The 115,338-nt window shown below is 36.8% G+C and overlaps 2 protein-coding genes, 4 long non-coding RNA genes and 2 pseudogenes across 16 annotated transcripts; 5 read left to right on the top strand and 3 right to left on the bottom strand.

Annotated features, from left to right (window-relative positions):
- Positions 1 to 3,357: 3,357 nt before the first annotated feature.
- Positions 3,358 to 11,598, bottom strand: LOC116405989. The gene is made up of 11 exons (XR_004219079.1): positions 11,188 to 11,598; positions 9,037 to 9,173; positions 8,872 to 8,961; positions 8,643 to 8,785; positions 7,902 to 8,035; positions 7,695 to 7,755; positions 7,079 to 7,171; positions 6,205 to 6,365; positions 6,032 to 6,115; positions 5,847 to 5,952; positions 3,358 to 4,278 (listed from the first exon to the last, which is right to left on the bottom strand). It is a non-coding gene; the product is annotated as an uncharacterized LOC116405989 (long non-coding RNA).
- Positions 11,599 to 26,826: 15,228 nt separating this feature from the next.
- LOC116405983 lies at positions 26,827 to 28,723 on the top strand (annotated as a pseudogene).
- Positions 28,724 to 30,894: 2,171 nt separating this feature from the next.
- LOC116405993 lies at positions 30,895 to 62,008 on the top strand. Its single transcript, XR_004219086.1, has 2 exons — positions 30,895 to 30,970; positions 61,565 to 62,008. It is a non-coding gene; the product is annotated as an uncharacterized LOC116405993 (long non-coding RNA).
- On the top strand, positions 40,716 to 42,147 carry LOC116405992. 2 transcript variants are annotated; one of them, XR_004219085.1, is made up of 3 exons: positions 40,716 to 40,829; positions 41,457 to 41,529; positions 41,784 to 42,147. It is a non-coding gene; the product is annotated as an uncharacterized LOC116405992 (long non-coding RNA). The 2 variants fall into 2 exon arrangements; XR_004219084.1 differs by lacking the exon at positions 40,716 to 40,829 and having other exon boundaries at positions 41,373 to 41,529.
- Positions 62,009 to 64,164: 2,156 nt separating the features above from the next.
- Positions 64,165 to 78,386, bottom strand: LOC116405984 (NAD-dependent malic enzyme 59 kDa isoform, mitochondrial-like). 10 transcript variants are annotated; one of them, XR_004219071.1, is made up of 16 exons: positions 77,571 to 77,711; positions 77,364 to 77,424; positions 76,745 to 76,837; positions 75,865 to 76,004; positions 75,692 to 75,775; positions 72,469 to 73,938; positions 71,501 to 71,664; positions 69,664 to 69,954; positions 68,821 to 68,893; positions 68,001 to 68,106; positions 66,841 to 66,961; positions 66,659 to 66,759; positions 66,145 to 66,204; positions 64,997 to 65,178; positions 64,470 to 64,535; positions 64,165 to 64,380 (listed from the first exon to the last, which is right to left on the bottom strand). XR_004219071.1 is itself a non-coding variant. In XM_031889695.1 (13 exons), the coding sequence occupies exons 7-13, from the start codon at positions 71,645 to 71,647 to the stop codon at positions 66,195 to 66,197; spliced, it is 849 nt and encodes a 282-aa protein (XP_031745555.1). In that variant the 5' UTR covers positions 71,648 to 71,664; positions 72,469 to 73,938; positions 75,692 to 75,775; positions 75,865 to 76,004; positions 76,745 to 76,837; positions 77,364 to 77,424; positions 77,571 to 77,711; the 3' UTR covers positions 66,144 to 66,194. The 10 variants fall into 10 exon arrangements, 5 of the variants coding, with proteins under 5 accessions (XP_031745555.1, XP_031745556.1, XP_031745559.1 ...); XR_004219070.1 differs by lacking the exons at positions 64,165 to 64,380; positions 64,470 to 64,535 and adding an exon at positions 64,565 to 64,830 and having other exon boundaries at positions 64,917 to 65,006; positions 65,082 to 65,178; XR_004219069.1 differs by lacking the exons at positions 76,745 to 76,837; positions 77,364 to 77,424; positions 77,571 to 77,711 and adding an exon at positions 64,772 to 64,830 and having other exon boundaries at positions 64,183 to 64,380; positions 64,917 to 65,006; positions 65,082 to 65,178; positions 75,865 to 76,026.
- Positions 78,387 to 78,407: 21 nt separating this feature from the next.
- Positions 78,408 to 82,583, bottom strand: LOC116405988 (U11/U12 small nuclear ribonucleoprotein 31 kDa protein-like; the record flags this gene model as incomplete). Its single annotated transcript, XM_031889704.1, has 7 exons — positions 78,408 to 78,442; positions 78,529 to 78,618; positions 78,694 to 78,790; positions 81,239 to 81,301; positions 81,388 to 81,477; positions 81,553 to 81,649; positions 81,860 to 82,583. A coding segment is annotated over one exon (690 nt), but the record flags the coding sequence as incomplete, so codon positions are not given.
- Positions 82,584 to 97,724: 15,141 nt separating this feature from the next.
- Positions 97,725 to 98,889, top strand: LOC116405996 (annotated as a pseudogene).
- Positions 98,890 to 111,102: 12,213 nt separating this feature from the next.
- LOC116405991 lies at positions 111,103 to 111,797 on the top strand. The gene is made up of 2 exons (XR_004219083.1): positions 111,103 to 111,375; positions 111,628 to 111,797. It is a non-coding gene; the product is annotated as an uncharacterized LOC116405991 (long non-coding RNA).
- The last annotated feature ends 3,541 nt before the right edge of the window (positions 111,798 to 115,338 follow it).

Raw genomic sequence — 115,338 nt, 5'->3', positions numbered from 1 at the left:
GTTAGAACCTGTTTTCTGTAAATGTTTGGCTGATTAATAAATTAGTAGAACACACTATTTGGTGTTCTATCATTTTGGTATCGGAGAAATCGAATCTATGAAGTTCTATATCATGGCTCAAAAGCGAATTGAGGAAAAGTTGGAAATGGTAGATCAAGAAATATCCGGCATTCGAGCAGAATTACATGATCTGCCAACAATCAAGGAAAACATGTCATCTTTGGCGAAGAGTATTGAGAGGTTAGGAGTACAGGCTGAGAAGCAACAACAGCAACCAGAAACACTGTTGAAATATATTGAAGGAATGATCAAAGGGAAGACAACGATGGAAGAAGTACTAGAAGGACCATCAAGTGAGTTGACAGCATGGTTGATGTCAGTGATTGGACGATGATGGGAGGAAAATCTGAGGAAAAACATACCAAGTTGGAGGGTGAAGATTCTGCAGGCGACCAAAGCAAATTTAAAAAAATTGAAATGCCAGTTTTTGTGGGAAATGATCCTGATTCTTGGTTTTTTAGGGCTGAGAGATACTTTCAGATACACAAACTGAGTGAGTCAGAGAAAATGACTGTGTCCATTATTAGTTTTGATGGAGCAGCTTTGAATTGGTATAGATCTCATGAAGATCGTGAACCGTTTGTTAATTGGGACGATTTAAAGAAGAGACTTATTGTTTGATTTCGATCGAGTCGTGAGGGATTAATTCTGGGAAGATTTTTAAAGATCAAGAAAGAAATTACAGTGGAAGAATATTGGAATTTATTTGATAAATCAGTAGCACCATTGCCTTTTCTACAAAAGGCTGTCTTAGAAGAAACATTTATGAATGGTTTGAAACCATGGATTAAGGTAGACATGGAATGTTGGGAACCTATGGGGCTTGCTCAAATGATGAAGTTGGCCCAAAAGATTGAGAACCGAGAAGTGATAATGGGAGAATCAAGTTTCAAACGTGCAGCGGATGGAAAATTCCAGGTTTCTGCTTGGTCAGTAGTAGTATCGATAGATTGCGACGCGACCAATAATTTTATATCTGAAAAGTTAGTAACTCAATTGTTGTAGCAGTCGCAGGAAACTTCTGATTATGGGGTTATTTTGGGGTCTGAATCTGCTGTAAAAGGGAAGGGAATTTGTAAACAAGTGGAACTGCTATTGGGTGAATGGAAGGTTGTGGATAATTTTCTGCCATTGGAATTGGGGGGGGGGGGGGGGATGTCATTCTTGATATGCAATGGCTACATACATTAGGAGTAACTGAAGTAGATTGGCGAAAACTTACCTTGACATTCATACAAAATGGGAAGAAGGTTGTATTAAGGGGAGATCCGAGTCTTACGAAGGCTAGGGTGAGTTTGAAGCACATGATGAAGACATGGACAGAACTTGATTAGGGATTTGTGATTGAGTGTAGATCTTTGGAAGGTGGAATGGCATTTGCAGCGTTGTATGGGGTTGATGAAGTGTCTACCATTCATGAGTCTATTCCAGCCGTGTTAGCTAAGTATGAAGATGTTTTTGATTGGCCTGGAGAGTTGCCACCACAACGTACCATTGAAGATCATATACATCTTAAGAAGGGGACTAATCCAGTCAATGTTCGACCTTATAGATATGCATACCAGCAAAAGGATGAGATGGAAAGATTAGTTGATGAAATGATGGCATCTGGCATAAAAACCTAGTACTAGTCCATATTCGAGCCTGGTCTTGTTGGTGAAAAAAAATGGTAGTTGGTGGTTTTGTGTAGATTATCGTGCGTTGAATAGTGTGACCGTTCCAAACAAGTTTTCTATTCCAGTAGTAGAGGAATTTTTTGATGACTTAATGGGGCTAATATATTTTCGAAGATTGATCTCAAGGTGGGATATCATCAAATTAGAATGTGTAAAAAGGATGTGGAGAAAACAGCTTTTAGAACTCACGAGGGGCATTATGAGTTTCTTGTCATGCCTTTTAGGCTCACCAATGCACCATCAACATTTCAAGCTTTGATGAATAGTATCTTTAAACCTTACCTACGCAGGTTTGTCTTAGTCTTTTTTGATGATATTTTAATTTACAGCAGAAGTTTGGATGAAAATCTTCAACATTTAGAATGGGTGTTAGAGGTGCTGCGAGAGAATAAATTATATGCTAATATGCACAAGTGTGGGTTTGCCAAAATGAAAGTGGAGTATCTTGGCCATATAATTTCGGGCAAGGGTGTAGAGGTCGATCCCGAGAAAATTAGATCTATCAAAGAATGGCCCGTGCCCACAAATGTCCGTGAAGTTCGTGGATTTCTTGGGTTGACAGGATATTATCGAAGATTTGTAATGAATTAGGCTGCTCCTTTGACTCAATTATTGAAGAAAGGAGCTTATGAATGGACTGTTGTAGCTGCTGAAACTTTTGAGAATTTAAAGATGGCTATGATGACTCTCCCAATCTTAGCACTGCCAGATTTTTCCTTACCATTTGAAATAGAGACCGATGCTTCTGGATACGGGGTAGATGCTGTCTTAATTCAAAATCATCGGCCAATTGCTTATTTTAGCCTGACATTAGCTATGAGGGGTCGTGCTAAACCAGTTTATGAACGGGAATTTATGGCTGTAGTTTTGGCTGTGCAATGTTGTAGACCTTATCTTTTGGGCAGGAGGTTTGTAGTGAAAATTGATCAACGATCATTGAAACTTTTATTGGAACAAAGGGTTATCCAACCTCGACATCAGAGGTGGATTGCTAGGCTTCTTGGCTACAATTTTGATGTCGTGTATAAACCGGGACTAGAAAACAAAGCAGCAGATGCCTTGTCTCGTGTTCCCCAACTTAATCAACTTACTGTGGAGATCAGTTAAATTGGCAGTCCCCAACACTGAAGTTGACCCTAAATTAGTCCAAGAAATTAATGGGATGGATCTGAATGTCTTGTTCAATGATGAAGATATTCTCCCTATTAAAATTCCCCTGGATTTGCCTAATGATTTAGTGTCTATAGTCGGTGATTGTGGAATCATTATGGCTTAAATTAGATGTGCAACTGCCTTTTCCTCCTCCCAGTCATTATGAAGGTTGTCTCCTGGAGTACTAGGAGTTTGAACGACCCCTCTAAACGTGCACTTAAAAAATTCATCAACTATTGTAGTCCTAATGTAGTCATGATTCAAGAATCTAAGAAGGATACCTTGAACTCAATGCTAAGTTTGACTGCTCCCTTCGGAGTGACAAGTCTCGTTTTTCCCCTAGTGTGGAACGGGGAGGATTCCTCCTATTTTCAAAGCCCTCATCAAACTCAATGCTATGTCTAGAACGCTAAGAGTAGGTGGTCTGCTTTTGGTTAGGCCAAAAGTGAAGTTTCCCTTCATTTTTTTATGGGATTTTTCTGATGTATAATGCATATGTTCTTTGTTTTTTTTAGCTCTTAATTGTCTCGCTGTCTTAAGTTTTACATTTGCAAGTCTCTCTTTTCTTTCTTTGGTACGCACACAATAACCGATGGGGTAACCTTTCTATGGTTCTACACTTAGTTTCTAAGTTTGACTGCTCCCTTCGAAGTGACAACAAGATTTGTTAATGCCCACCCTTTCTAAAGGGATTTAGTTCATTGTGGCTAGACAAGAGGCTCCAAACTCATGTTTGACAAGACAAATTTGTTAAAACCATCTCAATTTCTAAAGAGTACCTCCTATCCTTTTTTAACTCTATCTAGGCTAGGTTTGGACTAAGCGCATCATAGGTAAGTCATGGCAAAGAAACAAAGGAAGACAAAGCTAGAAAAGTATCCATGCACTTATTTATTATATGCATGCAATCAAGCATTCACAACACACATACCATTTTCTCAATCATGCATTCACATCTCCATAAGATATCGCTAAAAATGGGCTTAAACCAAAAAACACTGGCAGCTTATTCTCAAATTTCAGCACATATACTCATCAACATTCAGAATTTTACATCACAAACCCAAGCTCAGTGATCAAGGGTTGCTAGTCATGCTTTTTATGCAAGATCTAAGTAATCTAAGAAGGTATAGTGCTCATTATTGTAAGGAAATTTTTTTTAGAAATTTTGAAATTTGGGCAAAATTTGAACCTCCAAGTTTAGACTAAACATGCAAGCAATTGCCCACCCCCACTTAAAAAATTGCAAACTTTTGAAAATCAAAATAAAGGGAGAAAAATAAGGGAGAACTTTGGACTCCCCTGGAAGGATCGACATCCTTGGCTTTGGTTTGAAGCTTGCATGGATAAACCTCTTCATTCCTTTTTCATTGATTATTCATCCTTGTTCCTGAAAATCAAAGAAAGTTCTCTCAATTTCATTTATTTATATAAAATTAGGATAATTATATTAACTGTATTTTAACACTTTTGGTAGTTTATGTTTTGGGTGTATTTTCAATGGTATTTTTATATAAAGTACAAAGTTTATGGGTATTCTGTATAATTTAGCCTTGAAATTTCTCAGACATGCATCAAATCAAAATTTCAAAACCATCGGTATACTTATGGAACCTCTTTAACAAAAAAAAAAAAAAAAATCAAACCCATGAAGTCTAACTAACCGAACACAATTAGATTTCTAGTAGCAGTAATTTACCACAGAAACATAAATTAATAGTTAGAAAATAATTGCATGGCATTTCTATAAAATTATAACATGATCTTTCTTCTTCCTTTTTTTCTTTCCTTTTTTTGATAGAACTCTAACTAAGTTAGTTAGGCTTCTACATGTAGCAGTTAATTAAAATAGAGACAGAAACTATAGATTAACAAACAATTGGAAGGCCTCTCGATCAATTTAATACACAATAAGTTCATACTTGTGTCGTTTTGGAAGTATGAAAAACGAAAAATCGCTATTTTCCCTAAACGAGAAACCTCTTCATTCCTTTTTCGTTGATTATTCATCCTTGTTCTTCAAACCTCAAGCCTTAAAATTGAGGCAGTAGAGGAAATTCTCTCAATTTACTTCAAAGGAAGGATCATGTTCTCTCCTACAAAGGGTGTGTTTCTAATTTTCATAACTTTATGACTTAATATGGCAATGTTGTATAATGCAAATCCATAATAGAAGAAACACCATTTGCAGCACAACCAAGAAAAATGAAGATTGAATATAATGTAATGCAATAAAATTAAAATACTAAAGAATCTTGTGGTCCCTTCCTTTTCTTCTTTGTTTTTGATAAAGTAACTGCATTTATCACACAAACAATTAGATAGAAGACTTAAAACCCTAATCTGCATCGGACTAAGTTGATATTTTTCCTCTTTCTTTGTAAGTTAAAAACCACATGAGTTTGACACTGATTACTACCACCACAAGTCATTTAACTTCTTCAACTGCCTCATACTTTTCACACGAAACTGCGTCATACAAATTAACCCATAATAAAGCTACCCAAATTCCAAACCCCATCCGATTGGTTTCTGAAATCAGTAACTCTCATGGAAGGAAAAACTTGGACAGACATAAATTGAGAAATGAAAGTTTGAAAAAGATTCTTACATCTTTGTCTATTAGAAAAAAATCGATTTCTTGCAGTAGAATCGTTGTTCCCTACCATTCTCAAAACAGCCTGAATAGCCATGTTAAGAACACCGAGCCCAACACTGAAGTTGAAAGAGGAGAAAAAACAGCATGTTGAAACAAATGAAGGTTAAACCAAAAGGATTGAACTATAGTTTCCAAAGTTTTCATTTCTCTTATATTCACGTAATAGTAATAGTAATAATAGTAATTCCTCATTCAAACAACCACTTTTGTTTCAACAAAGAGGACAAGGCTTACGATCCCTAAATAGTTAGCAGTATTGCTATTTGGAGAAAATGTTAAAGTTAAACAGCTGACAATACCTTCCAGCCCCTACCACTACTATCTTTTGGTTAACAAATCACTCAATGGCTGCCCTTGAGCTCTCACATTTCCCAATAGTCCAGCGAGAGCAACACCAGAAGTTCCCTTTATGAAATGAAATAAACGAAAATGAATGTCCTTTTAAGTAATTATCAACTGCATGAATACAACATGAACTACTCACTTGTATGTCATCATTGAACATGCAGAACCTCTTACGATAACGTTGTAATGTTTCAAAAGCCCATTTCATTTGAAAGTCCTCAAACTGGCATCATTCAAAATCAAATTGCGAGATTACGATACTGATTACTGGCAGTGAACACAGTTAAAAATTTGATATCTTAACCAATAAACCTGAACAATAGCTTTAGGCCAACATGTATCACGACTTCCATAAATTCATCAACAATAGATAGATACTCTTCTCCCTCCAATCTAGGTATTCCTATTCCCTGAACTCCAAGGTCACCGAGGCCAAGAATACGACTTCCATCTGTCAAGACAATCACGTCAACCTGTAGTTGGAAGAAGAAAATACAATGAACTTCAAATATGGTGTTGCCGGAAATTAAAAGGGATTTTCATTTTTATTTTGCTCAAAATGCTCTTGAGCTTTTAATGTCCCGAGAAATGTGAAAGTTTCCCAATATATCGTGTATGGAATTTTAAACTTTTCAAAGAAAACAAGGGTGATCAACATACAAAAGCCTCATGTGGATAGAAAATTAATCAAACGAAAATTCGATTGTTCTGTAGCAGTTTGACTTTGTTGTCAAGAAAATTAAGAGTGATAAGAAGGCGAAGGAGTGACTTTGAGTGGTGGCAATTAGACAGCCAAGCAACTACACTCAAAGTTGCAGGTCAAATAGGCAGCAGGAAGAAACAAAGAAGAAGAAGAAGAAAAAAGTTTTCGATCTATCAAACGTGATCAACATACAATAGAAAGTCATTTAAATTATCCAAATATCTTTTGAAGTAATTTTAACAATTTCAAAATAACTCTTAATCATGCTCTAAATATGGAATGAATTATCTATTCAACTACAAATACAAAAGTTTTCCTAAATCACTCTAACTAATTATACAAATTCCACAACACATAGATCACACGCTTCCCAAGAACCCACAAAATTATTCAATGCGGCATTTCACCAAACAGCTGGTGGATGGGGACAACAAAAACAAGTGTTTAACAAAATTATCTTAGAAACAAACACATTAATATTACCTGAAGATGGAACTCCAATTGAACAGCCTTGAAAAAGTGATGGAAAAACAAACAGAACATAAAGATTGTGGGACTCCTCAACTCCAATAAATCCTGCAATGGAAAAATGGGTTAGAAGAAGGTGGAAAAGCATAGTAGAGGATGATGATAATGAAAATGGGTAGTAATGTTTTTCGGTAGCTATCTTTTTCTTCTCTTTTTTTTTTCATGTAGTTGATGGTTGTTCTTGATTGTCTTTATCTTTTTTTTTTTTTTCCTTTTTTGCTTTTGGGAAAAAACAGTTTGTTGAATAAGAGGTGATGATGCTGGTGAGGGAATTTATTAAAGTAATGAATACTTTTTGGAGGACTTAAACAAGTAAAAGGACGAAATGTATAATTAGTTAGAGGAGGACTTAAACAAGTAAAAGAACCAAATGAAGCAAGCTCAAGCAACAAATTTTCTGTTAAGTAAGCATAAATATTAACTAGAGACTTAAATAAAATACACCACCACCACAACAACAACAAAAAACCCAAATATATCGCCATTGACAACAGAAACAGATCAATATAAGCACAATACATTACATGGAAAATATGGAGATAAACGACATGAAGGTTTCCCTTTCACTTACAAAGAGAATCATTAAGTAACTTCTCGTTGTTAGTACCAATATCTAGCATTACTGGAAGAATCTGTCAATTAAACAAGAGTAAACTTAATGAAATTCAAAAAGTGGGGTTAAGAAAAGTTGCTAAAAAAATGTCAACATTAAATGATATTAGTATTCTTAGATAATCTACAAATTTCATGAAGAAAAGACTGCAGACTTGAGAGTTACCCCCACAATCAGGAATACTTGCTGGAACGGGAAAAGATATCGGCAAATTCTAAACACGGCACACTAAAACTCTCACTCTCCTGGTTCATGCCTAAAATCACATGTACATGTCAATGCTGATAGTGCCTCTTTCACTGAAACAAACCAAATTTCAGTACCAACTAAGATTCAGAAAATAAGGTATTTAAGATGCAGAAAATAAGGTATTTAAGATGCAGGAAATAAGATAGTTAAAATGCAGGAAATAAGGTAGTTAAGATGCAGAAAATAAGGAAACACCCCACATCACTACAGTGCATAACAAATCTATCACATAAGCACAAAGATAAATACCGAGTGTATTAGTTGAAACTTAGCAAAAACAAAAAGGACATAAGCTTATTCTCAAAATTCAGAATCTCACGTCACAAACCCGAGCTTAGTGCTCAAGGGTTGACAGTCATGCCTTTTATGCAAGATCTAAGAAGTTATGATGCTCGTTATTGTAATGAAAAACTTTTGAAAAATTTTGAAATTTGGGCAAAATTTGAAATCCCCCAAGTTTAGACTAAACAAGCGAGCTATTATCCACCCTTCGCTTAAAAAATTTCTTGGAAGTAGCCCAACATGAGAAGATAAAACAATCTGAATGCAGGCAATCCTATAAACAATTAAAACAATAGCCACAACTGATTGAAATCAAGTTGGATAAACAACCATTGGATGAAGGGAGGGCGTTGAGCTTGTCTAAGAAAAACATACTCTTTGAGGGTTTATGCCAGCAGCAGCAACATACATATCCAGCTTTCCTGTAGGTATTCCTATACCCTGTAGGTTCTCACCTGCAATTTGATGTACTCCTTTTCTTTCTTCTTCATCTCATGTATTTGTTGAGTTCTTACTTGCTTTGCACACAAACAGAAAACAACATTAGTACTAAAATTATTACATAGAAACTAGTATCTATCTCACAGCATCCAACTACCATAACCTGATTGCCAATAACCCTTCTCTGGAGTTCAACATTTTCCTACTGTAGCTTGTCAATTTGAGCTTTAAAAGCAGCCTTACCTTTGGCTTCCTGTGGAAAAGAACTTCCTTGTTCAATGTTAAATAGAGAAAAATCATAGAATTTAGACAAGTCTCGAGATTGTACTATTCGTGTAACTGTTGCAATCTCCCTATCTTCAACTTGTACTACCGACTTTAGCCTCTCAACTTTGGTCTCCAACCTTGATACACGGAACCATGGTTGTGTGGAGGAATATTAAAAAGCTTTGCAACATTATTACCCTGAAATGAAGTACATTTATTCCATATCTTAAACCAATCTCCCATAACAAGAAATGAACCAAAATTAGAAACAGTAGCTCTTTCAACACTACCGAAAGACATAATCTCACGAAGACACTTGGCAATAAAATCGAATCTTTAACGCATCACCATTCTCATCAAATGTTAAACAAATCTCCTCTAATTCCAATTATTTGATAAGCGAGAAACAAAATAGATCATTAAGTAACACAAATTCACGAAAAATCAAACATAATAGATCATTAAATTGAAATGTGACGGTAGACTTGACTAAGCCTGATCCTTAGCTCAGAAGACAAGGACGGGTCGTGTTATGAGAAATGTCAAGGTAGACTAAACTCATGTAAGTCACTAGTCAAATAAACCAACGGCTAAACAAAGCAAAACAATAACAAAAACCACAAAGATGTTGTAAGACAGTAAGACGTATGGTTATGATAAACATATACTACTATGAGTTAGGAAGATCATGGATCCAGCCAAAATTATAGATGATCAGTGATAATCAAAAGTTGAAATCAGATATCGAATATTCTTTAACCAATATGTTTAAGGTTGCATTTTGTTGTTTCCACACACATCTTGTGACTATGATCAAAGCATTGAAAGTGCAAGAATATAAGTTATAGAATAGATAGATTCAAATATATTAGCAATATTTTTTGCTGGGTACATCAGAGATTTAGAAGTAAGAAATATAATGAATGATAAATCAAAAAGTTCAGAGACATGGCCACCTTTTCCTCACGTAGCTCCACTAAAACAAGTGGTAAAGGGAGAAAGCTAAAATGTGGCAAATGCCTTCTTCGCTAAAATGTGGCAAATGCCTTCTTCTTTCAAACATGAAGAGATTGATCACAAAGTCAAGTTGAAAGCTAAAAAAACTTAAGCCTCTATTTGGCAACAATTTGTTTCACAAAATTATGCTTATGAAAATTACTTATGACTAAACTTCTTTGAACAATTGATAAAAATGTTCTTGAAAACTACTTTTTCTTTCCTAGTTTTGAACAGAAGAAAACAAACAAAACTAAAAGCAAAATTATTAGAAAATGTGCCTAAATGGACAAATAGTCAGTAGGAAGAAGAGGATTACAATATATTAGGTTAAAATGTTGAACTATGATGCTAACTAGAAGAGAGCAGACCACCTAACACTATCCAACACAAGCGTATGAACCTTAAAATTGGTGAACGTGTATCCACTTTAAAGGTTTAAGTAATGACTTCACTCTCATTATCGATTGATGTCATTGGATTGATTTTTCTCCAAGTCCTTGGGTTTTCTGGAGTTCCCCACCCTCTGCTTTTCATCTAATCTTAGTGAAGAGTTCTCTTTTGGCTCATATGAAACAAATGCCACCATCGTACTTTCAAAGATAAGGAATCCGACTTCACTCACTTTTCGATCATCTTTTGTATACAACCTTCACTTGGTGTAAATTCACCCCACACTTTCATTATTACAATCTTACTTCTCTTATATCACAATGGAATAATCTTTGTAATCTCTCGCAGCATATGTGCTCTTTTGTAATTTCATCCCATCAATGAAATTATTTATATGTTTCTGATAAAAGAAATGTCTCCTCAAAAAGAATAATAATAACAATAATGTTTGATCAAAGAATCCTTTGGACAAGTCTTGGCACATTGGGAAATCAAGCCCTTGGCATTAAACGCCGAGATCATGATATGGGAATTCCAAAATGTACAAAAATACAATTACTAACCTATTGGTGGAGAGCAAGTGCCATAGGTTAAGAGTTAGTATTCCAATCCTGACTACTCCTGACATTACCACGAAGTGCAGACTACATACCTGTAACTCATTATTACTTATCGCACCCGGCAGCCCAAAATCTAAACTCTGTAAGCTTTATCTCATCTAACAATGCCACCAAAAATTCATGCACCAAAATCAACCAGAAATAGAGGTTCAAAATATAATAGAACGGCAGATAAAAACAATACAATAGTAAAAACCACGCACCTTTTACAAACTCTTCCCAAAGAGACAGGCTCAGTTAATCATCTTCGTCGCTCTCGTCACTGAAATAACTTGCTTTCTTCTCTTTTTTCTTCTCTACAATGTTCTCACCGCCAGTCAGGAGTCTCTGGTCTGCATCTCCGTCCACCACCGAGGCCCAATTGTCATCCTCAAACCCTTCTCCAACATCCGATCCCCAATCCTCCTCGTGCCTAGCACCAACTCCACCCCTTCTTACCCGCTTCGGTTCTGGTCGCTCCCTTGGCCCCAATTGATTTTTAGGGCATTCATAAGACAAATGCCCATCAATTGCGCCGCACTCGTAGCACCTACTCTTATCCTTATAAACCCTCTTCCTTATAAACTCAGCGGCACGACCATTATCAGTCGCTATAGCAGCTTAAGAACACGACCATTCAAAATCTTCCGTGCATCTGTTTCGCGGCCTTCACCGCGTCGTCCTGAGAAATAAACTGGACGAAGGCAACGCCGCGAGACTTGCGGTCTGTCGATCTTTCAACCGTAACACGAGCGATCTTACCAAAGTTGGAGAAGAGAGTGTGAGAGGTCGGAATTAGTGAGTGAATAGTCGAAATTGGAAACATAGAGAGTAGACTTCGAAGGAACCAAACCTCCAGAACCACCGCCAGACTTAGTGGAAGAGTGTGAGTGTGAGTGCGATTGCGATGAGAAATGCGATGTGAAGACGACAGCAGCGACGGTGTCAAAGAGGGGGCGGGGGATACCGGTAATAGAAGGTTTCGTCCTCGTCGCTGTTCGCTAGTAGGGCTATTGTTTTCTTTCCCTTGGGCGCCATTTTTTTCACCCGAGTGCTGTAAACAAAACCTATAGAATGAAAATATAGACTTAAGGTTTAGGAATCGACCAAATCTAGGAACGAGACAATTAGTATGAGCGTGTTTGTTTTATTTAATATTAAATAATAAATAGATTTGGTTAATTTCGATTGTTTGAATTGATTTTTTTAAAGTCAATGCTCACTCCTAAGTTTCACTAACTTTTTGCAATATCACTCTCTATAAATAAATTGTTTCTTCATCTTTAGAGAGACATCATATTCATATAAACAAATTCTTTTAGGAGAAGTTTGGTGCATAGTATTATAGTTTAAGTTGTTATAGTCGTGTTTAGGGTACATAAATTATAATATTAGTTATTATAATTTGTGTTTATGGTAAATTATTATAGTACGAGTTATATATAATATGTGTTTGAGTATAAATTATTTATAATCCGACAAAATTGAGAATCAAAGTGACCATTCTTATTTTGAAAAAAAAAAATCCAAAAGAAGTCAAAAGGAATAGAGAAAATTGTTCAGTCAAATGTTAGTTTACTTTTATTACAAAAAAAATTATTTATCTTTTGGGTTTAGGCTAATCTTCAATGATCATGGTCGGCCAATCTCCCACCATCATCTCTAGTGACTCCATCGAGACGAACTTCCGATAATCAACTTCGACGACCGTTGTCATCGATTAGTCTTGAAGATTTTTATAAAAATATTTTTTAGTATATATAACAAACAAAAGAAATTTGTACGTATAAATATTTTTTAAAATATATTTTAAAACACGATTGTGTTTTTATTTTAAGAAGTTTTTAGAAAAAATGTTAAACAAAAATGAGTTTTTTTAGGTTATTCAATAAAATACTTTTAGTTTAGTTATAATAATATTTTATAAAATGCACTTTTTCATACTTTTTTTTTCTTTGTAATATTCTCCTAAAGATAATGTTTGACCAATCCATGATTTGATTTTGGACTATTATTCGATAGTAAACAATGTTGGTATGTTGCTTTTTATTTTATGTTCATGTGTTGTTTTTGAGTTCGGTTTAAATTTTGTGATTATGGTCACTACGTTTGTATTGTTGCATTATATATTTAAACTTGGTTAACCATATTCTCACTGTTCACACGAGATTTCGAATAAATGTATTTCGTGGAATTGAACTTTATATATTGATGAATATTGTGCATACAACCTCTAGTATTTACTCCTTTGATGCTTTTCTCTCGAATACAAGTTAAACTTATAACTTTTTGATATTCGATCTTTAGGATATTGTAGTTGCAAGTTGATTTGAACTTCGATCTTATGGAACCCAAGGAAAGTTTAATCTTCCATCTTTCAGAAGTTGTTGATCTCCAGGTTGATATGAACTTTGACGTCTTGAGAGCTTGTAGAAGTTTGAATATTCAATTCTTCAGTACTTCAGAGGTTCAAATCTTTATTCAACCAAAGACCCCTTTTAAAATGAATGGCAATGGTCTCTATTTATAGAGAAATTTCATGGGCTTTAGGTGAACTTGGGCTCATTTGCTTGCTAGACTTGGACTTGGGCCCATTTGATTGTTGGGCTTGGACTTGAGCCATTTGTGAGTTGAGTTTGAACTTGGGCCCATCTGCTTATTCGACTTGGGCTTGAGCCCATTTTTTTTGTTGGATATGAATTGAGTTGGGTTGAGTAAACTTAATTATCCAAACTCAAACAAAGTATAATCATCATCATATTTACTGTGATGATGTGGCGTAATTTGATTGGTCAAAATTTCTTGCTCAACAAATGTCTCTTTTAGAGATTTGTGCACGTTTATATGATGCGTGAATCTCGAAAACGATAAGCTGAAATAAGTGAATTTTTCTTGGATTTGGTTCTAGTTAATATGTCAATTTAATCATACTATGCATTTGGACATAAGTGTGATTAAAATGTTATACGAAGTTTGGTCAATTTTATATGGTGGAGCACACCAAGCTTGATCGAAGACAAAAAAGGAGATGGAGATCCGATCGGCTGTAACACATCGAAGACGAAAATAGAGATGGAGATCCGATCGGCTGCGACACATCGAAGACGAAAATGGAGATGGAGATCTGATCGACTGCAACACATCGAAGACAAAAATGTAAATATAGATCCAATCGACTGCGGCACATCAAAGACAGAAATGGAGATGGAAATTCGACCGATGCAGCACATGAAAGACCGAGATGGAGATGAAGATCCACATATCGAAGATGGAGATGGAGATCGATCGGCTGCCAACACATCGAAGATGGAGATCCAATCGACTGCGACACATCGAAGACGAAAATGGAGATGGAGATTCGACCAACTGGAGCACATGGAGACGAAGATGGAGATGAAGATTCGTACATCGAAGATGGAGATGGAGATTTTGATGACTGCGACACGTCGTAGATGCCAGATGCAGCTGGTGTGACGCAGGGACTGGCGCACATCAAAGATGATGACGACCACATCGAAGATGCAGATGATGATGGCTGCGACACATCAGAGATGCAGATGATGATGACTGTAACACATGGAGATGGAGATTCTGATGGCTGCGACACATCGAAAATGTAGATGGTGATGGCTGAGACACATCGAAGATAATGACGGCCACATCGAAGATGCAGATGATGACAACTGCAACACATCAAAGATGCAGATGGTGATGACTGCAAGACATGGAGATGAAGATTCTAACGACTGCGACACGTCGAAGATTCTGATGGTGACAGCCACATCGAAGATACAGATGATGACCCTGCAACACATTGAAGATGCAGATGATGACGGTTGCAACACATCAGAGATGCAGATGATGATGACTGCAACACATGCAGATGGAGATTCTGACGACTGCGACACGTCGAAGATGCAGATGGTAACGGTTGCGACACGTCGAAGATGCAGATGGTGACAACAGCGACATATCGAAGATGCAGATGATGTCGGCAGTGACACATCAGAGATGTAGATGATGACGGTTGCAACACATCGGGGATGTAGATGATAACGACTGCAACACCTAGGAGATGAAAATGATGATCTTCTCATCTGCAACACGTGGAAGAAGATGATGATGAATCCTTTTGGCTACAGCACGTGGAGAAGATGAAGATGAAGATGAATCCTTTTGACTATAACACGTGGGAGAAGATGAAAATGAATCTCTCGGCTGTAATACGTGGGAGAAGAGGAATCCTCTCGGCTGCAACACATGAAAAGATGAAGATGAATCCTCTCGACTACAACACATGGAGAAGATGAAGATAAATCCTTCCGACTGCAACACATGGAGAAGGTTGAAGATGAATCCTCTCGGCTGCAACACATGGAGAAGGTGAAGATAAAGATCCTTTCAGCTGCAACACTTGAGAGAAGATGAAGATGAATATCTTTTCAGCTGCAACACTTGCGAGAAAAGGTAGAGCTCGCTACTTTGACTTTGCCCCATTTGTCCCATTTCTTTTCTGTTGTAACTGTTCATGAATTTCATTTTCTATTGAGATTACATCATCACGATGAAGCATAATTTTTTTTTTCGTGCGACTGAACTTAAAGTAATCTTTAAGCTGCCTACGTATCCTTTTTATAACACAGAGATCAAGTCATAACGTAGTTCAATTGAGTTGTGTTTTTTTTTTTTTTTTTTGTCATTCACCTTTTAAGCTCTTGTGGACTAAGAGCATCATGCAATTTAGGCTTTGCGATAAGGAGCTTTACACATTTAACAAATATTTTCGTAAAAAATTTGTTCACCTTCTTCATTTGTAGAATTGGTGAATATAATAATTTTTGGCTTCACGATCAAGGGACCTTCTGTGTTTATGTCAACAAATAACTTCCTCTTCATGCGTGATGAGACACAACTGCGTATCTTCTCGCCATTATTTTCTTCATGAAGTGATTTTACCTTCAAAGTTTTCATCTCTTTTTCATGTTGATCACTTGTCATTTTAGTCTATCAAAAAAAAGAAATTTCTTTGATGTGGAGATACTTAGCCTTTTGAAAGCTAAAGTTTGAGTGGAAGTAGATGTTAAACATTGGTTTTCTTCTTCTTTCATGGTCATACTCAATCTTTGAAAATTTGAAGATTGAGTAATTGCAGGCTTGATACGATCAAAGACAAAAGTCCTTTGCTTAATTTCATTTGAATTGTCGATTTCTTCAGAAGATGCATAATTGTTGTCGACTTCTGTTATACTGACAACATGACATGCAAGGACTTCTAATACTTTCTTTGGATGATCATCAAGGAAGCTTCTTGGGAGAAATTCTTTCAAAGTTATCGACCGTCGATGTCGGATGAAGTCCTCGTCTTTTCCTTTGATAGGCTTAGACTTCCACATCTTATTTCTTTTCTCATTTTTACGAGAGTTGCTTCCTTTTCCATGCTTCTGATGGAAGTGCGACTTCGTTTGTACGAAAATTGATTGTCTCCCCTTTTTACGAGTCATGACTATCCATCCTTCGCAATCATCTTCAATAGGCTTTTCTTTGTTTTGAGATTTCTTTGTCACGATCCTTTGTTGGAATCGAACATGTACAGGTTCAAAAGTCCCAAACTGGACCAAGTTTTTCCATTAATCATAAAGGTGTGTTGATGGCGGAACACTTGAAGTCATCTCAATTGCAACATGATTTGTCTGAGCTACTTCATCCATATCTAACTCGATCTTCTTTTCACGAGCCAACTTTATAATCAGCTCCTTCAACACGAAACACTTTCCAACAGGATGACTAATGACCCGATGGTACTTGCAGTAGTTAGGATCATCTACTTTCTCTGCTTGTTTCGGTCGTTTGCATTCTGGCAGTTGAATAAGTTGCTTCTCTAACAGCTGCTCTAACATGTCTGCAACATCAGAGTCAGGAAATGGATAAAATTTTCTTGTCTTTCTTTAAGGGCGTCGCTTTTCCTCTCTATCATGCTTTCCTTCAAATTTTGTTTCTTTTCTTTTAGAGAAAGATTTCAAAGGGGTTGCATGAACAACCATAGACTCATTTATGACACTATCTGTAATCTTTTTAGTGTCATCAATTTAATTCTTGTCACTCCTCATTTTTTGAACCAAAAAATCTTTTGCTCCTCTACGAGTGATACTTAGTTCCATATCATGGGCACGAGTCGCCAACTCTTCAAACGTGCGTGGTTTTATCCCCTGCAAAATATAGAGAAGTTCCCAATGCATGCCTTGGGTGCACATCTCGACTACAGACATTTCTATGAGCTTGTCTTTGCAATCCAGGCTTAGAGCTCTCCATCGGTTTATGTAGTTGATGACTGGCTCCCTCTTTCGCTATTTGCTATTTGTCAACTCCATCATGCTGACGATACGCTGGGTGCTGTAAAAGCGATTGAGAAAGTCCCCCTCAAGTTACTCCCAACTATCAATGGATTCATGTTCCAGGTCGATGTACCATTTGAAGGCGTTTCCTTTCAGAGTTCGAACGAACTGCTTTATCAACAAATCTCCTCTCGTACTAGGAGTTTCACATGTTTCAATGAAGTGAGCAACGTGTTGTCTTGGGTTACCCTTTCCATCAAACTGTTGGAACTTGGGTGGTTGGTATCCATTCGGCATTATGAGATTGTCGATCCTCTTCGTATATGGTTTGGAATATAGAGAGAGAGTTTGAGCAAGTCCATCATATTGAGTTTTGATGGAGTTTGCAATCATCTCCTGCAATTGCTGAATAGATATTGATGCAATTGAGGTTGAATTTTGTGGTTGACTTTCTTGCATAATTGTCTTCCTTTTGTCAGTATTTTTGATAGTATGTGTATGACTTGATTCAGCATCATGACGTTCGATGTGATTCTTGAGAGATGCAATCTCATTATCCTTTTCTTCAACGACCTTCATGAGCCTGTTGATCTTCTTTTTAAGCTCAGTCATTATGTCTTCACTTGTATCCACGTCAGTCACCATAATCGACATGATATTTGGATGAGGCATCTTCTCATTCGAGCGTTCACAGGAGGAAATTTGTTCGTCAATCACAGGATTTTCTTCGACTATAATTCCACCTTTTGGTGGCTTGGACAGTTGCTCCCAAATGTTCTTTGCGGCCTCAAAGGATGGCATTTCCTCAGATGATTGAGTCTCCCTTGAGCGGCTGTGAGTATTTGGCTGCTTGCCGATGTCATTTGTTCGTCAATCGACATGATTTCTTTAGATGTTCTTCAAAAGAGAAAGAGATGAAAGGTAGAGATTGTCTCACTGGACGTGTCAAACTGTTCACACGAGATTTTGAAGAAATGTATTTCGTGGAGTTGAACTTTATATATTAAAGAATATTGTGAATACAACCTCTAGTATTTACTCTTTTGATGTTTTTTCTCGAATACAAGTTAAAACTTAGAACTTTTTTATTTTCGATCTTCAGGATGTTGTAGTTGCACGTTGATTTGAACTTCGATCTTCTGGAATCCAAGAAAAGTTTAATTTCCAAGTCTTCAATCTTTCAGAAGTTGTTGATCTCGAAGTTGATACAACTTGCACGTCTTGAGAGCTTGTAGAAGTTTGAATCTTCAATTCTTCAGAGCTTCAATTCTTCTTTCAACCAAAGACCCCTTTTAAAATGAATGACAGTGGTCTCTATTTATAGACATTTCATGGGCTTTAGGTGAACTTGGGGTCATTTGCTTATTGGGCTTGAACTTGAGCCCATTTGCTTGTTGGGCTTGGATTTGAGCCCATTTGCGAGATGAGTTTGGACTTGGGCCCATTTGATTCTTGGACTTGGGCTTGAGCCCATTTGTTTTGTTGGATCTGAATTGGGTTGGGTTGAGTAACTTAATTATCCAAACTCAAACAAAAGTATAATCATCATTATTTACTGTGATGATGTGACGTAATTTAATTGGTCAAAATTTCTTGCTCAACACTCACATTTTTGTATTGTTTTCCATTCTAAAATAATTCATCTATGATTTATAGAGATTTATCTCTTACATAATTTAAAGCATAGTATTAGAATAATGTTGAAAATCATTTTATCTATTTGTTAAACTTGTTAATAATCCTATATGAAATTTTCAAAAAATTGATATTTTATATATTGAATATATGTAAAAAAGAATAGAAAAAAACTGTCACAAATAATAAATTCGACAAAATATTTACTAGATTATATTAATAATAGATATTGATAAGCCCTTATATGTTTAGTGACATTGATCGATCTATCGAATATCAAATTTTAAAATACCTTATAAATATTTTAATTAATTTGGCTATTTTTAATAGTAATAATAATAAAAAAAAACAATATAACACAAACAATTATACTTATATTGTACTCCAAAATTACAAGTTCCTAAACATAAATTAGAGTTAGTTGGAGTTTGGTTTAGAGATAAAATTTAAAACGGGAAAAAGAAAGAAGAAGAAAAAAGAAAGAAATGAAAAGAAGTAAGCCTGATGTCACATGTGAAGCTTTGACCCCAAAAATCACCCGCAAAATTGCGCCAATACGTGCCACGACTCCTTTAGCATGGCCCAGGAGTAGCCCAACGTGGTCCCGAGACAGCCCAAGGGTGACCAGGACATATGCCCACGACATTGGCAGGCACCTCTCGAGGACAGCTCACAGGCCCGCACGTGCCACGAAAAGGGTTGCTTGCAAAGAGTACAACTAATGCTCGAGCGGGGATTCAACTGGTATGCCTCCCCTATAATACATTTTGAACATTTTCAGCTCTGGCAGGCTTGCATATGAAAATGCCGAAACGTCACACCCAAGCTTTATGACCTAGAATGAAAAGCAAACACCTATGGTGGGATTTTAATTTCCATATTAATCAATTAACATGCATACAATACAATATAACCTTTATATCATACATTTTAATGCATGAACATGTTAACCTATGGTGGGATTTTAAATCTATATGACATTCAAAATGCACATACAAATTTAAAGTAATTTAATCATACATCACATGCATAAATAAAAAAAAACACCCTAAAATGGACTGATTTTTGGCTCCTAAATTAAGCTAAGTACTAAATTATTACATAATTACTTTGGTGTAGTACAGAACCACTCCCAAAAACTTTGAACCGGCTGAAAAACCAACCGAAACCGCTTGAACCGGCCCAGGCGCACACGGGTCGGGCGAAGGCAGGCGCGGACGCGGCGCGCAGCGCAGAGCGCGGCACAGGCGGGCGCGCGGCGGCGGGCGGTGCGGCAGGAGGGCGCGCGGGCATGCGGGCGCGCGGGCGCGTGCGGGTCGCGAAGCGGGTCAAGGCGGGTTTTCGGGTCTGTGACCTTCTTTTCTTCATTTTTTTTCAATTCTCTCACCCGGTTGAACCAGTTACAGCCTAACTTCAACTCTAATGACTTTTTTTATTTTTTTAAAAATTACAAACACTTTGCAACAATAAAAATAAGCCATTAACAAGGCTAATTACAATAATTAGAACAAAAACACTTAATCTAGAGCCAAAATCATAATATATCCATTTTAGTTCAAACCAAAATTTATCTAATAAATATGAACCCACCACATGCAATTGGGTAAAAATGAAGCATGCTCTGATACCACATGATAGAACTAAGTCATGCACAGCGGAAAAAGAATCGAATTTCTACCCTAATTGCCACAATTAACATGTAACCATAAACTAATCAAATTAGGGTTTTAAGAAATATTACCTTTGAAGCTTTCAAAAGGTTTGATATCTTCTTACCAATTCTAACCGAGACCACCACTAGTACTCAACTGCTATCCTCTAGACAAAGAACCGGGTTGTGGGACCCAATTTTGGTGTAGAAAGTAATGGAGATAAAATGAGATTGGAAGCTTTCTTTTTTCTTTTGTTGAGATGATGAAAATGATAAAAGAGGCAAAAGTTTTTTCAACATTTGAAAACACCTCTATTTATAACCTAATTACATGAAAAAATGCATGCAATTCATTTGCCAAATCTCAACACCTAATGTTCCACTAACAATTAGTGGAACTTAGTGGGCTAGGTGTCTATATCTCATATAGCCACATATCCCACTAAGAGTTAGTGGGATTATCCAACAAAATGTTGGATTTTCCCACTAACTTAGTCCAAGGGTAAAATGGTCATTAGATATTTCTAGTCAAAAGTCAAACTTTGACTTTTCTTAGTCAAAAGTCAATATTTTGACTTTTTACCATTTTGTCCGTCTTGACTAATTCCAACCTCCCGAGCATGAATCCGCATTCATTTTTCCAAAATTCAAATCACATTTGAATATAAGGCCGGTCAAAGTTTGACTTTTCAAAGTCAAAAGTCAACATTTTGACTTTTTACTATTTTTGACCAATTCTATCAATTCCGAGCTTCTTAGTATGAATCCGCATTCATACTTATAGTATGTAAAACATAAAGCTCTATTTCTAATTAGAAGACCGACGACTATATCACTATATTTGTCGGTTTCCCTTTCTTCTCCCAATTCGAACAATTCGACTTATTTCATCACACTGTTCTAAGTTTAATCCATATGAGCTAGCAGAGGAACCTAATGGACCTATAGATCATGGGCTCCAACGATTCAAGATTAACTAGCTAAACTCTTTTAAACCGAGTTAATCAACATTCGTTAACTAACGGGTCATTCCACTAAAGTCCCGTAGTTGCACTCCCCTCACTATAGATATATTTGTGTCCATTTGATAAAACCATAATCAGTAAGTTAATCCTTCACAGGTTGCTCGTAACCTTGGCTGGGTCAAAATACCGTTTTACCCCCAAGATTACATCTTGCTCCTTAAGTCCCACTAATCCACTATTGAACAATTGGTTTAAGGTTCAATCCTATAAACTTAATCCCTCTCGGCCAATGAGAGGGTGGGGCCCCTTGTTCAAGACTTGGATTCAGTGCTTAAGAGAACAACCTATCTACTAACCCTAAAGCGGGTAGGAGTGAATTCCATCTTGTACCCTATGTTCCCAGCTATCCACCCGATCTTACCCCTGAAATGGGAGGCTTATTGGGCCAACGCTGATGAGCTGCCCTCACCTATGCAGATCTAAGGATAATCTCGTGTGAACAGGAGTTCATAGTTAACTCAGGATTAAGACTAAGTTACCTAGGTCATCAATAATTGAGATAGTCAGTTTTAAACAGTAAACGGTGTTATAACGTAAAAAAGACTAATTCATGGTTTAGTCTTATGTAAACATTTTACATAGGATGCTCCCACTTTCATGTCTCTACATGAACGATTAGGATCACCTCGTTTGTACTACAAAGTGGGCCGCATCCATAGTTTCTCTAAATAAGGCGCCCAACCTTTAGGACAAAAAATTCCAACAGACAGGCCTGTGTACGAGCCGACACATGTGGAGTCCCATGATTGCTTCTCTTACGTTCTGACCCAAAATCAAGTTTGAGCACGACTCTTCGTCTCCTTACTTGATTCAAACTCATATTCGGCCGAGTACCGAACTGGCTGGCAACGTCGTTGTTCATCTCTCTAACAAAAGTTGATCTATGGGAAATTGTCTCCATCCTTTAGACTGGTTGCTATGGCAACGTTTCTTCTTCAAACACCGTATAATTGCCCTCTGTGGCACTCTTCTTCTGACCCTCAAATGCGATATGGTGTCTATTCTACATTTAGGCACCACTCAACGCATGACTACGCACCTCAACGTAAGCTTTAGTAGGTTGGGTCACACTCACGGACCCAAGAATTGTCCCTCTCCTCGGGGCTTGCTTCAGGACACGGCTGTCGACACTCAACCGTCCCTTCTCTTCCTTCCATAAGCAGTCTTGTGCTTGATACGGAGCTTTTGCAGGTCTAGTGAATCCTGCACCCGACAATCTCCTTGACTGTCTTCAGAGTTTAGACGACTCTGACTGCGCCATACGACAATCACTCTTCGTAGGCGATTCCAATATGGGCAAACTATCACGTTTCCCATAACCACATCTCTTCATGACACACCTTGTGTCTTTCTGAACACGACCCTCTCTCAGTTGCATGGCCGAGATCATTCTCAGTCCTTTGGGTTGCCGAAGGTCTGTCTACACAACGGTGGGGTAGACCCCGTGATCATCAGACATTTGGCTGCAGGCATTATGATCACTTGATGTTCGAGAGGAATTCCATTTCGAGGACTACGTCAAAGTCATCCATGCCTACAACCACAAATCAACGAAACCGCTCAATCCTTCCAACTGTATCGCTGTCCGTTTCACTATCCCAACGACAGGTAGAGCTCTAGAATTTACGACCTTCATTTTTCCCGTACCCTTCTTCCAATGAAGGTTTAGTCGTCTGGCTTCGACCACTGTTATAAAATTATGAGTGGCATTGGAGTCAACCATAGTGCCTTTGCATGCTTTCGGTTGATCCAGGTGTCAACATATATTAGCCCTTTTAGTACGACCACTTGTCTCTCTCGGTTTCTTCTGAAGGGACGACAAAAGTCTTATGGCTCCCACTCTAACATTCTGAACTCCTTCTACTTGCCCAACTTCCTTCTCTGGTTGACTCGACGTGTCATTTTGAGTCTGCAGCTAAAGAGGCCCGAAAGGCATAGAAGACAGCTTTATCTAGGCATTCCCTTGCCGATGTAGTCCTTACAAATGTAGCAACTGATAGGAGTGTGAGATGTCCTCTGACTATTGGGCCTTTGCCCCATGTTCCCCATATTTGACTGGAAAGGCTTGCGGTCTCTACCGGGACTTCTACTTCCACTGACAGCTTCAGAGAAGATTGGTCGGCTGTTTTTGATCTCTCCCAGGTGAAGAGCTTTATTGAGTCTCGTCTCTTGAGCGTCACTAGACAGATCAAACAAACGCTCAGCTGTTGCATAGGCTGACACAAGGTCTTGAACTCTCTGTTCGTATAACTCAGTCCTTGCCCATGATTTTAACCCTTCAACAAAACTGAAGATTTTGTCCTTCTCGGTCATATCAGATATGTCTAACATCAGCCGCAAATTGCTTCACATATTCCCGAATGGTGTCGTGTGCTTTAATTCCCATAGTTTCCATCGAGCCAGAATGTCGACATTCTCGGGGAAAAACTGTGAGCGAAGTTCTCTCTTCAACTGTCCCAAGTGTCTATTACACAACGCCCTTCTTGAATGTCAATATATCGGGACCTCCACCATAACTTTGCATCCTCAGATAGATGCATGGTCGCCAATGTCACTTTGGCTTCCTCCGCCACGGTGTTTGTAGCTTTAAAATACGCTCAATATCGAAGATAAAGTTTTCCAATGCCTTTGCATCCTTGGCCCACAGAAGGGCTTGGGTTCTGGGATCTTTATCTTGCCAATTGTAATCGCTCCTCCCAGCCGGAGCTTGATTGGCCAACGCTCGCATCGTAAGGTTCACCTTCGTGTTGACCTCTACGATTTCATTCTAACGACATCCAGGGTGGCTCGAAGTCCTCTGTCATACCATTTATCATCTCCATTATATCCTTCTGAGAGTTATCTAGCTCTATAACTCGCTCCTCCATTCGGGCAACAGAGCCCGATGAACTGTTCCACGCTCGTAGGGAACATTTTCAATTTTCCTGATTTGTGACTCTAACGTGTCAACTCTAGCCAACAAATCATGTATGGGTAATCGCGTCAGGCGACCAGACACCACATCAACATCGACTCTCTTGGCAACTTTCTCAAGTCGTTCTTCCATAAATCGGATGGAATCAGAAACTTCCTTCAGGTGGAGCATTTGCTCTTCGATCACACCAACCGTTTTCATGGTCTTGCCCGTTCGTTTACCGTCAACATCTCTCTGTCTAAACTGTCAGCCAATTTGGCTCTGATACCACTTGTCACAATCGTAGCGTTTCAACCTCGAGAAGGACGATTGTGCGACACTTGTTCTACTCAACGAACAAGCCAATCGATAAAAATCCAAGAGTTGTAGGTAACGTCGACGTATGTCGTAACCTTCCTTTGCATTTTAGGGAAATTTTATTATAAAACGCGGGAAAGAAAGAAATAAATTGAAATAGACGTTACGATAAGCATTAAAGACCGTCAATTGCAAGGAAAAATGGTTGATTCCAAAGAGTACAACTAATGCTCGAGCGGGATTCAACTGGTATGTCTCCCCTATGATACATTTTGAACATTTTCAGCTCTGGCAGGCTTGCATGAAAATGCTGAAACGTCAACACCAAGATTATGATCTAGAATGAAAAGCAAACACCTAAACTAGTCATGGAAACTAAAGATGAGATAACTGGGATAATCGGAGCATATAACCAAAGGTAAACACACTTTGGAAAAATATGTCCGTGACACTCGACACCAGCACCCACCATCGGGCCCATGCGCACCGGGCCCATCGTATGGCCAGGCGGCAAGCCAAGCAACCGCGTGCGGGGCTCCAGTCGGCCGCCCATGCTCGCCCAGGTATGGCGCGCACGACGTCCGCGCACGCTCGTCGATGCTAACATTGCGCGGGCAGCTACACCAGGACAGGCGCGCGCGGCCCCTAGTGCGCTCGCCCCGTGTCTGCCCAGTTCCAGATGCTCGAGAACCTCCAGAAGCTTCAAAGAAGGACTAGACACGCCCAATGTGTGTGTGCCTCGCCCATGCTCGACCTAGACAGCCTCAGAAGCCTAGAACCCCTAGACAGTGGTGGAACGTGCTGGAATGCGCAGAAGCTCCCGAGAAGGCCTCAGAATGTGCTGGATGATTCTGAAACGTGCTGGAACACTTTAGAAGGCTATTATGACGGTTAAGAAGTGTCATAAAAGGTCTAATCCTCTCTAGAATGTTCTAGGCTTCCTTGTAATGTACTAAATGATTTGTATCATCTAGAAACTCCCTTGGCCGACCTTCTAAGGCCCAAGGTCGGTGGGAAGGTCTATAAATACTTAGGGAGGGCCTCATTTGTTACCAGCCTTGCAACCTTGCAACTTTACATGTGTTAGCCAAGCAAGGTCACCTTGCCATACAAGTCTCCTGCCCATGGCCCCATGGCAAGAGACAACATATTTGTACCCAAATGTGTATTAATCTATTCTTGGAATGCAGTGTATCATTCCCAAGACGTATCCATCCAAACTCCCTTATCCTTCCAACCTCTCTCGTGTCTTGCAACCAACCCAATTAATTTCGCTGCAACACGTTGGTGTAGTGCTTGGCGCACTACCCCTTCCCGAAAAGGCTTACTTGGCTACGTGGGCATTGTAGTTAGCAAGTGCGCACGTATGGTTAGCTTCAGACTTTAACCACGTGACACTAGCCTCATCAGTCGTCTTCTTTCTCTCTATCAATAGCCGCCGACCCTCTTCTCGGCGACACTCCAGCGGCCACACCACCGACGCCCAGCTCTATAGTCGACGACGGTCTACTTTCACTCTGTACGGCTTCAGGAGCATTGTTTCTTCTTCGTTTGAGACTCCAGCGTGAACGAACAACAAGTTCTAGATCACGTTTTCAATGACTGGGTGTGTGTTTCCGGCTGCGGCGGCGTTTTTAGCTTAGGATAAGTGTCACTCGTGGAAGTTCAATAGGTTGTTAATCTTTGTCCAAGGAAGTGAATTTTGAAGGATGATTGTCGATCGAGGTAATTAGTTTTCAAAATTGTTTGCATGCTTTAAATGGCGATTCATATGTGGTCGATTTTAATTGACATCTCGGATTGAATGAACTGTTGATCTTACCAAGGGGTAGCCATACCTGCTGGGCTACATGAACTATGCATTTTTCCTACTTTGTATTTGAACTGAATGATTGAAAGTTTTGTTTGTATGATGTATTTGTTGATCGAAAGTTCTTTTTACCGATTGAAGAATTTTCATTTGAAAGTATTGAAATATTAGTGTTATAAAAAGTATTGAAAATACCATTCATTATAGGAGTTTCAGCTTGAAGCATTTAGGTTTTAAAACTTATTTGCTTGCAATATTTTGATTTTGAAAGTATTCTTTCTAGAAAAATTTTGACAGAAAGTTCTGTGAATTTCAAAGCTTGATATGAGAATTGCTTATTGAGTATTTTTGTACTAATCTTTGATTTCAAAGTGTTTTCAGATGGAAAATCAGGTGATAGTTTTAAAGGGTAGTTAGGGTGACTCTATTCTGAAGCAGCCACCAAGCAGAGTCTAAGTTGAATTTTCGTTTCCTTTGATTATTTGATCTTTACAAACTCTTGTCTAATTTGGTCAGTTTAGCCTTCTCGATTCCCATTGTCAGCCATTTCTATTTCCCAATCTAGACAATGTTTTCTAACCTTTCTTGCTTATGATTCTACAAATTACTATAATCCCTCATCGTTTCACCCAGATTTGTGCTTTCATTGATGCAAAGGTCAAATGGGTTAGAGATCCATACCTTGATTTTGCAGTTCAAAGAGAGAAAAACCTCAAACAAGTAATTTCCCTTAAGAATATAATAATTTCGAGTCCTTTAACATCTGTTCCACTTTCTTCTTGTCTTTTTGCTTAATCAGAACCTCAAAGTTCCCACTACCACCATCTCCAAGTTCTTCGAGTTATACCCTTATGTTTTCATCCAATTCCAGCCTAGTCTTGGACTCCATCCTCATGTCAAAATCACCTCACAAGCTTTACTTCTCCACAAGGAAGAATCAACCATTCATAACTCTCGACTGCATAGAGATGATGTTGTGAAGAGGTTAGCAAAACTATTGATGCTCATAGGGGTTGGAAAATTTCCCCTATATGTTATTGAGAGGTTGCAATGGGATTTGGGTTTACCCTATAGGTTCATTCCAACCCTTCTTGCTGGTTATCCTGAATATTTTCAAGTTTGTAGTGTGAGACTGTTTAACAGGTGAACAAACTCTTGCATTAGAGCTACTTTCTTGGAGGAAAGACCTTGCAGTCTCTGAATTGAAGAAAAGGGAATCTCTGGAAGGAAATTTTGGGAGAAGGAAAATAAATCATATTCCATTTCCAATGAGTTTCCCGAGGGGTTTTGATTTGCAAAAGAAAGTGATGAATTGGGTGGAGGAGTGGCAGGATTTGCCTTACATTTCGCCCTATGAAAATGCATTCCATCTAGCACCAAATACGGACCAAGCTGAGAAATGGGTTGTGGCTGTTCTCCATGAGTTGCTTTATCTTACGATCTCGAAGAAAACCGAAAAGGAGAACATCTTCTGCTTGGGAGACTATTTGGGGTTTGGTTATAGGTTTAAGAAAGCCATAGTTCATCACCCAGGTATATTTTATGTCTCAAACAAGATTAGAACACAAACTGTAGTTCTTCGGGAGGCTTATAAGAAAGATTTTTTTGGTAGAGAAGCACCCTTTGATGGGGATGAGGCATCGGTACCTTCACCTTATGAACAAAGTTATAAGGAAACCTAGACCAGATGTCATATTAGCTTCTTCCAGAGGTAAAAGTAGCAATATTGCATTGGCCAATAAAGAAGTTTAAATGAAAGATTTTGTTGTCCTTTTTCATTCATCGGTCTTGAGGAATACTATGCTGTCTCATAACAGTGCATTTCATGAGTGAAAACAGTATTAAAGCCTTCATGATCAGACATGACTCTGGCAGTTGAATTGTTTTTTCTTAAGAGCTTGGTGACATCTTGGTAGAGCATCAGAGAAATTTTGTTAGTTAAATTGTGTTTAGGTTAGCGTTAATTGACTTGTATTCTCCCTTTTGAGGTAGAAGGTTCAATAAAGGGTAGTGAATAGTTTGACATAACAATTGTTTGTAATAAATTGCTTCCGTTGAATTGTGTAAGTTGTAAAAGTTCATATTTCTTAAGTTTTCCATGTTTTTGTTATATAGGTATATTAAAAAATACAGGCTGTTACAAAATTCTTCCCAAATTTTTTAGTTGTGCAGTGGTCCATCTTCTTCTGCTATCCTCTGTAGCTTTCTGAGTTCTCTGACTATAGCTCGACCTTTAAGCTTTTTAAGCTTTCTTAGGCTTTTCCATATAGAGGTTGAGCTAACTGAATTTTCCTGTAACACTAACATTAATCTTTGGCTTTACCTTTGTGTTGTAACATGTTATTACTACTTAGTGACTTCCATTACAATATCTATTAATCTAACCTTCATTGTTGGCTTAAGTTGTTCTGGTGTAATATGTCAGTAGTTTGTAATTTTAGAGAAAGACCTTAAGGCATGTAGGAAAATAATAGGAAGGCAATTGTCAATTGTGAAGTCAAGCACATGAATGTTTTGACTTTTGAGTATGAGTATTATTGTATTATATAATACAACAAGAATGCCTTCATTGTTTTTTTTTTTTATGACTAATAAAATTGCTCTGAGTTGTAATATGCATTATGCATATATGTGGTTCTGAGTTTGTATAAATATTATTTCTTATAGTGTATTTAGTTTCTTTAAAATATTATAATAATAATAATAATAAATATAAAAAAAGTTTCTTTTACGAAATTTTATACACTGTCCAACTTTTTACTGAATCAAACTCCAAAAATATTGAATCCAAAAATAATTAAAGAAATTGTAATGTATAACCAAATAACTTGTATATTTTGTAAATACAACATAGTTCTGATTTTTTTTTTTATCTTTCACTTTTTTTTTGTCGTGAAAAATTGTTTTATAAAGGATTAGGACTTTAGTGAAATAACTCTCAAATTCCCTAATGGATAGCCAGTTTTAATACTCCTAACGTATGCAACTTTAGTGGAATCTGGATGGATATTGGAATAACTCCTAACGTCAAATAAAAAGCCTACATCAGAAACTTCTTTTTAAAGGAACATGACTCTTTTAATGGATAAACAAGTCCTCTGGACGGGTCCATATGAGAAAAGAATTCTAGAAAGTTTCTTATCAATGATCTTTGTCAATATTCTTCCTTTGCAAAATGAACCAAAAATCTTTGCAATATTCTTCGTACCTCCTACTCATCCTCTAGACTTGTTTATCCATTGAACAAAAACAAAGGCTCCATAAGATAGGGTATTTTTGGGATATTGCCTAAAATCAAGCGAAAATCTTCTATATATTTTTTTGTGCCCAACTCTTCTATCTTAGATTTTTATCTTTCTATATATTCTCATTTACAAAGATCAAGCCTAGGTCTTGAACTTTTTCCATAAGAAGTGGAACCCTCTATTGAGGTGCTGAGAACGATAATGTACGAGTCAGTCCGTGAAAAACTCACAACTGCTACGTGGGCTTCTTCATCCTAATCGAATTTGCGGAAATTCCATCATCTATCCCATGAAAGGGAAATAGAATTGATTATGTATAATAATCAGTGACTTTGAAAGGAGTGCAAAAGAAAGGCAGAGGAGAAAAGGCGAGACCAAAAGCTTTACCGTCTTCTTTTGGAGCAGGAAGCCTCATTCCTTCTTATTTCCTTTTATTCATTCCCAGTTTCAGCTCTTCTTGCTAAGGATGGATCACTCTTTCATTCGTGAGGTTATTAGATAAGTGGCTTAAAAGGAGAAATAATGGTCGAAATACCGTAGGTATTAGCTCAAATTCAGAAATGCAAGGTTTTGACTCCCTCGCTCCTACGCCTTCCTATGCCTTTCATCCTAAAGTTTCTGAAACTTCCTTTTATTTCCAGGTAGACTTTTGAGAGCAGGAAGACAACTAATCGTGCTGGTTGGAGTCTCCAACGAGTATCTGGATCTCCCCTCCTCCTCAAACCTTTTTTCTTAAATGCGCTTCTCACGCATATTGAATTGTGCCTCTTGGCACTACCCATAATGATCCTTCTCATTATTTAAGTGCATTTGAACTTCTAAGTCGATCTCTTGTGATAAATGGACATGATACCTTCTTACAGAAAGACAATTGTACCAGTTTGTAATTAGGTTCTGCGTTGAAGACCTTATTTGTAAAGCTCTCTAGAAAATAGATGAAAACGAAGTGAAAGAATTTCATTTTGATGCTTCACTCAATTTTTTGAGGTTGAAAAAGAACTGAAGGGGTACGATCGCCCATGGGGTGTGGCTCATGGTGGTTAAGCTAGTGGCTATCTCATTGCTTATGAGAATTTCACATTCATACTCTTCAGAAAGGTTTTCTCGTATTTGGCATCCAACCTGAATGACGTCTAGAATGGTTAATAATTTCTTCATGCCTTGCTTAGCTTCTTCCTGATTCCCAAACTAACGAGACAAAGGCAAGGAAAAGAGGTTCAAAGAATATTGACAGTCGCGGCAAAGGTTGAGGTCTCAAGAATCTTCCCCTAATCTCATATACTCTATGGTTGTCCTATATTCATGTATATCAAGAAAAGCTAAAAGACAGACACCCATTCACTTGTCTTAGTGTACATAAAGTCAAATTATTCGATTTGACATTCTTCCATTTCCTAAAGTCCTAAAAACAAGGTGCGTGCAGACGCGAGGTTCTAATTGATCAGTAGTTGAAGGAGAGAAAGTAGCTTATTTCTAAGAAATTCTTATTACTATGGTATGATGAACAAGTAAGAAGGAGGGAAGAAAAAGTCCCAACAAAAGGAACCTACGACAAGGAAGGAAAGCCTATTACCCACAAGAGTGCAGAATCAAGGAAAAGCTGCGGGTACGAGCTCTCTTTCATTCGTCGAACTCAAGCAATCTCCGTTTTACACCTCTACTAAACTGAATTAGTTGGCTTTTCCAAACTAGTAAAAAGACTAGAAACCTTGGACCTATGGCTATCCAACCAGGTCTTTCCACATAAAGGGGAAAGAGGTAGAAAGGAATAGCGAAGATGAGTTAAAGATCAAGAGGCATCAAAATGAAATTCTCCTTATATCTTTTCTTTCGAGATGATTAACTTCCTTATTTTTATATCTTGAGTCTATCTTCTTCTTTCTTTATGTAAGACCCAAACTTTGGGTAGTGTAGTCTTTTTCAAAGAGTTTAAGAGGTTTGAAAGAAGGAAAGTTTTTGGTTCAATATCAAAGAATAGTACTTTTTAGGCGTATTGGGTTGACTTGGCAAAATGGTTTTAGAGGTTAGAAAGGGTTTTGAGTGTTTAAGGTTGGCAAGAAAGAAGGATTAAAGAGGTTAGGTGTTTTAGCTAACTTCAGAAAGGAGTTTCTCACAACTCGGAAAATTACACTCAATCTAGACTTGAAAATTCATAATTTGAGTCTAGTTTATTGAAGAAGGTTGCTGGGCGTTTTGGATATGAGAAAGTTGACGTTTGGACAAAAGAAGGCAAGAGGGTCAGTTTGCGAGTGAATCTGAGCAAGCTACACTCTTAGAACGCTACAGAACGCATCGTTTGGCGTTTTCTTCCCTCAAAATTTCAGGAAAAATTTTTTAGGGAAGAAAACACATTTAGAGAAACTTTGTAGAAGAAAGTTTTGTCAAAAGAGTTATGGATTTTAAGTTATAACTTTTCTAAGTTGGGTTATGTAGTTTGGGCGAGAAACTAGGTGAGATGACCTTGGAAGTTAGCTATGCGTTTTGGACAACTATGTGGCATGATAAGGGCAAGCGGTTTAAGGTTTTAGTGAGGTGTAAAACCTTGTTAGCATGCATTTTAAGGTGTAAAGTAAGTAGGAGGTTCCCTAAGAAGGTTTAAGGTGAATTTAAGCAAGGATGAGGTGTCAACTTGTACTCATGCAATGAACTCTATAAATAGGCCAAATTTAGTATTAAGTTTCTCACAATCCACTCGAGTGTTTTGAGTGAAATTAGTCTTAAAAGTTTTCATTTTGAGTCTATTTTATAAGTTGGGGTTTTTGATTTAATTTGAGTAACGGAGAGTTGCGTTTTGGCGGTAGAAAGCAAGAAAGGTCAGAATACTGGTGGTTCTGAACAATGTGGACTTCCAGAGGGCTGTAGAGTACATCCGTTGGAATCTGAAGTTGAAAATTTTAGGTATGAATAACAAGACGTTTTTCAACAACTTTGTAGAAGGATATATGTTTATTTGAGTTCTGGATTTTAAGTTCTAAAGCTCTAAAGAAGCTGAGTTATGGCCGAGAATGAGGTTTTGGGCAGTGGCCGAGTTTAAGAAATTAGCATGGCATGTTGGGCATGCATTTTGGTTTGAGGAAGGTTTTTCTAAGAGTTTTGGCGATGTATTTGATGTTTTAGAATAAAAGGGAATTAATTGGAGTTGTTTTCCGTCATTTCAAGACAAGGGGAAATTAGACAAGCTTATCTTCCAAGGGTTTGATCTGCGATCAGTGAGTGAAAAATAAATTTACTACGATTATTTCAACTTATAATTTGCAAAATGATAATGATTCTAATATGTTTTTCGAGCTATTATTTAAGTAGGCTTTTAAGTGAATCTTATTTCTATTTATCAATATGTTTATGAAAAATATTAATGCATGTTATTTAAAAAAGTATTCTATAACATGAGTTTAGAAACATTTTTAGCAAGCATGTATTTATAAGACTTACAAGCAATGATTTATAAAAAGCATGAGCTCAATAGAATGTTTTTTTAAAGAGAAAATCATGGTACTCTATATATCGAGTTCTCGATGGTCAATGTGCACAGTAGAGGTATAGAGCTATGCTGACCACTTAGTCGCTACCACCGAGTTCAGGCAAGAATAATATGATCAGTACTCTACTATCTTGACCGAGTTCAGGCAGGAATAAAAAGATCAGTTCTCTGCTATCCTAACCGAGTATTTAATCGAGGTTAACGCGATAGTATGACAGAAGGCACTCTGCTATCTTGTTTATGACAGAAGTATTTGAATGTTATAAAGTGTTAAGTTAAAGGAGATTTCTTAAAGACTTTATGTTATATTTCTGAAATGTTTAAAGTATATTTGTTTTATAAAACTATCACTCACTGGCCTTTTTAGCTCACCCTTTCAAAATGTTTTTTCACTTTCCAGGTAGAGGTCGTGATTCGAGAACCTGACCGTTGTCTTCAGATTGCAGTGTGAAACTTGTTGATAGTTAGTTTTTAAGGGTCGGTTTTAATCTTATCATGTACATGGTTTGCATAAGTTTAAGTTGTTTAATTTTTGTTTGGTCTGTAAGTAAAGTTTGTAATTAATGGCATTTAGCCTCGACTACCTGTTTAAAGTTTAAAAAGCTGTTCAAGTTATTTCTCTTAGTTTCTGCTACATAAGTTTTAATTCATATAGGTTGTTAGAAGTAAGTTATAGTTAGGGTCAATTAATGTTGTTCAGAAGAATAATGACATCAGTTGGTTTCACGCTACATCTCGGGTTGAGCAAGCAGGTGCTCGGAGCGGGGCGTGGCACTTTCTTAGCCGTATTAGCTGCTCTTTTTTCTTTATTTGTTGTGAATATCCTCTTCTTTCTTTATTAAGGAGAGGGATGAACTAGCAGGGACAAACGAAACTCTTGCCATAAGGACAAAGGCCCCAACCATAAGGCTCATAGATTGATCTACGGGAGGAAGGTAGGCTCATTGTAAAATTCATCAAAAATTTGAAACTGCTTTATAAAGAATCATGAAAAATATTATTGGAATCAAACTCAAGAGGAGCGGACTCACAATATTCTTTGTGCCTAACGTCTGAAATTTATTTATAAAGGATCAAGATGGATATTATTGGTAAGACTCCTTTGGAGTGGCCTTAATACTCTTAACGTTTGCAACTTTAGCGGAATCCTTAAGTCCTCCAGATCGGCTGGCTCAAGATGATCAAAGAATTTGAGAAAGAATGAATTATTAAGCTACGAAGGCTTGAAGTGAAGCGATTCTTAAGGTTGAATGAATTGAGTGATTCCTATTCCTTGGCGGCTTTCCTCTTACTAGACACAAAGAAAGAAAGCCACATAGCCTTCTCCTAGGGCGAAAGGAAAGCTTACCATAAACCCCAGGTTCAGAAGGTTCAACGAAAGCATCTATAGTAGCTTCAAAGGAGTCAACTCCAAGTAATGAGGCTTCAAGTCTTCCATCATCAAGTAAGAAATATAATTCTAGGGACTGATCAATTTTCTTGGTAGGAAGAACCAATGAACAAAGATAAGACCTGTCCTTTTGATCGCCTTTTTTTAGTTTGAAGGCATAACTCTTTGCACCTTTCCTTCATTCTTCTTTTCCTCTGGGCGAGGTGGGGAATCAGTACATACCCCTTTGAGCACAGAGGTTGAGTTTGATCTCATAAATTTTGACTTTTCCTTATCATCATGATTTATATTTATGCCTTTTACTCTAATTTAGAGGCAAGGTGCAAAGATCTATGGATAAGACGCAAAGCATATTGCGAGACAGGTCTGAAGGACTATCCATATTAACCCAGTGAAAATTTTCGCTTTCTTTCTCGATGAAGTTTCTCTTATCTGAACATTCGTTTTGTAGAAATAACACTAGTAAACTAGTCTTTGCACGAATTGGACAAGAGCTCGATGAAATTGAGAAGCAAAAAGGAATCGAGATTGAATGAATGGTTGGTGCCATAGCAGCTGGAGAGTACTAGTGAATATGCTTTTATTCTTTTTTCATTCCGCATTCCTTGAAATAGTCTTTCTGGTAAGATAGACGGAATGTAATCAGTAGCGGTTCTTATGAGTAAAGGCTCACTTCCATAGGTGTCTAGGCCTAGGCAAAGGGTGAAAAAGAGGACTACCTAGCATTCAATCTTGCTATCTCGCAGACCAAGAGCAAAGAAGAGTCTAAAGAGGAGCGATTCAGCATAGGCTAGGTAAAGGCGAGAGGGGAGCGACATCTGTTAAAGATTGTAGACCTCGTGTTCTTTATTGATGATGGATCTTGCTGAACTTTGCTCTTTCCGTCCCATCAATCCAAAGGCCCTCAAACCATGAAGAAGAAGAGCTTTCTTTTCCATCTTAGGGTAGAGTAAGAAGCTAAAAGACGACCAATTCACCGCCCCATGGGTGACTTTTCTCAGGTGGAATATTATCCATCCTTGGGATTAGAGACTAGTCGGGAGTTTAGGATTTCCTCATCTATCATCTAGAAAGGCATGTGATGCACTATTAGGAAAGAATAGGACCTGTCCCATTTAAGATAGTGAAGGAGATTAGCCTCGATGCTCGCTCCCCCTGAACTTAATCTTCTCTGTGGAATTCTCACTTTCTTTTCACTTGCTAAGGCTCAGAAGGGGAAAGTCAGACGACTAGACCAAATATTGACCAGTAGGAGTCATCCGTCTTTCCAGACTTTCTAAAAGGAAGGTTATTATACTTCAAGAGGTTAGAGTAAGTAGGAGTGGAGAAAATCAAGCTCCAGATGAGTTGATGCTACGTGGGCTCTTTTCGAGGGGAGAGTAGACTCCGAACATAGTTCTCGGAGTGGGACAATAAGGAGGAGTGCAAGGGCTCCTTATTTCTTGCCATAGTAAGTGGGACTAGCTCGACTAAAGAGGTTATCTAATCGATTGAAAGCCTATTTTCAAGGTCACAAACGGTAAAGCTAGCTAACTCAAGTCGGAGAAGCTTTCTCATATTTTGAGGAATGGAACTGCTTCAGCTAGTTTACTTGAGAGAGAGGTAGGATTGACTGAATCAATGTTCATAGGCTATCCCAAGCGGTTAGGCGCTCTTCGATCGGGGAATTTTTTCGTAAGGCCTAACCTTTCACTCATACTCCGCAGTTCAAGGGTAGGCTTTCTTCTTCTTGTCTTTTCATCAGCAGCTCGTTAAAAGCCACGATAGACTACACGATAACTCACCGCAACGACACTTGAAAAAGAAAGGCTTGCTCTTGATCTTGATGTCAGTCTCTCTCCCTCCTTTATCGTCTCCTCTGGCTTCTTTTGACTTGGAAAGTTTCGCAATATTCTTTGCACCACAAAAGAAAGCAAAAATCTTCGCAATATTCTTTGCGCCTCCTCTTATTCAAGGGATGAGGCTTGAGCCTCAGACTCTTCCTTGGTCTACGAGGCCTATTTTGTTCTGCCGACTAGGTCTTCCCTTCCGGTGGGATGAATATGGGGTTTCTTGTTCTGGAGATTATGGAAGAAAGGGTTGAAAGCTGTAGGCAATACAACTTACCATCTAATTCTCTTCGAGTGATCGACTAAGTTAATACTCTAAAGAAAGAGAAAAAACAAAGCACTTCTTCAACTACTGAACTCCTTTAGGCAGATTAGCCTCCGCGATGGGGAGTCGTTAGATCTTGAAAGGGAAGTTTGAGATAATAGTCCCATTTTCGACGTTTTGGGACGGAACTAAAGAGTGGGCATCACCGTTCGGCTTTGGCAGGCAAATAAAACTCTAACATTACTCGAGACGAGACCACCCAGTAGCTGGATGTGAACTTTCGAGACCTCTGACACTGTTATGGGCTAGATAGTTTCTTTCGAGACCACGTTATTGGTGGCCCCCTTTTCGACGTTTTGGGACAAAACTAAGAAGCGAAACCAAGGAAATAACCAAGTAGCTGGATGTGAATTTTTGAGACCTCCGACACTGTTCTGGGTTAGGTTGTTTCTTTCGTGGACATGACATTGGTAGCCCCCCTTTTTGGCGTTTTGGAACGGAACTAAAAAGCGAACCTTAAAACAGCACTGTTCGACTTTTGCGTCCAAATAAAACTCTAACACTACTCGAGACGAGACCACCCAGTAGTTGGATGTGAACTTTCGAGACCTCGACATTGTTTTAGGTTGGGTAGTTTCTTTGGAGGCCACGGTATTGGTGGCCCCTTTCGGTGTTTTAGGACTGAACTAAAAAAAAGAGCCTTAGGTATCACCGTTCAGCTTTTGCAAGCAAAAAAACACTAACACTACTCGAGACGAGACGACTCAGTAGGTGGATGTGAACTTTTGACACCTTCGACACTGTTCTGGGTTGGGTAGTTTCTTTAGGGTCACGACATTGGTGGCCCTTTTTCGAGTTTAGGACGAAACTAAAAAGCAGAGCCTGAGCATCACCGTTTGGTTTTTGCAGGCCATAAAAACTCTAACACTACTGGAGACGACACACGAGTACCTGGATGTGAACTTTCGAGACCTTCGACACTATTCTAAGTTGGGCAGATTCTTTTGGGGACACGACATTGGTGGCCCCTTTTCGGCGTTTTGGGACGAAACTAAGAAGCGAAACCAAGGAAATCACCGTTCAACTTTTGCGGCAAAAAAAACTCTAACACTACTCAAGACGAGACCACCTAGTATCTGGAGGTGAACTTTCGAGACCTCCAACACTGTTCTGGGCTGGGTAGTTTCTTTGGGGGCTACGCATTGGTGACCCCCTTTACGGCGTTTTAGGACGAAACTAAAAAGCGAACTGTGGGCATCACCGTTCGGCTTTTGCGGGAAAAAAACTCTAACACTACTCGAGACTAGACCATCAGTGGTTGGATGTGAACTTTTGAGACCTCTGACATTGTTCTGGGTTGGGTAGTTTTCTTTAGGGCCACGACATTAATGACCCCCTTTTCGGCATTTTGGGACGAAACTAAGAAGCGAAACAAGGAGAATCGTCGTTCGACTTTTGTGTGCAAAAAAAAAAAAAACTCTAACACTACTCGAGACGACTCAGTAGGTGGATGTGAGCTTTTGAGATCTCCGACCATGTTTTGGTTTGGGTAGTTTTCTTTAGGGTCATGGCATTGGTGGCCCCATTTTCGTCGTTTTGGGACAGAACTAAAAAGTAGAGCCTTGGGCATCACCGTTCGGCTTTTGCGGGCAAAAAAAACTCTGAACCTTCTCGAGATGAGACCACCTAGTAGCTGGATTTGAACTTTCGAGACCTCCGACACTTTTCTGGGCTAGGTAATTTCTTTTGAGGCCACGACATTGGTGGCCCCATTTTGATCGTTTTGGGACGGATCTAAAACGTTATTATGGTTATGTATTATGGGTTGATGTATCTTTTTCAGATAAAAAATGCTATTTGCTAAAATTCAAAAGAAAAAGTTGTTTTGTCATTTTTTAAAATGACCCATAAAAACGTTATTATATCTCTTATGACAAAGAGTGTGGATTTACTAGTTCATATTTGACTTGTTTTTTGTTGGTAAAATTGGATAAGACCGCATTATATTGATATAATTACACTAATGACACTCTTAAATCAATATTAATAAAAATTATAATTTAATTAATGTTATTAAGTTAAATGAATATAGTTTAAAAGTTATTCTAAACACAATTAATGTAATTGTTTTTTAAATTTAATTCATTTTCACATCTTTGTGCATATGTACGTGTGTGCGTGTGTGTGTGCATATGTGCGACTGCGCGTTTGCCCGTGTGGGTTGATGTGCGTGTGCGTGTGTGTGTGTGCATGTGGGTGTAGATGTGTGTGTGCATGTGTGAATGTGTGCGTGAGTTCATGTGTGTGTTCGTGTGTGTGCGTGTGCTTGTGTGTGCGTGTGAGATTGTGCGTGTGCCCATATGGGTGTGTGCGTGCGTGTGTGTGTGACTGCACATGTGTCCGTGTGTGTGGATGTGCATGTGCGCGTGCGTGCATGTGTGTCGGTGGGTGTGTGCAAGTGCACATGTGCCCGTGTGGGTGATTGTGTGTGCGCGTGTGTACGTGCGTGTGTGTGTGTGTGGATGTGTGCGTGCGTTCATGCGTGTGTTCGTGTGTGTGCATGCGCATGTATGTGGGTGTGTACGTATGCGTGTGCGCATGCGTGTGCTTGTGTGTGTGTGCGTGTGAAAGTGCCGATGTGTCTGTGTGGGTGTGTGTGTGCTCGTGTGTGTTAGTGCGTATGTGTCCGTGTGGATGAGTGTGCATGTGCGCGTGCGTGCATGTGTGTGGGTGTGTGTGTGTGCATGTGTGCAAGGCGCATATGTTTGTGTGGGTGGGTGTGCGTATGTTCGTACATGTATGAGTGTGTGTGTACGCGTGCGTGTCTTGATGTGTGTGCGCGTTCATGCGTGTGTTCGTGTGCATGCATGCGCATGGGCGTGCGTGTGTGTGGGTGTATGCATGTGCGTGTGCGAGTACACGTGTGCCAATGTGGATGGGTGTACATGTGCTTGTGTGTGTATGAGTGCACATGTGCCCATATGAGTGCGCGTGCGTGCATGTGTGTCGGTGCGTGTGTGCAAGTGCCATGTGCCCGTGTGGGTGGTGTGCGTGTGCGAGTGCATGTGTGTGCACATGTGTGTGCGTGCGTATGTGTTCGTGTGTGTGCATGTGCATGTATGCGCGCGTGTGTGCATGCACATTTGTGCCCGTGTAGGTGGGTGTGCGTGTGTATGGTGGATGGCCCGTATGGGTGGACGTGCGTGTTGCGTGCATGTGTCTGTGGATGTGTGCATGCGTTCATGCGTGTGTTCGTGTGTGTGCACGTGTGTGTGTGGTGTGTGCGTGTGCGTGTGCAAGAAAAGGAAAAACAATGATTATTTTGATGATGCTACTCGAGATTGTGTCTCTCGAATCGTAAGTTTGCTTGCGATTTACTTATATACAATATTTAATCTTTTGTTAACTTAGTTAATGATGAATACTTTATTGTTCTATGGGATGCATTAGCTGAAACACATAGAGATGAGGACATATTGACTGAGTCATTGGGCTCTAAGGAGCATGGTGGACGTGTACGTGGCATGGATGGTTTTGTCTCTCAATCACTATATTTCAAGACAGTGAAAGGGAAAGAGAAAATTGCAAGTTCTCAAGTTGTAGAAGATGAATCAAAAAGCAAAAGTTACAAGAAGAGTCATAATCACTTGAGATCGTCCATCAGAAGTGTTAACATAGATCTCTATTGCCGATGAGGATTTGGGCAACACACCTATGAACGAAGAAGTGATGGTAAATAACTTTGTTGTCACTTTTAAAATTTTAATGTTTATAGGATAAATTGTTCTTAATGATGCTTTTAATACTTGTAAAGTAAACACCGTGCAAATTGGCTATAGGAACGATTAATAATATTGTTGCAATAGCAACCATACTTGATGATAGCAATGGTGGTCCCAATGTTAAAATCTTGGTGGACTTGCTCACAGGAGGAGATTGTAGTTTACCTATTCCAGTGAAGGGCAAGATAGAGACTTTAAATCAAGCATTAGGTAATATTGTTGAATGGCCTCGTTGACTTGTTTATGTGCTATTGAAGCTTTGATATTTATTTGTGATTGTATTTTAGGTTTTGATATTATTTTGTTTGTGCTTGGAGCATTCAACCCCAAAGGATGTTCTATATTCTTCAAATTACATAAATGTTAATGGAACCATTAAGCTCTTATATGGACATGTTGTGAACAATATGAAGGATGTAGATATGGTTCGCATCCTAATGAGCGAGCTAATATTCGGTAAAAACAAATTCATTTATTTAGCTCGTTAGGACTTGCTCCATTATTGCGGCATGGTAGAAATAGGCTATATGTGCATCCTAGCATACATTACGTAAGTAAACATCTTTTACTCATCTTTATGTCCAATACTATAGCTATAGTTATTTTGTTCCTTTTTAACTAAGGTTGCTTTTACTTAGATATCTTTGGGATGAATGTGATTGTGGAAGCAAGTTTTTTGTTATGACCAAGCAAAAATAACATCACATATCATGGATCGTGATCTTCAAGTATTTGTAACATCACATAGAAGACATCCATGGAGTCATAAATGTGACTTATGATTTACTTCTTATTTGACTTCATTGTCTTCTAATTCTAATGTTTCCAAATGTATAGAGGATTAAAAACATGGCAAGCTAAGCATGATTTACAACATTATCGGTCAAATCCGAAATGGAAACCTATAAAGGTAATTTGCATTGACACATAATTATTTTCAATGAAACATAAGAATAATTTGTATGTAATTTATATACATGCAGTGTCCTCGTCAATTGGATTCGGTTGGGTGTGGGTATTATGTCCAAAAGTATATACATGAAATCGTGCATAATTCTAGTACTCCCATCACTAGCCTTGTAAGTTTCTACTTTCACTTTTTATATGTTACAAATTACATAAATTATCTAAACTTATTCTTTCCGTACCTTTCTTTTTGCATAGTTTAATACAAAAAAGTGCATATACGCAAGAGGAGATTGACGAGATTTGAACAAAATATGCAAGCTTTGTTAGCCGATTTGTGTAAGCTTTTACACTTTTTTTTGTAGTTTATAAGTTACTAGTACTAATACTAATTGTTTTAATATATAAGCTACGAGATTCTAGTACTACTTGTTGTACATACTTTAATTTTCAGGTTTTCTGCTTGTAGTAGTTTATGAATAGGTGTTGTATTGTAGTGTTTTAGGTGTTGACTTTAGAGTGTATTTGTTGTAGTACTATGTGGAAAGTGTGTATTAGTGGAGGAATTTGTTGTACACATACTTTAATACTTTACATATTATTTACTTGATTGATATGTGTATTTCTGTAGTATTATGAAAGTGTGGAAAAGTGTATTTTTGTAGTTTTCCATGGAAGTGTGGAAGTGTATGTGCTGGTTTTGTGGCCTCTTACCATGTTGAATTCTATAGCTAGAAATAGTATTAGTTTGCCATTGGATGTGTGGAAATGTATGCTGGTTTTGTAGGGGTTGATCTTCTGCCTTGCAGGTGAAATATGGAAGTAATATATAAGGTTTGCCATGGAGTGGTAGACAGCTAGCAATCATGCAACAATTATTTTTTATACTTTTCTAATATTCGATGACGAACATTTCATGTCGTAATTCGTAACAAATAATGTCAATTTCGACACCATGAAAAATAATTAAAATAAATAAATTAAAAAAACAAACAAGGCTTTGATGTCGGTTTAAAAACGACATTAAAGGAAAACCAACAGTAAAGGTCAACAATTACGCCATAAAAAATGTTGATTTAAAACCGACATCAGTGGCCATCAATGATGCATTTGATGTCATTTTTAAACTGACATCAAAGCAAAAATGACATTAAAGGCCTTTAATAACGCTAGCATAGATGTCAATTCCGAACTGACACCAAAGGCCATTAATGTCGGTTCTAAACTGACAATAAAGAGCAAATTTCTTCTAGTGCTTGCTCCATATTATAAGTAGATTTTCATTTAGCTAACTGCTAAAGTGAACTTATGGACTTCCACTTAGGGTTCAGTCATTATATTCTCGATAGTCGAGCCCCATATTGTTTGCAATGGAATGAGTCCTCACATTATAACCCTTGAGCAGACGAACATGAGAGCTTTTCCCTTCTCGTAACACGAAGAAGTGAAAGATTAGCTCTATTACTTGTCACCGGGGAGCATTATTTCATGGGAGTAGATGTAGAGACAATATTTGGAAAAGTTCTTTTCAACCTTTTATGCTACTAGTGTGAGGAAGAAAATCTATGGCATCACACAAGGAAAGGATGAATCACTTTACGATTATTGGGGGAGATACTTGGCTCAGTGCCAAGTTTTTCATCATTAGGTACAGAACCATATGTTGATTCAATATTTATATGGGTGATTGTTGCAATGAGATAAAATGATTATTGATGTGGAGGCATGAGGTGCTCTTAAGGATAATACGACAACTAAAGTAAATAAATTGATTTCACTTTGAAATGTAAATTTATTAGGTCCCTTCCTAGTATGTAAAGGGTATTAAGGTTATTACATATTGACTGTAATTTGAAATGTTCATATTTACTTTGAAAATTAGTATATATGTATGGTGATATATTATAATATAAAATTTATCTTTTAATTGAACTTTATTATATAAATTTAATTTTGTATATGATTAAAATTAATTTATGAAATAATAAATATTTGAATGAGTTCAAATATTAATTTAATATGAATTAAATTTGTAATAAAACTATAGATTAAAATTTAATACGTATATGATACAAAAACATATTCAAGATAGTACGAGAGAAATTCATATATGAGTATGATTCAAATCTATATTAAATCAAATATAAAATATTTAATTTAGAAATTAAATAATTGAAAGAATTAATTAATAATTTAGTTTAATTCTATTTAATTAAATTAAAACTATTGGTTATGTGAGAGATATTCATTTAAATGTGATTTAAATGAAATATTAATTAAATGTGATTTAAATAATTATTATATATTAACTAATTATTTTAGTGTTAATCAAATTTAAGTGGAATTTTCAAATATACTAATTAAATTGAAACTAATTAGCATAATAATTAAATTCTCTATAGCACATTTGAGTCTTTTTGTAAATAGTTTCAAATTTTTTGCTATATTTTGTAAATAGTTTCAACTTTTTTGCTATTTGTGATCATTAATTTAAATTAAGATAATACTTCCATATGTGGGTGTTATTTAGAGAATGTGGGATGCTCCTGTATTCCTATATCCAAGTGGCAGTGATTTCCAATTAAATATTAATTAGATTAATTTAAGAGTAATTTACATAAATGTAGAAAAATCCAAAATATTTATGGTTCGTATAACAAAATAAGAAAAGTCCATGATGCGAGATTATTTTTTCACAAATTCCATAGACGTTCTTGCGATTTATATATTCTTTTGTGATTTATTAATAACGGGTCATCTCGATGCAATTAAGGTCGAGATCGAATAACTAAAGGCAAAAAAATTTCATTTCGGAGCATCTCAATGTAATGTATGCCCAAGATTAAATAAAATAAAGACAGAATTCTTTCATCCCGAGCCATTTCAGTGCAATTAAGGCCTGAGATCGAATAACTAAAGGCAGAAGTCTTTCATAATGTAGCATCTTAGGACAATGTATGCTCGAGACTGAATAAAATAAAGGTAAATTTGTTTCATCCCAGGCCATCTCTCGTGCAATTAAGGTTCAAGATCAAATAACTAAAGATAGAAGTCGATCGCTCCGGTTATTGAGGTGTTGTTTCTCTTCAACAATCAGGACTTAGTGTTAGTAAATGGTGAATGAAAATTATACTCAATCTAGGCGATATATCACTAAGCATGTTAACTGCATGTGAATTGCTCACTAGACCTTCATATCGTGTGGCAACTAAGTCCTCTTGAGTACAAGTTTTCTTACTACTTGTCCAAGTGCAAGTGAAATGGTAGGTTTACCGGGGTGATCCGGTCGAACATAAGGAATTGATTCAAGATATTAATTTTAGGTATTACTTATCATCTAGGCAGTATAAAAGAATTAAAGAATAACGAATGGTATAAAAGAAATACAAGAACAAACTACCACTAGATATCTACGCTTAGAGATTCTATAAAAGGGAATATGGATGACAAAATAGAAATGGGAACTAACTTGTATGCAAGAAAAGAGCAAATGAATGTCTTTGCGTTATAATGCGATTAATAACACGACAACTTTAATAGGATATATCTCGCTCAACTAACTTATAATTAAGAAGTGCTCCTCTCAGAGTCATTAAAACGTCAGATATGGTCACCTCTCAGAATCCATATGATTAAGTGTGCTTAGGAGAGATATATCTAGAAGATTTCACTTATAAAACGTATAGAGCTTCGCAATTAAGGACAACAACCTCTCGGTGCCTAATGTCCACACTTGTTCATCTCTTGGTATACAAATGATGGAAGTTATCTCACTAAGGTGGAGTTTGTCGCGAAACTCCCCCTTTCACGTATTAGCCTTATCCTTGCTACTTGCCCTCTCGAGTAGTTGGCGATTGACGTTGGCTAAGCGATGAGCATAGCCTAACTAATGCGACGAGAATTATAAACTAAACTTCTTATCAATAACTTATCGCTAAATTAAACTACTAATAACACATTGACAAGTGAAAAGTAAAGAGGTATTGAATTGAAAAGGTATAAACATGTAATATATAAAAGAACCAAGCGCATTTTGACCCAACTTGCTTAACTTTTCTACTTCCAACGGGCTATTGTTGCTTCGGCCAAAACTTCATCGATGGCATAAGAAAGATGGATGGAAACCTTATAATGATACATATTCCTACAAATCCAGATGTACGGGTGCTCGTGTGTGTTCAATAAAGTAAATAATAGAAAACTTTTCAAGCAAAAACCAGCATAATAAATTTCTATGACCATTAAGACATACATATTCTTATCGCTTCTCTCCACATTTCACAAAGAAGGCCCTCAGCCATCTGCCAATTCATTTGAATTATTTTTTATAAAGCCCATTAAAAAAAAGTTCAAAATGCGTGAAAAATGCACTTTGAGACCTAAAATGACAACCAAGTATCAAGTGAAACAAACTTAGTCTTAAACAAGTCCCAAAATGGCAATCAAGTGGGTAAGGTCAACAAACTTGGTATCTGATTTGAAAATTTGAAAAATATTGTAAGGTGTGATAAATTCAAATTCAAATCATTTTATGTTTATGTGTTGAATTTAAAGAAATCAAATGATTATAAATCAACTTTTAAAAATTAAAAATTGTTTCTAACATCCATATTCTTACCGATTAAAATTCAACTTACATATCTCTTTTTACTTAATATCTAAAATTTACATATACTTTAAAATATTTCTTGTCTTTTCATTTTTTTCTCATATTTCATTTTTTAAGATTTAAATAGTTTTTTGTTTTATCTGTACTTTTTTGATAGGTTATGAGTTATGAGCTTATAGTTTAGCATTGTTAGGTCGTTTTGAAAATTCAAGTGATACTCCAAGGTTATTCTTGGAATATTCTTTTACATTATATTTGTTAAATCACTATTTAATTTATTAAGAGCTTGATAAATAACCACTAAACTAAAACCATAGAGGATAATTGATAGACCACTAGTACATGTTCTATCACTAACTAACAGACGGTAAAACTTTGTTATATTTGTGAATATCTTCAGCAATTTTATCATTTAAGACAATTTTTCGTATAATATCGACATGAACATCGTAAGAAAACTCAAATTAAGTAAGTTAAATTAAAAAAAATTGTATAAATGTTTCGAGAACCATTAATTATAAATTCAACATTTTTGAATGAAAAATTGGATTGGTTTGTGGTGACGACTAACATGCATGTCTAACAATTATTTTCAATTTCTAATACTTTCATCCATTGCCAAAATTGGAAACTAATGTTCACAATTTTTTTATCTTATTAAATGAAATTTCACATTTCTTGAAAAATTTGGATTATAATTATTTGAAAAACAAAATATATATTTTTTGCTTTATCGTTACTGAAAATTTTATCTCGTAAAATTTGATTTTTTTAGTCTAAATTTTAAAAACAAAATATTTGTTTTAGTTCTAAAGAAATTGTTTTGGGTTTTAAATGAGCTTTATCACAAATAATTCAAATATATTTTAAATGGGTTTTTCTTCACTAAATCCTTTATAGTTTTTCCCTCATCTCCCCTTCTCTCTCACTCACGTTTCCCTCAATCAAATATGAATACTACGGCTGGAGTTTTATGAAAAACGCCAAAGCCTCTTGTTGGATTTGAACCGATGACTTACGCCTTACCATGACGTTACTCTACCACTGAGTTAAAAAGCCTTAATTTGATTCAATTTCTGAGTAAGCCACTAGCCACGATGAGTCTAGTGTATATAATTCTTATAAATTATAAATAATAAGATATGTGTACATAAATATATCTTATCCACATAGTCGCTCATTGAAGGAAACTCGAATTTTATCTAATGAGTATAGGTAAAATGGTTTTTTATATTGGATTATCAATGCAATGAATTGTTTCATCATAAGACCATCCCTAATTAAATTGATGAGCCTCATCCTAACGAAATGAACTTGATTCATACATGATACACACACGAATTGAACATAGATACATTCATCGAATCGTTGATAAAGCAATTCTACTTGGCGAGGAAAAATTTTTCAATAACTTGTTGATCTCTATCCCCAGATTTTAAAGATTTTTTTTTTTGAATATTTATTATTTTTGTTTATTTTAGACATTTCTTCTAATACTATTTTCATTTGATATTCTATAATAAGTAATATAACTATATATTCCAATTTGCAAATTTATGTATATTATTTAAATTAAATAAATAAATAAAAGAAATTAAATAAATAAATAAATAATGCAATTGAATTTTAAATAAAAGAATTTCTTCCCCTACTTCTTCTCTAACGGCTCTTTCTCTCTACTTTCTCGTCCTCTCCCCTTCTCTTATCTTCTTCATCTTCCTCAAAATCGCGATTCACGGCCATCTTCTTTTCCTAGCCCTAACAGCGCTGGATTTCTCAACTGTCGATCGAGTGACAATCATGCCTGCCTGCTTGACAAAGCCTTTTCGGTCTACCAATAAAGGAAAAGCGATTGCTGGTGACACGAAAGCTGTGCTCGACGCTCTTTTTCCTATTCCACTACGCGTCGTGGTCTTTCCCTTGCTCTTTGGATGACTACTGTGGACGAAGAGCACAACTACTTCCAGTCTCTGGTCGATAAGTACCCAAGGAAGGTAAATTCCAGCGGAGAAAGTCGAGAGCTCCTTAGTTGATCACAAATCCTTCCAAATTCTTTGTTCGTAGACTAATTTGAAATCCTTCCAAATTCTTTGTTCGTAGACTAACTTGAAATCCTTCCAATATGGATCCATGCTGTCTTTTATATCCATAAGATACCAATTAGATTGTGTTAATTATTGTTTATAAGAAAATATTTGTGTGCAGAGTTGCAGTGGGTAAATCTTAATGGCTGCCATAAAATTGGTTCGGGATATATTACTCTCAACACAAAGTATTTTTTATCAGTTACTTCCCATCGGGTATTTGCTCTTCCTATGCTTTATCCTTATCCCATCTTTCTCCGCTCTAGTCTTCATAGGATGGATTTCTGTGGTGTAAATTTATTCATCTACTTTGTTTGATTTATGGCTGCATTTAGGGAGAAGGTAAATTACATAAGCCAAAGTAGTTATGGAAAACATCTCCAATTTACAGCAAGTTAAAGAAAAAAAAAGAAGAAGAGAAAAACAGCAGTTCAAAAAAACTGGGCATCTTGCTTCTTTCTTATTGACCACAAAATGCTCAAATGAGATTCTTCAATAGGAATATGTAACAAAAATATAATATGTAAAAGAATTTTTGTGAAACGTGGGAGAGAAGCGATAACATTATCCTTCAAAAAATTCAGGAGTAAATATTTATGTGAAAGGACATATTATTTGGCCATTTGACCTTATTTGTTATTGAATTATTTGGTTGGAAATGATAAACTACACATTATTGTTTGCTTCAGTTGTGATCTTGATTATGGGCTATTTGGTATTTTGCCTACAAACTGTATAGTTATTTATCTATTAGCTTTTGTTTTCCTGTCACAACTTTATGTTTATGTGGCTAATTGTAGCCGAAAGTTTTATTTATCAATCTTATTTTTCACAGCATAAATGAAACTGTGTTTCAAGAACAAGGTGCCGCTACATCATTCAAGGAAATTCGTCGTAGAGGTCCGTAAGTTTTTTCCTTTGGAGCTGTGATACTAACCTGTTTGAATAAAGGAATCTGACTTGGTCTTTTCCTCTTTAACATTATGGATTAGGTCTTTCTCTTCACCATATTTCGTAGCTGAAGTTTATGAAGTAATCAAACTGGTGTTAACTTCTTATATAAAGGTTAGTGCTAACTGCTAAGCTTATTTCTAAGATGAAAGATGCTTTTATCCCCTCCCCAAAGAATATCATTACTATTTATGTTGTGTTTCTGCTAACTAATTCTTGCATAGCATCTGGTTTGATAATTAAAGCAAAGTTTCTGACATGGAGGTTTTCAAGTTGTAATATATATTTTTATGTTTTAGGTAGATTCCCAAACTTTGAAGAAACACTACAGTACTGGGGTAATTGAATGTTGTAAGGCAGAGCATCGGGCTTTCCAGAGCCAAGGTATCTTCTTCGATAACAAGGTAAGGATAGTCCTGATACTACCTTTCTTTTGTTATTGAAGTTTATTGTTCCTTTTGTTGGGGGCTTGGTGGTTGTGCACCTATATTGATTTGTACTTCTGTTAATTAATTATAGTCATTCTCTCTTGTCTGAGTAATTATTGTCAACCATTTTGTTAGCAAAGGCTTCCCATGGATATTCAGTTTGTTGTGCTGCATGTCCACGATGATTTTCGTGATTTTAGTTCTAGATACATAAAAAGGGCCTTTGCATCACGACATGAATGACTATTTTTTAATATGAACCTACAATGCCCCAAATGAATGCTGGATTAAATTAGATACATGGTAGATAGAGAGTGAGATGGAGAGTGTTTGTGTGCTTTAGAGCCATCTGTCCCTAAAACATAGTTTCTTCCCCCCTATGAGAAGTAAGTTTATTGATGTATGTAATTTACAAAAGGTTTGGTGGAACACCTACAACAATCTTTTTTAACTTTTTGGTAGGTTATGAATTACGAACTTGTATTGAATATTTGTTAGGTCGTTTTAATAATTCAAGTGGTGCTTAGAAAATGCAACCGAGCTTAAACAATTCTGCACATTTTTCTAAAATTTTTAGTTTAACCTTTTTAATAAAATTCGATGGAAATTCTTGTTTTCTTTTTGTAGGAATAAAGGAAAATGAAATATAACCAAACTTGGGATCTTTGCAAGCAAGCTTCCATGAAGAAACTAGGTTACAAGGGGAGGTCTTCTGTTCTCCTTTTTCTTTCTTTTTTTCCATCCGTAGAATCTTGCTTAAAATGCTTTGAGGACAATGCAAATTTTTAAGTGGGGGGTGGGGTTGTAGCCTTGCACATTCCATGTCCTTTGGGAAATTTTCATTTTGCAAATTTTGCTAAAAATGTCAAAATTTAGAAACTTTTGCAATGCTCTATGCTTAGAATAAGTACCATGTCTACTTCGCTTTTTAGCATAAAAAAGCATGTATGCCTAACGCATGAGAACGGAGCTCGGATTTGTGATTGTATTTTTTATTTGAATATGTTACATATGTTGAAAATGCATATATTGATAGCTTAGAAATGAGTAGAACACTTGGTTCATTTTCTGAATATTGTGAATTATGTACATAATAATATGTGCGGTTGTCTTTTTTATCTCAATTTTAATCCCCTTTTTTGCCATATTCTAATGCATTTTTTATATTAATTTTAAATCCCTCTTTTGGTCATACACATTTGTATAAGATTGTTTGAAAGCAAAATATGATTGTTAGGTCAGGTAGAAAGCAAAGTCGGCAAGTTCTTAGAGTTCTTCACCCAACATAACAGCCGATAAAAACAAAACAATACGACCAAGCTGCTAAGGGTTGCAAAACCCGACCCCCGCCTAGTGGGTCACTAGAGTTCCCCAGCATGGCAGCCGATAGAGAGGGAGAGAGAAAAAAAAAGAGGGACCCAAGCCAGCCGCTTAGGTCAAGTAAAATGCGCGCCGAGATCCCCCGGTTTCAGAGTTTTCGTGGGATCCTCTCCGCTTTTCTTGCCTAAGCAAAACCTGACCCCGCCTAGTAGGTCCTTAGAGTTCTTCACCCAGCATGGCAGCTTGTAGAGAGGGAGAGAGCAAAAAAAGAGTGAGCCAAGCCAGCCGCTTAGGTCATGTAAAATGCGCGCCGAGATCCCCAGGTTTCAGAGTTTTCGTAGGGATCCTCTCCGCTTTTCTTGCCTAAGCAAATCCCGATCCCGCCTAGTAGGTGCTTAGAGTTCTTCACCCAGCGTGGTAGTCTTTAGAGAGGGAGAGAGAAAAAAAGAGGGAGCCAAGCCGACCGCTTAGGTCAAGTAAAATACGCGCCGAGATCCCCCGGTTTCAGAGTTTTCGTGGGGATCCTCTCCGCTTTTCTTGCCTAAGCAAAACCTGATCCTGCCTAGTAGATGCTTAGAGTTCTTCACCCAGCATGGCAGCCGGTAGAGAGGGAGAGAGAAAAAAAAGAGGGAGCCAAGCCAGCCGCGTAGGTCAAGTAAAATGCGCGCCGAGATCCCCCGGTTTCAGAGTTTTCGTGGGGATCCTCTCCGCTTTTCTTGCCTAAGCAAAACCCATTCCCACCTAGTAGGTGCTTAGAGTTCTTCACCCAGCATGGTAGCTGGTAAAGAGGGAGAGAGAGAGAAAAAAAAGAGATCTTTTCCACTTATCTAGTTTAACTTGGATTTTATCTATTTCTTAAAATTACATAAGGAGTAGAGAGAGGGCTCCAAGCCGAAGTAGTTATGGAAAACAGCAAGTTGAAGCAAAAAAAAAAAAAAAAAAAAACAGCAGTTCAAAAAAACTGGGCATCTTGCTTCCTTCTAATTGAAAGTTCTGTTGTTTCTGTCAAGTCAAATTGACCACAAAATGCTCAAATGAGATTCTTCAATAGGAATACGTAAAAAAAAAATAATACGTAAAAGAATTTTCAATGTTTAATATAATATGTAAAAAATTTTCATATATTGGAATTGGCAGATGGCTGAGGGCCTTCGTGAAACGTGGGAGAGAAGCGATAACATTATTGTTCAAAAAATTCAGGAGTAAGTATTTATGTGAAAGGTCATATTATTTGGCCATTTGACCTTATTTATGATTGAATTATTTGGTTGGAAATGATAAACTACACATTATTGTCTGCTTCAGTTGTGATCTTGATTATGGGCTATTTGGTATTTTGCCTACAAACTGTATAGTTAATTATCTGTTAGCTTTTGTTTTCCTGTCACAGCTTTATGTTTCTGTGGCTAATTGTAGCCAAAAGTTTTATTTATCGATCTTATTTTTCACAGCATAAATGAAACCGTGTTTCAAGCATCAAATGCTGCTACATCATTCAAGGAAATTCGTCGTAGAGATCCGTAAGTTTTTTCCTTTGGAGCTGTGATACTAACCTGTTTGAATAAAGGAATCTGACTTGGTCTTTTCCTCTTTAACATTATGGATTAGGTCTTTCTCTTTACCAGATTTCGTAGCTGAACTTTAAGAAGTAATCAAACCGTGTTAACTTCTTATATAAAGGTTAGTGCTAACTGCTAAGCTTATTTCTATGATGAAAGATGCTTTTATCCCCTCCCCAAAGAATATCATTACTATTTATGTTGTATTTCTGCTAACTAATTCTTGCATAGCATCTGTTTGATAATTAAAGTAAAGTTTCTGACATGGAGGTTTTCAAGTTGTAATATGTATTTATGTTTTAGGTAGATTCCCAAACTTTGAAGAAACGCTGCAGTACTAAGGTAATTGAACGTTGTAAGGCAGAGCATTGGGCTTACCAGAGCCAAGGTATCTTCTTCGGTAACAAGTAAGGATAGTCCTGATACTACCTTTCTTTTGTTATTGAAGTTTATTGTTCCTTCTCTCTTGTTTGGTGGTTGTGCACCTATATTGATTTGTACTTCTGTTAATTAATTATAGTCCTTCTCTCTTGTTTGAGTAATTATTGTCTACCATTTTGTCAGCAAAGGCTTCCCGTGGAAATTTAGTTTGTTGTGTTGCATGTCCAAGATGATTTTTGTGATTTTAGTATTAGATACATAAAAGGGATTTTGCATCACCACATGAATGACTATTTCTAAATATGAACCTACAATAACCCCAAATGAATACCGAATTAAATTGGAAACAAGGCAGATAGAGAGTGAGATGGAGAGTGTTTGTGTGTGCTTTAGAGTAGTTTTAAACACATTTTTTAGGTTTGTTTAAGACTAAGTTTGTTTCACTTGCATAATTGGTTGCCATTTTAGGTCTCAAAGTGCATTTTCACTCATTTTGAACTTTTTGTTAGTTTGTGAGTTACGAACTTACACTTAAGCATTGTTAGGTCATTTCAAACAACATTTTGTGTTTGTTTGGAACTAAGTTTGTTTAGACATTTGATTGACATGTTGGGTCTCCAAGTGCTTTTTTCCACACTTTTTGAAATTTTGGTAGGTTGTGAGTTACGAACTTACGCTCGAGTATTGTTTGGTCCGTTTGAAAGCTTATACACATTTTGAACTCTTTTTAAGATAACTTGAAACTAAGTTCATTGCACTTACATACTTCGTTGCCGTTTTGGGTCTTGAAGTACCTTTTTCACACTTTTTGAAATTTTGGTAGGTTGTGAGTTACAAACTTACACTTAAGCATTACTTGGTTGTTTTGAAAATTCAAGTGATACTTACACACGTTTTGAATACATTTTAGGTTAGATTGAGTTTGTTGCACTTGGTTGTCATTTTTGGTCTTGAAATGCTTTTTTCAACCTTTTTGGTAGATTATGAGTTACGAACTTACACTTAGGATTTGCTTGGTCGTTTTGAAAACTCAAGTAATACATAGGCACGTTTTGAGCACGTTTTAGGTTGGTTTGCATTAAGTTTGTTGCACTTACACACTTGGTTGCCATTTTGGGTCTTGTAGTGCTTTTTTTACAATATTTGAACTTTTTTCGTAGGTTATGAGTTACGAACCTACACGTAAGCTTTTTTAGGTCGTTTTGAAAGTTCAAGTGATACTTAGACACGTTTTGAACTCGTTTTAGGTTGGTTTGAAACTAAGTTTTAAACACATTTGATTGACATGTTGGGTCTTGAAGTACTTTTTTCACACTTTTTGAAATTTTGGTAGGTTGTGAGTTACAAACTTACACTTAAGCATTGCTTGGTCGTTTGAAAATTCAAGTGATACTTACACACGTTTTGAATTCATTTTAGGTTAGATTGAGTTTGTTGCACTTACACACTTGGTTGTCATTTTTGGTCTCGAAATGCTTTTTTCAACCTTTTTGGTAGATTATGAGTTACGAAACTTACACTTAGGATTTGCTTGGGCGTTTGAAATCTCAAGTAATACATGGACACGTTTTGAGCAGGTTTTAGGTTGGTTTGCACTAAGTTTGTTGCACTTACACACTTGGTTGCCATTTTGGGTCTTGTAGTGCTTTTTTCACAATATTTGAACTTTTTTCGTAGGTTATGAGTTACGAACCTACACGTAAGCTTTTTTAGGTCGTTTTGAAAGTTCAAGTGATACTTAGACATGTTTTGAACTCGTTTTAGGTTGGTTTGAAACTAAGTTTTAAACACATTTGATTGACATGTTGGGTCTTGAAGTACTTTTTTCACACATTTTGAAATTTTGGTAGGTTGTGAGTTACAAACTTACACTTAAGCATTGCTTGGTCGTTTTGAAAATTCAAGTGATACTTACACACGTTTTGAATTCATTTTAGGTTAGATTGAGTTTGTTGCACTTACACACATGGTTGTCATTTTTGGTCTTGAAATGCTTTTTTCAACCTTTTTGGTAGATTATGAGTTACGAACTTACACTTAGGATTTGCTAGGTCGTTTTGAAAACTCAAGTAATACCTAGACACGTTTTGAGCATGTTTTAGGTTGGTTTGAACTAAGTTTGTTGCACTTACACAATTGTTTGCCATTTTGGGTCTTGTAGTGCTTTTTTCACACTATTTGAACTTTTTTCGTAGTTATGAGTAGAATCTACACGTAAGCTGTTTTAGGTCGTTTTGAAAGTTCAAGTAAAACTTATACACGTTTTTAACTCGGTTTAGGTTGGTTTGAAACTAAGTTTGTTGACCTTATCCAATTGGTTGCCATTTTCGGTCTTGAAGTGCGTTTTCACACTTTTTGAACTTTTTGGTAGGCTATGGGTTACCAACTTACACTTAAACTTTGTTAGGTTGTTTTGAAAGTCCAAGTGATACTTAGACACGCCTTGACCACTTTTTAGGTTGGTTTGGAACTAAGTTTGTTGCACTTGCGCACTTGGTTGCCATTTTGGGTCCTGTAGTGTTTCCTTTTTTTCCATACTTCTTAAACTTTTTGGTATGTTATGAGTGACGAACTTACAAATAAACATTCTTAGGTCGTTCTGAAAGTTCAAGTGATACTTAAACACGGTTTGAAATTTTTTTAGATTTGTTTAAGACTAAGTTTGTTTCACTTGCATACTTGGTTGCCATTTTAGGTCTCAAAGTGCATTTTTCACGCATTTTGAACTTTTTGTTAGTTTGTGAGTTACGAACTTACACTTAAGGATTGTTAGGTCGTTTTAAACACATTTTGCGTTGGTTTGAAACTAAGTTTGTTGCACTTACACATTTGATTGAAATGTTGGGTCTTGAAGTACTTTTTTTCACACTTTTTGAAATTTTTTTAGGTTGTGAGTTACGAACTTACGCTTGAGTATTGTTTGGTCGATTTGAAATCTTAGACACGTTTTGCACTCTTTTTAGGATGGCTTGAAACTAAGTCCGTTGCACTTACATACTTCGTTGCCGTTTTGGGTCTTGAAGTACTTTTTTTACACTTTTTGAAATTTTGGTAGGTTGTGAGTTACAAACTTACACTTAAGCATTGTTTGGTCGTTTTGAAAGTTGAAGTGATACGTACACACGTTTTGAATACATTTTAGGTTAGATTGAGTTTGTTGCACTTGGTTGTCATTTTTGGTCTTGAAATGCTTTTTTCAACCTTTTTGGTAGATTATGAGTTACGAACCTACATTTAGGATTTGCTAGGTTGTTTTGAAAACTCAAGTAATACCTAGACACGTTTTGAGCACGTTTTAGGTTGGTTTGAACTAAGTTTGTTCACTTACACACTTGGTACCATTTTGGGTCTTGTAGTGCTTTTTTCACACTATTGGAACTTTTTTCGTAGGTTATGAGTTACGAACCTACACGTAAGCTGTTTTAGGTCGTTTTGAAAGTTCAAGTGATACTTAGACACATTTTGTTCAAGTGATACTGTTTTAGGTCGTTTTCAAGTGAACTTTTTTCTTCTTGTATTGACTGTTTTACTATTTCTTCATGGTTTGTATTCATGGTATTTATTTTCAATGAATCTTTCATGTTCTGGTAAACATTGCAGAAACACATAATTTCAGCAATCTGTCAAAGAGTTGAAGGAGAAGACAGAAGAACTTAAAGTCACATGAAGACCTAAAAGTTAGGTAATTTTTTGAAAACTTTTTTCTTCGTCTTGCTTAGTTTTAGTGGTATTTGTTAACAGGCTGAGACATACTCTTGTATGCCAAGGCTGGGTGGCCAATTCAATGGATGGCCTGAGACGGTGAAATGACGAGTGTAGAACAAAGTAGACAATCGAGCAGATTTACAAGTAGGAGGATGGTGTTTGGTCTTACTCTAAAGCTACTGCTAGAAAGGTGATTCTCCCTTTATTTACACATGTTATCTATATTTAATTACTGTTTTTATGTGATGGTGAATAAATATTTAAGTCGTTTCAAGTTTGTACATCATGCTTGAGTTAATACATTTCCCAACTCGCACTAATTTTAAAGTTGAGACTAAGCTTGTTGCACTTACACACTTGGTTGCCATTTTGGATTTTGGAGTGCTTTTTCTACATTTTTTGAACTTTTTGGTAGGTTATGAGTTATGAAGTAACACTAAAGCATTATTAGGTCATTTTTAAAGTTCGAGTGATACTTAAAACATTTTTTGAACACCTTTTAGGTTGTTACAAACTAAGTTAGTTTTGCATACAGCCATGGTTGCCATTTTGAGTCTTGAAAGATTTTTTTTCACACTTTTTGAAATTTTTGGTAAGTTATGAGTTATAAACTTACACTTAAGCGTTGTTAGGGTGTTCGAAAACTTATACGTGTTTTGAATACTTGTTAGGTTTGTATAGAACTAAGTTCGTTGCACTTACACACTTGACATTTTGGGTTTTGGAGTGTCTTTTTCAAAAATTTTGAACTTTTTCTAGGTTATGACTTATGAACTTGTATTGAATATTTGTTAGGTCGTTTTGAAAGTTCAAGTGAAACTTAGACACGTTTTGAACTCGTTTTAGGTTGGTTTGAAACTAAGTTTTACACACATTTGATTGACATGTTGGGTCTTGAAGTACTTTTTTCATACTTTTTGAAATTTTGGTAGGTTGTGAGTTACAAACTTACACTGAAGCATTGCTTGGTCGTTTTGAAAATTCAAGTGATACTTCACACATTTTGAATACATTTTAGGTTAGATTAAGTTTGTTGCACTTGGTTGTCATTTTTGGTCTTGAAATGCTTTTTTCAACCTTTTTGGTAGATTATGAGTTACGAACTTACACTTAGGATTTGCTAGGTCGTTTTGAAAACTCAAGTAATACCTAGACACGTTTTGAGCACGTTTTAGGTTGGTTTGAATTAAGTTTGTTGCACTTACACACTTGGTTGCAATTTTGGGTCTTGTAGTGCTTTTTGCACAATGTTTGAACTTTTTTCGTAGGTTATGAGTTACGAACCTACACGTAAGCTGTTTTAGGTCGTTTTGAAAGTTCAAGTGAAACTTAGACACGTTTTGAGCATGTTTTAGGTCGTTTTGAGTAAATGGTATGTATGTTGTGATTGTTTGATTGCATGTATAATACCTTATTGAGATGTTAATGCTTGATTGAGAAGCTGATAGAACACCAAGTAATGGTTCTTATTTGTTCATTAAGCAACCAAACTATTACAGAATACAATACTCAAACCAGTCTTGAAAACACAGAACAAATAAGTACTATTACAGACAATAACCAAGTACAAAATAAAACATTCAAACATCAAAAGTAGTTTACGATAATGGAAAACACTTTCTAAGATTAAAGTAACTGAACAACTTCTGTAATTCTGCTCTCCAGAAAATACAGCCCCTCCACTTCCAGAAACTGATTAACCAACCCCCATCTTTCCTTCCATCTCTCCCTTTTAACCTCCCCCTGTAACTAACTGTTGTCCCCACTAAGGTGGTTTCCACTTCCTCCAATTCCATCACCTGTGCACGTGCAATTCCACTTGTCTTTCTTCTGCTATATTGTATTGCAATTGGTGGTCTATCATTACTCTCCCTCTCCAAAGACACCTTGTTCTCAAGGTGGGAAATGAGGAAGCTTTTGTGTAAAATCATCACAATTCTCCCATGTAGCCTCATGAGGTGGTATTCCTTTCCAACTAACAAGCACTTCCCACTTCTTTGTTGCTGGATTTTTAGGATAGCCAAAATTGTCTGCTGGTAGTAACTCTTGAAATGTAGGAACATCATCAATTCCATATAGTTCGGTAAATGTCATTCCTCCCTCCATAGCTCGACATTTTGTCAAGAAACCGTAATCAGATGGTGTCCATGTCTCCATCATGTGTTACAGACTCACTCTAGTCTTTGTCAAACTCGGGTCACCCCTTATAACAACATTCTTTTCATTTTGTATGAAAGTTAAAGTGAGTTTCCGCCAATCCACTTCAGTTACCCCAACGTGTGCAGCCATTGCATTCCAAGGATGACATCACGATAGAACACTGATGTAGTGTTTCTATTATATTGACAATTCAAACACAACTTACAACATAAGCAAACCGTGAACCTCAGAAAATGAGTCACGTTACATATAATTCACAAACATCAAACAAAGAAAACCTCCTAATCCAAAATTCCGAACAACAAAATACTAATAAGCAAACCAGAATATAGAACACCAATCTTCTGCTTCCCCTGTCTTTCAAGGAGTATTGCAGACCTTTTCCTTCACTCCGAAAACTCACTTTAACAAAGAGGCAGCCACATTTTCAGGTACAGAAAATAAAGTAGGTAGTATGTAGGAAGGCTAACCAGAACTGAGTTGCATAAGGTTTGTCTTCCGCCTCTAGAGATGTTATATCTTTTCCACCTTTCAAGTTTCTTGTGAATTCGATCAATGACTGGTTGCCAAAAAGACTTTTGTCGAGGGTAGCCTCTCAAAGGGAGACCTAAATATATAATCGGAAGCTGGAATAAAAAGAGAAGAGTATCATCGACAAATTGAAGCAAAGGGAGGTGGATCAAGTCTTTGCCAACAAGGAAACCTTCAAACTGGCTGTTAATATGAAGCTTGTTTATGATTTCTCCTAAAACCTCACTTACTAGGAGGAATAAAAAGGGGGAGAGGGGGTCCCCTTGACGGATACCTCTAGATGCTGTTATCCGGCCTCTAGGCTTACCATTGATGAAGACTGAATACTTTGGATTTTTTAGGCAGCCCATTATCCATGATATCCATTTGGAACTAAACTTTTTCAAAGATAAATTTTTTCTAAAAAGTTCCAATTCACCCTATCAAAGGCTTTTTCCAAGTCAAGTTTTAAAATCCATCCTTTTTTCCGTTTTGCCCTATAATCTTCCACGGCCTCGTTAGCAATTAATATTGGGTTAAGAATTTGCCTACCTTCAATAAAGGCGCTTTGAGTGGGGCTTATAATTGCATCCATAACTTGTTTTAGACGTTCAGATAAAACCTTTGCAACAACCTTGTATGCTAACGTAGTAAGGCTGATTGGACGGAAATCCTTGACTAGAGTCACATTCTCTTTTTTCTGCACTAAACAAATGAAGTTTTCTTGGATGCAAGCATTTAATCTTCCATTTCTGTGGAAATCATACATTAGTGATTTGAAGATATCCTTGAAAATAGACCATTGGGTGATTAGGAACTTCACTGTGAAGCCATCCGGGCCCGGAGCTTTATTGTTGCCAAGTGCCTTTAATGCCTTAAAGATCTCCTCCACTGAAAATTGGGTAACAAGAGCCTCATTCTGAATTGAGGAAACACAAGACCAATTACTGTTAATAGGGATGAATCTGTCCCCCGGAATTCTGGTATAAAGTGACTCAAAAAATTCCAGCACAAGCCTTTCAATGTCGCGGAATGAAGTCGAGACAACCCCATCATCATTTTTTAATTCAGTTATGAGGTTCCTTCTTTTTTTCGCATTTAGAAACCGGTGGAAGAAGCTCGTATTCTCATCACCCAAAGAAAGCCAATTGAGTTTACTCTTCTGAATAAAATTACGCTCTTCGTTTTGATAAATACTAAGTAATTCCGCTTGCAAAGCAGCTCTAGAATTCAACTCTTCTTGATTTAATCCAATCAACTCAGCCACAGAATCATATTTTTCTAATTTTGACATCAAGGATTTCTCTGTTTTTTTTTACCTTAGCTTGCGCAGCAATATTCCAAGCTTTTACTGCCAATTTAACTGATCTCAACTGCTCATGAAGAATGAAACCAGCCCATCCCTGGAAGTTAGAGTTGCTCACTATTTCAACAATAATCTGATTAGAATCACTGGACACCAACCAACTGTTACAAAACCGAAAAGGAGAGGGACCCCAAAGAAAAGAACTAGCCTCCAAGAATAAAGGAAAGTGATCCGAGAAGATGCGTGCTTTTCGAGAAACCCGAGAATTTTCAAAACAAACATCCCACGTCTGATTTATGAAGAATCTGTCTAATAATGATCTTCAACGAGAATTACCGTCTCTAGACCAAGTGAACCTTCCATTTTGCAATGGAATTTCCATGAGAGAAACCATGTCAATAAACTTATTGAATAATGACATTCCTCTAGTACTTCTGGCAAAAGGAAATCTTTCCCGGGCCCAACGAGTGATATTAAAATCCCCACCTATGCACCAGGCCACGACCGAACAATCAGCCAAGGAAGACAATTCGGGCCAAACCAATTTCCTTTCTCTGCAACCACAAGGGCCATAGACATTTGTGATCCAACAAACCTTTTTGCACAAAGTGAGGCATTTGATTGACAAAGAGAGGCGTCTTTTAATGACCTCTGTTACAGATATTTTACTGTTGTCCCACATGGTAAGAATTCCCCCAGAAGATCCAACAGAAGCCACATAATCCCAGCCAATATCCTTAGAACTCCACAATGATTTTATAAAAGCCGAGTTCAAGGTGTCCTTAGATTCTTGAATCATGACTACAAGTGCTGCACGTTTATATGAGTTGTAATATGCATTATGCATATATGTGGTTCTGAGTTTGTATAAATATTATTTCTTATAGTGTATTTAGTTTCTTTAAAATATTAATAATAATAATAATAAATATAAAAAACAATTTCTTTTACGAAATTTTATACACTGTCCAACTTTTTACTGAATCAAACTCCAAAAATAGGGCATTTGGCATACTCTTCAGAAAGGTTTTCTCGTATTTGGCATCCAACCTGAATGACATCTAGAATGGTTAATAATTTCTTCATGCCTTGCTTAGCTTCTTCCTGATTCCCAAACTAACGACACAAAGGCAAGGAAAAGAGGTTCAAAGAATATTGATAGTCGCGGCAAAGGTTGAGGTCTCAAGAATCTTCCCCTAATCTCATCTACTCTATGGTTGTCCTATATTCATGTATATCAAGAAAAGCTAAAAGATAGACACCCATTCACTTGTCTTAGTGTACATAAAGTCAAATTATTCGATCTGACATTCTTCCATTTCCTAAAGTCCTAAAAACAAGGTGCGTGCAGACGCGAGGTTCTAATTGATCAGTAGTTGAAGGAGAGAAAGTAGCTTATTTCTAAGAAATTCTTATTACTATGGTATGATGAACAAGTAAGAAGGAGGGAAGGAAAAAGTCCCAACAAAAGGAACCTACGACAAGGAAGGAAAGCCTATTACCCACAAGAGTGCAGAATCAAGAAAAGCTGCGGGTACGAGCTCTCTTTCATTCGTCGAACTCAAGCAATCTCCGTTTTACACCTCTACTAAACTGAATTAATTGGCTAGTAAAAAGACTAGAAACCTTGGACCTATGGCTATCCAACCAGGTCTTTCCACATAAAGGGGAAAGAGGTAGAAAGGAATAGCGAAGATGAGTTAAAGATCAAGAGGCATCAAAATGAAATTCTCCTTATATCTTTTCTTTCGATGATGATTAACTTCCTTATTTTTATATCTTGAGTCTATCTTCTTCTTTCTTTATGTAAGACCCAAACTTTGGGTAGTGTAGTCTTTTTCAAAGAGTTTAAGAGGTTTGAAAGAAGGAAAGTTTTTGGTTCAATATCAAAGAATAGTACTTTTTAGGCGTATTGGGTTGACTTGGCAAAAATGGTTTTAGAGGTTAGAAAGGGTTTTGAGTGTTTAAGGTTGGCAAGAAAGAAGGATTAAAGAGGTTAGGTGTTTTAGCTAACTTCAGAAAGGAGTTTTCACAACTCGGAAAATTACACTCAATCTAGACTTGAAAATTCATAATTTGAGTCTAGTTTATTGAAGAAGATTGCTGGACGTTTTGGATATGAGAAAGTTGACGTTTGGACAAAAGAAGGCAAGAGGGTTAGTTTGCGAGTGAATCTGAGCAAGCTACACTATTAGAACGCTACAGAATGCATCGTTTGGCGTTTTCTTCCCTCAAAATTTCAGGAAAAATTTTTTAGGGAAGAAACCACATTTAGAGAAACTTTGTAGAAGAAAGTTTTGTCAAAAGAGTTATGGATTTTAAGTTATAACTTTTCTAAGTTGGGTTATGTATTTGGGCGAGAAACTAGGTGAGATGACCTTGGAAGTTAACTATGCGTTTTGGACAACTATGTGGCATGATAAGGGCAAGCGGTTTAAGGTTTTAGTGAGGTGTAAAACCTTGTTAGCATGCATTTTAAGGTGTAAAGTAAGTAGGAGGTTCCTTAAGAAGGTTTAAGGTGAATTTAAGCAAGGATGAGGTGTCAACTTGTACTCATGCAATGAACTCTATAAATAGGCCAAATTTAGTATTAAGTTTCTCACAATCCACTCGAGTGTTTTGAGTGAAATTAGTCTTAAAAGTTTTCATTTTGAGTCTATTTTCTAAGTTGGGATTTTTTATTTAATTGAGTAACGGAGAGTTGCGTTTTGGCGGTAGAAAGCAAGAAAGGTCAGAATACAGGTGGTTCTGAACAATGTGGACTTCCAGAGGGCTGTAGAGTACATCCGTTGGAATCTGAAGTTGAAAATTTTAGGTATGAATAACAAGACGTTTTTCAACAACTTTGTAGAAGGATATATATTTATTTGAGTTCTGGATTTTAAGTTCTAAAGCTCTTCCTAATTATGGTTGATTAATCATTGATGTCCTTAAAAGTAGAAACGTGACATATCATGTATGCCCTTAAGTATCTCAGGCTTGTGTAGGCCAAGTTCAAAAAAGAAAATCAATTATGTTTAATAAGGAAGAAATAAAATATAACTTGTACAAATATTCTGAAAATCAAATGAATAAATGGAGTAAACACAAACTACAATTATAAACATCCAGAAGGTCAAATGTCTACGAATAGACTAATGAGATTCAAAAATACCAGTCATGCTTGCATAACTGACTGAAAAAATTGTGAATGTTTCCAAAAAGATGCCGCATATCTCAAGTCCATTATAAGAAAACCTAATGTTCTTCAGTTTGTAGTATCAACAATGCATGAGTAGTGTTAAACATGTCATTTCATTTAGTTTGCGAACTACTATGGCCTTCCTCTATTCTCATTCATTCATCATCGATCAAACAAAGCTTAAAGAAATTTGATCACAAAAGCTCTTCTCAAACAAAAAAATAAAAATAAAAACAAACAAATAATTCAAAAAAAATTAATTATACCAAACAAGGAATAATTAACTAAACCAAAATGTAAGGATGAATCTTAAGAAAACAAATTACTAAAACCATATCTGATACAAATTTAGGGTTTTTTTGTCTATCAAATAAACCAATAAAACAATGAACTTCAAGAATTAAAATTCACAAAATAATTCAATAAAAGAATGGCCAAAAAAACCTCAATATCACAAAATTAATAAGACGGAATAGATGCATTCTACAAACTTGTTTTATTGCATGCTCACCACCCCTTCCAAAATTTATTTGATAAAAATTTAGTAAACTTAAAACACAGACAATAACAAAATTGTTGCAAACCTGCATTTACTGGTCAATGTCTTTAAATAAGCATTCTCTGACGTCAATTCTTGATTTTTAACTTCATAAGCATCCACCTAACCATGAGACAATTATGAGAATATTTTATTTAACCACTAACAATCATGCTCATGCACAAACATTTAAAATAGAGGTTTTAACATACTATCCTTTTATAGAAATCGTTATCAGTTTTCTTGCCATTCCAAGTTCCACGTCGTCACCCCTCTTTCTGTTCATATCATACATTACAAAAGCCAGTAAATGAAAGGAATGATCCATTATGGGTAAAATATTGATAAATAACTAAAATATACTTGTAGCAAATTCATTATCTCCGTTCCTGATATAGATGCTTTCTTTTTCTCCATTAAGACTTGACTTGGTTTAGACATACAAAAACTCCTATATAACCTGAATCCAACTTGAGCCTAGAACCGAAAAATAACTAAAAGGTATCTCACACACAATTTGATGTACTCCTTTTCTTTCTTCTTCACCTCAGGTATTTGTTGAGTTCCTACTTGCTTTGCACACAAACAGAAAACAACATTAGTACTAAAATTATTACATAGAAACTAGTATCTATCTCACAGCATCCAACTACCATAACCTGATTGCCAATAACCCTTCTCTGGAGTTCAACATTTTCCTACTGTAGCTTGTCAATTTGAGCTTTAAAAGCAGCCTTACCTTTGGCTTCCTGTGGAAAAGAACTTCCTTGTTCAATGTTAAATAGAGAGAAATCATAGAATTTAGGCAAGTCTCGAGATTGTACTATTTGTGTAACTGTTGCAATCTCCATATCTTTAACTTGTACTACCGACTTTAGCCTCTCAACTTTGGTCTCCAACCTTGATATATCTTAATGTAGCCTGCCACAAGAAAATAAAGGTGACTGAATACAAGGAACCATGGTTGTGTGAAGGAATATTAAAAAGCTTTGCAACATTATTACCCTGAAATGAACTACATTTATTCCATATCTTAAACCAATCTCCCATAACAAGAAATGAACCAAAATTAGAAACAGGAGCTCTTTCAACACTACCGAAAGACATAATCTCACGAAGACACTTAGCTAAAACTTAACTATGCATGGATAACAGAGTAATTTTTCTTTCCATTCCAACAAATGCAAAATGAAACTCAAAACAATCTCACATAATACAAATAAAAAATTCTTCCATTATCTTCTTAAGAACACAAGCATCTCTAATCTCCACCATCGACAAAGACCCAAGACATTAAAATTAAGAACATATAGAATCAAAAGCAACACAAAAGACCAAAGAGAGAGAGAAAAAGATAGTTAAGATCAAAACATAATGATAGAACAATCAACAACAAACTAATCTCATATCTCATCAAATTTTTCAAAAAAATAAATAAAAGAAAACAAGTAAGAATCAGACAAGCCAACATACCATGTCTATTTTTCCATTTGAATTTTTCCTACCTCTGTTAAGTTCCAAACATGTTTTCGAGTCATTGGAAATTACTTTTTATGTTACAAAATCACTTTTAAAAGTATACACACAAACAAACTTTAATATGCCATGAAAATCACTTTGAACAAAACATTTATTAATAAAAATCAATTTTGTTAACTAGTTTCTAAAAACTCTCTCAAATATGCCTTCCATAACCTGGTTTAAGTTTTCAAGAAAAATGACTAATGGGCCAGGATACTCATGCCATGGAGTGGCAAAAAAGAGGTTGAGCTTTGTATTTTAAGTATCATGTTGATGAAGACATGTAAAAGGTCTTATGATACATATCAGTGGAGAAAACAAGTAATAATAGAGAAATATTTGAGTGTATCAAGAAAGCACCAATACATGTAAAAGGACTTTAGCCTCTCAACTTTGGTCTCCAACCTTGATATATCTTAATGTAGCCTGCCACAAGAAAATAAAGGTGACTGAATAAAGGGAACCATGGTTGTGTGAAGGAATATTAAAAAGCTTTGCAACATTATTACCCTGAAATGAACTACATTTATTCCATATCTTAAACCAATCTCCCATAACAAGAAATGAACCAAAATTAGAAACAGCAGCTCTTTCAACACTACCGAAAGACATAATCTCACGAAGACACTTAACAATATTACTTTTCTTAGGGCTTCTCTGCTAGGTAAATAAAGCATCTCCATATAAGTTTGAGTGTAAGTTTTTCTCAAGCAAAAACTTGACAGAAATGAAAATCACAATGCTCCATGCAAATCCAGTTCAATTATACTTCACCTCTGCTTCCACAAGTCTCCAACATAAAACAGACCGTTGGAGAGAGAAAATTGAAATACAAAATGGAAAATCTAGGCACATTATAATTTTTAAAGAGATGACTAACCTTCTTGATGTTACGTTTTTCACCGTCAAATATGTCCCATTGTATATTTTGTGTAAATTCAGAATAAAGTCATACCACTTGAAATCCTGAAGAATTACTACCTGCAAAGAAAAGCATCACATAGTTAAGAAGACAAGGAAGGAAAAAGTGATCAAATAAAATCCCACAGAAACGAATTATACCTCTAGACTCCTGTTGGAAGGATCGGCATTTGGCACAATTTTCATACCACCGCCAAAGTATTTAGCATTTCCAATGCATAGAGCAGTTACTTGTGGATACATCCCATTCACCGTCATCAACCTGTGAGTTATGGCATTCTACATAGATGAAATTAAATAAAGATGGTAAAAATGCAGTCACCCCCTCCAAAATGGTCTACATTTTGAAACCACCTTGAGACGAATAGGATCGGTATTAGGGGTTATTTGGGTATTGAGGGCATAAATAGTTAGGGAGTGGGTTATATTTGGTTATAAATAGAGGGATAGGGGAATGGAGAAGAGAAGCAATATTTGGGTTTTAGGGCTTGAGATTGTGATCTCAAGAAGGGAGGATCCAAGTACCTCGAATAACTTGATTTATTGTTTAAATCTATTATCTTTTAGTTTAGGGATTGGAAAGAGAAGGATTGTGGAGTTTGTGATAATATTTTGGTACACTGGAGCTGGAAACAAAGAATATTAAAAAACACATACTGTTATACACAGTCTGATAATAATACGAATCACTAGCTTTTCTTCTTCTTTTTCTTTTTCTTCTCCTTTAATTTTTGTTATGGGTTTTGTATTGAGTTTTGTGTTTTAGATTGTGAAGTATGGGGTAGCTAAACTCTTAATCCTAGGGATAGATGAAGACAAAGTTTATGAATTACTCTTTGTAATGCATCTCATTATTTGCTCTTAATCTTTTCATGTTTTTATGTGAATAACGTTTATAATATCTTGATCACAGATTAATTGTTGATTGGCCATGAACCCTAATCTTTGCATGACTAGAGTAGTTATGAACATGGAAAGAGATAATTAAGGATCCCTGAGGAGGTTGTTGAAAGAAGTGGACCTAAAAACTTTTGTTTATTAATAAAAAGAAAAATGAACAGAGATTCATATTCATTAGGGGTCTTGATGTTTAATTTAATTTAAATTGTGTATGAATTTTTAATTACGAGAATTTTAATATGTTGCAAGAGCACTATAGCCAAGGTATAGAGTGAGAGGGATAAGGTTTATATGTCTTAGAGAATGGAAAGATGGAATTTGTGCTAAAATTATTAGTGTTCCAAATACAATTATGAATTGGGTATAGTTGCATTCCCCCTTCTGGATTGCATAGCACACACCTGAGACTCTGTTTGTGTTTCACTAAAGCCATCACATATGCCCACAGTCCCATCTTCAGTAGTAGAATTGCCGACATCTTCTTTTCTTTCAGCTCTGAGAAAATACAAGACACAAAGGTCTCAAAAACCAAGTTACAAAGGCAAAATTGAATTGTGTTCGAACATAATAGTCTTTCTCGAAAAAACACTAAAGCTTGCATTATGCTAAGATCCACTTAGAATACAGGGATATTTAATGGCTAGTTTTTAAAGAAATAACCTACTGCCTTTATTTCCAAACCTGGTTTTTCTAAAATGAAAAAGGAAAACTATATTGGGTGGCAAATTAGTTTAGGTATTTTGCAAAAATGTCTTTAAGGTTTGTGATTTTGAAAATATAGCAAAAATAATCAAATCCAGACTTTTATATGGGTGGGCTGGACTTTATTTGATCATTTTCACAAATAATAAAGTTATAACTTGTTTTACCATTTTTGCAAATGTCCCATGAAAAAAGTTAATGCTCAAGGATAGCATTTATTTGTGAATACTGGTTTTCAAGCATTGCAAACGGTGTGATTTGAGTTTTATAATTAACACTATTACTCAAACGAACCTATTTTGAAAGAAATTATAAATTATATTGTTCTAGGAAGCAATTCATCAGTAGAGACTAAAAGAATATAAAAAAAATATTTCTCTTATAGTGAAAATAAACTCTTTCATAACGACTTCGTTGAATGGTCTCACTATATTTCCAGGCAGCGACCGTTCTTGTTAAACACTTCAATTCAGCATGGTCTTTCCATAAGAAGATCAAGGAGACAACGGCAAAAATTACCTTTTTGACCACTGGTTAGATAAAGCACCAATTGGAGAAGTTTCTGAATGGTCTTGACCAACAAGCGAACAGTCTGGTAGGAAAATCTGGTACCATTAAGGATTAAACCAAATGCAAACGAAACCAAAAGTTTAAACATAAAAAACATCAATCCTAATAGAAGGATATACTTTTATCGCAGCCAGTCTTTCCAGGTGACTTCTGATCTTGAATCTTAAAAAGAAAGGAAAACAAAAGGATTTGAAGGAAAAAATAAAATAAAAATGGAATGAAGTAATGGAATTGTAGCTCAAACCAGATTTTACCTTAGTTGTCTGCTCCAACAAGTCCTCAATTGCGGAAGCGACATCAGGAACGTGTGAAGTTACTACAGAAGAATTTGATGTAGTTTGTTTTGTGGAATTCAAAATGCAGTCAGATTGAGTGGATCTGTTTCCAACAAAAGTGAATGCTTTTCTATGGCTTCGTCAAAGAACTTGCGCTTTTCTTCGTAGAACTTATTCGTTCAGCTGCTCCTATAAAGCTACTGTTAGTTCCAGCTGATTGGTCTCTCGGAATGGCAGAATGGATAGGAAACTGGGATATGCTTTCATTGGCTATCATTGGGGCAGCTTGAGTAGGAAATTGGCTGACAGTGCATAAGCCTGTCGCTCTGTCTTGAGCTTTAACTTCTTTTGGGCGATACAAATCAAGAGAGACAATCTTTCTCTGAAAGTTTTGTATTCAAACAAAATCATTCCATATCTAAGAGAAGAAATATCAACACAATGGGTCTAGAATTCTATCAGGATATGCATGTACGTGAACATATATAATTGAAAAGCAACAAAATCGCAAAGGTACCTGGCTGACACACTCATATATCCATTCAGCTGTAATGCATTGTTTCCCCCATTTACAAGCAGCCTCATACTTTGTCCCATCGGTGAACTTGCATATTAGATGGGTTACCTTCTTTGTCAGCTTCTCCACAAACTTGGCCCCAAGTACAAAACACAGATTTCTTAACAATACTCTGTCTTTGTCATCATATTGTGAAACACAAAACCGTATGTTTTCAAATCCAGGCAAAGGGACACAGCAAGGAAGAGGAGAATAGAAAATGTGCCCATTGGTATCCCACAAACATCCATCCTTCATAACGAGTTTATTTGAAATAGTCAGTAAACAAATAAAAACAAGATAAATATTCAATTCTCATTTCAAATATCAGTTAAACATAATTAGGCTACGAAATTAATAATAATATAAAATTAAAATTAAAAATCATCAGTAGTATCAAATTTCATCAATAATGGCAGTTTCTACGCCAGCTATCCATTCAAAATTGGCTTCAAAGCCGTAATTTAACGCATTTAACAGAAGTGTGCATCAATACTTTCTCAATTCCAGAGAAAAATATATAAGAAGCATCTATTTGTTTGGCACAGGGATGGAGTGCAAACCTTTGGAGTTCAAGGGACAGTCATAGAAAGACTTCTTCAAATGTTGAACTCCAATTAATTTTGTCAATAAAGAAACCTCTCACACAATGATAGCACTCATATTTCCAAAATGTAGACAGAGTGAAGAAAAAAGAGAACAACCAAATATGTTTTCCAAGATAGACCACCCTTTTCTTTTCAGACCAACCTTAATGGATAGTCTGAGAAGGTAAATTTATGTTACCACCTTCCCCTAAACATCAAAAGGTCAAAATGATAGAACTGATTGAATCTCCATTTTCCAATTTAATAGTATCCACCATTTATGCCAATTGTTCTATACAGATGCAGAGTTAGGGAAACAAGTAGTAGAGCAGAAGCAGAATGAGTCATCGACCAGCCGCATCTGGTGGCCCAAAGGGAAAAAATAAGGATGTGACCATTTGATTGTGTGATGCCAGTTGAGGACAAGATCATGGCCATCACCTCATCAGACCAACAAAGCTGGGGTGGCAGAGACACTTGATGACTCAGTCACTATCACTCAGGACAAGAACAAGATCAACATCAACTCCAATAGCTACTTCTCCAAGAGGAATCTTAAATACTTGGCTAAGAAGAATTTCAAGAAACACAACATTAGAGATTGGCTTTGAGTTATTGCTTCAAACAAGGAGATGAATGTGTACGAATTGAGATACTTTAACATTGCCAAGAACAACGGGCGAGGGAGAAGACTGAGGTTCAAGTCCTATATTTTCGGTACCGCCATTTGAGGTAGGATCAGTTGTAGCAGCCCTTTTCATCTAAAGGCTGTTTTAATTTATATTCCCATACCTTGTCTGCTTTTCCTATACATCAGCAAGAGTTCTCGAGTCCAACTCTAATTTACTTTTGATGATTTATTAACTATAAATCTTGCTCACATATTCCCCTTCTTTTGGTTGGTTTGAGGATACCTTTTTTTACACTGGGACGACAGTTGTTGTAATCTTAGAAAACTGATGTGCGTTTGGTTTTGGAAAAAACAGTATCCATCCTTCATATTATAAGAGCGTGGCTCAACACAAAACTAAAGTCCCTCAAAATTCAAAGCTCCAACCCAAACACAATCCAAACTTGCAGTGGCTAAATGAAACAAAATATGCTATTCAACCTTGTGTGGACTTTTATGTCCAAAAAGGGAAACACAAACAAAACCCAATAGTAGAGCTCTAAAACGGAAATCACAAATAAGACAATTAATTATCGCTTACCTCTAAACATGATCGAACCCGATGACTTGACACATAAGTACTATGAACGTCTGTACTCCTTGGTATCCCACCATGACATTCAACAGTGAAGTGCACTTTCTGCTTCATGTGATCTTCAACAACCTCGCCTCCCCTTGATTTATCCATTCAACAATTTCAGCTCTCTAGTAGGAGAATTTCAAATATGATCTCAAAATATACATAAAAAATATTTGGGATTATGGAAGTCAAAAGTTGATGCATGTTTGTTAGTGTTCAAAAATAAAATGTAAAAAAAAATTTGAAGGCATATTCCTCAAATGAAAATGAAAATCGTAATATTTCACATGCTAAATGACATTTGGCACTATCTTAAATTTTTTAGGAAAATTACTCCCCAAGTTTTGGTTTTGAAGAACACGTGTGTTTGGTTCTTGAGTTTTAAAAATGTACATTTTTAGTCTCCAGGTTTAGAAAAATAGACCCATTTGGTCATGCACCTTTTTAGTCTCTAAGTTTATAAAAATTGGTTTAGAAAGTCCCCAATATAACTTTATACATTTTTAAGGTAGAATAACTTCTTCTAAAAATTGGTTTTGAGAGTCTCCAGTATAACATTAAGCACTCAAGGATTAAAAGAGTACATTTTGAAAACTCAAGGACCAATAAACCTATTTCTATAAAATTGGGGACTAAAAAGGTAATTTTTCCATTTTTTTTATATCATTCTCTTAACAGGATCGGAGTGTTAAAGAAACGTAGATCTAGAATCCTATCTGCACCATTGACTTGCTTTTAAAATCATGGAGTTGGAGCAGTAATGAACTACTCTTTACTCAAGTCAACTGATATTGAATACAGGGCTTCTACTTTGTTATTTTTTTAAAAAATGGATGCTATTTACCACAATAATACATCTAAAACCTAAAGTGCATAGTGTACATTAATCATGCTGTTTGAAATAAGAGGAAAGAATCTTTACAACATACCCGATCTTCTGGAAAGGAACTAGAAAAACAAAATATTTTCCCCTTAAATACACATGATGACTTCCCATTTGAAACCATGAAATCACGCCCCATCTTTTCTCAACTCTTGTTTGTACCATTTGCTACACATTGTTGGCTTTTCTGGGATAATTTCATTTTCCTGTCTCCATTCACTTTTGTTTCACTTTTTTCTTCAATTCTTTCCACTGCTATTGACGTCTTTCCAATGCTAACATGAATATTTCCTTCTGACACATTTGATGGCACGATTGGATGAACATTTGGAACTTTATTTTGATCCATAACAATGGTGCTCATTGTAGTCCTAATGTAGTCATGATTCAAGAATCTAAGAAGGATACCTTGAACTCAATGCTAAGTTTGACTGCTCCCTTCGGAGTGACAAGTCTCGTTTTTCCCCTAGTGTGGAACGGGGAGGATTCCTCCTCTTTTCAAAGCCCTCATCAAACTCAATGCTATGTCTAGAACGCTAAGAGTAGGTGGTCTGCTTTTGGTTAGGCCAAAAGTGAAGTTTCCCTTCATTTTTTTATGGGATTTTTCTGATGTATAATGCATATGTTCTTTGTTTTTTTTAGCTCTTAATTGTCTCGCTGTCTTAAGTTTTACATTTGCAAGTCTCTCTTTTCTTTCTTTGGTACGCACACAATAACCGATGGGGTAACCTTTCTATGGTTCTACACTTAGTTTCTAAGTTTGACTGCTCCCTTCGAAGTGACAACAAGATTTGTTAATGCCCACCCTTTCTAAAGGGATTTAGTTCATTGTGGCTAGACAAGAGGCTCCAAACTCATGTTTGACAAGACAAATTTGTTAAAACCATCTCAATTTCTAAAGAGTACCTCCTATCCTTTTTTAACTCTATCTAGGCTAGGTTTGGACTAAGCGCATCATAGGTAAGTCATGGCAAAGAAACAAAGGAAGACAAAGCTAGAAAAGTATCCATGCACTTATTTATTATATGCATGCAATCAAGCATTCACAACACACATACCATTTTCTCAATCATGCATTCACATCTCCATAAGATATCGCTAAAAATGGGCTTAAACCAAAAAACACGGCAGCTTATTCTCAAATTTCAGCACATATACTCATCAACATTCAGAATTTTACATCACAAACCCAAGCTCAGTGATCAAGGGTTGCTAGTCATGCTTTTTATGCAAGATCTAAGTAATCTAAGAAGGTATAGTGCTCATTATTGTAAGGAAATTTTTTTTAGAAATTTTGAAATTTGGGCAAAATTTGAACCTCCAAGTTTAGACTAAACATGCAAGCAATTGCCCACCCCCACTTAAAAAATTGCAAACTTTTGAAAATCAAAATAAAGGGAGAAAAATAAGGGAGAACTTTGGACTCCCCTGGAAGGATCGACATCCTTGGCTTTGGTTTGAAGCTTGCATGGATAAACCTCTTCATTCCTTTTTCATTGATTATTCATCCTTGTTCCTGAAAATCAAAGAAAGTTCTCTCAATTTCATTTATTACTAAAATTAGGATAATTATATTAACTGTATTTTTAACACTTTTGGTAGTTTATGTTTTGAGTGTATTTTCAATGGTATTTTTATATAAAGTACAAAGTTTATGGGTATTCTGTATAATTTAGCCTTGAAATTTCTCAGACATGCATCAAATCAAAATTTCAAAACCATCGGTATACTTATGGAACCTCTTTAACAAAAAAAAAAAAAAAAATCAAACCCATGAAGTCTAACTAACCGAACACAATTAGATTTCTAGTAGCAGTAATTTACCACAGAAACATAAATTAATAGTTAGAAAATAATTGCATGGCATTTCTATAAATTTATCACATGATCTTTCTTCTTCCTTTTTTTCTTTCCTTTTTTTGATAGAACTCTAACTAAGTTAGTTAGGCTTCTACATGTAGCAGTTAATTAAAATAGAGACAGAAACTATAGATTAACAAACAATTGGAAGGCCTCTCGATCAATTTAATACACAATAAGTTCATACTTGTGTCGTTTTGGAAGTATGAAAAACGAAAAATCGCTATTTTCCCTAAACGAGAAACCTCTTCATTCCTTTTTCGTTGATTATTCATCCTTGTTCTTCAAACCTCAAGCCTTAAAATTGAGGCAGTAGAGGAAATTCTCTCAATTTACTTCAAAGGAAGGATCATGTTCTCTCCTACAAAGGGTGTGTTTCTAATTTTCATAACTTTATCTTAATATGGCAATGTTGTATAATGCAAATCCATAATAGAAATTTGCAGCACAACCAAGAAAAATGAAGATTGAATATAATGTAATGCAATAAAATTAAAATACTAAAGAATCTTGTGGTCCCTTCCTTTTCTTCTTTGTTTTTGATAAAGTAACTGCATTTATCACACAAACAATTAGATAGAAGACTTAAAACCCTAATCTGCATCGGACTAAGTTGATATTTTTCCTCTTTCTTTGTAAGTTAAAAACCACATGAGTTTGACACTGATTACTACCACCACAAGTCATTTAACTTCTTCAACTGCCTCATACTTTTCACACGAAACTGCGTCATACAAATTAACCCATAATAAAGCTACCCAAATTCCAAACCCCATCCGATTGGTTTCTGAAATCAGTAACTCTCATGGAAGGAAAAACTTGGACAGACTGATGCATAAATTGAGAAATGAAAGTTTGAAAAAGATTCTTACATCTTTGTCTATTAGAAAAAAAATCGATTTCTTGCAGTAGAATCGTTGTTCCCTACCATTCTCAAAACAGCCTGAATAGCCATGTTAAGAACACCGAGCCCAACACTGAAGTTGAAAGAGGAGAAAAAACAGCATGTTGAAACAAATGAAGGTTAAACCAAAAGGATTGAACTATAGTTTCCAAAGTTTTCATTTCTCTTATATTCACGTAATAGTAATAGTAATAGTAATAGTAATTCCTCTTTCAAACAACCACTTTTGTTTCAACAAAGAGGACAAGGCTTATGATCCCTAAATAGTTAGCAGTATTGCTATTTGGAGAAAATGTTAAAGTTAAACAGCTGACAATACCTTCCAGCCCCTACCACTACTATCTTTTGGTTAACAAAATCACTCAATAGCTGCCCTTGAGCTCTCACATTTCCCAATAGTCCAGCGAGAGCAACACCAGCAGTTCCCTTTATGAAATGAAATAAACGAAAATGAATGTCCTTTTAAGTAATTATCAACTGCATGAATACAACATGAACTACTCACTTGTATGTCATCGTTGAACATGCAGAACCTCTTACGATAACGTTGTAATGTTTCAAAAGCCCATTTCATTTGAAAATCCTCAAACTGGCATCATTCAAAATCAAATTGCGAGATTACGATACTGATTACTGGCAGTGAACACAGTTAAAAATTTGATATCTTAACCAATAAACCTGAACAATAGCTTTAGGCCAACATGTATGCACGACTTCCATAAATTCATCAACAATAGATAGATACTCTTCTCCCTCCAATCTAGGTATTCCTATTCCCTGAACTCCAAGGTCACCGAGGCCAAGAATACGACTTCCATCTGTCAAGACAATCACGTCAACCTGTAGTTGGAAGAAGAAAATACAATGAACTTCAAATATGGTGTTGCTGGAAATTAAAAGGGATTTTCATTTTTATTTTGCTCAAAATCAATGCTCTTGAGCTTTTAATGTCCCGAGGAATGTGAAAGTTTCCCAATATATCGTGTATGGAATTTTAAACTTTTCAAAGAAAACAAGGGTGATCAACATACAAAAGCCTCCTGTGGATAGAAAATTAATCAAACGAAAATTCGATTGTTCTGTAGCAGTTTGACTTTGTTGTCAAGAAAATTAAGAGTGATAAGAAGGCGAAGGAGTGACTTTGAGTGGTGGCAATTAGACAGCCAAGCAACTACACTCAAAGTTGCAGGTCAAATAGGCAGCAGGAAGAAACAAAGAAGAAGAAGAAGAAGAAAAGTTTTCGATCTATCAAACGTGATCAACATACAATAGAAAGTCATTTAAATTATCCAAATATCTTTTGAAGTAATTTTAACAATTTCAAAATAACTCTTAATCATGCTCTAAATATGGAATGAATTATCTATTCAACTACAAATACAAAAGTTTTCCTAAATCACTCTAACTAATTATACAAATTCCACAACACATAGATCACACGCTTCCCAAGAACCCACAAAATTATTCAATGCGGCATTTCATCAAACAGCTGGTGGATGGGGACAACAAAAACAAGTGTTTAACAAAATTATCTTAGAAACAAACACATTAATATTACCTGAAGATGGAACTCCAATTGAACAGCCTTGAAAAAGTGATGGAAAAACAAACAGAACATAAAGATTGTGGGACTCCTCAACTCCAATAAATCCTGCAATGGAAAAATGGGTTAGAAGAAGGTGGAAAAGCATAGTAGAGGATGATGATAATGAAAATGGGTAGTAATGTTTTTCGGTAGCTATCTTTTCTTCTCTTTTTTTTTTCATGTAGTTGATGGTTGTTCTTGATTGTCTTTATCTTTTTTTTTTTTCCTTTTTTGCTTTTGGGAAAAAACAGTTTGTTGAATAAGAGGTGATGATGCTGGTGAGGGAATTTATTAAAGTAATGAATACTTTTTGGAGGACTTAAACAAGTAAAAGGACGAAATGTATAATTAGTTAGAGGAGGACTTAAACAAGTAAAAGAACCAAATGAAGCAAGCTCAAGCAACAAATTTTCTGTTAAGTAAGCATAAATATTAACTAGAGACTTAAATAAAATATTTCACCACCACCACCACAACAACAACAAAAAACCCAAATATATCGCCATTGACAACAGAAACAGATCAATATAAGCACAATACATTACATGGAAAATATGGAGATAAACGACATGAAGGTTTCCCTTTCACTTACAAAGAGAATCATTAAGTAACTTCTCGTTGTTAGTACCAATATCTAGCATTACTGGAAGAATCTGTCAATTAAACAAGAGTAAACTTAATGAAATTCAAAAAGTGGGGTTAAGAAAAGTTGCTAAAAAAATGTCAACATTAAATGATATTAGTATTCTTAGATAATCTACAAATTTCATGAAGAAAAGACTGCAGACTTGAGAGTTACCCCCACAATCAGGAATACTTGCTGGAACGGGAAAAAGATATCGGCAAATTCTAAACACGGCACACTAAAACTCTCACTCTCCTGGTTCATGCCTAAAATCACATGTACATGTCAATGCTGATAGTGCCTCTTTCACTGAAACAAACCAAATTTCAGTACCAACTAAGATTCAGAAAATAAGGTATTTAAGATGCAGAAAATAAGGTATTTAAGATGCAGGAAATAAGGTAGTTAAAATGCAGGAAATAAGGTAGTTAAGATGCAGAAAATAAGGAAACACCCCACATCACTACAGTGCATAACAAATCTATCACATAAGCACAAAGATAAATACCGAGTGTATTAGTTGAAACTTAGCAAAAACAAAAAGGACATAAGCTTATTCTCAAAATTCAGAATCTCACGTCACAAACCCGAGCTTAGTGCTCAAGGGTTGACAGTCATGCCTTTTATGCAAGATCTAAGAAGTTATGATGCTCGTTATTGTAATGAAAAACTTTTGAAAAATTTTGAAATTTGGGCAAAATTTGAAATCCCCCAAGTTTAGACTAAACAAGCGAGCTATTATCCACCCTTCGCTTAAAAAATTTCTTGGAAGTAGCCCAACATGAGAAGATAAAACAATCTGAATGCAGGCAATCCTATAAACAATTAAAACAATAGCCACAACTGATTGAAATCAAGTTGGATAAACAACCATTGGATGAAGGGAGGGCGTTGAGCTTGTCTAAGAAAAACATACTCTTTGAGGGTTTATGCCAGCAGCAGCAACATACATATCCAGCTTTCCTGTAGGTATTCCTATACCCTGCAAATTTGATGTACTCCTTTTCTTTCTTCTTCATCTCATGTATTTGTTGAGTTCTTACTTGCTTTGCACACAAACAGAAAACAACATTAGTACTAAAATTATTACATAGAAACTAGTATCTATCTCACAGCATCCAACTACCATAACCTGATTGCCAATAACCCTTCTCTGGAGTTCAACATTTTCCTACTGTAGCTTGTCAATTTGAGCTTTAAAAGCAGCCTTACCTTTGGCTTCCTGTGGAAAAGAACTTCCTTGTTCAATGTTAAATAGAGAGAAATCATAGAATTTAGACAAGTCTCGAGATTGTACTATTCGTGTAACTGTTGCAATCTCCCTATCTTTAACTTGTACTACCGACTTTAGCCTCTCAACTTTGGTCTCCAACCTTGATATATCTTAATGTAGCCTGCCACAAGAAAATAAAGGTGACTGAATACACGGAACCATGGTTGTGTGAAGGAATATTAAAAAGCTTTGCAACATTATTACCCTGAAATGAACTACATTTATTCCATATCTTAAACCAATCTCCCATAACAAGAAATGAACCAAAATTAGAAACAGCAGCTCTTTCAACACTACCGAAAGACATAATCTCACGAAGACACTTGGCAATAAAATCGAATCTTTAACGCATCACCATTCTCATCAAATGTTAAACAAATCTCCTCTTAATTCCAATTATTTGATAAGCGAGAAACAAAATAGATCATTAAGTAACACAAATTCACGAAAAATCAAACATAATAGATCATTAAATTGAAATGTGACGGTAGACTTGACTAAGCCTGATCCTCTTAGCTCAGAAGACAAGGACGGGTCGTGTTATGAGAAATGTCAAGGTAGACTTAACTAAAACTTAACTAAGCATGGATAACAGAGTAATTTTTCTTTCCATTCCAACAAATGCAAAATGAAACTCAAAACAATCTCACATAATACAAATAAAAAATTCTTCCATTATCTTCTTCAGAACACAAGCATCTCTAATCTCCACCACCGACAAAGACCCAAGACATTAAAATTAAGAACATATAGAATCAAAAGCAACACAAAAGACCAAAGAGAGAGAGAAAAAGATGGTTAAGATCAAAACCATAATGATAGAACAATCAACAACAAACTAATGTCATATCTCATCAAATTTTTCAAAAAAAAATAAAATAAAGAACAAGTAAGAATCAGACAAGCCAACATACCATGTCTATTTTTCCATTTGAATTTTTCCTACCTCTGTTAAGTTCCAAACATGTTTTCGAGTCATTGGAAATTACTTTTTATGTTACAAAATCACTTTTAAAAGTATAGACACAAACGAACGTTAATATGCCATGAAAATCACTTTTAACAAAACATTTATTAGTAAAAATCAATTTTGTTAACTAGTTTCTAAAAACACTCTCAAATATGCTTCCATAACCTGGTTTAAGTTTTCAAGAAAAATGACTAATGGGCCAGGATACTCATGCCATGGAGTGGCAAAAAAGAGGTTGAGCTTTGTATTTTAAGTATCATGTTGATGAAGACATGTAAAAGGTCTTATGATACATATCAGTTGAGAAAACAAGTAATAAAAGAGAAATATTTGAGTGTATCAAGAAAGCACCAATACATATAGAAGCTTAAGCTAATGGATAAGAGAGTAAATTTAACATAACATCCAACACTCTTTCTCACTTGTGAGTTTGAAATATGAAAAATAGAGCCACGCTAAGTGAGAATGTAAGTGCGTATATTCATGAAATAAGATGTTAGCTCGTAAGACATTGATTTGAAGTAAATAAGATATAGCAATATAAGAATAGATACGTTGTGGTACGTTATACCAACACATAGATTTTAACTGTTAAATCAAAAAAGAAAAAAAAAACAAAAACAAAACAATAAAAGGCATTATTAAGGCGTAGTTAAAGTTTTGGTAATTAACATTTTTAAGCAAAGCTAGATGGACTCACTGGCTACAAGAAATAGACAATAATTTGGATAAAGGCAAGGCAAGGAAGGGATCTCGAGTGATAGAAAAAGAGACGAATGGTGACAATAAGGGTACCATAAAAGTAATGGAAATTTTTAATTGGACAAACCATTCAACGTAATTCCCCCCACGGTAACTTGGTCCATAAATTTCATAAATCTAATCACTCCTTCCAACCTGTCCTTCCCATTCATCTAAATTCCCTTTGACTCCTTAACAAAAAACACATTATTTGCTTACATGATCAATCATCATTTATATTCCCTCTCTTTTTCTGTGTACAAAACACCTAGATTCTCTTCTAATTCCACCCTAAGAGAAACCTGAAATTTATCACCTACTGCACAGCCTAATATCTTCCATTGTCATTGTAGCGTTTAGGCTTAGAGGTAGATGACATCCAAATGAAATACTTTAAAAGTACGAAAGTACAGCACTTGGAAATACCAATCTAAGATGTATAAGATCTCTACTCACCCCTAGTAAGCACATAAATACTGAGAAATTAAAAAGAAACTGTAATAAGAACACAAGAAGAAGAAAATATTACGTATTGTTGATGAACTTACTTTGAGTCAATCACGAATTCAACACATCTCATCTACCATTTAACTTTGTTGGCATTTCAAACATGATGAACATTTCAATTCAACTCTTTTGTCTCTTGAGTACTGTAAGCTTTAGACTGATGATTATGTATTCTGCCTCTTCAAGGGAATTCTATGGTCTTGGTGGAAGGGTTTGGTAGGAATTCTTTCTTTTTCTCCCTTAAGACTTGGTTTAGACATACAAAAGCTCCTATCTCAGCTGTAAATAATAAACACCTCTAACAGAGTCCAACTTGAGCCTAGAACCGAAAAATAACTAAAAGGTTCTCACCTGCAATTTGATGTACTCCTTTTCTTTCTCCTTCATCTCATGTATTTGTTGAGTTCTTACTTGCTTTGCACACAAACAGAAAACAACATTAGTACTAAAATTATTACATAGAAACTAGTATCTATCTCACAGCATCCAACTACCATAACCTGATTGCCAATAACCCTTCTCTGGAGTTCAACATTTTCCTACTGTAGCTTGTCAATTTGAGCTTTAAAAGCAGCCTTACCTTTGGCTTCCTGTGGAAAAGAACTTCCTTGTTCAATGTTAAATAGAGAGAAATCATAGAATTTAGACAAGTCTCGAGATTGTACTATTCGTGTAACTGTTGCAATCTCCCTATCTTTAACTTGTACTACCGACTTTAGCCTCTCAACTTTGGTCTCCAACCTTGATATATCTTAATGTAGCCTGCCACAAGAAAATAAAGGTGACTGAATACACGGAACCATGGTTGTGTGAAGGAATATTAAAAAGCTTTGCAACATTATTACCCTGAAATGAAGTACATTTATTCCATATCTTAAACCAATCTCCCATAACAAGAAATGAACCAAAATTAGAAACAGTAGCTCTTTCAACACGGCAGATAAAAACAATACAATAGTAAAAACCACGCACCTTTTACAAACTCTTTCCAAAGAGACAGGCTCAGTTAATCATCTTCGTCGCTCTCGTCACTGAAATAACTTGCTTTCTTCTCTTTTTTCTTCTCTACAATGTTCTCACCGCCAGTCAGGAGTCTCTGGTCTGCATCTCCGTCCACCACAGAGGCCCAATTGTCATCCTCAAACCCTTCTCCAACATCCGATCCCCAATCCTCCTCGTGCCTAGCACCAACTCCACCCCTTCTTACCCGCTTCGGTTCTGGTCGCTCCCTTGGCCCCAATTGATTTTTAGGGCATTCATAAGACAAATGCCCATCAATTGCGCCGCACTCGTAGCACCTACTCTTATCCATATAAACCCTCTTCCTTATAAACTCAGCGACACGACCATTATCAGTCGCTATAGCAGCCTTAAGAACACGGCCATTCAAAATCTTCCCGTGCATCTGTTTCGCGGCCTTCACCGCGTCGTCCTGAGAAATAAACTGGACGAAGGCAACGCCGCGAGACTTGCGAGTCTGTCGATCTTTCAACACCGTAACACGAGCGATCTTACCAAAGTTGGAGAAGAGAGTGTGGAGGTCGGAATTAGTGAGTGAATAGTCGAAATTGGAAACATAGAGAGTAGACTTCGAAGGAACCAAACCTCCAGAACCACCGCCAGACTTAGTGAAGAGTGTGAGTGTGAGTGCGATTGCGATGAGAAGTGCGACTGTGAAGACGACGGCAGCGACGGGTCAGAAGAGGGGGCGGAGGGATACCGTAATAGAAGGTTTCGTCCTCGTCGCTGTCGCTAGTAGGGCTATTGGTTTCTTTCCTTGGGCGCCATTTTTTCACCCGAGTGCTGTAAACAAAACCTATAGAATGAAAATATAGACTTAAGGTTTAGGAAATCGACCAAATCTAGGGAACGAGACAATTACTATGAGCGGTTTGTTTTATTTAATATTAAATAATAAATAGATTTGGTTAATTTCGATTGTTTGAATTGATTTTTTAAAGTCAATGCTCACTCCTAAGTTTCACTAACTTTTTGCAATATCACTCTCTATAAATAAATTGTTTCTTCATCTTTAGAGAGACATCATATTCATATAAACAAATTCTTTTAGGAGAAGTTTGGTGCATAGTATTATAGTTTAAGTTGTTATAGTCGTGTTTTGGGTACATAATATTATAATATTAGTTATTATAATTTGTTTTATGTGTAAATTATTATAGTACGAGTTATTATAATATGTGTTTGAGTATAAATTATTATAATCCGAAAAAATTGAGAATCAAAGTGACCATTCTTATTTTGAAAAAGAAAAAAAATCCAAAAGAAGTCAAAAAGGATAGAGAAAATTGTTCAGTCAAATGTTAGTTTACTTTTATTACAAAAAAATTATTTATCTTTTGGGTTTAGGCTAATCTTCAATGATCATGGTCGGCCAATCTCCCACCATCATCTCTAGTGACTCATCGACGAACTTCGATAATCAACTTCGACGATCGTTGTCATCGATTAGTCTTGAAGATTTTTTATAAAAATATTTTTTAGTATATATAACAAACAAAAGATTTGTACGTATAAATATTTTTAAAATATATATTTTAAAACACGATTGTGTTTTTATTTTAAGAAGTTTTTAGAAAAAATGTTAAACAAAAATGAGTTTTTTAGGTTATTCAAGAAAATACTTTTAGTTTTAGTTTATAATAATATTTTATAAAATGCACTTTTTCATACTTTTTTTTCTTTGTAATATTCTCCTAAAGATAATGTTTGACCAATCCATGATTTGATTTGGACTATTATTCGATAGTAAACAATGTTGGTATGTTGCTTTTATTTTATGTTCATGTGTTGTTTGAGTTCGGTTTAAATTTTGTGATTATGGTCACTACGTTTGTATTGTTGCATTATATATTTAAACTTGGTTAACCATATTCTCACTGTTCACACGAGATTCGAATAAATGTATTTCGTGGAATTGAACTTTATATATTGATGAATATTGTGCATACAACCTCTAGTATTTACTCCTTTGATGCTTTCTCTCGAATACAAGTTAAAACTTATAACTTTTTGATCTTCGATCTTTAGGATATTGTAGTTGCAAGTTGATTTTGAACTTCGATCTTATGGAATCCAAGGAAAGTTTAATCTTCCAACTTTCAGAAGTTGTTGATCTCCAGGTTGATATGAACTTTGACGTCTTGAGAGCTTGTAGAAGTTTGAATCTTCAATTTTTCAGTACTTCAGAGGTTCAATTCTTTATTCAACCAAAGACCCTTTTAAAATGAATGCAATGGTCTCTATTTATAGAGAAATTTCATGGGCTTTAGGTGAACTTGGGCTCATTTGCTTGCTAGACTTGGACTTGGGCCCATTTTGATTGTTGGGCTTGGACTTGAGCCCATTTGTGAGTTGAGTTTGAACTTGGGCCATCTGCTTATTCGACTTGGGCTTGAGCCATTTTTTTTGTTGGATATGAATTGAGTTGGGTTGAGTAAACTTAATTATCCAAACTCAAACAAAAGTATAATCATCATCATATTTATTGTGATGATGTGGCGTAATTTAATTGGTCAAAATTTCTTGCTCAACAAATGTCTCCTTTTAGAGATTTGTGCACGTTTATATGATGGGTGAATCTCGAAAACGATAAGCTGAAATAAGTGAATTTGTTCTTGGATTTGGTTCTAGTTAATATGTCAATTTAATCATACTATGCATTTGGACATAAGTGTGATTAAAATGTTATACGAAGTTTGGTCAATTTATATGGTAGAGCACACCAAGCTTGATCGAAGACAAAAATGGAGATGGAGATCCGATCGGCTGTAACACATCGAAGACGAAAATAGAGATGGAGATTCGACCGACTGCAGCACATGAAAGACCGAGATGGAGATGAAGATCCACATATCGAAGATGGAGATGGAGATCCGATCGGCTGCAACACATCGAAGATGGAGATCCAATCGAATGCGACACATCGAAGACGAAAATGGAGATGGAGATTCGACCAACTGGAGCACATGGAAGACGAAGATGGAGATGAAGATTCGTACATCGAAGATGGAGATGGAGATTTTGATGACTGCGACACGTCGAAGATGCAGATGGTGACGACTGCGGCACATCAAAGATGATGACGACCACATCGAAGATGCAGATGATGATGGCTGCGACAATTAGAGATGCAGATGATGATGACTGTAACACATGGAGATGGAGATTCTGATGGCTGCGACACATCGAAAATGTAGATGGTGACGGCTGCGACACATCGAAGATAATGACGGCCACATCGAAGATGCAGATGATGACAACTGCAACACATCAAAGATGCAGATGGTGATGATTGCAATACATGGAGATGAATATTCTAATGGCTGCGACACGTCGAAGATTCTGATGGTGACAGCCACATCGAAGATACAAATGATGACGCCTGCAACACATTGAAGATGCAGATGATGACGGTTGCAACACATCAGATATGCAGATGATAATGACTGCAACACATGCAGATGGAGATTCTGACGACTGCGACACGTCGAAGATGCAGATGGTGACAACAGCGACATATCGAAGATGCAGATGATGTCGGCAGTGACACATCAGAGATGTAGATGATGACGGTTGCAACACATCGGGGATGCAGATGATAACGACTGCAACACCTAGGAGATGAAAATGATGATCTTCTCGTCTGCAACACGTGCAAGAAGATGATGATGAATCCTTTTGGCTACAGCACGTGGAGAAGATGAAGATGAAGATGAATCCTTTTGACTATAAGTGGGAGAAGATGAAAATGAATCCTCTCGGCTGTAATACGTGGGAGAAGAGGAATCCTCTCGGCTGCAACACATGGATAAGATGAAGATGAATCCTCTCGGCTGCAACACATGGAGAAGATGAAGATAAATCCTTCCGACTGCAACACATGGAGAAGGTGAAGATGAATCCTCTCGGCTGCAACACATGGAGAAGGTGAAGATAAAGATCCTTTCAGCTGCAACACTTGAGAGAAGATGAAGATGAATATCTTTTCAGCTGCAACACTTGCGAGCAAAGGTAGAGCTCGCTACTTTGACTTTGCCCCATTTGTCCCATTTCTTTTCTGTTGTAACTGCTCATGAATTTCATTTTCTATTGAGATTACATCATCACGTTGAAGCATAATTTTTTTTTTCGTGCGACTGAACTTAAAGTAAACTTTAAGCTGCCTACGTATCCTTTTTATAACACAGAGATCAAGTCATAACGTAGTTCAATTGAGTTGCTGTTTTTTTTTTTTTTTTTTTTTTTTTTTTTTTTTGTCATTCACCTTTTAAGCTCTTGTGGACTAAGAGCATCATGCAATTTAGGCTCTTGCGATAAGGAGCTTTACACATTTAACAAATATTTTCGTAAAAAATTTGTTCACCTTCTTCATTTGTAGAATTGGTGAATATAATAATTTTTGGCTTCACGATCAAGGGACCTTCTGTGTTTATGTCAACAAATAACTTCCTCTTCATGCGTGATGAGACACAATTGCGTATCTTCTCACCATTATTTTCTTCATGAAGTGATTTTACCTTCAAAGTTTTCATCTCTTTTTCATGTTGATCACTTGTCATTTTAGTCTATCAAAAACAGATGTTGAAGGTTGATATTTCTTTGATGTGGAGATACTTAGCCTTTTGAAAGCTAAAGTTTGAGTGGAAGTAGATGTTAAACATTGGTTTTCTTCTTCTTTCATGGTCATACTCAATCTTTGAAAAATTGAAGATTGAGTAATTGAAAGGCTTGATACGATCAAAGACAAAAGTCCTTTGCTTAATTTCATTTAAATTGTCGATTTCTTCAGAAGATGCATAATTGTTGTCGACTTCTGTTATACTGACAACATGACATGCAAGGACTTCTAATACTTTCTTTGGATGATCATCAAGGAAGCTTCTTGGGAGATTCTTTCAAAATTATCAACCGTCGATGTCGGATGAAGTCCTCATCTTTTCCTTTGATAGGCTTAGACTTCCACATCTTATTTCTTTTCTCATTTTTACGAGAGTTGCTTCCTTTTCCATGCTTCGGATGGAAGTGCGACTTCGTTTGTACGAAAATTGATTGTCTCCCCTTTTTACAAGTCATGACTATCCATCCTTCGCAATCATCTTCAATAGGCTTTTCTTTGTTTTGAGATTTCTTTGTCACGATCCTTTGTTGGAATCGAACATGTACAGGTTCAAAAGTCCCAAACTGGACCAAGTTTTTCCATTAATCATAAAGGTGTGTTGATGGCGGAACACTTGAAGTCATCTCAATTGCAACATGATTTGTCTGAGCTACTTCATCCATATCTAACTCGATCTTCTTTTCACGAGCCAACTTTATAATCAGCTCCTTCAACACGAAACACTTTCCAACAGGATGACTATTGACCCGATGGTACTTGCAGTAGGATCATCTACTTTCTCTGCTTGTTTCGGTCGTTTGCATTCTGGCAGTTGAATAAGTTGCTTCTCTAACAGCTGCTCTAACATGTCTGCAACATCAGAGTCAGGAAATGGATAAAAATTTTCTTGTCTTTCTTTAAGGGCGTCGCTTTTCCTCTCTATCATGCTTTCCTTCAATGTTTTTCTTTTCTTTTAGAGAAAGATTTCAAAGGGGTTGCATGAACAACCATAGACTCATTTATGACACTATCTGTAATCTTTTTAGTGTCATCAATTTAATTCTTGTCACTCCTCCTCATTTTTTGAACCAAAAAATCTTTTGCTCCTCTACGAGTGATACTTAGTTCCATATCATGGGCACGAGTCGCCAACTCTTCAAACGTGCGTGGTTTTATCCCCTGCAATATAGAGAAGTTCCCAATGCATGCCTTGGTGCACATCTCGACTACAGACATTTCTATGAGCTTGTCTTTGCAATCCAGGCTTAGAGCTCTCCATCGGTTTATGTAGTTGATGACTGGCTCCCTCTTTCGCTATTTGCTATTTGTCAACTCCATCATGCTGACGATACGCTGGGTGCTGTAAAGCGATTGAGAAAGTCCCTCAAGTTACTCCCAACTATCAATGGATTCATGTTCCAGGTCGATGTACCATTTGAAGGCGTTTCCTTTCAGAGTTCGAACGAACTGCTTTATCAACAAATCTCCTCTCGTACTAGGAGTTTCACATGTTTCAATGAAGTGAGCAACGTGTTGTCTTGGGTTACCCTTTCCATCAAACTGTTGGAACTTGGGTGGTTGGTATCCATTCGACATTATGAGATTGTCGATCCTCTTCGTATATGGTTTGGAATATAGAGAGAGAGTTTGAGCAGTCCATCATATTGAGTTTTGATGGAGTTTGCAATCATCTCCTGCAACTGCTGAATAGATATTGATGCAATTGAGGTTGAATTTTGTGGTTGACTTTCTTGCATAATTGTCTTCCTTTTGTCAGTATTTTGATAGTATGTGTAATGACTTGATTCAGCAGCATCATGACGTTCGATGTGATTCTTGAGAGATGCAATCTCATTATCCTTTTCTTCAACGACCTTCATGAGCATGTTGATCTTCTTTTTAAGCTCAGTCATTATGTCTTCACTTGTATCCACGTCAGTCACCATAATCGACATGATATTTGGATGAGGCATCTTCTCATTCGAGCGTTCACAGGAGGAAATTTGTTCGTCAATCACAGGATTTTCTTCGACTATAATTCCACCTTTTGGTGGCTTGGACAGTTGCTCCCAAATGTTCTTTGCGGCCTCAAAGGATGGCATTTCCTCAGATGATTGAGTCTCCCTTGAGCGGCTGTGAGTATTTGGCTGCTTGCCGATGTCATTTGTTCGTCAATCGACATGATTTCTTTAGATGTTCTTCAAAAGAGAAAGAGATGAAAGGTAGAGATTGTCTCACTGGACGTGTCAAACTGTTCACAAGAAGACGAGATTTTGAAGAAATGTATTTCGTGGAGTTGAACTTTATATATTAGAATATTGTGAATACAACCTCTCTAGTATTTACTCTTTTGATGTTTTTTCTCGAATACAAGTTAAAACTTAGAACTTTTTGATCTTCGATCTTCAGGATGTTGTAGTTGCACGTTGATTTGAACTTCGATCTTCTGGAATCCAAGAAAAGTTTAATCTTCCAAGTCTTCAATCTTTCAGAAGTTGTTGATCTCGAAGTTGATACGAACTTGCACGTCTTGAGAGCTTGTAGAAGTTTGAATCTTCAATTCTTCAGAGCTTCAATTCTTTAGAGCTTCAATTCTTCTTTCAACCAAAGACCCCTTTTAAAATGAATGACAGTGGTCTCTATTTATAGACATTTCATGGGCTTTAGGTGAACTTGGGGTCATTTGCTTACTGGGTTTGAACTTGAGCCCATTTGCTTGTTGGGCTTGGATTTGAGCCCATTTGCGAGATGAGTTTGGACTTGGGCCCATTTGATTCTTGGACTTGGGCTTGAGCCCATTTGTTTTGTTGGATCTGAATTGGGTTGGGTTGAGTAACTTAATTATCCAAACTCAAACAAAAGTATAATCATCATTATTTACTGTGATGATGTGACGTAATTTAATTGGTCAAAATTTCTTGCTCAACACTCACATTTTTGTATTGTTTTCCATTCTAAAATAATTCATCATGATTTATAGAGATTTATCTCTTACATAATTTAAAGCATAGTATTAGAATAATGTTGAAAATCATTTTATCTATTTGTTAAACTTGTTAATAATCCTATATGAAATTTTCAAAAAATTGATATTTTATATATTGAATATATGTAAAAAAGAATAGAAAAAAACTGTCACAAATAATAAATTCGACAAAATATTTACTAGATTATATTAATAATAGATATTGATAAGCCCTTATATGTTTAGTGACATTGATCGATCTATCGAATATCAAATTTTAAAATACTTATAAATATTTTAATTAATTTGGCTATTTTTAATAGTAATAATAATAAAAAAAACAATATAACACAAACAATTATACTTATATTGTACTCCAAAATTACAAGTTCCTAAACATAAATTAGAGTTAGTTGGAGTTTGGTTTAGAGATAAAATTTAAAACGGGAAAAAGAAAGAAGAAGAAAAAAGAAAGAAATGAAAAGAAGTAAGCCTGATGTCACATGTGAAGCTTTGACCCCAAAAATCACCCGCAAAATTGCGCCAATACGTGCCACGACTCCTTTAGCATGGCCCAGGAGTAGCCCAACGTGGTCCCGAGACAGCCCAAGGGTGACCAGGACATATGCCCACGACATTGGCAGGCACCTCTCGAGGACAGCTCACAGGCCCCGCACGCGTGCCACGAAAAGGGTTGCTTGCAAAGAGTACAACTAATGCTCGAGCGGGGATTCAACTGGTATGCCTCCCCTATAATACATTTTGAACATTTTCAGCTCTGGCAGGCTTGCATATGAAAATGCCGAAACGTCACACCCAAGCTTTATGACCTAGAATGAAAAGCAAACACCTATGGTGGGATTTTAATTTCCATATTAATCAATTAACATGCATACAATACAATATAACCTTTATATCATACATTTTAATGCATGAACATGTTAACCTATGGTGGGATTTTAAATCTATATGACATTCAAAATGCACATACAAATTTAAAGTAATTTAATCATACATCACATGCATAAATAAAAAAAAACACCCTAAAATGGACTGATTTTTGGCTCCTAAATTAAGCTAAGTACTAAATTATTACATAATTACTTTGGTGTAGTACAGAACCACTCCCAAAAACTTCGAACCGGCTGAAAAACCAACCGAAACCGCTTGAACCGGCCCAGGCGCACACGGGTCGGGCGAAGGCAGGCGCGGGGACGCAGGCGGCACGCGCGCGGCGCAGGAGGCGGGGCATGCGGCGCGTGCGGGTCGCGAAGCGGGTCAAGGCGGGTTTTCGGGTCTGTGACCTTCTTTTCTTCATTTTTTTTCAATTCTCTCACCCGGTTGAACCAGTTACAGCCTAACTTCAACTCTAATGACTTTTTTTTTTTTTTTAAAAATTACAAACACTTTGCAACAATAAAAATAAGCCATTAACAAGGCTAATTACAATAATTAGAACAAAAACACTTAATCTAGAGCCAAAATCATAATATATCCATTTTAGTTCAAACCAAAATTTATCTAATAAATATGAACCCACCACATGCAATTGGGTAAAAATGAAGCATGCTCTGATACCACATGATAGAACTAAGTCATGCACAGCGGAAAAAGAATCGAATTTCTACCCTAATTGCCACAATTAACATGTAACCATAAACTAATCAAATTAGGGTTTTAAGAAATATTACCTTTGAAGCTTTCAAAAGGTTTGATATCTTCTTACCAATTCTAACCGAGACCACCACTAGTACTCAACTGCTATCCTCTAGACAAAGAACCGGGTTGTGGGACCCAATTTTGGTGTAGAAAGTAATGGAGATAAAATGAGATTGGAAGCTTTCTTTTTTCTTTTGTTGAGATGATGAAAATGATAAAAGAGGCAAAAGTTTTTTCAACATTTGAAAACACCTCTATTTATAACCTAATTACATGAAAAAATGCATGCAATTCATTTGCCAAATCTCAACACCTAATGTTCCACTAACAATTAGTGGAACTTAGTGGGCTAGGTGTCTATATCTCATATAGCCACATATCCCACTAAGAGTTAGTGGGATTATCCAACAAAATGTTGGATTTTCCCACTAACTTAGTCCAAGGGTAAAATGGTCATTAGATATTTCTAGTCAAAAGTCAAACTTTGACTTTTCTTAGTCAAAAGTCAATATTTTGACTTTTTACCATTTTGTCCGTCTTGACTAATTCCAACCTCCGAGCATGAATCCGCATTCATTTTTCCAAAATTCAAATCACATTTGAATATAAGGCCGGTCAAAGTTTGACTTTTCAAAGTCAAAAGTCAACATTTTGACTTTTTACTATTTTTGACCAATTCTATCAATTCGAGCTTCTTAGTATGAATCCGCATTCATACTTATAGTATGTAAAACATAAAGCTCTATTTCTAATTAGAAGACCGACGACTATATCACTATATTTGTCGGTTTCCCTTTCTTCTCCCAATTCGAACAATTCGACTTATTTCATCACACTGTTCTAAGTTTAATCCATATGAGCTAGCAGAGGAACCTAATGGACCTATAGATCATGGGCTCCAACGATTCAAGATTAACTAGCTAAACTCTTTTAAACCGAGTTAATCAACATTCGTTAACTAACGGGTCATTCCACTAAAGTCCCGTAGTTGCACTCCCCTCACTATAGATATATTTGTGTCCATTTGATAAAACCATAATCAGTAAGTTAATCCTTCACAGGTTGCTCGTAACCTTGGCTGGGTCAAAATACCGTTTTACCCCCAAGATTACATCTTGCTCCTTAAGTCCCACTAATCCACTATTGAACAATTGGTTTAAGGTTCAATCCTATAAACTTAATCCCTCTCGGGCCAATGAGAGGGTGGGGCCCCTTGTTCAAGACTTGGATTCAGCTTAAGAGAACAACCTATCTACTAACCCTAAAGCGGGTAGGAGTGAATTCCATCTTGTACCCTATGTTCCCAGCTATCCACCCGATCTTACCTCTGAAATGGGAGGCTTATTGGGCCAACGCTGATGAGCTGCCCTCACCTATGCAGATCTAAGGATAATCTCGTGTGAACAGGAGTTCATAGTTAACTCAGGATTAAGACTAAGTTACCTAGGTCATCAATAATTGAGATAGTCAGTTTTAAACAGTAAACGGTGTTATAACGTAAAAAAGACTAATTCATGGTTCAGTCTTATGTAAACATTTTACATAGGATGCCCCCACTTTCATGTCTCTACATGAACGATTAGGATCACCTCGTTTGTACTACAAAGTGGGCCGCATCCATAGTTTCTCTAAATAAGGCGCCCAACCTTTATTTCATATACTATAGACTATTTAGGCTATATACTCGAACTTGATCCACGTTTATGTTTACACATAAAGTTCAAGTTTATTCAAAAATAGCCTTGGAACTTGATTTATTGGATTTAAGATTATAATATTTAATTTCTCAATAAACAACTTTATTGAACAGAATATGATTTACAAACTACGAGTTTTAGGACAAAAAATTCCAACAGACAGGCCTGTGTACGAGCCGACACATGTGGAGTCACATGATTGCTTCTCTTACGTTCTGACCCAAAATCAAGTTTGAGCACGACTCTTCGTCTCCTTACTTGATTCGAACTCATATTCGCCGAGTACCGAACTGGCTGGCAACGTCGTTGTTCATCTCTCTAACAAAAGTTGATCTATGGGAACATTGTCTCCCATCCTTTAGACTGGTTGCTATGGCCAACGTTTCTTCTTCAAACACCGTATAATTGCCCTCTGTGGCACTCTTCTTCTGACCCTCAAATGCGATAGGGTGTCTATTCTACAGTTAGGCACCACTCAACGCATGACTACGCACCTCAACGTAAGCTTTAATAGGTTGGGTCACACTCACGGACCCAAGAATTGTCCCTCTCCTCGGGGCTTGCTTCAGGACACGGCTGTCGACACTCAACCGTCCCTTCTCTTCCTTCCATAAGCAGTCTTGTGCTTGATACGGAGCTTTTGCAGGTCTAGTGAATCCTGCACCCGACAATCTCCTTGACTGTCTTCGGAGTTTAGACGACTCTGACTGCGCCATACGACAATCACTCTTCGTAGGCGATTCCAATATGGGCAAACTATCACGTTTCCCATCACCACATCTCTTCATGACACACCTTGTGTCTTTCTGAACACGACCCTCTCTCAGTTGCATGGCCGAGATCATTCTCAGTCCTTTGGGTTGCCGAAGGTCTGTCTGCACAACGGTGGGGGTAGACCCCGTGATCATCAGACATTTGGCTGCAGGCATTATGATCACTTGATGTTCGAGAAGGAATTCCATTTCGAGGACTACGTCAAAGTCATCCATGCCTACAACCACAAAATCAACGAAACCGCTCAATCCTTCCAACTGTATCGCTATCCGTTTCACTATCCCAACGACAGGTAGAGCTCTAGAATTTACGACCTTCATTTTTCCCGTACCTTTCTTCCAATGAAGGTTTAGTCGTCTGGCTTCGACCACTGTTATAAAATTATGAGTGGCACTGGAGTCAACCATAGTGCCTTTGCATGCTTTCGGTTGATCCAGTGTCAACATATATTAGGCCCCTTTTAGTACGACCACTTGTCTCTCTCGGTTTCTTCTGAAGGGACGACAAGAGTCTTATGGCTCCCACTCTAACATTCTGAACTCCTTCTACTTGCCCAACTTCCTTCTCTGGTTGACTCGACGTGTCATCTGAGTCTGCAGCTAAAGAGGCCCGAAAGGCATAGAAGACAGCTTTATGTAGGCATTCCCTTGCCCGATGTAGTCCGTTACAAATGTAGCAACTGATAGGAGTGTGAGATGTCCTCTGACTATTGGGCCTTTGCCCCATGTTCCCCGTATTTGACTGGAAAGGCTTGCGGTCTCTACCGGGACTTCTACTTCCACTGACAGCTTCGAAAGAATTTGGTCGGCTGTTTTGATCTCTCCCAGGTGAAGAGCTTTATTGACGTCTCGTCTCTTGAGCGTCACTAGACAGATCAAACAAACGCTCAGCTGTTGCATAGGCTGACACAAGGTCTTGAACTCTCTGTTCGTATAACTCAGTCCTTGCCCATGATTTTAACCCTTCAACAAAACTGAAGATTTTGTCCTTCTCGGTCATATCAGATATGTCTAACATCAGCCCCGCAAATTGCTTCACATATTCCGAATGGTTCCAGTGTGCTTTAATTCCCATAGTTTCCATCGAGCCAGAATGTCGACATTCTCGGGGAAAAACTGTGAGCGAAGTTCTCTCTTCAAACTGTCCCAAGTGTCTATTACGCAACGCCCTTCTTGAATGTCAATATATCGGGACCTCCACCATAACTTTGCATCCTCAGATAGATGCATGGTCGCCAATGTCACTTTGGCTTCCTCCGCCACGGTGTTTGTGGCTTTAAAATACCGCTCAATATCGAAGATAAAGTTTTCCAATGCCTTTGCATCCCTTGGCCCACAGAAGGGCTTGGGTTCTGGGATCTTTATCTTGCCAATTGTAATCGCTCCTCCAGCCGGAGCTTGATTGGCCAACGCTCGCATCGTAAGGTTCACCTTCGTGTTCACCTCTACGATTTCATTTCTAACGACATCCAGGGTGGCTCGAAAGTCCTCTGTCATACCATTTATCATCTCCATTATATCCTTCTGAGAGTTATCTAGCTCTATAACTCGCTCCTCCATTCGGGCAACAGAGCCCGATGAACTGTTCCCACGCTCGTAGGGAACATTTTCAATTTTCCTGATTTGTGACTCTAACGTGTCAACTCTAGCCAACAAATCATGTATGGGTAATCCGTCCAGGCGACCAGACACCGCATCAACAACATCGACTCTCTTGGCAACTTTCTCAAGTCGTTCTTCCATAAATCAGATGGAATCAGAAACTTCCTTCAGGTGGAGCATTTGCTCTTCGATCACCACCAACCGTTCTTCATGGGTCTTGCCCGTTCGTTTTACCGTCAACATCTCTCTGTCTAAACTGTCAGCCAATTTGGCTCTGATACCACTTGTCACAATCGTAGCGTTTCAACCTCGAGAAGGACGATTGTGCGACACTTGTTCTAACTCAACGAACAAGCAAGTCGATAAAAATCCAAGAGTTGTAGGTAACGTCGACGTATGTCGTAACCTTCCTTTGCGTTTTAGGGAAATTTTATTTATAAAACGCGGGAAAGAAAGAAATAAATTGAAATAGACGTTACGATAAGCATTAAAGACCGTCAATTGCAAGGAAAAATGGTTGCTTCCAAAGAGTACAACTAATGCTCGAGCGGGGATTCAACTGGTATGTCTCCCCTATAATACATTTTGAACATTTTCAGCTCTGGCAGGCTTGCATATGAAAATGCGAAACGTCACACCCAAGATTTATGATCTAGAATGAAAAGCAAACACCTAAACTAGTCATGGAAACTAAAGATGAGATAAACTGGGGATAATCGGAGCATATAACCAAAGGTAAACACACTTTGGAAAAATATGTCCGTGACACCCGACACCAGCACCCACCATCGGGCCCATGCGCACGGGCCCATGCGTATGGCCAGGCGGCAAGCCAAGCAACCGCGCGGGGCTCAGTCGCCGCCCATGCTCGCCCAGGTATGGCGCGCACGACGTCCGCGCACGCTCGCCGATGCTAACATTGCGCGCAGCCTACACCAGCGACAGGCGCGCGCGGCCCCCTAGTGCGCTCGCCCGTGTCTGCCCCAGTTCCAGATGCTCCGAGAACCTCCAGAAGCTTCAAGAAGGACCTAGACACGCCCATGTGCGTGCTGCCTCGCCCATGCTCGACCTAGACAGCCTCAGAAGCCTCTAGAACGCCCTAGACAGTGCTGAACGTGCTGGAATGCGCGAGAAGCTCCCGAGAAGGCCTCAGAATGTGCTGGATGATTCTGAAACGTGCTGGAACACTTTAGAAGGCTATTATGACGGTTAAGAAGTGTCATAAAAGGTCTAATCCTCTCTAGAATGTTCTAGGCTTCCTTGTAATGTACTAAATGATCTTGTATCATCTAGAAACTCCTTTGGCCGACCTTCTAAGGCCCAAGGTCGGTGGGGAAGGTCTATAAATACTTAGGGAGGGCCTCATTTGTACCAAGCCTTGCAACCTTGCAACTTTGCATGTGTTAGCCATGCAAGGTCACCTTGCCATACCAAGTCTCCTTGCCCATGGCCCCCATGGCAAGAGACAACATATTTGTACCCAAATGTGTATTAATCTATTCTTGGAATGCAGTGTATCATTCCCAAGACGTATCCATCCAAACTCCCTTATCCTTCCAACCTCTCTCGTGTCTTGCAACCAACCCAATTAATTTCGCTGCAACACGTTGGTGTAGTGCTTGGCGCACTACCCCTTCCCGAAAAGGCTTACTTGGCTACGTGGGCATTGTAGTTAGCCAAGTGCCGCACGTATGGTTAGCTTCAGACTTTAACCACGTGACACTAGCCTCATCAGTCGTCTTCCTTTCTCTATCAAATAGCCGCCGACCCTCTTCTCCGGCGACACTCCAGCGGCCACACCCACCGAACGCCAAGGAAGTGAATTTTCAAGGATGATTGTCGATCGAGGTAATTAGTTTCAAAATTGTTTGCATGCTTTAAATGGCGATTCATATGTGGTCGATTGTTAATTGACATCTCGGATTGAATGAACTGTTGATCTTACCAAGGGGTAGCCATACCTACTGGGCTACATGAACTATGCATTTTTCCTACTTTGTATTTGAACTGAATGATTGAAAGTTTTGTTTGTATGGATGTATTTGTTGATCGAAAGTTCTTTTTACCGATTGAAGAATTTTCATTTGAAAGTATTGAAATATTAGTGTTATAAAAAGTATGAAAATACCATTCATTATAGGAGTTTCAGCTTGAAGCATTTAGGTTTTAAAACTTATTTTCTTGCAATATTTTGATTTTGAAAGTATTCTTTCTAGAAAAATTTTGACAGAAAGTTCTGTGAATTTCAAAGCTTGATATGAGAATTGCTTATTGAGTATTTTTGTACTAATCTTTGATTTCAAAGTGTTTTCAGATGGAAAATCAGGTGATAGTTTTAAAGGGTAGTTAGGGTGACTCTATTCTGAAGCAGCCACCAAGCAGAGTCTAAGTTGAATTTTCGTTTCCTTTGATTATTTAATCTTTACAAACTCTTGTCTAATTTGGTCAGTTTAGCCTTCTCGATTCCCATTGTCAGCCATTTCTATTTCCCAATCTAGACAATGTTTTCTAACCTTTCTTGCTTATGATTCTACAAATTACTATAATCCCTCATCGTTTCACTCAGATTTGTGCTTTCATTGATGCAAAGGTCAAATGGGTTAGAGATCCATACCTTGATTTTGCAGTTCAAAGAGAGAAAAACCTCAAACAAGTAATTTCCCTTAAGAATATAATAATTTCGAGTCCTTTAACATCTGTTCCACTTTCTTCTTGTCTTTTTGCTTAATCAGAACCTCAAAGTTCCCACTACCACCATCTCCAAGTTCTTCGAGTTATACCCTTATGTTTTCATCCAATTCCAGCCTAGTCTTGGTCTCCATCCTCATGTCAAAATCACCTCACAAGCTTTACTTCTCCACAAGGAAGAATCAACCATTCATAACTCTCGACTACATAGAGATGATGTTGTGAAGAGGTTAGCAAAACTATTGATGCTCATAGGGGTTGGAAAATTTCCCCTATATGTTATTGAGAGGTTGCAATGGGATTTGGGTTTACCCTATAGGTTCATTCCAACCCTTCTTGCTGGTTATCCTGAATATTTTCAAGTTTGTAGTGTGAAAGAGACTGTTTAACAGGTGAACAACCTCTTGCATTAGAGCTACTTTCTTGGAGGAAAGACCTTGCAGTCTCTGAATTGAAGAAAAGGGAATCTCTGGAAGGAAATTTTGGGAGAAGGAAAATAAATCATATTCCATTTCCAATGAGTTTCCCGAGGGGTTTTGATTTGCAAAAGAAAGTGATGAATTGTGTGGAGGAGTGGCAGGATTTGCCGTACATTTCGCCCTATGAAAATGCATTTCATCTAGCACCAAATACGGACCAAGCTGAGAAATGGGTTGTGGCTGTTCTCCATGAGTTGCTTTATCTTACGATCTCGAAGAAAACCGAAAAGGAGAACATCTTCTGCTTGGGAGACTATTTGGGGTTTGGTTATAGGTTTAAGAAAGCCATAGTTCATCACCCAGGTATATTTTATGTCTCAAACAAGATTAGAACACAAACTGTAGTTCTTCGGGAGGCTTATAAGAAAGATTTTTTTGGTAGAGAAGCACCCTTTGATGGGGATGAGGCATCGGTACCTTCACCTTATGAAAAAAGTTATAAGGAAGCCTAGACCAGATGTCATATTAGCTTCTTCCAGAGGTAAAAGTAGCAATATTGCATTGGCCAATAAAGAAGTTTAAATGAAAGATTTTGTTGTCCTTTTTCATTCATCGGTCTTGAGGAATACTATGCTGTCTCATAACAGTGCATTTCATGAGTGAAAACAATATTAAAGCCTTCATGATCAGACATGACTCTGGCAGTTGAATTGTTTTTTCTTAAGAGCTTGGTGACATCTTGGTAGAGCATCAGAGAAATTTTGTTAGTTAAATTGTGTTTAGGTTAGCGTTAATTGACTTGTATTCTCCCTTTTGAGGTAGAAGGTTCAATAAAGGGTAGTGAATAGTTTGACATAACAATTGTTTGTAATAAATTGCTTCCGTTGAATTGTGTAAGTTTTAAAAGTTCATATTTCTTAAGTTTTCCATGTTTTTGTTATATAGGTATATTAAAAAATACTGGCTGTTACAAAATTCTTCCTAAATTTTTTAGTTGTGCAGTGGTCCATCTTCTTCTGCTATCCTCTGTAGCTTTCTGAGTTCTCTGACTATAGCTCGACCTTTAAGCTTTTTAAGCTTTCTTAGGCTTTTCCATATAGAGGTTGAGCTAACTGAATTTTCCTGTAACACTAACATTAATCTTTGGCTTTACCTTTGTGTTGTAACATGTTATTACTACTTAGTGACTTCCATTACAATATCTATTAATCTAACCTTCATTGTTGGCTTAAGTTGTTCTGGTGTAATATGTCAGTAGTTTGTAATTTTAGAGAAAGACCTTAAGGCATGTAGGAAAATAATAGGAAGGCAATTGTCAATTGTGAAGTCAAGCACATGAATGTTTTGACTTTTGAGTATGAGTATTATTGTATTATATAATACAACAAGAATGCCTTCATTGTTTTTTTTTTTATGACTAATAAAATTGCTCTGAGTTGTAATATGCATTATGCATATATGTGGTTCTGAGTTTGTATAAATATTATTTCTTATAGTGTATTTAGTTTCTTTAAAATATTAATAATAATAATAATAAATATAAAAAAAAGTTTCTTTTACGAAATTTTATACACTGTCCAACTTTTTACTGAATCAAACTCCAAAAATATTGAATCCAAAAATAATTAAAGAAATTGTAATGTATAACCAAATAACTTGTATATTTTGTAAATACAACATAGTTCTGATTTTTTTTTTTTTATCTTTCACTTTTTTTTGTCGTGAAAAATTGTTTTATAAAGGATTAGGACTTTAGTGAAATAACTCTCAAATTCCCTAATGGATAGCCAGTTTTAATACTCCTAACGTATGCAACTTTAGTGGAATCTGGATGGATATTATTGGAATAACTCCTAACGTCAAATAAAAAGCCTACATCAGAAACTTCTTTTTAAAGGAACATGACTCTTTTAATGGATAAACAAGTCCTCTGGACGGGGTCCATATGAGAAAAGAATTCTAGAAAGTTTCTTATCAATGATCTTTGTCAATATTCTTCCTTTGCAAAATGAACCAAAAATCTTTGCAATATTCTTCGTACCTCCTACTCATCCTCTAGACTTGTTTATCCATTGAACAAAAACAAAGGCTCCATAAGATAGGGTATTTTTGGGATATTGCCTAAAATCAAGCGAAAATCTTCTATATATTTTTTTGTGCCCAACTCTTCTATCTTAGATTTTTATCTTTCTATATATTCTCATTTACAAAGATCAAGCCTAGGTCTTGAACTTTTTCCAGAAGAAGTGGAACCCTCTATTGAGGTGCTGAGAACGATAATGTACGAGTAAGTCCGTGAAAAACTCACAACTGCTACGTGGGCTTCTTCATCCTAATCGAATTTGCGGAAATTCCATCATCTATCCCATGAAAGGGAAATAGAATTGATTATGTATAATAATCAGTGACTTTGAAAGGAGTGCAAAAGAAAGGCTGAGGAGAAAAGGCGAGACCAAAAGCTTTACCGTCTTCTTTTGGAGCAGGAAGCCTCATTCCTTCTTATTTCCTTTTATTCATTCCCAGTTTCAGCTCTTCTTGCTAAGGATGGATCACTCTTTCATTCGTGAGGTTATTAGATAAGTGGCTTAAAAGGAGAAATAATGGTCGAAATACCGTAGGTATTAGCTCAAATTCAGAAATGCAAGGTTTTGACTCCCTCGCTCCTACGCCTTCCTATGCCTTTCATCCTAAAGTTTCTGAAACTTCCTTTTATTTCCAGGTAGACTTTTGAGAGCAGGAAGACAACTAATCGTGCTGGTTGGAGTCTCCAACGAGTATCTGGATCTCCCCTCCTCCTCAAACCTTTTTTCTTAAATGCGCTTCTCACGCATATTGAATTGCGCCTCTTGGCACTACCCATAATAATCCTTCTCATTATTTAAGTGCATTTGAACTTCTAAGTCGATCTCTTGTGATAAATGGACATGATACCTTCTTACAGAAAGACAATTGTACCAGTTTGTAATTAGGTTCTACGTTGAAGACCTTATTTGTAAAGCTCTCTAGAAAATAGATGAAAACGAAGTGAAAGAATTTCATTTTGATGCTTCACTCAATTTTTTGAGGTTGAAAAAGAACTGAAGGGGTACGATCGGCCCATGGGTGTGGCTCATGGTGGTTAAGCTAGTGGTTATCTCATTGCTTATGAGAATTTCACATTCATACTCTTCAGAAAGGTTTTCTCGTATTTGGCATCCAACCTGAATGACGTCTAGAATGGTTAATAATTTCTTCATGCCTTGCTTAGCTTCTTCCTGATTCCCAAACTAACGAGACAAAGGCAAGGAAAAGAGGTTCAAAGAATATTGACAGTCGCGGCAGAGTTGAGGTCTCAAGAATCTTCCCCTAATCTCATATACTCTATGGTTGTCCTATATTCATGTATATCAAGAAAAGCTAAAAGACAGACACCCATTCACTTGTCTTAGTGTACATAAAGTCAAATTATTCGATTTGACATTCTTCCATTTCCTAAAGTCCTAAAAACAAGGTGCGTGCAGACGCGAGGTTCTAATTGATCAGTAGTTGAAGGAGAGAAAGTAGCTTATTTCTAAGAAATTCTTATTACTATGGTATGATGAACAAGTAAGAAGGAGGGAAGGAAAAAGTCCCAACAAAAGGAACCTACGACAAGGAAGGAAAGCCTATTACCCACATGAGTGCATAATCAAGGAAAAGCTGCGGGTACGAGCTCTCTTTCATTCGTCGAACTCAAGCAATCTCCGTTTTACACCTCTACTAAACTGAATTAGTTGGCTTTTCCAAACTAGTAAAAAGACTAGAAACCTTGGACCTATGGCTATCCAACCAGGTCTTTCCACATAAAGGGGAAAGAGGTAGAAAGGAATAGCGAAGATGAGTTAAAGATCAAGAGGCATCAAAATGAAATTCTCCTTATATCTTTTCTTTCGAGATGATTAACTTCCTTATTTTTATATCTTGAGTCTATTTTCTTCTTTCTTTATGTAAGACCCAAACTTTGGGTAGTGTAGTCTTTTTCAAAGAGTTTAAGAGGTTTGAAAGAAGGAAAGTTTTTGGTTCAATATCAAAGAATAGTACTTTTTAGGCGTATTGGGTTGACTTGGCAAAATGGTTTTAGAGGTTAGAAAGGGTTTTGAGTGTTTAAGGTTGGCAAGAAAGAAGGATTAAAGAGGTTAGGTGTTTTAGCTAACTTCAGAAAGGAGTTTCTCACAACTCGGAAAATTACACTCAATCTAGACTTGAAAATTCATAATTTGAGTCTAGTTTATTGAAGAAGGTTGCTGGACGTTTTGGATATGAGAAAGTTGACGTTTGGACAAAAGAAGGCAAGAGGGTCAGTTTGCGAGTGAATCTGAGCAAGCTACACTCTTAGAACGCTACAGAACGCATCGTTTGGCGTTTTCTTCCTCAAAATTTCAGGAAAAAATTTTTTAGGGAAGAAAACACATTTAGAGAAACTTTGTAGTAGAAGAAAGTTTTGTCAAAAGAGTTATGCATTTTAAGGGTGTAAAGTAAGTAGGAGGTTCCCTAAGAAGGTTTAAGGTGAATTTAAGCAAGGATGAGGTGTCAACTTGTACTCATGCAATGAACTCTATAAATAGGCCAAATTTAGTATTAAGTTTCTCACAATCCACTCGAGTGTTTTGAGTGAAATTAGTCTTAAAAGTTTTCATTTTGAGTCTAGTTTCTAAGTTGGGGTTTTTGATTTAATTTGAGTAACGGAGAGTTGCGTTTTGGCGGTAGAAAGCAAGAAAGGTCAGAATACTGGTGGTTCTGAACAATGTGGACTTCCAGAGGGCTGTAGAGTACATCCGTTGGAATCTGAAGTTGAAAATTTTAGGTATGAATAACAAGACGTTTTTCAACAACTTTGTAGAAGGATATATGTTTATTTGAGTTCTGGATTTTTAAGTTCTAAAGCTCTAAAGAAGCTGAGTTATGGCCGAGAATGAGGTTTTGGGCAGTGGCCAAGTTTAAGAAATTAGCATGGCATGTTGGGCATGCATTTTGGTTTGAGGAAGGTTTTTCTAAATGTTTTGGCGATGTATTTGATGTTTTAGAATAAAAGGGAATTAATTGGAGTTGTTTTCCGTCATTTCAAGACAAGGGGAAATTAGACAAGCTTATCTTCAAGGGTTTGATCTGCGATCAGTGAGTGAAAAATAAATTTACTACGACTATTTCAACTTATAATTTGCAAAATGATAATGATTCTAATATGTTTTTCGAGCTATTATTTAGTAGGCTTTTAAGTGAATCTTATTTCTATTTATCAATATGTTTATGAAAAATATTAATGCATGCTATTTAAAAAAGTATTCTATAACATGAGTTTAGAAACATTTTTAGCAAGCATGTATTTATAAGACTTACAAGCAATGATTTATAAAAAGCATGAGCTGAATAGAATGTTTTTAAAGAGAAAATCATGGTACTCTATATATCGAGTTCTCGATGGTCAATGTGCACAGTAGAGGTATAGAGCTATGCTGACCATTTAGTCGCTACCACCGAGTTCAGGCAAGAATAATATGATCAGTACTCTACTATCTTGACCGAGTTCAGGCAGGAATAAAAAGATCAGTTCTCTGCTATCCTAACCGAGTATTTAATCGAGGTTAACGCGATAGTATGACAGAAGGCACTCTGCTATCTTGTTTATGATAGAAGTATTTGAATGTTATAAAGTGTTAAGTTAAAGGAGATTTCTTAAAGACTTTATGTTATATTTCTGAAATTTTTAAAGTATATTTGTTTTATAAAACTATCACTCACTGGCCTTTTTAGCTCACCTTTCAAAATGTTTTTTCACTTTCCAGTAGAGGTCGTGTTTCGAGAACCTGACCGTTGTCTTCAGATTGCAGTGTGAAACTTGTTGATAGTTAGTTTTTAAGGGTCGGTTTTAATCTTATCATGTACATGGTTTGCATAAGTTGAAGTTGTTTAATTTTTGTTTGGTCTGTAAGTAAAGTTTGTAATTAATGGCATTTAGCCTCGACTACCTGTTTAAAGTTTAAAAAGCTGTTCAAGTTATTTCTCTTAGTTTCTGCTACATAAGTTTTAATTTCATATAGGTTGTTAGAAGTAAGTTATAGTTAGGGTCAATTAATGTTGTTTAGAAGAATAATGACATCAGTTGGTTTCACGCTACATCTCGGGTTGAGCAAGCAGGTGCTCGGAGTGGGGCGTGGCACTTTCTTAGCCGTATTAGCTGCTCTTTTTCTTTATTTGTTGTGAATATCCTCTTCTTTCTTTATTAAGGAGAGGGATGAACTAGCAGGACAAACGAAACTCTTGCCATAAGGACAAAAGGCCCCAACCATAAGGCTCATAGATTGATCTACGGGAGGAAGGTAGGCTCATTGTAATTCATCAAAAATTTGAAACTGTTTATAAGAATCATGAAAAATATTATTGGAATCAAACTCAAGAGGAGCGGACTCACAATATTCTTTGTGCCTAACGTCTGAAATTTATTTATAAAGGATCAAGATGGATATTATTGGTAAGACTCCTTTGAGTGGCCTTAATACTCTTAACGTTTGCAACTTTAGCGGAATCTTAAGTCCTCCAGATCGGCTGGCTCAAGATGATCAAAGAATTGAGAAAGAATGAATTATTAAAGCTACGAAGGCTTGAAGTGAAGCGATTCTTAAGGTTGAATGAATTGAGTGATTTCCTATTCCTTGGCGGCTTCCTCTTACTAGACACAAAGAAAGAAAGCACATAGCCTTCTCTAGGGCGAAAGAAAAGCTTACCATAAACCCCAGGTTCAGAAGTTCAACGAAGCATCTATAGTAGCTTCAAAGGAGTCAACTCCAAGTAATGAGGCTTCAAGTCTTCCATCATCAAGTAAGAAATATAATTCTAGGGACTGATCAATTTTCTTGGTAGGAAAACCAATGAACAAAGATAAGACCTGTCCTTTTGATCGCCTTTTTTTAGTTTGAAGGCATAACTCTTTGCACCTTTCCTTCATTCTTCTTTTCCTCTGGGCGAGGTGGGGAATCAGTACATACCCCTTTGAGCACAGAGGTTGAGTTTGATCTCATAAATTTTTGACTTTCCTTATCATCATGATTTATATTTATGCCTTTTACTCTAATTAGAGGCAAGGTGCAAAGATCTATGGATAAGACGCAAAGCATATTGCGAGACAGTTCTGAAGGACTATCCATATTAACCCAGTGAAAATTTTCGCTTTCTTTTCGATGAAGTTTCTCTTATCTGAACATTCGTTTTGTAGAAAATAACACTAGTAAACTAGTCTTTGCACGAATTGGACAAGAGCTCGATGAAATTGAGAAGCAAAAAGGAATCGAGATTGAATGAATGGTTGGTGCCATAGCAGCTGGAGAGTACTAGTGAATATGCTTTTATTCTTTTTTCATTCCGCATTCCTTGAAATAGTCTTTCTGGTAAGATAGACGGAATGTAATCAGTAGCGGTTCTTATGAGTAAAGGCTCACTTCCATAGGTGTCTAGGCCTAGGCAAAGGGTGAAAAAGAGGACTACCTAGCATTCAATCTTGCTATCTCGCAGACCAAGAGCAAAGAAGAGTCTAAAGAGGAGCGATTCAGCATAGGCTAGGTAAAGGCGAGAGGGGAGCGACATCTGTTAAAGATTGTAGACCTCGTGTTCTTTATTGATGATGGATCTTGCTGAACTTTGCTCTTTCCGTCCCATCAATCCAAAGGCCCTCAAACCATGAAGAAGAAGAGCTTTCTTTTCCATCTTAGGGTAGAGTAAGAAGCTAAAAGACGACCAATTCACCGCCCCATGGGTGACTTTTCTCAGGTGGAATATTATCCATCCTTGGGATTAGAGACTAGTCGGGAGTTTAGGATTTCCTCATCTATCATCTAGAAAGGCATGTGATGCACTATTAGGAAAGAATAGGACCTGTCCCATTTAAGATAGTGAAGGAGATTAGCCTCGATGCTCGCTCCCCTGAACTTAATCTTCTCTGTGGAATTCTCACTTTCTTTTCACTTGCTAAGGCTCAGAAGGGGAAAGTCAGACGACTAGACCAAATATTGACCAGTAGGAGTCATCCGTCTTTCCAGACTTTCTAAAAGGAAGGTTATTATACTTCAAGAGGTTAGAGTAAGTAGGAGTGGAGAAAATCAAGCTCCAGATGAGTTGATGCTACGTGGGCTCTTTTCGAGGGAGAGTAGACTCCGAACATAGTTCTCGGAGTGGGACAATAAGGAGGAGTGCAAGGGCTCCTTATTTCTTGCCATAGTAAGTGGGACTAGCTCGACTAAAGAGGTTATCTAATCGATTGAAAGCCTATTTTCAAGGTCACAAACGGTAAAGCTAGCTAACTCAAGTCGGAGAAGCTTTCTCATATTTTGAGGAATGGAACTGCTTCAGCTAGTTTACTTGAGAGAGAGGTAGGATTGACTGAATCAATGTTCATAGGCTATCCCAAGCGGTTAGGCGCTCTTCGATCGGGGAATTTTTTCGTAAGGCCTAACCTTTCACTCATACTCCGCAGTTCAAGGGTAGGCTTTCTTCTTCTTGTCTTTTCATCAGCAGCTCGTTAAAAGCCACGATAGACTACACGATAACTCACCGCAACGACACTTGAAAAAGAAAGGCTTGCTCTTGATCTTGATGTCAGTCTCTCTCCCTCCTTTATCGTCTCCTCTGGCTTCTTTTGACTTGGAAAGTTTCGCAATATTCTTTGCACCACAAAAGAAAGCAAAAATCTTCGCAATATTCTTTGCGCCTCCTCTTATTCAAGGGATGAGGCTTGAGCCTCAGACTCTTCCTTGGTCTACGAGGCCTATTTTGTTCTGCCGACTAGGTCTTCCCTTCCTTGGGGTGGGATGAATATGGGGTTTCTTGTTCTGGAGATTATGGAAGAAAGGGTTGAAAGCTGTAGGCAATACAACTTACCATCTAATTCTCTTCGAGTGATCGACTAAGTTAATACTCTAAAGAAAGAGAAAAAACAAAGCACTTCTTCAACTACTGAACTCCTCTAGGCAGATTAGCCTCCGCGATGGGGAGTTGTCAGATCTTGAAAGGGAAGTTTGAGATAATAGTCACCTGGACCTTTGGTGGCCACGACATTGATGGCCCCATTTTCGACGTTTTGGGACGGAACTAAAGAGTGGCCCTAGGGCATCACCGTTCGGCTTTGGCAGGCAAATAAAACTCTAACATTACTCGAGACGAGACCACCCAGTAGCTGGATGTGAACTTTCGAGACCTCCGACACTGTTATGGGCTAGATAGTTTCTTTCGAGACCACGTTATTGGTGGCCCCCCTTTTCGACGTTTTGGGACAAAACTAAGAAGCGAAACCAAGGAAATAACCAAGTAGCTGGATGTGAATTTTTGAGACCTCCGACACTGTTCTGGGTTAGGTTGTTTCTTTCGTGGACATGACATTGGTAGCCCCCTTTTTGGCGTTTTGGAACGGAACTAAAAAGCGAACCTTAAAACAGCACTGTTCGACTTTTGCGTCCAAATAAAACTCTAACACTACTCGAGACGAGACCACCCAGTAGTTGGATGTGAACTTTCGAGACCTCGACATTGTTTTAGGTTGGGTAGTTTCTTTGGAGGCCACGGTATTGGTGGCCCCCTTTCGGTGTTTTAGGACTGAACTAAAAAAAAGAGCCTTAGGTATCACCGTTCAGCTTTTGCAAGCAAAAAAACACTAACACTACTCGAGACGAGACGACTCAGTAGGTGGATGTGAACTTTTGACACCTTCGACACTGTTCTGGGTTGGGTAGTTTCTTTAGGGTCACGACATTGGTGGCCTTTTCGACGTTTAGGGACGAAACTAAAAAGCAGAGCCTGAGCATCACCGTTTGGTTTTTGCAGGCCATAAAAACTCTAACACTACTGGAGACGACACCACGAGTACCTGGATGTGAACTTTCGAGACCTTCGACACTATTCTAAGTTGGGCAGATTCTTTTGGGGACACGACATTGGTGGCCCCCTTTTCGGCGTTTTGGGACGAAACTAAGAAGCGAAACCAAGGAAATCACCGTTCAACTTTTGCGGCAAAAAAAAACTCTAAACAGACCACCTAGTATCTGGAGGTGAACTTTCGAGACCTCCAACACTGTTCTGGGCTGGGTAGTTTCTTTGGGGGCTACGCATTGGTGACCCCTTTACGGCGTTTTAGGACGAAACTAAAAAGCGAACCGTGGGCATCACCGTTCGGCTTTTGCGGGAAAAAAACTCTAACACTACTCGAGACTAGACCATCAGTGGTTGGATGTGAACTTTTGAGACCTCTGACATTGTTCTGGGTTGGGTAGTTTTCTTTAGGGCCACGACATTAATGACCCCCTTTTCGGCATTTTGGGACGAAACTAAGAAGCGAAACAAGGAGAATCGTCGTTCGACTTTTGTGTGCAAAAAAAAAAAAAAACTCTAACACTACTCGAGACGAGACGACCCAGTAGGTGGATGTGAGCTTTTGAGATCTCCGACCATGTTTTGGTTTGGGTAGTTTTCTTTAGGGTCATGGCATTGGTGGCCCCATTTTCGTCGTTTTGGGACAGAACTAAAAAGCAGAGCCTTGGGCATCACCGTTCGGCTTTTGCGGGCAAAAAAACTCTGAACCTTCTCGAGATGAGACCACCTAGTAGCTGGATTTGAACTTTCGAGACCTCCGACACTTTTCTGGGCTAGGTAATTTCTTTTGAGGCCACGACATTGGTGGCCCCCATTTTGATCGTTTTGGGACGGATCTAAAAACGTTATTATGGGTTGATGTATCTTTTTCAGATAAAAAATGCTATTTGCTAAAATTCAAAAGAAAAAGTTGTTTTGTCATTTTTTAAAATGACCCATAAAAACGTTATTATATCTCTTATGACAAAGAGTGTGGATTTACTAGTTCATATTTGACTTGTTTTTTGTTGGTAAAATTGGATAAGACGCATTATATTGATATAATTACACTAATGACACTCTTAAATCAATATTAATAAAAATTATAATTTAATTAATGTTATTAAGTTAAATGAATATAGTTTAAAAGTTATTCTAAACACAATTAATGTAATTGTTTTTTAAATTTAATTCATTTTCACATCTTTGTGCATATGTACGTGTGTGCGTGTGTGTGTGCATATGTGCGAGTGCGCGTTTGCCCGTGTGGGTTGATGTGCGTGTGCGTGTGTGTGTGTGTGCATGTGTGCATGTGTGTGTAGATGTGTGTGTGCATGTGTGAATGTGTGCGTGCGTTCATGTGTGTGTTCGTGTGTGTGCATGTGCATGTGCTTGTGTGTGTGCGTGTGCTGTGTGTGTGTGAGATTGGCGTGCCCATATGGGTGTGTGCGTGCGTGTGTGTGACTGCACATGTGTCCGTGTGTGTGGATGTGCATGTGCGCGTGCGTGCATGTGTGTCGGTGGGTGTGTGCAAGTGCACATGTGCCCGTGTGGGTGATTGTGTGTGCGCGTGTGTACGTGCGTGTGTGTGTGTGGATGTGTGCGTGCGTTCATGCGTGTGTTCGTGTGTGTGCATGCGCATGTATGTAGGTGTGTACGTATGCGTGTGCTTGTGTGTGCGTGTGAAAGTGCGCGTGTGTCTGTGTGGGTGTGTGTGTGCTCGTGTGTGTTAGTGCGTATGTGTCCGTGTGGATGAGTGTGCATGTGCGCGTGCGTGCATGTGTGTGGGTGTGTGTGTGTGCATGTGTGCAATGCGCATATGTTTGTGTGGGTGGGTGTGCGTATGTTCGTACATGTATGTGTGTGTGTACGCGTGCGTGTCTTGATGTGTGTGTGCGTTCATGCGTGTGTTCGTGTGCGTGCATGCGCATGGACGTGCGTGTGTGTGGGTGTATGCATGTGCGTGTGCGAGTGCACGTGTGCCAATGTGGGTGGGTGTACATGTGCTTGTGTGTGTATGAGTGCACATGTGCCCATGTGGGTGCGCGTGCGTGCATGTGTGTGGTGCGTGCAAGTGCCTGTGGGTGGGTGTGCGTGTGCGAGTGTGTGTGTGCACATGTGTGTGCGTGCGTATGTGTTCGTGTGTGTGCATGTGCATGTACGCGCGCGCGTGTGCATGCGCATTTGTGCGTGCGTGCATGTGCCCGTGTGGTGGTGTGCGTGTGTGTGCGCATGTGCCCGTATGGTGGACGTGCGTGTTTGCGTGCATGTGTCTGTGGATGTGTGCATGCGTTCATGCGTGTGTTCGTGTGTGTGCACGTGTGTGTGTGGGTGTGTGCGTGTGCGTGTGCAAGAAAAGGAAAAAACAATGATTATTTTGATGATGCTACTCGAGATTGTGTCTCTCGAATCGTAAGTTTGCTTGCGATTTACTTATATACAATATTTAATCTTTTGTTAACTTAGTTAATGATGAATACTTGTATTGTTCTATGGGATGCATTAGTTGAAACACATAGAGATGAGGACATATTAACTGAGTCATTGGGCTCTAAGGAGCATGGTGGACGTGTACGTGGCATGGATGGTTTTGTCTCTCAATCACTATATTTCAAGACAGTGAAAGGGAAAGAGAAAATTGCAAGTTCTCAAGTTGTAGAAGATGAATCAAAAAGCAAAAGTTACAAGAAGAGTCATAATCACTTGAGATCGTCCATCAGAAGTGTCATAGATCTCTATGCATGAGGATTTGGGCAACACACCTATGAACGAAGAAGTGAAGGTAATTAACTTTGTTGTCACTTTTAAAATTTTAATGTTTATAGGATAAATTGTTCTTAATGATGCTTTTAATACTTGTAAAGTAAACACCGTGCAAATTGGCTATAGGAACGATTAATAATATTGTTGCAATAGCAACCATACTTGATGATAGCAATGGTTAAATGTATACTCACATTGAAGATGTTTATTGTAGTTTTCATTGGATGTTGCATGTCATCGATCTTCGAGAGAACTGTGTTTATGTTTTGGACTCTCTTCAAAGTAAAGTTAACGAAGACATCCATGGAGTCATAAATGTGACTTATGATTTACTTCTTATTTGACTTCATTGTCTTCTAATTCTAATGTTTCCAAATGTATAGAGGATTAAAAACATGGCAAGCTAAGCATGATTTACAACATTATCGGTCAAATCCGAAATGGAAACCTATAAAGGTAATTTGCATTGACACATAATTATTTTCAATGAAACATAAGAATAATTTGTATGTAATTTATATACATGCAGTGTCCTCGTCAATTGGATTCGGTTGGGTGTGGGTATTATGTCAAAAGTATATACATGAAATCGTGCATAATTCTAGTACTCCATCACTAGCCTTGTAAGTTTCTACTTTCACTTTTTATATGTTACAAATTACATAAATTATCTAAACTTATTCTTTCCATACCTTTCTTTTTGCGTAGTTTAATACAAAAAAGTGCATATACGCAAGAGGAGATTGACGAGATTTGAACAAAATATGCAAGCTTTGTTAGCCGATTTGTGTAAGCTTTTACACTTTTTTTTGTAGTTTATAAGTTACTAGTACTAATACTAATTGTTTTAATATATAAGCTACGAGATTCTAGTACTACTTGTTGTAATACTTTAATTTTCAGGTTTTCTGCTTGTAGTAGTTTATGAATAGGTGTTGTATTGTAGTGTTTTAGGTGTTGACTTTAGAGTGTATTTGTTGTAGTACTATGTGGAAAGTGTGTATTAGTGGAGGAATTTGTTGTACACATACTTTAATACTTTACATATTATTTACTGATTGATATGTGTATTTCTGTAGTATTATGAAAGTGTGGAAAAGTGTATTTTTGTAGTTTTCCATGGAAGTGTGGAAGTGTATGTGCTGGTTTTGTGGCCTCTTACCATGTTGAATTCTATAGCTAAAATAGTATTAGTTTGCCATTGGATGTGTGGAAGTGTATGCTGGTTTTTTAGGGGTTGATCTTCTTGTAGGTGAAATGGAAATATTGGTTTGCCATGGAAGTGTGGAAATGTATGTGTTGGTTTTGTAGGTTTTCTTACATGTTGAATTCTATAGCTAGAAATAGTATTAGTTTGCCATTGGATGTGTGGAAATGTATGCTTGTTTTGTAGGTGTTGATCTTCTTCCTTGTAGGTGAAATGGAAATATTGGTTTGCTATGGAAGTGTGGAAAAATGTATATATGTTGGGTTTTTAGGTGTTGAATTCTGTAGCTAGAAATATTAGTTTGCATCGAAGTGTGGAAGTGTATGTGCTGGTTTTGTAGGTTTGAATTCTATATAGCTAGAAATAGTATTAGTTTGCCATTGGATGTGTGGAAGTGTATGCTTGTTTTGTAGGTGTTGATCTTCTGCCTTGCAGGTGAAATATGGAAGTAATATATAAGGTTTGCCATGGAGTGGTAGACAGTTAGCAATCATGCAACAATTATTTTTTATACTTTTTTAATATTCGATGACGACATTTCATGTCGTAATTCGTAACAAATAATGTCGATTTCGACACCATGAAAAATAATTAAAATAAATAAATTAAAAAAATAAAGGGTTTGATGTCGGTTTAAAAACGACATTAAAGGAAAACCAACAGTAAAGGTCAACAATTACGCCATAAAAAATGTTGATTTAAAACCGACATCAGTGGCCATCAATGATGCATTGATGTCATTTTAAACTGACATCAAAGCAAAAATGACATTAAAGGCCTTTAATAACGCTAGCATAGATGTCAATTCCGAACTGACACCAAAGGCCATTAATGTCGGTTCTAAACTGACAATAAAGAGCAATTTCTTCTAGTGCTTGCTCCATATTATAAGTAGATTTTCATTTAGCTAACTGCTAAAGTGAACTTATGGACTTCCACTTAGGGTTCAGTCGTTATATCTCGTTAGTTGAGCCCATATTATTCCGATAGCCGAGCCCCATATTGTTTGCAATGGAATGAGTCCTCACATTATAACCCTTGAGCAGACGAACATGAGAGCTTTTCCCTTCTCGTAACACGAAGAAGTGAAAGATTAGCTCTATTACTTGTCACCAGGAGCATTATTTCATGGGAGTAGATGTAGAGACAATATTTGGAAAAGTTCTTTCAACCTTTTATGCTACTAGTGTGAGGAAGAAAATCTATGGCATCACACAAGGAAAGGATGAATCACTTTACGATTATTGGGGAGATACTTGGCTCAGTGCCAAGTTTTTCATCATTAGGTACAGAACCATATGTTGATTCAATATTTATATGGGTGATTGTTGCAATGAGATAAATGATTATTGATGTGGAGGCATGAGGTGCTCTTAAGGATAATACGACAACTAAAGTAAATAAATTGATTTCACTTTGAAATGTAAATTTATTAGGTCCCTTCCTAGTATGTAAAGGGTATTAAGGTTATTACATATTGACTGTAATTTGAAATGTTCATATTTACTTTGAAAATTAGTATAATGTATGGTGATATATTATAATATAAAATTTATCTTTTAATTGAACTTTATTATATAAATTTAATTTTGTATATGATTTAAAATTAATTTATGAAATAATAAATATTTGAATGAGTTCAAATATTAATTTAATATGAATTAAATTTAATAAAACTATAGATTAAAATTTAATACGTATATGATACAAATTCAAACAATAGGTTATGAGAGAAATTCATATATGAGTATGATTCAAATCTATATTAAATCAAATATAAAATATTTAATTTAGAAATTAAATAATTGAAGAATTAATTAATAATTTAGTTTAATTCTATTTAATTAAATTAAAACTATTGGTTATGTGAGAGATATTCATTTAAAAGTGATTTAAATGAAATATTAATTAAATGTGATTTAAATAATTATTATATATTAACTAATTATTTTAGTGTTAATCAAATTTAAGTGGAATTTTCAAATATACTAATTAAATTGAAACTAATTAGCATAATAATTAAATTCTCTATAGCACATTTGAGTTTTTTGTAAATAGTTTCAATTTTTAGCTATATTTTGTAAATAGTTTTAACTTTTTTGCTATTTGTGATCATTAATTTAAATTAAGATAATAACTTCCATATGTGGGTGTTATTTAGAGAATGTGGGATGCTCCGTATTCCTATATCCAAGTGGCAGTGATTTCCAATTAAATATTAATTAGATTAATTTAAGAGTAATTTACATAAATGTAGAAAAATCCAAAATATTTATGGTTCGTATAACAAAATAAGAAAAGTCCATGATGCGAGATTATTTTTTCACAAATTCCATAGACGTTCTTGCGATTTATATCTTCTTTGTGATTTATTAATAACGGGTCATCTCGATGCAATTAAGGTCGAGATCGAATAACTAAAGGCAAAAAAATTTCATTTCGGAGCATCTCAATGTAATGTATGCCCAAGATTAAATAAAATAAAGACAGAATTCTTTCATCCCGAGCCATTTCAAGTGCAATTAAGGCCTGAGATCGAATAACTAAAGGCAGAAGTCTTTCATAATGTAGCATCTTAGGACAATGTATGCTCGAGACTGAATAAAATAAAGGTAAATTTGTTTCATCCCAGGCCATCTCTCGTGCAATTAAGGTTCAAGATCGAATAACTAAAGATAGAAGTCGATCGCTCCGGTTATTGAGGTGTTGTTCTTTCTCAACAATCAGGACTTAGTGTTAGTAAATGGTAATGAAAATTATACTCAATCTAGGCGATATATCACTAAGCATGTTAACTGCATGTGAATTGCTCACTAGACCTTCATATCGTGTGGCAACTAAGTCCTCTTGAGTACAAGTTTTCTTACTACTTGTCCAAGTGCAAGTGAAATGGTAGGTTTACCGGGGTGATCCCGGGTCGAACATAAGGAATTGATTCAAGATATTAATTTTAGGTATTACTTATCATCTAGGCAGTATAAAAGAATTAAAGAATAACGAATGGTATAAAAGAAATACAAGAACAAACTACCACTAGATATCTACGCTTAGAGATTCTATAAAAGGGAATATGGATGACAAAATAGAAATGGGAACTAACTTGTATGCAAGAAAGAGCAAAGGAATGTCTTTGCGTTATAATGCGATTAAGTAACACGACAACTTTAATAGGATATATCTCGCTCAACTAACTTATAATTAAGAAGTGCTCC

This window comes from Cucumis sativus, unplaced genomic scaffold, assembly GCF_000004075.3.
Source record: "Cucumis sativus cultivar 9930 unplaced genomic scaffold, Cucumber_9930_V3 scaffold53, whole genome shotgun sequence".
In the NCBI taxonomy this organism is placed as follows: Eukaryota; Viridiplantae; Streptophyta; class Magnoliopsida; order Cucurbitales; family Cucurbitaceae; genus Cucumis; species Cucumis sativus.
This window is presented reverse-complemented; position numbering and strand designations above follow the sequence as displayed.

Excerpts from the sequence above, each read along its gene's own strand:
- LOC116405984 (XM_031889695.1), bottom strand. The coding sequence starts at position 71,647 with ATGGATAAATCAAGGGGAGGCGAGGTTGTTGAAGATCACATGAAGCAG. Across the intron at positions 69,955-71,500 it reads GGGTTCGATCATGTTTAGAG|GATGGATGTTTGTGGGATAC; the intron begins GTAAGCGATAAT and ends CTCGTTATGAAG. Across the intron at positions 66,760-66,840 it reads CTTCCAACAGGAGTCTAGAG|GTAGTAATTCTTCAGGATTT; the intron begins GTATAATTCGTT and ends TTTTCTTTGCAG.